Below are 144,179 nucleotides of genomic sequence, written 5' to 3'. Positions count from 1 at the left end.
GTTGTTGTAAGCCACATTAAGATATTTGAAATTTGTACTATGAGATGAGAAGCCAGCAAATATTTTAAGCAGAACAATAGTAGAATCAGATTTATATTTTTGTAAAATCACTATAGCTACATTGTTTGAGAATCACAGAAGAAAAGCATGAATGAAAGCTGATAAAACAGTTGAGACAAAAATTATGAGACTTTGATTTGAAGAGGTAAAAACAAATAGACCCTAGAAAGTAAGAGTTGAGGTAACTGACTGTTACTCTCCTAGGGCTGCCATAACAAAGGAGCGTAAACTGATATCTTAAAATGACATGCATTTATCATATAATAGTTCTGGAGGTTAAAAGTCCATAATTAAGGAGTTAGCAGGGCCATGCTGTCTGTGAGGCATCTAGGAATGAATCATTTTCGAGTCCTTTTCTAGCTTCTGGGATTTGGTGGAAATGCTTGATTGTCATTTGCTTGCAGCTGCTTATTGACATTCTTTGCCTCCGTATTCACGTAACACTTCTCCAACTATGTCTCTGCCTCTTCTCTTTTTCACATGGATGCCAGTCATATTAGGCTTAGTATATACTCCAGTATAAAATCATCTTAACTAATTATATCAGCAAATTTCCCTATTTCCAGATTTCACATGCTGAGGTACTAAGGCTAAGGACTTCAAAATATATTTTTTGGTGACCCAGTTTAATCCATTATGGTTACCAGTGTGGGGATGAAAATGAGGGAAATTGAGTAATTGTGATTAATTCTGGCATGTATACCTTTGAAGACTGGATTTATTGTATTGCCATTAGCCCATATGAAGAATATCAGTGATGGCTCTTGGAGAAAAATAACATGCCACAATTTGAATATTTTGAATTTGAAGTACCTGGAGGACATACAGCTGAATATGTCTAGTGGGATGTTAGAAATGTCTTCAATAAGGAAAGATATATGAATTTGACATATATATTTGGGGGTCATTGCTGATAAATGATGGATAAAGTAATAATAGTGGGTAAGCTCACCCAGGAGAAAGTAAAGCAAACCAAGGGTAAAGTACATAAAGATTGACAGCTTTTAAGGAGCAAGTATCAAGGATATATGAATAAAAAGTGACAAAGAACAACCAGAAAGAAAACGGAGAGAAAATTATAAGCTGGTACATATTATCCTAGAGAGACTATTAAGAGGTAGGACAAATATCTAATGTATGTGGGGCTTAAAGTGTAGCCGATGGGTTGATAGGTTCAGCAAACCGCTATGGCACATGTATATCTATGTAACAAACCTGAACATTCTGCACATGTCCCAGAACTTAAAGTAAAATAAAATTTAAAAAATCGTTATCCATTATTATTAAAATGTCTGGAATAAGAGCAGAAAACACTTTTGGCTAGGAAGATTAAGCATTCCTCCATGATCCTGTTTAAGATCTCTAACAAGAAACATTTTCATTAATTAAAGAAGGTAGAAGGCAGCACAATAGTTTAGAGCACTGACTACAGTCAGACTAATAAGCTTTGTCTACCACCTCTTACTGGAGATGTGGGACATTGAGTAAGTTACTTAATCAGTTTTTTTTTTTTGGCCTCAATTTCTGTTTTAGTAGAAAAGAGGTAATAATATCACATTATGACTTCTGAGAATTAAATGATTGCTCTTATGATTATAAAGAAATAATGACTGGGTACAATTTAAGGAACTGAAAATATGTTACATAACAGATTTTTCAACAGTATGTTAGTGACTAATCATTATTCACTATCTCCTACAAGTTGAAGTATTAATAGGACTGTAGAGGGATATAAAGTATAGGACTATTTAATGAATAAATATTGAAAAACAACCCTTCAGGAAATTATCCACCAAGAGATGTGTGTATAGATCCTGTGCTAAAAGAGTAAGGTAAATAGGGAACTCTGAAGATTTTCATACATCCCCTTGGTGTATGTCCACTTTGACCTCAGAGATTCCTGGTTATTTTTTACTAGGCTGGGCACAGTGACTTATGCCTGTAATCCCAGCACTTTGGGAGGCTGAGGCAGGAGGATCACTTGAGGCCAGGATTTGAAGATCAACCTAGGCAACGTAGCAAAAACGTATTCCTGGAAAAAATTTTAAAAACTAATACAATTAAAGTTAAAATAAATAAATAAAGGGAAGGAAGCCACCAATTTGTAGTGTAAGTATTGCTTTCCTATTTTGTCTGGACATCTCCTGCACACGCTGGGTCTTGTCAGCGCATCTCTTTCTACTTACATTCAGGGAGTAAGATCACCAGGGATGCATAGCCGCACACTTGATAGTTCTCTTTTTCTTATTTCATCTTTACAGTTCTTTAGGAGATAAAATGAAAGTAAGCACCATCAATTTGTGCTTTCATACATTTTTATACCCTGAAAAAAGGGCAAGACCAGCAGAGAGTAATAATAGTGTAATAAAGCCTAATGACATATGCAGTTATTAAATTTTAGTCTTTGATTTTGAAGTACGTGGAGTGAACTCTTGCTATACAGAGGGCTGTGTATAGCAAGGTCCAGCTTACATACTTCCTCACTTAGAGCTGGTACTACTCGCAAACTGACGTCAGTCATTTATTTCAACAGTTGTCCTGTTCTTTCAATATGTAATAGTGACCATAGATTATGAGAAATCAGTAGGAATTACAGTTTTTCTTCCATTACTTCTTTAACATTTTATCACAAAGTAAAGTCTCCAAAAGAATTCTACTGCCAATAAAAATAGCAAGAGACATGAAACCAGGCACATGACCATTTATATAAGACTAGTGAGGTCCCCACTGTTATTTCTTTTTAGGCCATCTGGTATGAAACACTGTAAAATACCAAAATAAAGAAAATATAACAATGTTCTGATAGTAAGATGGGAATAATTCTAGTTCAACCATGTGGTTGCCCCTTTTTGATAAAAACATATTTTTATGTTACCTTTACTATTATGATATAAAGCTCATTGGTAATAAAAATTCTAACACTTTACCTTAAAAAATAAAATGAAGATTTAGTCATGACATAATAGAATAAAGAAAAAGGTTATAGCCTATTCATGTATAAATTATTAGATAACTACAGTAGAAGGTATACTCAAGTAGTCATAGGCCTGCATGCATTTCTAAGTAAAATCATTTGGTTGAAAAAATACTTTTGTATAATAAGTATAAGAAAATTTAATAGCAGATGTGTGGGTGGAAATTAAAGAATTGTTATGTAAGAAGAGTAGAAGACACAAGACTTGTCTGTATATGATTTAAAAAAAGCTTAAATTAAGTCATAGTAAGGTATAAAGAAAAAACACCTGAATAGTCAAATTGGATGAAATGGAAAATAAATTATGCCATTCCTGCAAATGACTTAGACCTCATTTACAAGCAAAGTGACAAAATAATTTCCAATATTATGATATAATGTGGGAAAATGATGAATTAGCACAAAAAACCTATCTTCTGTTTTGAGATCAAATAGTATCTTGAGACAGATTCAGGCTCAAGTATTTTAAAAAAGACCTTGAGCATCGTATTATTTGATAAGTAATATGCAACCCAGGGTTAGCTGGGAAATGGAGCACTGGGATGAGATGCTGTAGACTGCTTGCATGGGAGAACTCTTGGAAGAGTATCAGAGTAAGGCCGGGAAAAATTAGACCATGCAAAAATAAAGTAAAAGAATTGATGTGATTTTCACAACACTGGTATTTTATCATTGTTTTTCAATTATAATATTTTTAAGTATACCTATATTTTGTATAGTTACAAATATTTTTAACTATACATAAATTACAAAAATGGAAATAGTTTGAAAATTGCCCTTATTGATGAGATTAAATAATAGCACTGCATTGCTTATGCCTTAGCAAACTTATTATTTTTAGATAAATATGTTCAAAATATTCTCAAAAATCTTTAGTCCTATTTGTGTATGAAACATTTTGGGAATAGACTAATTAAATTTTGCTTCCCTCTGAGTCACTTTTTATTCTAATTCTTTACACATTAATTTCTAATATTTTCCATATCATGAGTTAATCATCTAACATTATATTACAAAGTTATAAAACTTAAACAGCATGATTTTAATGGCATTGAAATAACTACATATAGTTCAATATAATTTTACTACACTAAATCAGTATACATAAACACCCTTTTTAAAACTGTAGAACAGCTAGAAACAGAAAACTTCTTGAAGAGCAACATTGATTTTATATAACTTGCCTGTGAAAACCATGATAATTCCCTTCACTTTCTTTCTATCCTTTTTTTTTTTTTTTGAGACAGAGTTTCAGTCATGTTGTCTAGGCAGGAGTGCAATGGCACAATCTTGGCGTACCACAACCTCTGACTCCTAAGTTTAAGCAATTCTCCTGCCTCAGCCTCCTGAGTATCTGGGATTATAGGCGAGAGCCACCACACCTGGCTAATTTTGTATTTTTCGTAGAGACGAGTTTTCTCTGTTGGTCAGGCTGGTCTCAGACTCCAGCCTCAGGTGACCTGCCCGACTTAGCCTCCCAAAGTGCTGGGATTACAGGCGTGAGCCACCACAACCAGCTGGCAATTCCCTTCAGTTTCATGTAGTCGTTCTTTCCTGTTCCTTTCTGCTTTAGAAGAACCTGATACAAAATGTTGTATGTATCTGAAATGTACTTTATATTGTATTTAATATTTCAATAGAACCTGATAAAAAATGTTGTATTTGAAATGTATTTTATATTATGTTTAATATTTCAATTTAAATTTTATTTCTATATTTAAAATGAGTTACTTTAAGTTACATATTTTTTTAAATGAATCAATCACCTATCATTACTTTGCAATGAATTGTTGACATTTTTTACTTAAAATAATGGTAACAATAAAAATAACCTTGACACCTTTTGTTGAAGTAGAGTGTAGAAATTTACATTTGTGGAACACAAGTTTCTGACTTTACATACATATTTATTTTTAAATTCAGTTTCTTTAATATATTGAAAAATGAGAAGCATAAAATTGTGAGAGTGATTCTTTAATAAAGGTCTAATGTAAAAAAAAAAATCCATGCATGTATTTTCTAATCTGATTTTTTATAATAAACATTTTATTTTAGAAGAATTTTAGATTTATAGAAACCTTGTAATGGGAGGACAAAGAGTTGCCCAATATCCCCCACCCAATTTCCTCTATTAACATGTTACATTTATATGATTGTTTGCACAATTAATGAACCAAGTTCATCAAAAACATGAACGTCTTAGAACTGTCACAGTCTAAAGGTGCCTAATGAGACATGATAACTAAACTTATTGATGACCATGGTTGTTTTGATGAGCACTGATCAGGTATTTTGTAGAATGTTCATCCCTTGCAATTTTTGGATGTTTTCTTGTGATTAGACCGGGATTTTGTGTTTGGGGAAAGAAGACCAAAGACACCAAGTGCCATTTTCATCACATTATATCAAAGGCACATACCATAAACACAATGTATCACTGTTGAGATTAACCCTCATCACCTGATTGAGATAGCGTTATCCAGCTTCACTTACTGCAGTTGTTCTCTTTCTCATTTTTTCATACTTATTTGAGTGAAGTCAATATGTAAGCCTACATTTAAGGGATGGGAGTTTTCCTTAATATCCTTGAGAATGTAATGGTTAATTTTATGTGTCAATTTGGCTGGCCCAGATGTTTGGTCAAACACTATTCTGGATGTTTCTGTGAAAGCGATTTTTAGGTGAGATTAATATTTAAATTGGTAGTCTTTGAGTAAAGCATATTAACTTCCATAATCAGTTGAAAGTCTTAATTATTGGCTGCATAAAATTCTTACAACAACATTAAGTAGTAAAAATAAGTTATAAAATTTATTTTAGTGAATGACTTTATTCTGCTGTGTAGAAAACTTTGTTAAAAATCTTCTGCACTGTTTATGAAATTATAATTCAAGAAAACACTCAATATTACTATTAACATGGATGATAGTCCTTTAGTTGTGAAGTCTTACACTAAGATTCTTGGTTGCCAAGTGTCATACATGAATAATGCAATAAAATGCTAAAACACCTGGTGCTAGTATTTTTATGTTGGCTAAAATTTGTTTCTGACCAATCCAAATGGTGCCTCATCTCTACACAAAAGGAATATTGGAAAATAATTATATATGTTTCTGAAATATATTTTAGTGTTTTAAGTATTGATAACCATATTTCCTGTGATAACTCTTTTAATGGATATTACATTCTGGCAGTTAAGCTTCATTTTTCAAGCAGGATATTTTCATCAGTGGGTAATGAAAATCTGCTTGACTACAGCTTATTACACAGTTGACACAGTTGACACAGAGCTGACACACACCTGACACCATTTGACACTCATTTGAGATCTTTCACTCTCTCATACGTTCCTCTCCAAACACTGTCATTGCTTAATGGAATAAAATTATTTTTTCATTATATTTTCTTTTATAATTATAATAATTATCCTTGCAGCAGGAAAGGTATTTTTTTTCAGTATTGTCAGGTTGTCCACTTTTATTTTTCATATTTTCTATTATTCTGAAGGAAGCTATGCCTTCATTCATGTAATCTTATAAGTATCTTATGTCTTAACTTACATTTTAAACATATTTTTTGTAAAAATATTTACTTAAAGCTATTTTCCCCTAATTAGAATAAAGATAGAAGTGTAGGCTTGTTGGAAACTGTGTATTTATTAGTAAAATCATGAAGCCTGTTTGGCACTATCAGATGGAATATGGTTCATATTCTTTCTTGCTGACATTTTTCAAATGAAAACTAAATGAGTATTTTACCATCTTATATTTTGAATATTATAAATGTTGCAACTACAAAAGGAGACTGATGTAAGTGTTTTGTATTGGCAATGAAAATCCATAAGCATATCTGCTATTGGGGGATTATTTTTCCTAGCGGTGAGTAAATACTATTACATAATGTAATTACAATTTTCATTTGATTTATATAATTACTGCATTCCCCAAAGTACATATATATATACAAATATAAATATATTTCAAACATAAACCAATTCACATATATATATATACACATATAAACAATATACATATATATGTTTCAAATATATGTATATTTGTGTAAATATGTATATATACATATATATACATAAATATATGTATATTGTGTATATATATTTGTATTCATATATATATATACACACACATACACAAAGATGAATTGGTTTCTAAGTACAGATAAAGGGCATTTCTTCTAGTTTAATGTGTGATGGTATATTTAAAAAGTTGTTCAGAAAAAACTAAAAATATTTGTTTTTCAGGAATATCTCAAGAAGGTCGGGGACTTCAGATTCTGGCCAAGATATAGTAATATGGACCAGATTTAACCTTCTAAAATAACTTTAAAAAATAGTGAAAATCTATTTTAAAATAATATTCCTGTATTGCATATCAAGCAGCTCAAAATTGTCATTCCTAAGGGGAAAAAATATGTAAGGCACACCTTATAAAATTTCCAACTCACTGCCTTAGAGAAAGCGTTCAGGCTCCAAAGAGAAAGGGAAACCATTTCAACCTGGGTTGAAATGGTGCTGTGAATCTGGGACTGACAAGAGTTTTGCAGTTTGCAGGACAGAGTGCAAAAGAACAGAGAGCTGCAGAGAGGGAAAGCAGTAAAGACCTGCAGAAAGTATTCTTGGAGTATTCAACCACAGGACAGAGCATGCATGTAACAAAACAGGCTGAAGATTGAAGAAGGAGTATTTTATGATTCATTCTAGGGTTCAGAAATACTTTCATTTCAAAACTAAATTTGATCACTACACAACGTATGCTTGTATTGGAATATCACATGTACCTCATAAATATGCACAACTATTTATATTGATAAAAAGTTTACAATTTATAATATCATAAGATTAAAGAAAATTTCTGACTAAACTCACCTGAGAACATACTTATAAAAATTATCTCAATATTCTAGCAAATCAAATTGTGTGTGTGTGTGTGTGTGTGTGTGTGACACATACATATGGGGTGGTTTAGCTAAGGAATATGTTTGCTTTATAATTATGAAATTAAAAAATGCAATTCATTTTATTAACAAACTCTACAAGATAACATTTAACATTTGTGAGCATTGCAGTAGAGGCAGAAAAGCATCTGATGAAAGTGAGCATCCATTCCTAAAATTCACATCAAACTATGGAAGATAACTTTCCCAACTTGGTCGAGGACATCTATTAATACAAAGTAACTACAGATAATATAACTTCATGATGGAATACTAGATATTTTTTCCACCAAAGTAAATATATCAATTGTTTCAACTTCTACTCAACATTGTAATTGAGGCCTTTCCCGGTGGTGCAGTTGGTCAAGAAAAAGAAATATAATAAGGATTGTAAAGGAACATCTTTACATCTAGGTTGTAAATGTATTCTCTTTAATCATAGATGACTCATCTATTTAGGAAATCTTCTGGGGTGGGCAGGATATTTAGAAAACAATCTTTAAAGTGGCATTAAAGTATGAAATACTTAGAGATAAAATTTAATTTTTTTTAAGATTCTTATATTGAAAGGAATAAAACATCACTGGGAGACATTGAAAAGAAACTATATTATGGAGAAATACACAATAATCATCAATTAGAAAACTCGACATTGCTTAGATATTAGCTTTTACAAAACTGATGTCTAGAATTAATGCAACCCAGTAAAAACGCAATAAAGTATTTTCATAGAAATCAATGAGATGATTTTAAAATTATACGTAATTTCAAAGAACTATGAATAGCCATAATTCTGAAAACTAACATCAAAATTGGAAGTCACCTACCACAATTTTTAAGGTGTATTGTAAAGCTTCAGTAATCAAGACAGTGTGAGATAAATGCAAAGATGGACTAACAGATTGACAGAGCAGAACGGTCTCTACACATTTGGTCAATTAGATGAGAAGAAAGATACATGTCAGTTCAAAGGGAACAAAATAATATTTTCATCAAATAATGTTGAAAAAATTGGGACTCCTTATGCAAAAGAGGGAGAGAGAGAAAGAAAAATAAAAACACCCAAAAGTGTTTCCTACTACCCTCTCCACTCCTACCTTCAAAATTTAGGTGATCTTCCCATGGATTCAAATAAATGAAAGCAAGGCTCAGAGATTCATCTATCCTCTTCACAATCATTATTGTACCACCAAATATGCTCCTTTCACATTTATTTATTTTGATTCTCAAAAGATGACTATCTTTTTGATGTTCCACTATGTCATTCCTGATTCCCCTTGGAGAAATTCAATGGCACTAGTTGGAAAGAAAACCTGGCAATAGTTAAAGATACTTTGTAGTTACACATGAATAATTATGTTTGGTTTCATTTTTTTATGAGAAATAAAATATTCTTGCTTTCAGTATCTGGGGATAAATTGTGAGGAAATGTAGAAAATGGAGTCATAGGTTGGCATCCTCCAGGGCTTCCCTTTCCACTCTCCTTCCACCTTATGCATGTGTGTGCACAACTCCGGGCACATGTACAAGCTCTATCTTTATCCCACACAAGCATCCGATCCTTAGACATGACTTAGATCTAGGAAATGCATGCCTGAAGTAGAGTTAGTCTTTGTGAGAACAGACAATGACTCAGCAAAGTTCATGAGCGTGGGCTCACTTGAGCAGGAAATTGCATAGTGCCAGGTATCTGGAGTGTGCTCTGGTAGATTTGGGGTAAAACATTTCTATGGCCCAGTGCCTTTCAGGATCCCACTGCTGTAATGGCCCTAGGGCAGGGGCCCTGTTTGTCTGAGATTAACATGTGCTCCTGATCACTTCACCAGAATGGGGGTGTGTTTGGAGGCTAAAGCACTGGCCAGAAATAGAACATAGCCTTCTGGAAGGCCATATGTGTGAGACGCAATGCTCAAAATAGTGTGGTGAGAAGGAAATACTATTGTGACAGGCATTTCTTTCTTTCCAGATTATACCACAGTTATGACACATCATAATTGCTATTGTGTCTCACTTATTTTAGTTAATGTCTTAAAGCTTTAAGCTCCTTAAGTATAAGGAACATGACTTAGATCAATTTGGTATTTCTTTTCCTACCTTATAATTTTTAAATACTCCTGAATGATATCTAGCACAATCATGTAGAAATTACATTACATCCATAATTTATGTATATGTCTGCTTGAGTGGGTTTTATGGGTTGAATTTTGCACTCCTCACTGCAAATTGGTGTGTTGAAGTCCTAATCCTTGGAACTTTAAAATGTGACCTTATCTGTAAGTAGTTTTATGTAAGGGTTTTACAGAAGTAACTGAATTAAAATGAGGTGATTAGGGCAGGTCATAATCTACTGTGGCTAGTGTCCTTATAAAGAGAGGAAATTTGGGGGACAGGAGGACACCAGGGTATACACACAGGGAGAATGTTATATGGACATAAAGAAGGCCATCAGCAAGAATAGGATAGAGGCCAGGAACAGATTCACGCCTCACAGCCCTGAAGAATCCAACCCTGCCTATCCCTTGATCTTATACTGCTAGTTCCACAATTTGTGTCTGTCATCCTTAAATTCCGTTTTTATTTTTTCAGCTACCCAGTTGTGCACTTTATTATGACAGCCCTGGCAAGCTAATATAACATGTGTGTTTTCCTAACTGTGATATGAAACTGGCTTTATTACTGGAAAGTGATATGAATTAATACAAATTATTCACTTGTAATTCAGATTATGTGCAACCCAATTTCTGAGAAATAAATGACAAGAAGAGAAATAAAAATAAGACCTGAAATTTAAAAGTTCATAATATGTCTTGACTATAATGTGAACACATACAAGTCCTTTTAGCTATTAGATAAGGAAATTTCAGCAGGAGAGAATTAAACCTTGTGGATAATTATTTCAGTGGCTATTGTCTCAATTCTTTCAATGATGGTATATACGTAGTACCATTCTAAACGTCTAGGAGAGAAGTTAATAAATTACTTATAATGGATGCCTTCAGGTGCTGAAATCTCTCCCAGAACCTCATTGAGAAGTGCTGATTTTAATATGCTCTATCCATTCAAATATGGTGATTTCATAGCAAAGTATTAAAAATAATAGTTTGTTCACTGTTCTTTTAACTATTTTATAGAATTTGCAGAATTACCTGTACTGTTAGTTTATAAATTATATTTCTTTATAATTGCATAATTAATATTTTCAATTCCATATTTACTTCAATAGTAAATACACATATTTTATAGCAGAGGGTAAAGGAATAAATTTAAAAAATTCAAATTTTTATTTATTCACAGAGATCATGCCTTCATATTTGCCATATCTTTAGGACATGCATTTCGCTTCTTTGTATCTGTTTTATAAATAGATCAATTGAATTTCCTCCTTCTCCTGATCTTTCTGGAGAACTAACCTTGCTTAATAAACAGAAATGTACATCAGGCAGAAAACAAGTAAATGAGATTGTAAATTTTGCACGATTATGCTTTTTTTCCTCAGTTGAAATGGTTGATTATGATGTACAAAAAAGTACATCAAGCAAAAACCAAGTAGATGAGATTGTAATTTTTGTACTATTATGCTTTTTTCCTGAGATGAAATGGTTGATTATAGTCTGCCTTTGTGTTCCCATTAGCATATACTTTATATGCAGTAAAGAACAAAGATTTTTAAACTTTAGTCACCTTCTTAATGCTCCGAAAGTGTACAAGTACATTATATATATATATATAGAGAATGTGCAGTCAGCTATCCTACAATGGAAATATCCTTTGCATCTTTTTATTTATAATCTTATTCTTATTCACACCCTGAAGGTTATAGCCCATTGTACCAGGTTTGTGAAGGGAATAATGATAGATATAGGGAAATTCATTCTGGCATTCTGAATAATACTGTTCAAAGCTATCTCACAGAACTATTTAATTAATTATATGAGTGTATGTGTGTGTTCTGTCTATTGAAATTGCCAGTGTGTTTTAACGAATCCTCCTTGTGCCTTCTTAAGACAAACTGTTTAATTACAGGGATGTAAACAATTATCCAACCCAGTTTTCCAGTATTTTGTAATTCATTAAAGCATGGGAGGACAAACAGTGTTTTGCATAGTGTAACATTGTTAGACTGATAAATTTTAAAAATTGAAATTCTGTTATTGAATTTTCTATGATTTTAGGAGGTCTGTTAGCTTCTGTAAGTCATTAGCATTTTGCTATCTCTGTCAGTAAGGCACTCAGCTCCTGGGATCACTATCCACACTTTGCCACAACTGTGGGGACTACTTGTCAACCTACTTAAAGGCGTGGCACGATCTCTGAACAAACAAACATTTATATTACAAACTCCCCGATAAATGTTTTCCAAATCTTTTCTCATCTCTGTATGCTATATTATGAGCTGGGGGTAGAATAATTTTAAAACAATTTTCGTAGTAAAATATACACACTGAATGTTTATCTCATTAGCTTTTGATTTGAAGAATTGTTGTATTAAATTCTCAGTTAATAACAAGAAAATGTTATAATGGGTCTAATGATAGGAGAAAATAAAGAAATGGCAGAAAAAAGTGAATAAATTTTGTTAATGCCTATGAATTACATACACAGGAACCCATTTTTGTTTTCATAGAAATTATTTATATATCAGATAAAATTATTTGCAATATATACAGATCCATGTTCTTTTTTTATTTTTCTTGTCAGTGTCTTTTGCTCAGTAGGAGTTGCAATTTTCAAGTAATTTTATAATTTATTTTTATTTTGTTTTAGATGAAGTCTCACTCTATCACCCAGGCTGGAGTGCAGGGGCAAGATCTTGGCTCACTGAAGCCTCCATCTCCTAGGCTCAAGCCATTATCCTGCTTCAGCCTATCTAGTAGCTGGGAGCACAGGCACTCACCACCATACCCTGCTAATTTTAGTATTTTTAGTAGAGACTGGGTTTCGCCATGTTGGCCAGGCTGGTCTCAAACTCCTGACCATAGGAGATCTGCCTGCCTCTGCCTCTGCCTCCCAAAGTGCTGGGATTACAGGCATGAGCCACCGCGCATGATTAGTGCTTTTTAGTGTCTCTGCTAAGAAATCTTTATTTCCCCCAAATATTCTTCTATGTTTTCTTATGAAAGTTTTATGATTTGAGCTATTCTATTTAACTATTCATATTAAATTAACTTTGTGCATGCTGTGTCATGGGATATCAAAGTCCATTATTTCTCTTTAAAATTATTATTAAATTGCTATAGCACAATTTATTAGAAGACTTTTATTTCTACATTATGTGGAGAAATATAATTTTCTTTTTATCAAAAATCAACTGACCATCTATGTGTGATTCTTGTTCTGGACCCTCGATTCTGATAGAAAGACTTAAGCAATATTTTATGCCTAACAGCCTAAACTTAAAAATGATCCAAATGTCTAGTAACAGGAAAATGAATAAACAAGTATATTATTGTCATAAAATGGAATGTGAATTAGCAAAAACAGGAAAAGATTATTAGTATATGTACAACATGCATACATTTCAAAAGCTTTAAGTTGAAAAATAATCAAGATACATAACACATAGAGGATGATTCCATCTATATTAAATAAAAAAGATAAAACTAATCTATTATTTCGAATAGAATAGTTATTGCCTATGAAAGTTGAGGAATGATAGAGAAGAGCATATTATCTATTTCTTCATTAGGGTATTGGTTACATTTGGTATACATTCTTTTATAAATTCACCAAATGGTACAATTAAAATCTGTATTTTTTTTTTTTGCATGTACTTTCAATCTGAATCAAGAAACTGTTGATTTCTAGTTCAAAAAGGGAGTAGAAGTTAAAACTGCACATTGTTGAAATAGAATTTTCCAGTCCAGGAACAAGCAATGAAAAGGCTTTGCTTCTGGGGCGGGATCATATTGCATCATTCCTAGCAGCATATATGAGCCTATTTTCCTCCACGAATCAAGGATTTTGCTTTATTTGACACTTATAAAGTAATTTTTACTTTTTTATTTCCTGTAACAAGGAAATGGAGTTATTCTTTAGTCAAATATATTATGATCTATGGGAGAGCTGTTTTATATACATACACTTAAGACAGAGATATAAAATAGTGGCATATAACTTTTTCTGTAAAAAGAAAGTAAGTATTTTAGTCTTTGCAGGCAATATGGTTCTATCAGAAATACCACCACCACTGTAGCAAGATAGAAGCCATGGATAGACCATATTTAAATGACAGTGAGTGATAGTTCTCAATAAAAGGTTATTTATAAATGAAGAAACTTGAATTTTATATTATTTGATTTTTTTCAATATTCAAAATGTAAAAACAATAGCAAAAATACTCTAACTTCTGGAAAATGCAAAAACCAACACAGAATCAGATATATCCTGAAGGTGATAGTTTGCCTATCCATGATATAGATTATAGAATAAATGTTACTATTCAGTTTCCGTGACATTTTATAAAAGTCATTTAATTTATACATTTAACTATTTTAAATATCTACATTTCTTAGCTATATAGGCCAGTGAATAAAACTTGCTGAGCACTACACTTCACTGCAGTTTGGCTAGTTTCAAAAACAAAATAACCACTGATTTTTAAAAAACTTCCTAAAGTTCTATTTTATCTGATATTAATATCAGTTTAATTTTTTTTTCCTGAATTTTGTTTGCTCAAATATTGAACATGCACTTTGTAAGTTACATAGTTTAGTAGTGCACTTTTGGAATAAAATGTGAATCGTTTTATTTGCTTTCTTGTTTAAAATTTTATTTTAATGTAAAGGGTAGAAGTGCAGGTTTGTTACACAGGTAAACGTGTCTCATGGGGGTTTGTTATACACATTATTCCATCACCCAGGTATTAAGCCTAGTACCCATTAGTTATTTTTTCCTGATCCTCTCCCTCCTCAAACCTTCCATCCTCCAAAAAGCCCCAATGTGTGTTGTTCCTCTCTATGTGTCCATGTGTTCTCATCATTTAGCTCCCACTTATAAGTGAGAACATGAAGTATTTGGTTTTCTCTCCCTGTGTTAGTTTAAGGATAATGGCCTCCATCTCCATCCATGTCACTACAAAGGATATGATTGTGTTCTTTTTATAGCTGCATTGTATTTCATGGTGTATATGTACCACATTTTCTTTATTCAGTCTATCAATGATGGACATTTAGATTGACTCCATGACTTTGCTATTACTAATAGTGCTGCAATGAGCATACACATGCATGTTTCTTTATAACAGCATGTTTATAGTCCCTATAAGTCCCTTAAAGATGCTGGATATTAGACCTTAGTCAGATGGATAGTTTGCAAAACTTTTCTCCCATTCTGTAGGTTGTCTGTTTACTCTATTGATAGTTTCTTTTGCTGTTCAGAAGCTCTTTAGCATAATTAGATCACATTTGTCAATTTTAGGTATTGTTCCAATTGCCTTTGGTGTCTTTGTCACTAAATCTTCGCCTGTGTCTAGGCAAAGGCTGATATTGTATGGGTTGTATTACAGGATTTTTATAGTTACTGGTTTTTTCATTTAAATTTTTAATCCATCTTGAGTTACTTGCGGTATGTGGTATAAAGAAGGGGTCCAGTTTCAATCAGCGTGTGGCTAGCCAGTTATCCCAGCACCATTTATTGGTTTCCCCATAGCTTGTTTTTGTCAGCTGTGTCAAAGATCAGATGACTGTAGGTGTGTGGCCTTATTTCTGGGCTCTATATTCTGTTCCATCAGTCTATGTGTCTGTTTTTGTAACAGTACCATGCTGTTTTGATTATTGTATCCCTGCAGTATAGTTTGAAGTCAGGTAGCATGATGCCTCCAACTTTGTTCTTTTTGCTTAGGATTGTTTTGGCTATTTGGGTTCTTTTTTGGTTCCATATGGATTTTAAAATAGTTTTCTTTAGTTCTGTGAAGAATGTCAATTGTGGTTTAAAAGGAATAGCATGAATCTATTAATTATTTTGGGCAGCATGGCCATTTTAACTATATTGAGTCTTCCTATCCATGAGCATATAATGTTTTTTCATTTGTATTAGCTCTGATTTCTCTGAGCAGTGCTTTGTAGGTCTCTGTAGAGGTCTTTCACCTCCCTCATTAGCTGTATTTCTAGGTATTTTATTGTATTTTTACCAATTGTGAATGGGAGTTTTTCATGATTTGGCTCTTGACTTGACTGTTCCTGGTGTATAGTAATGCTAGTGATTTTTGCATATTGATTTTGTATCCTGAGGCTTTGCTGAAGTTGTTTATCTGCTTAAGAAGCTTTTGGGCTGAAATTACAGGGTTTTCTAGATATAGAATCATGCTATCTGTAAACTGGGTTAGTTTGACTTCCTCTCTTCTTATTTGGATGTTCTTTATTTCTTTCTCTTACCTGACTGCCCTAGCCAGAAATTCCAATGCTATGTTAAATAGGAGTGGTGAGACAAGGCATCTTTGTCTTGAGCCAGTTTTTAATGGGAATGCTTCTGAATTTTATACGTTCCATATGATGTTGGCTGTGGGTTTGTCATATATAGTTTTTACTATTTTGAAGTATGTTCCTTCAGTACCTAGTTTATTGAGAGTTTTTAACATGAATGGATATTAAATTTTATTGAAAACCTTTTCTGCATCTTTTGAGATACTCATGTGACTTTTGTCTTTAGTTCTGTTTATGTGATGAATCACATTTACTGATTTGCGTATGTTGACCCAAGCTTGCATTCCAGAAATGAAACCTACTTGGTAGTGGTGGATAAGCTTTTTGATGTGCTGCTGGATTTGGTTATTTATGCATGGATGTTCATTAAGGATATTGGTCTGAAGTTTTATTTTCTAAAACAGTTGTGAAAACAATAATATATATATTTTTTGTTTTATGCTTTGAATCTGTTGTCATTCTTTTTTGTTTCCTCTCCTTCTCCTTCTTCTTTTTTCTTTTTTGAAATGGAGTCTCACTCTGTTACCCAGGCTGGAGTGCAGTGGCAAGATCTCTGCTCACTGCAAACTCTGCCTCCCAGGTTCAAGTGATTCTCCTGCCTCTGCCTCCCAAGTAGCTGGGATTACAGGTGCATGTCACCACGCCTGGCTAATTTTTTGTATTTTTAGTAGAGACCAGTTTTACCATGTTTGCCAGACTCGTCTCAAACTCCTAACCTCAGGTGATCCACCCGGCTTGGCCTACCAAAGTGCTGGGATTATAGGTGTCAGCCACCACATCCAGCCTCTTTCTTTGTTAATTCTATTATTACCTACATGTTGATATATGATTTCCACAGTGTTTTAATTTTCTTTAACTATATGGAAGAAGTTCATGGTCTTATGTTGTGTGTGCATTTACTTTTCAGGTTTATATATATAACTTGGATGTATTATTTACTATTGAAAATTATGAATTTCAAATTTCCAAAAATATTTACTGCTTACCTTTATAAAATTAACTGTTCTCCTGGGTTTGTGTGATTTAAGATTTAAAAAAATAGACATTTGTTCATTTTGTTTTATTTATTATCATTATAAATAATTATTTGGGGTATTAGGTTTTACTGTAACTTTTTACAAATGTGACTTACACATATTTTTAAATATTATCATTGTACACCGTCAGCCCTTTTGTGGTATGGCCTTTTTATTTTAATTGTTTTATCTTGATTTATCTTTCATTTTCAGTAAATAATTTCCTATAGGTAATTTCTTAGTTCTTCACATACTTAACTTCTTTTCCTATTCTCAACTCCTTTTAATTGTGTTCTCTTCTTACAGTTTCTTTGATAATTGTCAACATAATCAATTTTCACATATTGGTACATGTCCATTATGGGGGATAATTTGGTTTTACTTATTATTTGGTTAGGGTAACTCTTTAAAAACAATAGCCCTTTTCTTACTGGAACACTATATTCTCTTGACTTTTGTGGATCTAATTTATAATCCTCTCCTATCCCATATGTTGCTCAATTTTTGAGTACTTTTTTCTTCCTAACTGCTCAAGTTCTAAAATTTGAAATGGCATAGGGCTTAGATCACAATACACTTCTCTCTCTCGTTCTCTCTCCTTTCCTCTTTCATATATCTCCAAAGAGATTTGTTATCTAGTTCAATGACTTTGAATGCCATAATAGGGCAATGACTGTCCATTTGCTGACTCCAGCTCTGAACTTCATTTATGAGGACTATAAACCAGTATCCACTAAGTGTTTAATTGATAAATCCAGTTAGGTATCTAGCATGCATTTCATGTTTAACATGACCAAAGCTGACTTCTGGAGTAAGTTCACAGTGACATCCCCATTCCCCCACTTTGCACTCAAATGATGCACCACTTACTCAACTAAATTAAAATGCATAAATTTCCCTGCGTATTTTTTCTTTTCTTACCCCCGCAACGAACATCACTAACTTAGCATTAGCTTTCCAATGATTTCTCATTTTATGTGAAATAATAGCCACATTCCTACACAACTTAGCATCAATTAACCTCTCTGACATATATAATAAATTGCTTTTTCTTGACACTTCTTTTCAGGTCACTAATTTTGCTCTCAATTTCTTTAAAACATCAATATCGTTACAGGTTTTGAATTCCTAAAACTTTACCATAGTTTCTCATTTTGCCTGAAACACTTTCATCTGGTCTCCTTGTGATTCATTTATTTCTAATATGTTAGCTCTTTTTAAACAGATATTCTGTCCATCCTATAGAAAGGAAAAAATTCCCCAATATAGCATAGCACTCTATAAATTCTCTATTTAATATTATTATCTATTTTTCTTTTACATTTACATTTGATTCTTTATTGTCTGACTCTGCTAATTGTAATATACCCTGAGATCAGGGTTCTTTTCTTCTTTTTTCTTTATTTTTTTCTGAGTATTCAGTTATTTTGCCTAGGACAATGCCTAATGATATGCAATTAATATCTGTTTAATGTATGAGTATATTCTCTTTTAATAAAAATATTAAGCAATAATGCTTCTAATAAAATATTTTAAAGCAACTCACATTTTATTTCATCTGATGTAACTCGAAAAGTGTATAATTACGTTGTGAGTTAGAATGTGTCATTTTTGAACTATTTGTAGATGAAGGAATTAAGACAATATCATATCTACCTCATGAATAGTAGTCTTGTCTAACTATTCCGTTATCTTAGTTTTCATATGTCCCAATTTCAATTAGCAGAGTCAGCTGCATAACCTCACATCTTCTCTTTTATTATCTAGACACTTATAGAACTATTCTCTGGAACATAAAAGATAGCTTGTCTTGAAAAAACAATAATGTTCTTTCAAAAGTATATGTCTATAAATGGATGACCCCATGTTATGCTTCTGTAAAGAAATATGGCACATATACACTATGGAATACTATGCAGCCATAAAAAATGATGAGTTGGATGAAGCTAGAAACCATCATTCTCAGCAAACTAACACAAGAACAGAAAAACAAACACCACATGTTCTCACTCGTAAGTGGGAATTGAACAATGAGAACACACGGAAACAGGGAGAGGAACATCACATACCAGGGTCTGTCAGGTGGTGGGGGGATAGGGGAGGAATAGCATTAGGAGAAATACCTAATGTAGATGATGGGTTGGTGGGTGTAGCAAACTATCCTAGTACGTGTGTAACTATGTAACAAACCTACACATTCTACATATGTTCCCCAGAACTTAAAGGATAATTTAAAAAAAAAAAAAAAAAAAAAAAAACAGCATTACCAACACATCTAACAGAATCTGTATCCCTCACCCAGCAATTTTTATTTTCTCATTACGAACTATCAGTTAAAAGCCATTACATAACATTACAGTATAATGTTATTCTAAAAAAATTATATGATGACACGTGATTGCCTATAATATTTGGCAAACCATATAATTACATATCAAGGAAATTGAGGGCAGGAGATCATAAGTTTAAATAAATAAAATGAAACCAAAGTTGGTAATTTATACAAAGATAAATCTCATAACTTAGAAGCAGTTGATAGATATGACAAAAATTTGTGTTTGAATTTTCTACTTGTCATCACAAAAAGAATACAAGTAAGATCCACAAAAGAAAAGAAAATGTGACTCTGAAGTTATAAAAAAACGTATTTTCTTGCTTTGAGACAGATTCTTCATTGCACCTTTATTAAAAAGGGATATTGATGTAATCCCAGCACTTTGGGAGGCCGAGGCGGGTGGATCACGAGGTCAAGAGATCGAGACTATCCTGGTCAACATGGTGAAACTCTGTCTCTACTAAAAATACAAAAAATTAGCTGGGCACGGTGGCGCGTGCCTGTAATCCCAGCTACTCAGGAGGCTGAAACAGGAGAATTGCCTGAACCCGGGAGGCGGAGGTTACGGTGAGCCGAGATCGCGCCATTGCACTCCAGCCTGGGTAACAAGAGCGAAACTCCGTCTCAAAAAAAAAAAAAAAAAAAAAAAGAAAAAAAAGGGATATTGAGTGTTAAAATATATAATATTTTTAATGTCATTCCTTAAAAACATATGAATATATATAGATTCAATTTTTTTTTTTTTTTTTTACTTTAGAATTCAAGATTGCATAATACCAAGGAAAATTCATCCATTGAGGAACGAAGTATAGAGTCTGAGGACAGTAAATTTCTGATTTCTCACAATGATGGCTGGAAAACAGAAAAATGAGAGATTGTTATTTTTTAAAGCAATATTTTCCCCCTTTCTCCTCCCAATCGTAGCATGTAGTAAGAACTAAAGAACCAATATAGGCCGGGCGCGGTGGCTCACGTCTGTAATCCCAGCACTTTTGGAGGCCGAGGTGGGTGGATCACGAAGTCAAGAGATCGAGACTATCCTGGCCAACATGGTGAAACGCCGTCTCTACTAAAAATACAAAAAAATTAGCTGGGCATGGTGGCGCACGCCTGTAGTCCCAGCCACTCAGGAGGCTGAGGCAGGAGAATTGCTTGAACCCAGGAGGCAGAGGTTGCGGTGAGCCGAGAACCTGCCACTGCACTCCCACCTGGTGCCTGGCGACGCAACAAGAATCTGTCTCAAAAAAAAAAAAAAAAAAAAAAAAAAAAAATCACATGGTCTGTAATAAGCCCCAATATCAATTTTACCAATTTAATCCAGATCTCTGTGCACAATATTTAGTGAAGAATTCAGTTATATAAGTTAATAAAAACAAAAAGCAAACAAAAAAACCCTCTTTATTTCAAAACTGAGTAATTTTCAGAGAGAAGAATTTCATTTTTTGAATTATCAAGATTATTAATTGGTATCATGCTAGGAGGTATATACCTCTAGATACTTACAGACTCCAGAACATATGTCTATTGGTTTCTTGCTGGTAATATACTTAGAACTCAAATCTCATACCACTTAAGTAGTGTCATCATAAAACATATTATAACTTACAATATGTTAATATTTTAAATAAAAATATTAACAAGATACAAAGAATCAGTTTTGCATGCTTTTGACATTAAATTATGAAATTCATATCTTAATTTCTTCAATAAAATACATATATTAGATAATTGTAACAATTTAATTGTAGAAATATAAAGCATAAAATTTGTTTTTTTAAAGGTTTTGTCAAATAATTTTAAAATTACAAAATAAATTTAAAATTCACAAATGAATTTGTTTGGCTGTAAAATATTTGGTACCTAAGAAAAAATGTAAGCAGTGCAATATTTAACATTTATCTAATTAAAAAATACTGTGAATAAGATGAACAAATGCAACATGAGAACACAAAATTTTCAAGTATATATTATAAATAGTTCCAAGTTCCTCTCTAAATGTCAAGTACAACTGTATATTTTACATACAACAAACATGGGCTTGTACTTCTGAAATGACATTTTCTTAGCATGACCTTTCTTTCTAACAACAACTTACATTTAATTAAATCAAACCATTTCCATGACATGCCAAATTTCTGTGTACTACATTGCCATTCTCCTTTGTCAGAACAGATAGTTAAAAGGTCAGGAACTTTAAAAGTTATTGAGATTAACAGAACTTGTAATTTATGAGAAAATTACATGTACATGGCAGTTTTTCTTCCAGAAAAGTTAAATGTAGCAATCTTTGAATAGATTTAAAACAAATAATATAAGGAAAAGATGATTCAAATAGTCATAAAAAAGTAAAATTTGAAAGTTTGCCTCTGCAGCATTCTGAGTTTATGATATCTCTTCACATTTTTAGCTTTCTGGCTCATTTTTGCAAAACATGTCACTATATTTTTGAAGAGCTGAAATTGGTCACATGAATATATTCCATTAAGAATGATCTCCAAAAGTAATATAAAATATATATTTAATAATTATTTTCAAGATATTATAATTCCTAGTTGTAAAAATAGGATGAGAACAAAATTGAATTTTAAAAACTTAGCATCAATAGAAGCCTCCATTACCCCATTTTCAATTTATTATTTTTTTCTTTTTACTTGATATGTGATAATTGTACATATTTATGGGATACAGTATGACATTTTGATATGTGTAAACAATGTATTATGACCAAATCAAGGTAATTAGCATATTCACACCTCAATCATTTATAATTTCTTTCTGTTGTGAACATTCAAAATCCTCTTTTCTAGATTTTGAAAATTTGTGATAAATTGTAGTTAACCATATTTCACTCTAAACTTGTGCAGAAAACCAGAACTCATTCCTGACTTTTAGCTGAAGTGTTTTTGTACCCATTAACCATCCCTATGTCCTCCTCAACTCCTCAGTATCCATCCTAGCCTCTGGTAATCGTCTGTCTATTCTCTGTCTCCTTAAGGTTATTTTAATTTTCAACACCCACAAATAAGTGAGAAGATGTGAAGTTTGTCTTTCTGTGTCTCACTTATTTCACTTAACATAATGATCTCCAGTGCCATCCATGTTGTTGTAAATGGCAGGATCTTATCTTTTTTATGGCTGCACAGTACTCCGTTGTGTATATGTATCACATTTTCTTTATATAGTCATCTGATGATGGAAACTTAATTGCTTCCAAATATTGACTATTATGAACAATGCTGCAAAAAATACAGGAGATCAAATATCTCTTCAATATCCTGATTTCCTATCTTTTGGTATACATCCAGCATTGGGCTTGCTGGATCATATACTAGCTCTATTTTTCATTTTTTGAGGAACCTCTAAATTGTTCTCCATCATGATTGTACTAATTTACATCCCCACCAACAGTACAAGAGGGATCCCTTTTCTCCACACCCTCTCCAGCATTTGTAGTGCCTGTCTTTAGAAAAAAAAAAAAAAAAAAAAAATTTTGACTAGGGTGAGGTAACATATTGCAATTTTGATTTGCATTTCTCTGATGATCAATGACATTGATAGCCTTTTCATATGCTTGTTTGCCATTTGTTTGTCTTCTTTTGAAAAATATCTATTCAAATATTTTTCCCATGTTTCAGGGGTTTATTTGTTTGTTTGTTTTTGTTTTTTGGCTGTTGAGTGGATTGATTTCTTTTTATATTCTGAATATTAGTTATTTGTTGAATCAGTAGTTCACAAATACTTTCTCCCATTCTACAGATGGTCTCTTCACTAAGCTGATGGTTTATTTTGCTATGCAGAAGATTTTCAGTTTATTGTAGTGACATTTATCTATTTTTTTTTCCTGTGGTTTTAAAGTCTTAGCAGTAAAGTATTTGACTAGACCGACTTCTTACAGTGTTTCCCCCTCAAGGCATTTTCTTTTAGTTGTTTTATAGTTTCAGGACATACATTTAAGTATTTTATCCACTTTGAGTTTTTGTATATATATACATATAGTGAGAAATAGGTCTAGTTTCATTCTTCTGCATATGGATATTTAGTTTTTCCAGAATCATTTATTGAAGAGAGTGTCCCTACCCCAGTATACGTTCTTGATGCTTTTGTCAAAAATCAGGTAGATGTATTTTGGCTTATTTCTGGGTTCTTTTGTTCTGTTCTATCGGTTTATGTGTCTGTCTTTTATTTTGGAAGTTCTGAGGTACCTGTGCAGGATGTAAAGGTTTGTTACTTGGGTAAACATGTGTTATAGTTGAAATGCTATGTTGAAAAGAGTGGTAAAAGTGAACATCCTTGTCTGCATCCAATTGTTAGAAGAAAGGCTCTCAGCTTTTCTTTATTAAATATGATGTTAGCTGTGGATTTGTCATATATGGCATTTATTATTTTAAGATATGTGTCTTCTATGACTAAATTTTTGAGACTTTTTATTATACTGAATTTTATCAAAGCTTTTTCAGCTTCTACTGAGATGATCATACGGAATTTTGCTTGGTTCGTGTGATATATCACATTTATTGATTTTGCATAAATTGAATTATCCTTGTATCCTTGAGATATTTTCCACTTAATCATGGTGTACTATCTTTTTGATGTGATGTTGGATTCTGTTGCTACGATTTCATTGAGGATTTCGTGTCTATGTTTATTAGGACTGTTAGCCTGTAGTCATTGCTCTATTTTTTGTTTCCATTTTAGATACAACTTTATTTTTATTAAAAAACATATTTTTATGAAATTAAATATACAGCAATAGTAAATGGTAAAAAAGCAAAGATTCATTAAATAAAGTTTTTTTTCTAGTGTTCTATTATATTATTCAGAAATTAACAATTAAGATAATTTTAAATTGTTAATAAATTAAGTATACCAAATTAGAATCAATCTACGATGCCTTCCAAAAATTTTCAAAACTGTAGAAATAGATACACATTTATATCACATTTACTTTTTAATAATTAAAACTATTAATAGTTTAAAATAAAAAAATTATCTCAATACTACATATTCTTTCTGTTATTTAATTTCTCTTTCTCGTATAAAGTGTTGTTACTATGGACACTCTTACATATCCTCTCAAAGTTTATTTTTATGCCCTTAACAGCAAATAATTTTTTTTAGGTAGAAATGAGGTTGTACAAGCCCATATGCTCTGCAGTTTATTAATTTTTTTTTAACACGAAACATGGTCAAGTATACTCTAGAAGTAACGTAAAAGGGCTTATTCATATTTTTACTTTCCCAGTTTTATTATAGGATAAAACTACCATAACATGTCATCGTTTTCATGTTTAAGAAATATTGCTATAAGTAATGATAGAATTATTAACTTTTAGATAGCATATTTACCATAGAAGATGACTTAAATCAACAAAAAAGAAAAAAGAAAAATAAATATTAGTATCAAATGCCAGAAAAGTAAATATATATGGCTATGAAATATATGAAAGATTCTTAATCTTACAATAAGAGAAATATACATTAAAATCATTATTAATTAAAAAAACACTAATAGTAAAAACATTATTATTTATTTATTGGATTGGTGAAAATGACACATTTGAAAACAAATGTTGATGGTAAATATGTAAGAAAACAGAATAAAAAAGTAAGTACTTGCATATGTTCATCATAGAGGTATAGAGCAAAGCAGCCATTAAAAAGGGCCATATTTTTAGGTCCAAATATTCATTATACATATACTTTATATTAGTCAATTAAATACATTTACAAAGGCATTTTACCTTTTGATTTGCAATTTCCCATTGTGGAAATCTTTCATACTGGTATAAGTGTCATCTAAGTACTAGGTTTAGTTATTACAACATATGTTTACCCATTTCAACCAAAGACTGGAGGTGTAGCACGGTGGCTCACACCTGTAATCCCAGCATTTTGGGAGGCTGAAACAGGAAGATTACTTCAGCCCATGAGTTTGAGACCAGACTGGACAATATGGTGAGACCCTGTCTCTACCAAAAAATACAGATACCAGCTGGGAATGGTGAGAGGTACCTTTAGTCCCAGCTACTCTGGAGGCTGAGGTGGGAGGATCACTTGAGCCCTGGGAGGTTGAGGCTATAGTGACCCATGATTGCACCACTGCACTAAAGCCTGGGTGACACAGTGAGACCCTATTTCAACAAATAAATGATAAATAAATGGGAAAGTTCTAAATATGAATCAAACAAAAAATTGTTACATAAATTGTAGATTTATTCAATTAATTTAATATTTTCCAACTATGTAGAAAAATAAGGAAACTTGAAATAAGATCATATGAAAGATTTCAATATATTAAAGTAAAATAAATTAGGTATAGAATTGTATGCATGCCATATTATATGGAAAAAATCTGGAAACTCATACATGTATTTGCTTAAATTGTATAGTGGTTTTTACCACTATACAAAATGGCCCCAAATTCTTCCACAATCTTCTGATCAAGAGATAAGATATATGTGTCCTCCCTATAAAATCTGGTAGTAAAATATTTACCAAGTTCTAACACTGAGTATTCATAAAGTAATGAACACATTAGAGGTGATGTGTAACCAAAGGCCAGCTTCCTGGACGTGCAACCCATGCAATGGCACAGAGCCCCGTACTGATAAAGGTCTCCTTCTTGGTTCATTGCTTCATAACTACAACCTTGAAGTTCTCTCTGTCTTATTTTTTAAAATTGTACTTTAGGTTCCGGGGTACATATGCAGATCATGCAGGATTGTTGTATAGGTACATACATGGCAAAGTGGTTTGCCGCCTCCATTCCCCCATCACCTATATCTGGTATTTCTCCCCACCTTATCCCTCCCCACCCTCCCCTTCCCCCCATGACCTTCCCCTACCCCCACAACTGATCCCAGTGTGTGATGCTCCCCTCCCTGTCTCCTTAATGGTTATTGAATAAGGTGGATCTGCTTTTTGTTTTGAACTGAGCTCTGTGTATAACTATTGGTCGTATTGGAGGTTGATTCATAAAAGGAAGTGATGCTTGCTCTTTGCCCACTGGAACTCGTGTTCTTGGAACCCTGAGACACCCTAAAAAAATCCAAAAACCTCTGAATACATCCTGTGAAATTCAAATGCTATGAAGGTGTCAGGTATAGGTTTTCTGGTTGGTAGTCCAAGGCTTCTAGTCATTTCAATTGATGGGCCAAATTTGTAAGTTAAGGAGTTCAATTATTTCCAAATTGAGCTGTGAAATTACCCTAGCCTTTTAGCAATCCTTGTTGAAGCTTCAGACATCAGAGACTATAGATAGACTATGCTTGCTCTGCCTTTCCAGACTCGATGGCACAGATTACATCAGACTAATAAAATGGCCGTTCAAGCCACTAATTTGGGGGTAATTTGTTATGGAGTACTGGCAACTAGAATATAGTATTTATGACATTCTGGAAAGAAACAAGAAACTAAACAAGTATTTATTCAAAGATTATTAAGGTAGAACTCAGGAAGATGAGGGGCTAGACAAGGATGGAGAAGATCTTTCCCCGTATCGTTTTTTATATGTTTGGATGATTGAACAATGTGAGTGCACTTTTCCAAAATAAATAAATAAATAGAAATGTGAAGAGAAAAAATAAATCCATTACTTAAAGTTTGGGTTGAGGAAGAAATATTTTTGTATTTCCTCAGAGGTGGGGCTTTCTGAATATCGTTTGCTGAATACTTGGGACCTTTGGCTGAGCAGAAGTCTTGGAGAGTTTATCTGTAACTGTATTATGAGTCAGAGAACTGCAGAGAAATTTTCCTAACTCTAGAGGTATATTTATGCATTTTTGGGGAAAATGAGTGTTGGGACTTTGGAAACCTCTCTAATTTGTAAAAGCCAGTGAATCCAGCACTTAACTGATTCTTGAAGAGGTGGATTTAATTTAAAAAGCTTAGATAATCTAGGAACTTTTCCATGCCTTTTCTAAGAAGTAAATGTTTTCTTTCCCTTTTTTGGGGGAGGAGGCGGAGAAACATATACCTGTTTTGCCTATATATGAGCAGAGGTCAATTTTTCTTTCCTTTTCACTTATGAATTTTTTTCTGTCACTCATATAGAATATCTTTTCACGTGATTTTTATTGCATTGCCCCAGTGATAAGGACTAAGTTAAGAGAAACTTAGCACTTATTATTTACTATACAGTAATAAAAAATAGGTCTCTGACCCAGGGCATCTCACGTGCACATTGAGAATAAAATGAATACAAATTAATATTTAAAAACCCGAAGGACATATGTAGATTTGATATGACTATATAAAAAGTAAATGTACATTAGAAACAAATTTTAGGGTAGAAATTATTTCAAGAAGGAAGGCTTATTTAAGATAAAATGGGAGCACGGAAAAAATGCAGAGCTATTAGCATGAGTGTTAGAATAATGGGTGCTCACATTATTGTTTTGTGTCATAATTCATATATGTATTTTATATTGTTTATAAATAAAATGACATACTCTAAACAAACGGTTATAGTGTAGAGTCAAACACATGATCTAGGAGGCTACCACATTTCTCTGAACAAAAAAAGAAATCTTGGACTAGAGAAGTAAGGAAAGATGGAGACTGTGAGAAGTGTTTAGATGTAAGATATATTCTGAAGTTTGAGATAATAGCATTTAACCATGCATTAAGTGAGCAGATGACAGAAAAAAAAGAACCTTAAAAAGTATTTCAATACTTGTTCCTAAATAATTTGTGAAAAGTTTTCTAACACAAAAAACAATAAGAATTCTATATCGAGAAAATTTCAATTTATTATAGGTTTAATTTTATGAAAACCAAGATTATACTGAATTATAACACTAAAAGTTTTAAATTCAACTAGTGTTTCAAATTAATACTTTCAAATCTTTTGATTTTTCTTTAGTAAAGAAAAGATGACAAAAACATAAATTTTGGTGAGTAATAATTTTTTTTTGTATGTGTGTTTTAATTTTCAAAATTATACTTTAAGTTCTGGGGTACATGTACAGATCATGCAGGACTGTTACATAGGTATAAACATGCCATGGTGATTTGCTACATCCATCCTCCCATTACCTACATTAGGTATTTTTCCCAATATTATCCCTCCCCAATCCCCCAACCCCTGCTATTCCTACCTTTGCTCTCCCACGCCATAATACGCCCCAGTGTGTGATTTTCCCCTCCCTGTGTCCATGTGTTCTCATTGTTCAACACCCATGTACGAGTAAGAATATGCAGTATTTGGCTTTCTGTTCTTGTGTCAGCTTACTAAGAATGATGGTTTCCAGATTCATCCATGTCCCTGCAAAAAAACATAAACTCTTCCTTTTTTATGGCTGCATAGAATTCCATGATGTATATGTGCCAAATTTTCTTTATCCAGTCTGTCATTGATGGGCATTTGGGTTGATTCCAAGACTTTGCTATTGTAAACAGTGCCACAGTGATCATTCCTGTGCATGTGTCTTCATAACAGAACGATTTATAATCCCTTGGGTGTATACCCAGTAATGGGATTGCTGGGTCAAATGGTATTTCTATTTCTAGATCCTTGAGGAATCACTACACTGTCTTCCACAATGGTTGCACTAAATTACACCCCCACCAACAGTGTAAAAGTGTTCCTATTTCTCCACATTATCTCCAGCATCTGTTGTCTCCAGATTTTTAAATGATGGTCATTCTAAGTGACGTGAGATGGTATCTCAATGTGGTTTTGATTTGCATTTCTCTAATGACCAGTGATGATGAGCATTTTTTTCATATGTTTATTGACCACATAAATGTCTTCTTTTGAAAAGTATCTGTTCATATCCTACACCCAATTTTTGAGGGGATTGTTTGTTTTTCTCTTGTAAATTTGTTTAAGTTCTTTGTAGATTCTGGATGTTAGCCCATTGTCAGATGGGCAGATTGCAAAATTTTTTTCCCATTCTGTTTGTTGCCAGTTAACTCTAATGATAGTTCCTTTTGCTGTGCTGAAGCTCTGAAGTTTAATTAGATCCCATTTGTCTATTTTGGCTTTTGTTGCCATTGCTTTTGGTGTTTTAGTCATGAAGTCTGTGACTATGCCTATGGCCTGAATGGCATTCCCTAGGTTTTCTTCTAGGGTTTTTATGATTTTAGGTCTTAAGTTAATTTTTGTATAAGATATAAGGAAGGGATCTAGTTTCAGCATTCTGCACATGAGCTAGCCAGTTTTCCCAACCCTATTTTTAAACAGGAAATCCTTTCTCCATTGCTTGTTTTGTCAGGTTTGTCAAAGATCTGATGGTTGTAGACGTGTGGCGTTATATCTGAGGCCTCTGTTCTGTTCCATTGGTCTATATCTCTGTTTTGGTACCAGTACCATGCTGTTTTGATTACTGTAGCCTTGTAGTATAGTTTGAAGTCAGGTAGTGTGAATGACTCCAGCTTTGGTTTTTTTTTTTTTTTTCCTTAGTATTGTCTTCACTATGTGGACTCTTTTTCAGTTCCATATAAAGTTTAAGGTTGTTTTTCCAGTACTGTGAAGAAGGTCATTGGTAGCTTGATGGGGATTGCATTGAGTCTATAAATTACTTTGGGCAGTATGGCCATTTTCGCAATATTGATTCTTTCTAACTGTGAGCATGGAATGTTTTTCCATCTGTTTGTGTCCTCTCTTATTTACTTGAGCAGTGATTTGTAGTTCTCCTTGAAGAGATCCTTCACTTCCCTTGTTAGTTTTATTCCAAGGTATTTTATTCTCTTTGTAACAATTATGAATGGGAGTTTGCTCATGATTTGACTCTGTTTGTCTGTTATTGGTGTATAGGAATGCTTATGATTTTTGAACATTGATTTTGTATCCTAAGATATGCTGAAGTTGCTTATCATGGAGATTTTGGGTTGAGACGATGGGGTCTTCTAAATATGCAATCGTGTCATCTGCAAACAGAGACAATTTGACTTCCTCTTTTCCTAATTGAATCTCCTTTATTTCTTTTTCTTACCTAGTTGCTCTGGCCAGAACTTCCAATATTATGTTGAATAGGAGTGGTGAGAGAGGGCACCCTTGTCTAGTGCTAGTTTTCAAAGGGAACGCTTTTAGTTTTTGGCCATTCAGTATGATATTGGTTGTGGGTTTGTCATAAATAGCTTTTATTATTTTAAGATATGTTCCATTGATATAAAGTTTATTGAGAGTTTTTAGCACAAAGGGCTGTTGAAATTTGTCAAAGGCCTTCTCTGCATCTATTGAGATAATCATGTGGTTTTTGTCTGTGGTTCTGTTTATGTGATTGATTGTTTATAGATTTGCATATGTTGAACAAGCCATGCATCCCTGGAATGAAGTTGACTTGATCATGATGGATAAGGTTTATGTGCTGTTGGATTCTGTTTGACAGTATTTCATTGAAGATTTTTACATCAATGTTCATCATGGATGTTGGCCTGAAATTTTCTTTTTTAGTTGTGCTCTGCCAGGTTTTGGTATCTGGATGATGTTCTAATTTGATTGCACTGTGGTCTGAGAGACTGGTTGTTATGATTTTTGTTCTTTGGCATTTGGTGAGTAATGATTTACTTCCAATTCTGTGGTCAATTTTAGAGTAAGTGTGATGTGGTACTGAGAAGAATATATGTTCTCTGGATTTGGGGTGGAGAGTTCTGTAGATCTCTGTTAGGTCTTCTTGGTCCAGATCTGAGTTCAAGTCATGGATATCCTTGTTAATTTTCTGTTTCATTGAACTGTCTAATATTGACAATGGAGTGTTTAAGTCTCCCACTACTGTTGTGTGGGAGTCTAAATCTCTCTATAGATCATTAAAAATTTGCTTTATGAATCTGGATTCTCCTGTATTGGGTGCATATATATTTAGGATATAAAGTTAGCTCTTCTTCTTGCATTGATTCCTTTATCCATATGTAATGCCCTTCTTTGTCTCCATTGATCTTTCTTGGTTTAAAGTCTGTTTTATCAGACTAGGATTGCAATCCCTGCTTTTCTTTGCTCTCTATTTGCTTGGTAAATCTTTCTCCATCCCTTTATTTTAAGCCTATGTGTGCCTTTGCACATGAGATGGGTCTTCTGACGACAGCACACTGATAGGTCTTGGCTTTTTATCCAATTTACCAGTCTGTGTCTTTTGATTAGCGCATTTAATCCATTTACATTTAAGGTTAATATTGTTATTTGTGAATTTGATTCTGCCATTTTGATACTAGCAGTTGGTTTTGCCCATCATTTGATGCAGTTTCTTCATTGTGTTGATGGTCTTTACCATTTGGTATGTTTTTGCAGTGGCTGGTACTTGTTCCTTTCCAAGTTTAGTGCTTTCTTAAGGAGCTCTTGTAAGGCAGGCCTTGTGGTGGCAAAATCTCTCAGCATTTGCTTGTCGGTAAAGGATATTTTTTCTCCTTCACTTATCAAGCTTAGTTTGGCTGGATAGGAAATTCTGGATTGAAAGTTCTTTCCTTTAAGTATGTTGAATATTGGCCCCCACTCCCTTCTGGCTTGTAGGGTTTCTGGTGAGAGATCTGCTGTGAGTCTGATGGGCTTCCCTTTGTGGGTAACCTGACCTTTCTCTCTGGCTGCCCTTAGCATTCTTCCTTCATTTCAGCCCTGGTGAATCTGATGATTATGTGCTTTGGGGTTGATCTTCTTGAGGAATATCTTTGTGGTGTTCTTTGTATTTCCTGGTTTTGAATGTTGGCCTGCCTTGCTAGGTTGGGGAAGTTGTCCTGGATAATATCCTGAAGAGTGTTTTCCAGCTTGGATTTATTCTCCCCGTCATGTTCAGGTACACCAATCAAGCATAGATTAGGTGTTTTCACATAATCTCATATTTATTGGAAGCTTTGTTCATTTATTTTCACTCTTTCTTCTCTAATCTTGCCTTCTTGTTTTATTTCATTAAGTTGATGTTCAATCTCTGATAACCTTTCTTCTTCTTGGTCGATTCAGCTATTGAAACTTGTGTGTGCTTCACGAAGTTCTCATGCTGTTTCAGCTCCATCAAGTTGTTTATGTTCTTCTCCAAGGTGGTTATTCTAGTTGGCATTTTGCCCAACCTTTTTTCAAGGTTCTCAATTTCTTTTCACTGGGTTAGAACATGCTCCTTTAGGTTAGAGAAGTTTGTTATTACTCACCTTCTAAAGTCTGTTTCTGTCAATTTGTCAAATTCATTCTCCATTCAGTTTTGTTCCCTTGCTAGTTAGGAGTTGTGATCCCTTGGAAGAGAAGAGGCATTATGCTTTTTGGTGAATTCAGCCCTTTTGCACTGGTTTCTTCCCATCTTTGTGGATTTATCTACCTTTGGTCTTTGAGGTTGGTAACTTTCCGATGGGGTCTCTGAGTGGATGTCTTTTCTGTTGATGTTGAAGCTATTCTTTCTGTTTTTTAATTTTCCTTCTAACAGTCAGGCCCCTCTGCTGCAGGACTCCTGAGGTCCAGTCCAGACCCTGCTTGCCTGGGAGTCACCCGTGGGTGCTGCAGAATAGCAAGGATTGCTGCCTGTTCTTTCTTTTGGTAGCTTCATCCTAGAAGGGTACCCACCAGATGTTAACAAGAGATCTCCTATATGAAGTGTCTCTTAGGATAAACGGGTGTCATGGAGCCACTTGAGGAGGCAGTTTGTCCCTTATCAGAGCTCATGTGCTGTGAACTCTGTTGTTCCCTTCAGAGCTGCTGGGCAGGGACGTTTATGTTTGCTCAGGTGGGACCGAAAACCACCCCTTTTCCCAGGTGTTCTGTCCCAGGAAGGCGGGGCTTTATTTATAAGTCCCTGATGGGCTGCTGCCTTTTTTTCAGAGGTGCCCTGCTCATCAAGGAGGGAGTCTAGTCACAGTCTGCCAGTAGAGGCTGTGCTGAGCTGCTGTGGACTCTGTCCAGCTGCTGTGTGAACTTCCTTGTGATACTGTTTACACAGGCAAGGTTGGAACTGCCTCAGTAATGGTGGACACCACTCCCCACACCGAACTTGACCATCCACAGATGAGCTCAAACTGCTGTGCTGGCTGCAAAAACCTCAAAAGCCAGTGGATTTCAGCTTGCTGGTCTTTGTGGGGGTGGGACTCACCGAGCCCAATTACTTGGCATCCTGCCTTCAGCCTCCTTTTTTTCAGGGAAATGGGCAGTTCTGTCTCACAGGCCTTCCAGGTGCTGGCTAAAATGGCCACTCAGTTTTGTACTGGAAATCACGCAGCACTGGTATTGTCAGCACCAGCGGGAATCTCCTGGTCTGTGGGCTGTAAGGCCACGGGAAAAGTGCAGTAACTGAGCCAGAGTGCTGGAGTGTCCGGAAAAGTCCCTGATGGTCTCCCTTGGTTAGGAGAGGTGGTTCTCCAGCCACTTGCACTTCCTGGGTGAGGCAACACCCCACCTTGCCTGGATTTGCCCTCCTTGGGCTATGCCTTTTGTCCAACCAGTCCCATCTTGATGAACCTCATACCTCGGTTAGAAATGTAGATATCACTCGCTTTCTGTGTCACTGTCACTGGGAACTGTGCTCTGGAGCTGTTCCTATTCAGTCATTTTAGCAGAAGTCCAATTAATAATTATTTATAAGAGCCTATGTTTTAGTTGTAGATGATAGATTTGCCTACTGGGTAAATTTTTAAAGCTTTTTAAAATAATGTTAAAAATTGTAGAGTTTTCTTTAAAATTTAGCTGCAAATACATTAATTGTTTCAGTTATAAAATTATATTCTGTTCCAGCGAAGTTTGTTTGGAAAGCAAAATACAGATTGAACTTGCACTTAGTATCATTTTGCCCTATTTCTTTCTAACCTAATCCAACTTTCTTCTTTAATTCCTCCTTGCCCCTTTCTTCCTTCCTTCCCTTTTTCACCTTTTTATTTCTTTATTTCTGCACTTGAATGAACTGGAGGCTGACAATTTTCACCTACAATCCAAATATTAATTGTTATCTACAAATGTTGTTTAACTGTAACATTTATATAACAATTTACCGTAGAGAGTTAAACTTATGGTATACTCTCTTATTGAACAATCACATTTGCCCTATGATATACATATACATATACATATACATATACATATACATATACATATACATATACAGTCTCTATTGAACAGATGAGAAAAGTAGAACAGTTTAAATAACCTGATAATCATCATGCAGCTAATCATCTTAACTTCAAATATAGTGTTCATTGTACCACAGGAGATGATTTTATGAAAGTAGTCATTAATAATTAGATTTTCCTTTTTCACATTTAGAAAGTCTGGTTTTCATGAATGTTTATTATCGTGAATTCCCTAATAAATGATAAATAGATCAAAAGGCCACTTATTTATTATCCTGTCACACAAAGTGGTAATACTGGATTAATTAAATTATTTTCACAATTCCCAAAATGTTTTATCATCTTCTTTAGCAAGGTAATTTATAGAAAATATTTATTTCTTAAATGACAAAATAAACTTTTATAATCCTAATTGAATATTTTGTTACATTTAAAAAAAAAACTAGGAAATCCTTATTAACTCTCTTCTTAATCTTCTCACCTTGATTTTAATGTCTAGTCCTTATGTTGTAAGTGCAACCAGCAATGAAATGTCACCTTCGACTCTAAAACAGTACTACCGCCTATAATATCATAATACAAAACAATGTAATACAATCCTGATGAAACAGAAAAATAACATAATAGAGCCACAGCTAAGTAAAAGTATACAGACTTCTGAATGTTGCTTCTCAAATATTCTAAATATGCATTTTGCTAATTCAGTCAGGCTCCATATTTTTAAAAAATGAGTAGTGATAAAGCAAAATACTTATTCACACATACATCTGTTTGCACACACGATATTATCTAAAAGAATGCACACACGATATTTTCCAAAATAATGTTTGTTTTCTTTATTTTTATCTATAACATATGCAAGAAGTGTCTGGCTAATAGAGAACAATCAATATTATTGGTTGAATTACAATATTATATAAATAAATAATAGATTACAAATGCATTTAATAACATAATTTAAAAATACAGCATATTAATTTCAAAAGTGTTTACCAAGAATAATCTTCTCAATTACATAGACTACAGTCCTATTAATCTATGATGTCTTCATTTTTGACCTTCTAGGTGAATAAAATCTTTTATAATTATTTAAAAAGAAGACATACCATCTCTATTTCATGAGTAGCTCGAGATTATAGAAGACTTTAACATAGAAAACTCTTAAAATAAATCACATGTGCATATACATACAACATTCTAAAATCTGTAATGAAAATGCAGACACAGTAACAGTAAATTGATAGCCATTAACTTTGCCATTTCTACATATTTATGTAAGATATACTATAGGTGAGTACTGTAAAATTTCAGAATAGAAAATCCTCTTGAGAACTGAATGCAATTTTGTTTTCTTGAGGCTTATATTTATTGTCTTACTAGGTTTGTGCTGAGTGATAACTACAAAGTGTGAAAACATATATAAAAATTTTATATCCATCATTAAAAAATCTGGAGACAACAGATTCTGGAGAGGATGTAGAGAAATAGGAACACTTTTACACTGTTGGTGGGACTGCAAATTAGTTCAACCATTGTGGAAGACAGTGTGGTGATTCCTCAAAGACCTGGAAATAGAAATTCCATTTGACTCAGCAATTCCATTACTGAGTATATACCCAAAGAATTAAAAATTGTTCTATTATAAAGACACGTGGACACCTATGTTCATTGTGGCACTGTTTGCAATAGCAAAGACCTGGAACCAACCCAAATGTCCATCAATGATAGACTGAATAAAGAAAATGTGCCCCATATATACCATGGAATACTACACAGCCATAAAAAATGATGAGTTTGTGTCCTTCATAGGGACATGGATGAATCTGGAAACCATCATTCTTAGCAAACTGACTCAAGAACAGAAAACCAAACACCGTATATTATCACTCATAGGCGGGTATTGAACAATTAAAACACATGGACACAGGGAGGGGAGCATCACACACTGAAGACAGTTGTGGGGGCTAAGGGAGGGACAATGGGGTGGTGAAGGTGGGGAGGGATAATGAGGGGAGAAATACCAGACATAGGTGATGGGGGGATAAAGGCAGCAAACCACCTTGCCATGTAGGTACCTATGCAACAATCTTGCATGATCTGCACATGTACCCCAGAACCTAAAGTGCAAAAAAGAAAGAAAAGTTTTATATTCAATCAAAGGAGCGTAAATGAAGATTTCCTTCTCCAGCATACTAGATTCCCAAAACTATAGATATTAAGGAGGATAAACTTCATTTGACACATATTCCTTAACTTTTAGATACTGTAAATTACAACTAGCTTATTTGACAGGATAATTCTTAAAAACGATTACTACAACAAATGTATTGCAATATGCAGACTAAAGTAGAAATTATATAAATCTGTATAGTGATTGATTTTGACTCCAGACTTGCTAAAAAGAGATTAGAATCCTTTCCTAAATATTTTAGGCTCAGTATCACAAAATCCATTAAATTTGATTCAGTTAAAAATGTATGAAATGCTTAATAGGAGAATAGATTGCATTACTGTTCTGTGGGTAATTCTGTTTTAGGATTGATATATAGATCTAGAAAAATCATAATGAAATCAAATCAAGTATTTTTTATGAGGGTGTTTTCTTCTTCTTTCCGGGAATCTCATCAATTTATTATGCACAAACCATACATAACTGTAATACCTGTATTCTAACATCTATGTCAGTACTCTACTTACATAACTTCCAAGTTTTCCTCATTTCACACTTTAAGTCTGTGTACTCCATACAATCTACCTAACCTACAAGAATGTTACTCTTCTTAACATTTCTAAAGCAAATATTCTAAAGTATCATTAAGTAAATTATTTCATTTTCTTATGTGGTGAATTTCCCAATCAGTGTATATTATGAGCTCTTAATAGATAACTTGTGGATTATATGGATCTATGTGTAATATTTATACATTTGACTATGCGTTACTATGTGTAATATATATGTAACTCTTTAGCCATGATTATTTATTAACTTTTACCTATATATTCTAATTATGTGAATTTTCATACATATTTCTGCATACAAGAAGAAAATACTATAAAAAAAAATCTGTGAAGTCAATTTGAATTATCCAGTGCCATTTAAATGTTCTGTTATAATCAACTTATGCCTTCTGATTCTCAGAAAATGGAGATACATTTAGACTCCTCAATCATGAAGAATAAGTGAAGTGATGTTTATGACACTTAACGTAGTCTTGTTCACATAGTAAATTATAAAATATGCTGTTATTATTAGGAAAGGAAGACCCAAAGTTATGAAACCAGATTAAATTTTTTAAATTCACAAATAATCTGTTTAATAATGAGGTTTTAATAAACTTTAAGCTGTTGGACCACAATATATACTACTACTCCTATTACTACTAGTACTATTAATTTTTTATATTTTATTTGATACATATTTTTCTATAGATCAAAGATTTTGTACACATAAATTACTTATTTAGCAAAGTTATATATAATTGTAATTTCCATTCTTACTATTTATTTTTGTTATTATACTGACAACAAAAAACAATAATCCAAAAAAATGAAACATAAGAAGTCTACCTTAGTATTGTATATGTTCATCACAAGTAAAGACTCCCAGGGAATACAAATCACTTTACTTATTAAGTGGAATTTATAAAGTTAGAAGGTAACTTTTTCCAAGATTATTGGATGGAGAAAAAAACTTGTTTTTTGTTTGTTTGTTTTTTCAATATGTAACAATTAGTTCCAATTTTCAGAGTGAATGGGAGCCAAAAAAAAATATGAGAGCTAAATGTCATGTGTTTTCCTGGATGGAATCTTGTAACACACAAAGCAAAACAGAATCGTATGAGGTAAAAACTAAGAAAATATGAATAAAATAAGGAACTTAGTTAATAGTGTGTCAGTATTTCCTCATTAGTTATAACAAACAAAAATGTTAATACTGGGAGAAACTTGGTACAGAGTATATAAGAACTGTACACTATCTCCTCAGTATTTTTGTAAATGTAACCAGTTTTAAAAATAAGCCCATTAAAAATAAATGTGTTTGTTTGAAGAAACATATGAATGTCTGAAATATAGTTTATATTTTTATTTCATGCAATTAACCAGAAATCTGAATGATTTGAAAATTTCACCCAAATGAAATTTCTCACATAAAGAAAAAGGTGTAACAAGTTTCACATATAGAAATATACATTAAAGTTTATTTTTTTTCAATTGTATTGTCTCATGTAAGACTGCTCTGCAGGATTATGGATACACATTTTTAAATAAAATCTAAGGCCAATGTCTTATCTTTATTTTCTTAGCAAATTAAAAAAAAACCTAAACACTCATTTACATTTACTGAATGTTTTACAAACACACACACACACACACACACCCCTCAGAAATTTTAAAAAATTAATAAATCTGCCTATTTCTTAACTAATATTGAAAAGTTATTGGAAGCTGTATTTAGGGAATCCTATGACATGAGAAAACATTTCAGATGAGACAGCTGATCCAGAGTAATGCTTTCTAATCCTTTATATTATAAAATATATGCTTTCATTGCATTTATTCTGAGCATTTTGTAGAATAAGAAAACAGCTTTCCCTTGGCCCCTCCTGTAAATGGTTAGAAAAATTATCACAGACAAAACTTTTTAAGTAATTTTGAGAATTGATATTATTTTGAACAAAAAAGGAAAGGTAGATGTAGTTTAATTACATTTACATAACAGAAAAAAGTATGCTCTTGTTAGTATAATTATTTCTCTTGTATTTAGGAAATAAAGGCAACATGCAATAAATAATGCTGTAATTGAAAGATATCAATACAAATGCATTTAAAAGAAATCTGGCTGGGCGCAGTGGCTCAAGTCTGTAATCCCAGCGCTTTGGGAGGCCAAGGCAGGTGGATCATGAGGTCAAGAGATCGAGACCATCCTGGCTCACATGATGAAACCCTGTCTCTACTGAAAATACAAAACTTAACTGGGCGTGGTGGCGTGTTCCTGTAGTCCCAGCTACTCAGGAGGCTGAGGCAGGAGAATTGTTTGAACCCGGGAGGCGGAGGTTGCAGTGAGCTGAGATTGTGCCAGTGCACTCCAGCATGGCGCCTGGCACCTGGCGACAAGTGAGACTCTGTCTCAAAAAAAAAAAAAAGAAATCTTAGTATGACTGTTGAAGTACCAATGCAATTGAAAAATATAGTCATCATTATCTATGTTTATTTCAACTTTAATATGGGGTATGTTAATGTATATAGGTGTAATTCTTCATCAGCAATAGTCATAGTAAAGGGTAGAAATGTTGATTACTCATTAGCTGTATTTATTTAATACTACATACTATTCATATCTAATATTTAATCTAAAGCCAATATCTTATTTCCTTTGTGAATTAGGAAATTTATTTCTAAAGTGTTCATCTACGTGAAACTGTCTCTTTTTTGATTATTTGTGATGTAGATAAATGATTGCTAATACATTCTTTTATTTGGGGGAAAAAAAGTAATTATTCTCGACTTTCACTGCTTTCCTTCCCAATCACATCCAATAGTTTTCATTGCTCTTCTTTCCTGTGTGCAGATTGCAGATGTGAGCCACTGCATCGGTCCCTTATCATTCTTAATAGTTGGTCTCTCTTTTCTCAGACCTCTTAATGCTAGAGTGTTTCAAAATGCAGGCCTTATTCCTCTGTGTTTCACGGTCTCCCTGGTTACCATTTTGTTGATTTTATCACATTCGGTCAATGTCATGACTTTACAATCTCTCTATATAATTGAGTTTTAAAATTATATATGTGTGGTTCAGTTATTTGACCCCAAGTTTAGACTAATAAGTACAATCTCTTATTAGATATTTACACTTGGACTTCAAAATTGACCTCTTATCTTATCCCAGAAACCCAATTCACAAATAGCTTCACATGATTTCATTTAATAGTAACTTTCACATATCTACTTGCTTTATTTTCCTTCTTTCATTCATACCCTACTGAATCCATCAGCAATCCTTCTAGCTTTATTATAAAAATATAACAAAATAAAGCAAATGCCATCCTAATCTCCTAAGATTTCCTTCTTATCATGCTTTCTTATATTTCATTCTCAAGACTGTAGCCAGAGGTCTTAGGAGATGTGTCAAATGTTACATTTAGCGTTTTGCAATTTGCATTGTATGTCATTGGGAGGACTGTCCTTCTAAATAAATAAAAGAAATTATTTATTATATACTGGTTGATGATATTGCTGGCAAAAACAATAATATGTTTGCAGGAGTACATATTTTATTAACCTATCTTGGGCCTGGAAACTCTGTAGTAGCTCAAAATTCTCTATGCACAGGGATCTGGGCATTTAGTTTCACTTCTTGCACATGAGAGGAAATGTTTTACAAATGATCATGAAAGAAATTTGCCCAGTTGTTGGTTGAACACATGCAGAAATAGGAAAATGGAATTTCCTCTTTTTAGAATGCTTATATGTTAATTTCATTAATTTAACAAATACTTATTGAGGCATTGCAAGCAGGCATATTCACACTGAAAATTCTAGAAAATATGAATGCATATGTCTTTTTGGTAGAACAATTTATTCTGTCCACCAAACCAAACCTCAGCAATATGCAATTTACCCATGTAAGAAAACTGCACTTGTACCCTCTGAATGTAAAATAAAAGTTGAAAAAAGAGAAAACTCTTTAAAACATTCATGAGTATGAAAAATATATTAGTCGCTTAGGTTAATACATATTTTTAGGTTTCCTTAAATTATAATACAATTCCTTAACAAATAATGAATTATTCCATCTTCATACCTCTTGTTGAAATTATTTGGCATGTCTTACCATTGAGGAAAAGTCATTTTAACTATGCATAAAAAGTAAGTGTGAAAGCACCTTTGTAAGACAAAGGTAATAAAACTAGCAATACTGTAACTGGGTTCCTAATCTTCAATTTGAACCCAATTCACTTTTAGGGAAACTTTTAGACATGTTGATGATGAAGCCGTTTATGCTTAAACAGATAGTTTATTTAATACTCCACCAATCAAGAGAGTTAAATGTTCCAATTTACTATATGCTGTCTAAGTGTTATATTTCCATGTTTGATGCTTAAAATTCTTATGTGACAAGAAAATGACCTTGCTTTTCCCAGAACACTTTTTCTAAGAAAAACCCACATGCCCTTTACTGAAGTTTATTATATTGACATTGCCAGTCCAGTCAAGTCTCCCTAAAAGCCAAAGTGGATGAAAACTTCAAAGTTTTATATTTATATCTTGATTCATTCTGCTTGGATTTATCATGTTATGACAAATTTATTACCAGAGCTTTATCCACTTTGAAGATTCTGATACTGTTTCACTATAAAATAGAAAATATGTCTACAGGATCATCCAAACACCCTATGATTGAGAGCAGCCTTTACTAAATATCAGAAAGGCTACATTGTATCACATTGTTGGTAGAGCATTTCTATTTTACATCCTTGATTTTTATTTTTATGTGGTGTCTGACCTGTCCCTTGATAGCTTTTAAAATGTTGTCCTATCTGTGCTCTTTCCTAATATTGTCATAATATGTCCCTGAATATATTTTAACATGTTTTTTAAATTGTATATTTATGAGCATCTGGTAGTTGGTGTAAATGAGATCACTTCTTTGTGTTTTTTCTGGAAGCTAAAATTACTTTCATTTTTATTTGTTGTTGTTTTATCTCAATGTTGCTGTTCAAATATATATTCTATTGCAGCTAATTGAATTGAGCAAGAATGCCACATTCTGTATCTTTTCAACTAGAAAGTATTGAGCTCATTTTAGAGATAAATGTTTTACTGGGCAATGTAAAAAAAAGTAGTTTACATTAGAGAAAAATAAAAGTGAGGAAAATTAAAGTTACTGACAAGAGCAGCGAATGGCATTTATAAATTTAGAGGAAAAAACCCTAACGTTATTTTATTTTACTTAACCTTGCCTTAAGGTAATGAAAATTGTCCTCTATATGTCCTTGATTGTTATTGTCTATCCCTCCAAGGCAATTTTAAGAGAATTATTAAAATATTTCAGAAAAAATAACTCCAGGATAAGTAAGTATACAGATACTTAAATAAGAAACAAAAACTTTTCATTAGATTTTTCAGTTTGGCTATCTGTGAAGAATATTTTTTGACACTTTATAGATACTCTGTGACAGTTTGTAGATACTCTGTTTTGAAATATTTGGAACAGGTAGAGAGGTTCAGCTGATGTGATTAAACTGGCAATGTCTATAGTTGGGATCTGCCGCTATCTTAGTACAGTATTTTAAAACATCATACTACCCTTTATCATCATTTTGTGAGTCAAACTTAAATTGCAGGTGGTATACATGTAGACTGGTAAAGGAGGAAATGTAATTTAATAATCAGATCAATGGAATCAGCCATTTAGTCAGTGAAGTAATAGACTGCTGACCCAATTATACTCTCATTTATTCTATTTCCAAGACATAATAGTTATGTGTTGATTATGAACTTATGAAAGGAATTTTATGAATTTAACAAGAATTTAAACTATAAAAGGAAAAATATTAAATACATTGAGAAATTGGATAATTGTTATAGATTATTTTATAAATTCTAAACTATCATGAATGTGGCACATTATGTTTTAGTTTTCTATTTATGTGTGTTTAAATATTCAGAAGTTATACAATGAGTGGAATTTTAAATCTAGTTTTTCTCTTACTTTAGCTTAAACCATATGCACACTTTTATGTTGCCAAATGAATTTAGGGAAACATCATTAATTGTGGAATTTTTCTGTGTTTCAATGAGGAAGACTGATACTTAACCCCACTGACAAATTTTGGAACTAAATCTGGGTCTTATTGTCAAAAATCCTAAAAGGGTTGCTATGAGGTTTAAATAAGCTAAAATTACACGAAACTAGAGCAATACTTGGCAAATATTATATGGGAATATAAACATAGTGAAAATAGTTTTCACCTATCTTTATTTGTATGTTTGTGCTTATAATATGTCCATTACTAAATGAAGATTTTATTAATTATATATATTATATTTTGATTTTATTCTATACAACTTGAGTTACTTTCAAATCTCTTAGTTTTTTTTCTTCTCAGGCTTTTAATTTTTTTGTTAATCCCTCCCATTCTGATGGATCCTTAAATGTTAAGTGTTCTCCAGATTTTAAATCTACCTCACTTCTTTATTTTCATACTCTCCCTAGAACATGTCATACAATGTTGTGGCTTTAAATGTCATCGATATAATGATAATGTGGAGATTTATATATTTAGTTCCTAGTTATCCCTTGAACCACAGAACCACATATACAACTTGTTTATATATTCATTTATTTATGCAGTCCGCATCCTGAACTTAATGTGTCCAAATAGAATATTTGTTTGATCTCAACCTCTGCAAGCTACATATTTTACTTCAATCTTTCCAAAGTTTGTAAATAGCAATTGAACCACCCTCCACCCAGTTGCTCACGCTGAAAGTCTGGGAGTCATCTTGAGTCTTCTTTCACTTCCACACTTAATTCTCTGAAGAGCTTTTAGACTCAAACTCAGAATAACCAGACTAAAGTATTCATTTCTCTGCATCTTAACTATTCTCACGATTGTCCAAGGTTTTTGTTTTTTACCTAGATGATTGTGATAGCTACTAATTCAATTACCGGCTTACACTCTGTCCTCTAGTATATGTCCTCTAGTATCCTGTCCTCTAGTACCTAAAGGGATTTTTTTTACCATAGGGAACTTACATTTTTTTTTTTGTTTTAATTTTTATTTACCGTTTTTTATTATACTTTAAGTTCTAGGATATATGTATAGAAAGTGCAGGTTTGTTATATTGTTATATATGTGCCATGGTGGTTTGCTGCACCCATCAGCCCGTCATCTATATTAGGTATTTGTCTTAAGTCTATCCCTCTCCTTGCCCCCAACCCCTCAACATGCCCTAGTGTGTGATGTTCCCCTCCCTGTGCTCATGTGTTCTCATTATTCAACTACCACTTATGAATGAGAAAATGCGGTGTTTTGTTTTCTGTTCCTGTGTTAGTTTGCTGAGAATGATGGTTTCCAGCTTCATCCATGTCCCTGCAAAGGACACGAACTCATTCTTTTTTATGGCTGCATAGTATTCCATGGTGTATATGTGCCACATCTTCTTTATTTAGTCTATCATTGATGGACACATGGGTTGAGTCCAAGTCTTTACTATTGTGAGTAACACTGTAATAAACATATGTGTGCATGTGTCTTTATAGTAAAATGATTTATAATGGTTTGGGTATATACCCAGTAACAGGATTGCTGAGTCAAATGGTATTTGTGCTTCTAGATCCTTGAAGAATCGGCACACTGTCTTCCAGGAAAAGTTTCACCCCCACCAACAGTGTAAAAGCATTCCTATTTCTGCACATCCTCTCCAGCAACTGTTGTTTCCTGTCTTTTTAATAATCTCCATTTTAACAGGTGCCAGATGATATCTCATTGTAGTTTTGATTTGAATTTCTCTAATGACCAGTTATAATGAGCTTTTTTTCATGTTTGTTGGCCACATAAATGTCTTCTTGTGAGAAGTGTCTGTTCATATCCTTTGACCACTTTTTTAATAGGGTTGTTTGCTTTTTTCCTTGTAAATTTGCTTAACTTCATTGTAGATTCTGGATATTAGCTGTTTTGTAAGATGGATAGACTGCAAAAATTTGCTCCCATTCTGTAGGTTGCCTGTTCACTCTGACGATAGTTTCTTTTGCTGTGCAGAAGCTCTTTAGTTTATTAGATCCTATTTGTTCATTCTAGCTTTGTTGAAAGTACTTTTGGTGTTTTAGTCATAAACTTTTGCCCAAGCCTATGTCCTGAACGGTATTGCCTACATTTTCTTCTAGAGTTTTTGTGGTTTTAGGTCTTATATTTAAGCCTTTAATCCATCTTGAGTTAACTTTTGTATAAGGTGTAGAAAAGGGTCTAGTCTCAGTTTTCTGAATATGGCTAGACAGTTTTCCTAGCACCATTTATTAAATAGGGAATCCTTTCCCCATTGTTTGTTTTGTCAAGTTTGTCAATGACCAGATGGTTGTAGATGTGTGGCATTATTTTTGAGGCCTCTCTTCTGTTCCGTTGGTCTGTACACCTGTTTTGGTATCAGTACCATGCTCTTTTGGTTACTGTAGCCTTGTAGTATAGTTTGAAGTCAGGTAGTGAGATGCCTCCAGCTTTGTTCTTTTTGCTTAGGATTGTCTTGGCTATATGGGCTCTTTTTTTGGTTCCATATGAAATTATTAAAGTATTGTTTTTCTAATTCTGTGAAGGAAGTCAATGGTAGCTTGATGGAAATAGCATTGAATCTATAAATTACTTTGGGCAATATGGCCATTTTCATGATACTGATTATTCCTATCCATGAGCACGGAACGTTTTTCCATTTGTTTGTGTCCTCTCTTATTTACTTGAGCAGTGATTTGTAGTTCTCCTAAAAGAGTTCCTTCACATCCCTTGTAAGCTGTATTCCTAGGTATTTGATTCTCTTTGTAGCAATTGTGAATAGGAGTTCACTCCTGATTTGGCTCTCTGTTTGTCTATTATTGTTGTATAGGAATGCTTACAATTTTTGCACTTTAATTTTGTGTCCTCAGACTTTGCTGAATGTGCATATTAGCTTAAGGATTTTGGGGGCTGAGACAATTGGGTGTTCTTTATATACAATCATGTCATCTATAAACATAGTCAATTTGACATCCTCTCTTACTATTTGAATACTCTTTATTTCTTTCTCTTGCCTGGTTGCCCTGGCCAGAGCATCTGATGCTATGTTGAAAAGGAGTGGTGAGAGAGGGCATCCTTGTCTTGTGCTGATTTTCAGAGGGAATGCTTCCAGCTTTTACCCCTTCACTATGATATTGTCTGTGGGGTTTGTCATAAATAGCTCTTATTATTTTGAGATATGTTTCATCATTACCTAGTTTGTTGACTGTTTTTAGCAAGAGGGGCGTTGAATTTTATAGAAGGCCTTTTCTGCAACTATTGAGATAATCATGTGTTTTTTTTCATTGGTTCTGTATGTGATGGATTATGTTTATTGATTTATGTATTTTGAACCAGTCTTGCATTTCAGGGATGAAGTCAACTTGATCATGGTGGATAAGCTTTTTAATGTGCTGCTAGATTCTGTTTGTGAGTATTTTATTAAAGATGTTCGCATTCATGTTCATCAGGGATATTGATCTGAAATTTTCTTTCTTTTCTTTTCTTTTCTTTTTTTTTTTTTTTTTTTTTGCGGGGGGTTGGGGTCTCTGCCAGGTTTTGGTATCAGGATGATACTGGCCTCATAAAATGAGTTATGGAGAAGTCCTTCCTTTTCAACTGTTTGGAATAGTTGAATAGTTTCAGAAGATATGGTACCAGCTCCTTTTTGTACCTCTGGTAGAATTCAGCTGTGGCTCTGTCTGGTCCTGGGCTTTTTTGGTTGGTAGGCTATTAATTACTGCCTCAATTTCAAAACTTGTTATTGGTCTATTCAGGGATTTGACATCTTCCCGGTTTAGTCTTTGGAGGGTGTATGTGCCCAGGAATTTATGCATTTCTTCTAGATTTTCCAGTTTATTTGTGTAGAAGTGTGTCTAGTATTCTCTAATGGTAGTTTGTATTTCCGTGGGATCAGTAGTGATATCCCACCCAAAGGGAATTTTTTAACATTTGTTTCTCTCCCTTCTTAGTAATTTCTAGGTTTTTTTGTTTTGTTTGGTATTCTAAGGTTTCTATCCTACATGATCTGCTACTGCCTATAATTCAGATACATCTGTAATCACTTTTTTCTGGTTTTGTTATTTAATTGTGACAACGTTTTTTTTCTGTCCCTTGAGTATCCTATTATGTCAATTGCAACAGGGCCTTTGCACAGCAAGTCACCATACCCTCAAATGGCTTGCTCCTTTTTTATTCAGGTTTCAGCTTAAAGAGGCCCTGCTTTCTGAATTTCATTCATTTTCCTAGGCACTGTCTGAAAGTACTCTGATTTTGCTTATTTCAACAGCACCACATACTGAATTTCATTTATTTGCTTACTTTACATTTTGTTTCTTTTACTTCCGGAATGTAAACTGGATAGAGACCTTGTCTCTGTATGTCTTGTTCGTTGCTGTTATATCCTGAAAACCTTGAATTATTCTAAATCAATATACTGGCTCAAGATATATCTGAATGAGTGAATTCAGAAATTAATATTCACAGCAAATCTGTGACTGATGTAATCATATTTGTTGTCATCTTACAGATAACAAAGCTTCAACATAGAAGGAGTACATAATTCACTGAAAATTATAAAGCCAATAAATGCAAAAGTTAAGCTCAAACCCTGGAAATCTAGAATAAAAGTCCATTTTCCTTATTTTTGAACTGTTGGATCCATAAGGACATAATAAATTTCTTTTTTGCTTGCTTTTTGATAATGCTGAATTGATATCTTACCATTCTGTCATTAAGATATACTTTTCCAATTGTCAATTATTTCACTAAATTTCTTATTTTTCTCTTACCTGCATCTCAAAATCTTTAGGTATATTTCTGAAGCAAACAACTTTAGGAATATTTCTATATTTTGTATGTGAAAGTTATTCCTAAATAAAACACTTTAAATGTAAAAATATTATAAATATTTTTCTTAGCTGCATATATATATATAATTGCATTTTAGGTTCTGGGATACATGTAAAGAATATGCAGGATTGTTGCATAGGTACATACATGGCAATGTGGTTTGCTGCCTCCATCCCCATCACCCATATCTGGCATTTCTCCCCATGCTATGCCTCCCCAACTCCCTACTCCCCACTCCCCACTGTCCCTCCCCTAGTCCCTCCTGACAGACCTCAGTGTGTTCTGCTCCCCTTCCTGTGTCCATGCGTTCTCATTGTTCAACACCTGCCTATGACTGAGAACATGTGGTGTTTGATTTTCTGTTCTTGTGTCACTTTGCTGAGAATGATGGTTTCCAGATTCATCCATGTCCCTACAAAGGACACAAACTCATCATTTTTTATGGCTGCATAGTATTCCATGGTGTGTATGAGCCACATTTTCCCTGTCTAGTCTATCATCGATGGGCATTTGGGTTGGTTCCAAGTCTTTGCTATTGTAAACAGTGCTGGAATGAACATATGTGTGCATGTGTCCTTGTAATAGAACGATATAATCCTTTGGATATATACCCAGTAATGGGATTGCTGGGTCAAATGGAATTTCTATTTCTAGGTCCTTGAGGAAGCGCCACACTGTCTTCCACAATAGTTGAACTAATTTACACTCCCACCAACAGTGTAAAAGTGTTCCTATTTCTCCACATCCTCTCCAGCATCTGTTGTCTCCAGATTTTTTAATGATCACCGTTCTAAGTGGCCTGAGATGCTATCTCAACGTAGTTTTGATTTGCATTTCTCTAATGACCAGTGATGATGAGCATTTTTTCATATGTTTGTTGGCCTCACATATGTCTTCTTTTGAAAAATATCTGTTCATATCCTTTGCCCACTTTTGAATGGGTTTTTTTTTTTTTTTTTTTTCTTGTAAATATGTTTTAGTTATTTGTAGATTTTGGATATAAGTCCTTTGTGAGATAGGTAAATTGCAAAAATGTTTTCCCATTCTATTGGTTGTCTATTCAGTCTAATCATTGTTTCTTTTGCTGTGCAGAAGCTCTGGAGTTTAATTAGATCCCATTTGTCTATTTTGACTTTTGTTGCCAATGCTTTTGGTGTTTTAGTCATGAAGTCCTTGCCTATGCCTATGTCCTGAATGGTTTTACCTAAGTTTTCTTCTAAGGTTTTTATGGTGTTAGGGCTTATGTTTAAGTCCTTAATCCATCTGGAGTTAATTTTAGTGTAAGGTGTCAGGAAGGGGTGCAGTTTCTGCTTTCTGCACATGGCTAGCCAGTTTTCCCAACATCATCTATTAAACAGGGAATCCTTTCCCCATTGCTTGTTTTTGTGAGGTTTGTCAAAGATCGGATGGTTGTAGATGTATGGCATTGCCTCTGAGGCCTCTGTTCTGTTCCATTGGTCTATATCTCTATTTTGTTACCAGTACCATGCTGTTTTGATTACTGTAGGCTTGTAGTATAGTTTGAAGTCAGGTAGCATGATGCCTCCAGCTTTGTTCTTTTTTCTACGAATTGAATTGGCTATGCAGGCTCTTTTGGTTCCATATGAAGTTTAAGGTGGTTTCTTCCAGTTCTGTGAAGAAGGTCATTGTTAGCTTGATGAGGATAGCGTTGAATCTATAAATTGCTTTGGGTGGTATGGCCATTTTCATGATATTGATTCTTCCTAACCATGAGCATGGAATGTGTCTCCATCTGTTTCTGTCCTGTTGAACGGTGGTTTTAGTTCTCCTTGAAGAAGTCCTTCACATCTTTGTTAGTTGTATTCCTAGGTATTTTATTCTCTTTGTAGCAATTGTGAATGGCAGTTCATTCTTGATTTGGCTCTCTTTAAGTCTGTTATTGGTGTATAGGAAAGCTTGTGATTTTTACACATTGATTTTGTATCTTGAGACTTTGCTGAAGTTACTTATCAGTTTAAGGAGATTTTGGGTTGAGATGATAGGGTCTTCTAAATATACAATCATGTCTTCTGCAAGCAGAGACAATTTGACTTCCTACTTTCCTAATTGAATACGCTTTATTTCTTTTTCTTGCCTGACTCCTCTGGCTAGAACTTCCAATACTATATTGAATAAGATTGGTGAAAGAGGGCATCCTTGTCTAGTGCCATGTTTCAAAGGGACTGCTTCCAGTTTTTGCTCAGTCAGTATGCTATTGGCTGTGGGTTTGTCATAAATAGCTTTTATTATTTTGAGATACATTCCATCGATACCTAGTTTATTGAGAGTTTTTAGCATAAAGGGCTGTTGAATTTTGTCAAAGGCATTCTCTGCATCTATTGAAATAATCATGTGTTTTTTGCGTTTGGTTCTGTTTATGTGGTGAATTACGTTTATAGATTTGTGTATGTTGAATCAGCCTTGCATCCCCAGGATGAAGCCTACTTGATCGTGATGGATAAACTTTTTGATGTGCTGTTGCAATTGGTTTGCCAGTATTTTATTGAAAATTTTTGCATCTATGTTCATCATGGATATTGGCATGAAGTTTTCTTTTTGAGTCTCTGCCGGGTTTTGGTATCAAGATGATGTTGGTCTCATGAAATGATTTGGGAAGGATTCCCTCTTTTTGAATTGTTTGAAATGGTTTCAGAAGCAGTGGTACCAGTTCCTCCTTTTATGTCTGATAGAATTTGGCTGTGAACCCATCTGGACCTGGGCTTTTTCTGGTTGGTAGGCTATTCATTGCAGCCTCAACTTCTGCCCTTGTTATTGGTCTATTCAGGGTTTGAACTTCTTCCTGGTTTAGGGTTTGGAGGGGGTAAGTGTCCAGGAATTTATCAGGTTTACTGGTATGTATGCATAGAGTTGTTTGTAGTAATCTCTGATGGTGGTTTGTATTTCTGTGGAATTTGTGGTGATATCCCCTTTATCATTTTTTATTGCATCTATTTGATTCTTCCCTCTTTTCTTTTTTATTAATCTGGCTAGTGGTCTATTTTGTTGATCTTTTCAAAAAACCAGCTCCTGGATTTATTGATTTTTTTGAAGTGTTTTTTTGTATCTCTGTCTCCTTCAGTTCTGCTTTTATCTTAGTTATTTTTTGTCTTCTGCCAACTTTTGAGGTTTTTTTTTTTTTATCTTCCTCCTTCCCTTTATTTTGAGCCTATATGTATCCTTGCATGTGAGATGGGTTTCCTGGATACAGTACACCAATGAGTTTTGACTTTTTATCCAATTTGCCAGTGTGTGCCTTTTGATTGGGGCATTTAGCCCATTTACGTTTAAGCTTAATATGTTACATGTGAATTTGATCCTGCCATTTTGGTGCTAGCTGGTTGTTTTGCCCATTCATTGATTCAGTTTCTTCATTGTGTTGATGCTCTTTACCATTTGGTACATTTTTGGAGTGGCTGGTACTGGTTATTCCTTTCTATATTTAGTGCTTCTTTCAGGAGCTCTTGTAAAGCAGGCCTAGTGGTGATGAAATCTCTGAGCAATTGCTTGTTCATAAAGGATTTTATTTCTCCTTCACTTATGAAGCTTAGTTTGGCTGGATAGGAAATTCTAGGTTGAAAGTTCTTTTCTTTAAGGATGTTGAATATTGGGCCCCACTCTCTTCTGGCTTGTACGGTTTCTGCTGAAAGATCCACTGTGAGTCTGATGGGCTTCCCTTTGTGGGTAACCAGACCTTTCTCTCTGGCTGCCCTTAGCATTTTTTCCTTCATTTCAACTGTAGTGACTCTGACAATTATGTGCCTTGGGGTTGCTCTTCCTGAGGAATATCTTTGTGGTGTTTTCCGTATTTCCTGGACTTGAATGTTGGCCTGCCTTGCTAGGTTGGGGAATTTCCTGGATAATACCCTGAAGAGTGTTTTGCAGCTTCGGTTCATTCTCTCCATCACATTCAGGTACACCTATCAAACGTAAATTAGGTCTTTTCACATAATCCCATATTTCCTGGAGGTTTTGTTCATTTCTTTTTGTTCTTTTTTCTCTAATCTTGCCTTCTTTTTTTATTTCATTGAGTTGATCTTCACTTTCTGATATCCTTTCTTATTCCTGGTTGATTCGGCTGTTCAAATTTGTGTATGTTTCATGAAGTTCTCGTGTTGTGTTTTTCAGTTCCATCAATTCATTTATATTCCTCTCTAAGCTGTTCATTCTTGTTAGCATTTCATCAAACCTTTCTTTTGAGGTTCTTAGTTTCTTTGCATTGGGTTAGAACATGATCTTTTGGCTCAGAGAAGTTTATTATTATCCACCTTCTGAAGCCTGTTTCTGTGAATTCATCAGACTCTTTCTCCAACCAGCCTTGTTCCCTGCTGGTGAGGAATTGTGATCCCTTTGAGGAGGAGAGGCATTCTGGTTTTGGGTCTTTTCATCCTTTTTGTGCTGGTTTCTTCCCATCTTTGTGGATTTATATGCCTTTGGTCTTTGTGGTTGATGACTTTCAGATGGGGTCTCTGAGTGGACATTCTTTTAGTTGCTAATGAAGTTATTTCTTTCTGTTTCTTAGTTTTCCTTCTAACAGTCAGGCCCCCCTGCTGTAGGACTGCTGGAGGTCCACTCCAGACCCTGCTTGCCTGGGGATCACCTGCAGTGACAGCAGAACAGTAAGGGTTGCTGCCAGTTTCTTCTTCTGTTATCTTTGTCCCAGAAGGATACCAGCCAGATGTCAGCCTGAGCTCTCCTTTATGAGGTGACTCTTTTGTTATATGGAGATCAGGGAGCTGCTTGAGGAGACAGTCTGTCCCTTATAGGAGCTCAAGTGCTGAGCTGTGAGCTCTGTTGTTCTGTTCAGAGATGCTGGGCAGGTACATTTACATCTGCTGCAGCAGAACTCATAACTGCCTGTTTTTCCCAGGTGCTCTGTCCTTGGAAGATGGTGCTTTATTTATAAGTTCCTGTCATTATGCTGCCTTTTTTCAGAGATGACCTGCCCAGCAAGGAGGTAGCATAGTCATAGTCTTCCAGCAGAGGCATTGCTGAGCTGCCGTGGGCTCTGCACAGCTGCTGTGTGAACTTCCTTGCAGTTTTGTTTATAGGGGTATAGTTAGAACTGCCTTGGTAGTGGTGGTCTGCCTCAGTAATGGAGGACTATCTCTGTAATAGTGGTCTGCCTTAGTAATGGCGGACTGTCTCTGTAATGGCGGTCTGCCTCAGTAATGGCGGACTGTCTTGGTAGTGGTGGACTGCCTCGGTAATGGTGAACACCCTTCCCCCCACAGAGCTGGATCAGTTGTGGCTTGCTGTGAAATTCTCAATCCAGAGCATTTCAGATTGCTGGTCTTTGTGGGGGTGGGAGCAGCTAAGCCAGATCACCTGGCTCCCCATTTCAGTCCCCCTTTTTTTTCAGTTGAATGGATGACTCTGTCTCTCAGGTGTTCCAGTCACCAGTTGAAATGGAGCCCAGATTTGTTTGAATATTTGTGTAGAGACCTGCTGCACCAGCTGAAACAGCCATGCTGGAGACTCGTGGTGCTTTTCTGCCCAGAAATCTCCTGGTTTGTGGGCAGTAAAAATTCATTTGGAAATGCGGTGATCACTCACCCTCTGCATTTTCACTGGGAACTACAATCCAGAGCTGTTCCTATTTGGCCATCTTGGATACTCCTCCTTAGTTGCATATTTTTAATGAAGAAAATAAAATGAAGAAAATGCATTATTACATTTTGAAAGTAATTTTCAACAACAACCATAATATTTTACATACTGAAAATTTCTTAAATATGAATAAAAAAGGAAAACTACTTGTTTTCCTTTTATACAATTTTTATTACCGTCTTATATAATTATTTGAATTCTGTACTTCTCACAGTGAATTTCAGTGATGTAACAATACCTTGGTGTACTTGGAGTTTTAATCTTTACAAAAACTACACACATTTGGAAGTAGAAAAGTTGTCAAGAGCAATTTATTAAAGATATTAGGGAAAGTGTGTTTAGCATTTCTAATAATTATATTTCACAGCTGGGGTCATAAGCCTCAAGTAAAATTTTGGCATGCTTTTTTTCCTCATTAATAATTTATTATATGTGATTTATCTTTATCCATTTAGAGAATTCTTGCTTCTAGCTTTATGGTGGTATTTCACAATAGATGACATTCATTTTTGTTACATATTTTATTCATAATTAATATGCAAATAGTTCCCAAGTAAATTACCATATACACTTGATAAAACACGTTATTTTAAAAATTAAAATATGACAGATATTTAAATGAAATATAGTGCCATCTTCATAGAGATCTTTAAAACACAACAGTGTTTAATATATTTGTCAATTATGTCATTGTTCAGTTAACCTCTCAGGCTGTGACACTAACCATAGTATCCTTCTAGTGTTGGTACAGAATGTGGCAAGTGATATCAAATTGCTGACATAAACCCTGCTTTGTTATAAGACATACAAGTATTAGCAGATGCTTTTCTGTTCTGTGCTGAAGATGAACACCCCCTCCAATTCACACTATCAATATTGCCTTGAACATATTATTGTTGATTTTAATGCTTAAAGAAAGGTCGTCACAATTAAGGTTAATTTATGCATCTGAAACTTATGATCAATTTTATGTTTACAATCTTTTTCAAAATTGTACAACTATTTTTCCTGCTTTCAATTTGTCACAATCATTGTGTATTTTGATATCAAACATTCTGCACTATAACACATATCCTTGGCTTCCAGCAAGAGTAAAATTTTGAGGCAAATATTACATTTGCTATTCATTTTTTCTTTTTTTTATCATTATATCTCTAACACAAATTACTATGTTTCAAATCTCTTATCATTATAATTATCTTATTCATTATAGTTGAGGATTCACTTCTACTTTATACCAGCATTAAGAATATTTTAATTATAAATAAATTCCATCAAAAGATTATCTTAACTTTCTGATGAAAAGCAATGGTATTATTTATTCCTTAATTATATCTTTTTACCTGAATCTTGAAATCTGTTTTTAAAACATTTTGTTTCAAATTATCAGACAAGATATTTTTAGCATTCTAATTATTTGAACATTTGTTATTATATGTATATTTGTTTTACTGTAAAATACAAACATTTCTCTTCTATTTGAGACCATGATTCAAATTCAATGAAAAATTAAAATGAAGTGAATATATTTCTTTCCAAAATTTTCTGAAATTAGTGTTTGCCAATATTTGCATTTAGTCCATCAGAAGATGAATGAGTTCCCAGATTAAATAAAGGTTTTCTTCAATATTTACAAAAAGCAATAGCAGATTAAAATGTTAATAAGATCCTGAAAATATTTAAATCCATTTTTGTCTACACTGTTTTAATTTTACTGCTTTTTCACTCTCTTCTCTGTTCCTTCATTCTCAGAAAACTGACACAAGAACAGAAAATCAAACACTGCATGTTCTCACTCATAGGTGGGTGTTGAACAATGAGACCACATGGACACAGGGAAGGGAGCATCACACACTGGGGTCTGTTGGGAGGAATAGGGGAGGGACAGTGGGAGGTGGGGAGTTGGGGAGAGATAGCATGGAGAGAAATGCCAGATATAGGTGATGGGGAAGAAGGCGGCAAACCACACTGCCATGTGTGTACCTATGCAACAATCTTGCATGTTCTTCACATGTATCCCAAAACCTAAAAAGCAATAAAAAAAAGAAATTTTATTTTTCTCTTTTTCTCTTGTCTCTTTTCTTCTCCTCTCTTTAATGTAAAGCCAATAAACTGATCACACACTGTTTATTCTACAGGAAACATGTACACTGAAGTCAGATCTGTTGAGATGAAATCGTAGCTCAGTGTTACAGTATTACTGGCTTTAGATGAATTAGTGTTTTTCCCTGGACTTCAGTTTCCCCATTTGCACATGCACAGTTAAATATTTATTATCTTAATCTTTTATGTCTTGAAAGTAACATAAATGTTTTCAAACTTGCTAAAATGGCATGTCCACATCTTAATATATTATAATATTTATTACTTTATAACTGCTACATGACTAGTAGGGCACTAAAAGTTTCAAGAACAAAATAGGAAATCGTATTACTGATTTAAAAATATCTGTTAATAAGAGAGAGCACAAAGTGGGACAGGCTAGGTTTAAGAAAGAAGGTAATGCTAATTTGTAATTTAAAATAAGGGTATAATTTTAAATTTCTATAGGACTTGGGTAGTAGCACAACAAAGTGTTTAGAAGTGTGTCAATCTGGGAATAATAGAAAGAAACCATACAGTGGGTTTCACAGGGGAAGTTTAATAGCAAAACTTATTAAAATATGATGAAAGAGTAACCATAAGATAATTGTATAAGAAAACTTTCTATGGTATATTAGGGCCCAGAAAAAGTACCAAAGGAAGAATAACTTTGGAAGGAGACCTCCCTTCCAATCTTGAAGTTCAGTACTCACTGGAAAATGTGTAGTTCAGTACATTGGATAGCAGAGATCTGCCGGATTGCCCAGGCAGTAGTTGTTCCACAGTCACTGGGCAAGCAGTCAGAAAAGTCTTCCAAGTACAGCCGGAGAATAGATGAACAGTAACTCATGGCTTAGGCATATGGAGGAAGTGGGATGGAGAGGAGCTGAGGAGATAGCTGGCTATAGAGGAAGCACTGGTGCACAATAGGACCTGACTGGGCCTTGCTGGGATGGTAAGGGACAATGGGTCTCTCCAGGACTGCAGGCAATACATGTATGGGCTTTCAGAGAGTAATCAGGGCACTTGTACAAATCAGGAAGCTTTTGAGACACTGTTTTTGTATAGAGAGGGACACACAGAAGTTTACCATCAGCCTGTAGCTGAAAGACCATGGAGGGATCATGCTCTGAACACAGGCTGGGAGAGACTTAGCAGTAAGTTATCATACCCATACATCTTACCCACTATAGTAGTCAGAAATCTCAGGAAAGCTTGCCTTCTTACAATGCTTTTACAGTGCCTTCTACTGGGAAAGTTTAACAGAATGCTCACTTTAATGGAAAAATGCTTTAAAAAATTTATTCTATTGCTGTAACATAGGCTGAAGGGTGAATTTTGACCTAAGAGATAATAAATTAATAAGTGGCACAAAGGTGAAAATAGCTGAGACATATTTCTTGATGTTTCACACCTACATTCTGTGTTCACACTTTTCTTTGTTTTCTACTTTGTAAACATAACTAGATATGCAACTGCTTAGATGTCGTTTATGACTAATTGCATTCAAAATTGTTTAAACAATATTTTAGTAGCTTTTATATGTTCTAAAATTTCCTTACTTAGGAAAAATTGTTTTGTTTCTACTAATAGAGGAAGAGGACATGATAGATAGTTACTAATGACAAACCTGTAAGCAGTTTACATTCATTTTCTTATTCAGTTCTAAAGACAGCGAAGTTGTTATGGACTGAATGTTTGAGTCCACTCAAAATGTTTATGTTGAAATCCTAACCACTCCTCTATGTGATTGTATTTTGAGGTGGAGGCTGTTGAAAGGTGATTAGGTTTGAATGAAGCCAGGAGTTAGGATCCTCATGCAGATATTAGTGCCTTTATTTAGAAGAAAAAAAAAGAAAAAAAAAACCAAAGCTTGTTTTTTCTGTATGTACCAGATGAGAATACATGGAGAAGGTAGCTGTCCTCCAGGCAGGAAGACAGTTTTTACTAAGAATCATACCTGTTAGCATCTTGTTATTAGATCTGTAAGCCCCCAGAACTCTGAAAAGTGAATGTCTGTTGTTTAAGCCAACCAGTCTATAATATTTTGTGACAGCATGATGTAACTAATACAGAAATAAATACTCAAAATGTTAAATAATGTCTTAAGTCCATTGTGTAGTAAGGAACTAAAATAAGACTAGCTGTTACAACCATCTGAAGCCACACACCACAGTATACCTCAATTCTTCAGAGTATACTAAGAAGGAATTAACATACATTGTTCATTATTTTTATTTGCAGCTATCCTTATTTTTAAAAAAAAGGGCTGTAAATAACATGTTTCTGTTTTCCATTTTTATCCTGAATTTTACCCAATGTAAACTAATTCACTGGTACAAAGTAAAATGATATTCATAATATTTGTAATAATAGAAAACTATATTATAGGGGACATATGCATTCTAAACATGTACGAAAGGCAACTTATTTTCATTATACTTCAGGCATACATTTCTTCATTAACAAGGTGACTTGACCTTGTAAAGTATTGATGCTGTCATTAAAATCTCAGGAAAGCTGTGTACTTCATTGTTAATTAGATAGTCTTTTAACGTAACTGAAGTTCATTTCCACTGATTACTACAATAATAGATTACTTCTATGTTCATACTGATGTTTTAAAATACCCTTTGCCTTTAGTAAGATTAAATATTCACTGAGAGGGTTGCTGTCATTGCTCATCATTTTCTTTTCCAAAAGAAGGATAAAATAGAAAGGAAAAGGAGAATAAGAAGGAGTGGAAGAATGAATAGGAATATGGGGAGAAAAAAAAAAACGAGAAGGATGAGGGAGAGGAAGAGGAAAGGGAAGAAGGGAGGAAAACACACAGAAAAGAGAAAGAAATGGTGGTTCTGGATATTTTAAATCTCTTAATGTGAAAGACTAATTCAGTTTGAACTGTGAGGAGTGTGTGACATAAACTTACGTTAAATTATCTTATAGATCTATGAGGGCATATGTCTTGTTTGAACTTTCTTATGCTCCACATATGCATTTCTCTATAATAATTTTCATATTTATGACTCTGTGTATTTTGGGTGCCATAATATTTCCTTCACCACATAATAAAGGGACACAAATGAAGAAAGCAAATAAAAGGAAGTAAAGGCAAGTAATTGGGTAGAAGAATAAAGCATTTGTTGAGTATGTGTGCTCTTTTAGATTGTAATCCCAAACCCATAAACAGCTTTCACATTGTTTAAATAATTAAACTCTCTGTAGTCTATCTGCTGTGATTTTAATATGTGCCCCTAAAATCAAATGTTGAAAACTTAGCCCCAATGCAATAGCACTGGGAGTTGGGGACTAATTGCAGGTGTTTAGGTTATGAGTGCTCCACCCTCACAAATAGATTAATGCCAATTTTAAAAAGGCTTGAGGATATGAGTTTGATCTTTTTTTCTCTTACTTTATGATGCCATTTACTATGCTATGACACAGCAAGAAGGCCCTTGCCAGATGCAGCTTCTTGATCTTAGACTTCCCAGCTTCCAGAAATGTGAGCCAATAAATTGCTATTTATTACAATTACCCATTCTCAGGTATTCCGGTATAGCAGCACAAAATGAACCCAGACACAATTGTTCCAACATATATAAAGTAAAATACCTACGCTGAGTAAAATATAGGTGACTTCTAGTTGAGAATTACATTATTTACTTGAAAATCATTTATAAGAACTTTACATAAAAACTCAACTTATGTATCAACAAAGTGAAGTAAAAATGTATTATGTAGCAGTCATCTTCTGTGGCTATCTCAGTTATTTTAATATTAACACTGTCGAGGGTATAATGGTGTCCATTGCTTAGAAAGCAAAATTTGAGAAAATTTCAGTAACTTTTTTATAATTGGCTCTAAGATAAGGAGAATGAACTTCTGTTTGAAAAGTCCAAGTTATATTACTTTTTTTCCCTAAGGCATTGAGAAAAAAAATCAGAAATAGAGAAGACAGAAAGAAACTGACTAAAGATAAAATAACCAGATTTGCCTGCCAGATTTTTCACTCTTTCACTTGTTTTGCAAGCACCAATGTATGCATAACCATGCCAGGTGATATCACTAATATAAGAACATTCTGAGATTTGAATTCAGGTATCTCAAAATATCATTCTCTTTCTAGTTTTCAAACTATGTTAAATGTTCTTCCAACATCTGATTCATATTCCATTTTAATATCCAGTATTATTATTTTTATAACTATAATTAAAACATAATGTTGACCCATAAAATGTTAACAAGTCAAACTACTATTATACAAAACTTTAAATAAATATTTTCAGCAACTGATATATGTATTTTTATATTTCAATATTTAAGTGTCATTGTATATACTTATAGAATTGTTCTGATGACTTTTTAAAATACAATCTTAGATATTGAGTACAAAAAGTTCTTTATAGAAATAAAAATTATTCTGAGAAGAAATAATAATATTATTATTATACTATTAATCCCTTCTAAGACTTAATATAGCAACAATTTGGAGCCATATACAATATGAAAACTACTATAGAACAAATAGACAAATGGAGATTAAAATAGACATGGGAAAGCATGTAACTATGAAATATAGCAATAAAGAAAACTTTGTAAAACAATATTTTTAAATTTTATTTTTATAGATTTAGGAGTTACAGGTGCAGATTTCTTACACTCATATATTGTTTAGTGATGAAGTCTGGATTTTTAGTGGACACATTACTTAAATAGTGAACATTGTACAAACAGGTAAGTTATCATCTCTTGCCCCACTCCCACCCTGCTAATTTTTGGAGTCTCCAATGTCTATTTTTTTCTCTCTGTATATCCATTTGTATTTATTGTTTAGTTGCCTCTTATAACTTGTGGTATTTGACTTTCTGTTTCTCAATTATTTCACTAAGGATAATAGCCTCTAGTTCCATCCATGTTGCTGCAGATGACTTTCTATGGCCAGTAGTATTCCATGGTGTGTGTGTGTGTGTGTGTGTATGTGTGTGTGTGTGTGTGTACCACATTTTTGTTATCCAATCTTCCATTCATGGATACTTAGGCAGATTCTATGGCTTTGCTATTGTGAATCATACTGAAATGACCATACAAGTGCTTGTGTCTTTTGGATGTCATGATTTCCACTGGGTAGATACCCAGTAGTAGGATTGCTGGGTTGAATGATAGTTCTGTTTTTAATTCTTCTAAAACTCTTCATATTATTTTCCATAAATTGTACACCAATTTATATTCCCACTAACGGTAAATAAGTGTTTTATTTTCTCTATATCCTTGTCAATATCTGTTGTTTTTTGACTTTTTAACAATTACCATTTTGACTGAAGTAAGAGAGTATAACCTTATGATTTTAGTTTGAATTTTTCTGATGATGTGATGCTGAAGATTTTTTTCGTGTTTGTTGACTGCTTCTGTGTAGAAAAAAACTGTTCATACCTTCTGCTAAATTTTGATGGGGTCATTTTTTTCTCATTGAATTATTTGAGTTTATACAAAACGTTAGTAATAAAACTAAAAGAAATATTTGTATATCTTAAATAAAATGCCCAGAAAACCTTTATAAATTGTAGAATCACTTCTATGTCAGCCAACTTAAAAAATCCTCTTATGATAATGCTTAAATTTACTATATTTTTCATCAAAAGTAGTAGTTTCATTTGTATTAATAAATTGTAATATGTTACTTATTATTGCTCCAGCCCCTTTCTGGGTATTAAGATATAAACTGTGAAAAGACAAAAAGAATGTGCATTGTGGTTTCATATATACATATACTCATACATTTGAGTGATGGAAATAAAACCAACTAATTAACTGATTAAAAATGCTTTATTTTTCCTCTTAATTTAAAAATTGTTATTTTTGTATTTTTGAGATATTGCTTATGTGCTGTAAAATTCACAAACCTTAAGTATATATTTCTATGGATTTGTGCATAGATGCATGCCACACATAACCATTAACCAAATCCAGTTTCAGAACATTTCGTCAACTAAAACCATTCATGATGTATTTTTGAAACTATTCAATAAATTGTTTAAATATTTATTAGAATAGTTTCACATTCAGAGCAAAATTGGAATATTTGTACAGAATAGTTTTACATTCACAGCAGAATCAAGGTGAAGATGGAAATATTTTCCATAACCCCCACTTTGGACCCACACATGGGTACCCTCACCCATTATCACCATCCCACAGCAAAGTCATATGTTTTTCTATAACTGATGAATCTATTGATTCACAGTGATCACCCAAAGTCTACAGTGTACTTTATGGATGATTCTTGGTGTTGTACATTGTATGCGTTGGAACCAATTTTTAAGACATGTATCCACTATTACAGTATACAAATTTCCCCTGTCCTAAAAATTCTCTGTGAGTCATTTCTCCCTCCCTTACTACTGATCTTTTTAATATTTGCACACTTTTGCTTTTTCTAGAATATCATACGGATGGAATACATAGTATGTAGCCTGTTCAGATGAACTTCTTTCATATAGTAATATACATTTAAGTTTCTTTCATGTCTTTTCAAGGCTGATAGCCCTTTCCTTTTAGTACTATATCATATTTCATTGTCTTGATGAACCACTGTTTGTCCATTCAACTTTTGTCTTTATAAACATCCATGCGCAGATTTTTGTGTGTTCAGCTCCTATGGATAGATACCAAGGGCATGATTGCTAGATAATATGAGGAGAATATATTTAGTTTTGCGAGAAGCCAACCCGTCTTTCAAAATGGCTGCACCATTTTGTATTTCCAACAGCAGTGAGTGACAGTGCTTATTGCTTCATATCTTTGTGATCATTTGGTGTTGTCAATGTGCTGGATTTTGTCTGCTGTAATAGGTATTTTATCTATAGCCATCCAACCCTGAATGAGCCTGATCTTGCCTGATAGATGTGTAGTGCTATCTCATTGCTGGTTATTATTAAATGACATTTTTAATTATACACAGTGTGCATTACTCCACAGATAATTTTACTATATCAAGAACTTCATAGACTATAAGTAAATAAATTTGTTTACAAGAATGATGAATAATGAAAACAAAGAGAAAATAGAGGCAAGAATATCAGATCATTCTAGGAGGAAAATTCATTCAGACATCTCAACTGTAGGGATTATAGTGTCTTCAGAGGCCTGCAGGGATATAAAAGTGTGCATCAGCTGAGTATAAGCAATAGGCAGATGTTGGGTCAATGAGGTATAAAGCATGATAGTCCCTTAAGGGTATTCTGAATTATCAGAAAAATAACTAACAGATAAAATTCTGTTGGCAACGTAAGTCAGCTGGCCAGATTCAAACCAGATGCCACCAGTCTGTAAAAGTACTGCACCTCCAACCTATATCTATGTCCATTTATGAATAGATATACATATACAAATATAATTATTCATTATTCATTAAGTTTAATAATATATAAATATCAGTGTTAGTGTATTTTAATTAATGAATGACTGATACTAGTAATAATTCTATAGGTATGCTGGCACTATTGAAATGATTCTGAATATGCTCTTTTAAATAAATGTAATATTCTTCTGTGTTTATACTTATTTTTTATTTCTATTTTTGTCTTCCACTCTTTTTCTGCCTTTTGGGGGTTTTAACTGAATTTTTTATGTGATTCTATTCTCTCACCTTCCAAAGCAAGTGTCAGTTATACATCTTTTTTTGGTTCCTTTTTGTAGTGGTTTTCCTGGAGTTTACAATCTACATTTACAAATAATCTAAGTCCACTTTCAAAAACATTATACAATTTCATGGGCAGGGTGGCTACCTTATGATAAGAAAATAATACTATTTTCTCCCCTCATAATTTGTACTATTGCTTTAATCCATTTCATTGACATGTAACAATATATAAGCATATATATATGATAACTTTATTATGTATGCTTTTAGATATATATGATATATATGGAGACATACATAATCACACACGGTTGCTACTATTATTTTGAACAAATTATCTGTTAGATCCGTTAATAGTAAGAAAAATGCTTTTTTTAACCATTACATTCCTTCTATCGTGTTCTTTTCTTTATGTACGTTCATGTTTCTGACCTATATTATATTTTCCTTTTTTCTAAGCAACTTATTTTAACATTTCTTGCAGGGTAGGATTATTCTCAATTTTTGGTAACAAATAGTCTCAATTTTATTTGAAAATTTCTGTATTCCTTCTTCAATTTTAGAGGACAATATAACAAGGTACAGAACTCTAGGGGTTTTTGTGGGTATGCGTGCTTGTGCGTGTTATGAACATGTTAATTTTTTTTACTCTACTTTCTTCTTGCTTATGTGATTTCTGAGGAGAAGAAACATGGAATTCTTATCATTGATTCTCCATAAGTAAAGTTCTTGTTTTTTTTCTTTTTATTTCCTTAGACGTTTTTGAGAATTATTTCTTTATCTTTGATTTTCTCTTGTTTGAAAATGATAAGTTAAGGTGTAAATTTTTGGCATTTATTCTACTTAGTGTTCTCTGAACTTCCAGCATCTGTGGTTTGAGGTTCGATATTAATTTGGTTTAATTGTCAGTAATTATTGCTTCAAATGTTTGTTTCATTTTTTTCTTTCTTCTTCTTCTGGCATTTCCATCACATGTCATTCTCCCACAGTCCTTGAATATGCTACTCTTTTCATTCTTTATTCTCTTTGCTTTTCATTTTTTACATTTCTATTCATGTGTTCTCAAGCTCAGAAACTCTTTCCTCAGCCATGTTGTCTACTAATGAGGCCATCAAAGCCATTCTTTATTTGTGTTACAAGGTTTTCTATCTGTAGCATTTCTTTAAGTTTTTTAATAGAATTTCCACCCCTCTGTTCACATTGCCCATATGTCTTTGCATGGTGTCCACTTTGTCCATTAAGACCCTTAGCATATTAATCATAGTTGTTTTAAATGCTTGGTCTTATAGTTCCAACTTCCCGGCTGTGTCAGGCTCTAATGCTTACTCTGTCACTTCAAATTGTGTTTTTTGTCATTTTTTTTTCCTTTTTAAAAATACCTAAATATAGTCTTCTGACTTAAAAAAAAAACTGCCAAAAATAAGCATTTTTGTAATGTGTTCGTGAGGTATCAGGGAAAGGGAGAACATTCTAGAATTCTATAATTAATATCAGGCTTTTAGTGAGCTTGTACCTCTGGATTGTGAGCTTCAGAAGTTTTTCTCAGGTTTTTTTTTTTTTTTTTTTTTTTTTTCTCCTCTTAGTTGGAACAAGATGATGGCTAGTATGGACTGGAGCTGGGTATTTTAATTCTCCCAGGCATGAAGTTAGAGGAAACTAGAGTTGGATATTTTTGTCACAGGTCAGTTAGGCTGATTCTGCCCCAGTAAGTAGGGCTCTTACTACGTAGTTTCTCCTGAGGTCAGGCGTTAAGAAGAGAGTATTCTGACATATTCCAAATTGTTCCTTTTCTCTTTCCCCTGCCAGAAGCATGTGGGAATTTTTCTCTAATATTTACTGTGGGGATATGGGAACCTGGTGGAGCTCCTATAAATTTCACAATACTGTGGAAGCTGCCTGTGACTCAGTTCCCTGGAGTTTTATTTCTCAGAATTGTTCACACTGAGCCTCCAGCAATTCATCATGTATAGTTCAAGTTTTTCCACTTGCACTATTTCCTGTGGAGTTTGCTATACCTGAGTCTCTGCCTTTATAAGCTGTGACTTTTCATATACATTTTTCTGTGTCTTCAATCTTGGGAGCAATACTTTTTCTTGTGTCATTTTCTCTCTTTCCAATCCAATAAGAATTGTTGCTTATTTATTCTGTTCAGTTTTTTACTCGTTGTAAGGATAAAGTGACAAATTCTAAGGATTTTGGAACTAGAAACAAGAAATCTGATTTCATAATCCACTTGTTTCTTGCTGAGTATTTTCATACCATGATTCTGGTTCAGGTCCTTATCAACAAGGAAGAGCTTTCTTAGAATTTATTTGCCACAGCATCAAAGTAAACTCAGATGTTATTAGAAATTAGACATAATTACATAGCTAGTTAGAAAATTGAAGAACACTTAAAAAGGTCTAATTTATAACCTCAAAAAGATAGAATAAAATATTATATTTTAGAAAAATTACTCTGAAGCTATGGAAAAGGAAACATTTTGGGACAAAAAAATCAAGTTGAACAAACAGAGAAGGAAGGAATTATTCTAGGATGAGAAGGAATGAATTCATCCCAGAATAATTTACCCATAAATTTAAAAAGACTATTGTTAAATTATGTTTTTATTGAATTTAAAAGATTTTGTTGTTATTGTTTCTGAAAAATAGCTTATCCTTGTACCAATATTAAGTAAATGGAAAATAAACAAATGAAAACTAAAGACTAATATAATAGCATATTAGTCTTTATAACAAATGAAACATTTGTAACAAATGAAAACTAAAAACTAATGTAAGTTGATAATATATCAAATTACATAAATATCTTAGACTCAACTAAGAAATGTGTTTATAGGCATAACAATATCAACAATATACACTATGCTAATCAATTTGTAACTAAACTGTGAAGAAGGAAAATGATCATTGTAAGGCAAGAATAATATAAAAGGACATATGACAACATTATGAAAAGTTATATATTTCTATATAAGAGAAGTTGTTATAGTATATCAAAAACTTAAATAATTATTTCTATAAACCATTTATATATAGCATGGAGACAAATAAAATAAAAAATTCTTAAAACAGTTGTATGCAGTTCCTTCTGGGGAATAGGAATCAGAGTTGGACAGTAAAGAAAGGGAACTGATTTTTTATTATAAACTGTTAGAATAAATTGTATATTATAATTATATACATAAATGTATATACATGCATACATATATGCATATTTGGTTAAGTAAAATAGAAATTAAATGTGGGACTTCCATTTGTACCTACAGCCTACCAGAGCTTGGAAGTTGCCAACTACATTCTCAGTTGAACAATCTGAAAATCAACACCTCTTCTTAGATCCATCTGAGACTTAAATTTATATGACAAACTGGCTGAAGTGATATGTTCTCATTAACAGCAGCTTTCCCTCAAGGGAAACTCAGAGCCTAACTAACTTCAGTTTTGCCAGAATTTAATGAACGTGGAGGAAGGAAAACACCCAACTTCAGCTTTCTCTAGGTTTCCTTTTTTACCTAAGTGGGTGTATGATAAGTCCTTGGAAGATCTTAGCCTGGACACACAGGTTCACTAAAACACAGAGACCTAATCACAGAACTATAGAATACCTCTCCTTCCCCTACATCAAACTACACATCAAAAGTTCTCCTATTTAATAACAGGGAATTACAATTAAAATAACTGCAAAGGAACTGCATGGCTCAGATCCTTTTTAAGAAGGAATTTCTGGAGAAATTCAAATAACAGAGGAGGTAAAAACAAGGGGAAGAAGAAAATTGTGGCACTAACACCACAGCTACAGAAAAAAGTAAATGCAGCCTAACTCCTAACCAAGTGCACAGACTATTAAAATAGTTTAATATATATATATATGTTATTTTCAGTTTTAAACACAATAGCAAGTTGTGCTAAAAGGCATAACACATTCTGAAGACACAAAGCAAGCCTCATAATCAGACTGGGAAATGGCAAGTATTTTGAAAATAACAGATTGGGAATTGAAAACAACTGATTACTATGCTAAGAACTCTAATGAAAAATGTGGGCAATAGGCAAGAGCATATGAGTAATGGAAGCAGAGTGATAAAAATTCTAAAGAAAGAAACTATAGAAAATTTAAAAATACATTGTAATAGAAATGAAGAAAGCCCTTATTAATGGCTCATTAGTAGACTGAACATAGCTGAGTTAAGAAGCGCTAAGCTTGTTAATATGTCAGTAGATATTCCCCAAACTAACAATGTAAAGAGAAAAAAATAATAAGTAAAATAAATCCACCTAAATAGAACACCTAAGAACTGTGAAACAATTACAAAATGTATAACTACTTGTGATAGGTATGGCAGAAGAGAAGAAAGAGAGCATTATCAGAACATATGAAATGATAATGGCTAGTCGTTTTCAAAAACTAGTGACAAAGCACAGACCCAGAAATTTTAGAGAACAAGTATGATAAATACAACAACAACAGCAACAGCAACACATTTAAGCATATTATATATAAACTGAAAAAAACATAAAAATATTAACTCAACTGCAGTCATGCATTGCTTAATGATGGGAATACAGTCTGGGAAGTGTGTTGGGAGCAATTTTCTTGTGTGAACATCAAAATGTGCATTACACAAACCTAGATGGCATAGACTACTACAAACCTATGCTGTACAGTATAGCCTCTTGCTCCTAGGCAAGACTGTAAAGCATGTTACTATACCGAATACTACAGGAACTGTAACACAATGGTAAATATTCATGTATTTAAACATATATATGCATAGAAAAGATACAGTAAAAATTAAGTATTATAATTTTATGGAAACACTATTGTGGATGTGGTCTGTCATTGACCAAAACATAATTACATGGCTTAAAACCACACATCAAGAACATTTCTTTTGTGTGTGTGAATGGCCTAAATACCCAAATTAAAAGATAGAGTCTGTTAGAATGGTTACAAAAGCAATACTAACTATATATTCTCTATAAGAAAATCAGGCTGGATGCAATGAATCATGCTGTAATCCCAGCACTTTGAGAACCTGAGGCAGGCAGATCACCTGAGGTCAGGAGTTCTAAACCAGCCTGGCCAACATGGTGAAAGCCCATCTCTACTAAAAATACAAATTCGGCTGGCATGGTGGCACACTCCTGTAGTTCCAGCTACTCAGGAAGCTGAGGCAAGAGAATTGTTTGAATCCTGAAAGGTAAGGTTACAGTGAGCCAAGATCACGCCACTGCACTCCAGTCTGAGCGACAGAGTTAGACTCTATCTCAAAAAAAAAAAAAAAAAAAAAGATAAAACAAAAAATGAATAAAACACACATTAAATATAAAGACTGGTTTTTTTTAAGTAAAGAATGAAGAAAGACATGCTTTGCTAAAATTCATCCAGAAAAAAATAGGATCCAAACAAAATCCCAGAATATTATTCTTGAGATGTTGATTAACTTATTCTAAAATGTATATGTAAAATCAATAATAAGAAGAACAAATCTGGAGAAATGACACTAATAAACTTCAAGACGTACTATAAAATTACAGTAATCAAGACAGTGTAGAATTGGCAAAAGAATAGTTAAATAGATCAATGAACATAATAGAGAATCCAGAAATAATGTAGTCATACAAACATAATCAAGTAATCTTTGACAAAGGAACAAAGGCAATCAAATGAAGGAATAACAATCTTTTCAATAAATATTGCTGAAACAAGTGGACATTCACATATAAAAGAATGAATTTGTGTGCTGACTTTATGGCTCAAATGATTTTATAGACCTAATTGTACAATGAAAAGATATAAAACCTTAAGAAGACAACATAGGAAATAATCTAGGTGACCCTGTGTTTGGCAATGAGGTTTAGAAACAACACCAAAAGCATATTGTATATATATATTTTAATTGGCAAATTGTCCTCTGTTAAAATTTAAACTTCTGCTCTACAAAAGACACTGTGAAGAGAATGTTTTTCTAAAAAATACAAAAAACAGAAAACATACACACACATACTGGGAAAAAATATATGCAAATCATCTGATAGAGGACATGTATCAAAATATAAAAAGATCCCTTAAAACTCAACAGCAAAATTATAAACAACCCAATTAAAAAGTGAAAAAGAAATTGAAAAGACACTTCACCAAAAAAGGTATGTAAATGACAAATAGCATATGAAAAAATGCTTATTGTCAAATATAATCAGGAAATTGCAAATTAAAATAAGAATGAGTTTCCACTTATACATCTATTAGAAATTTTTTAATTCAAAACATGGACAACATTAAATCTTGGCAAAGATGTGGAGCAAGGATGTACAGTAACATTCGTTGCTGGTGAAAATGGAAAATGGTACAGCCACTGTGTAAAATTGTTTAGCAGTTTCTTAGAGTGTTAAACATAGTACAGCAATGGCTCTCTTGGTTATTTACCCAAATGAGTAGAAAAGTTATGATCACAAAAAGCCCCATATACAATCGTTTATGGTAGTTTCACTTATAATTGACAAAACTTGGAAGCAACAAAGATGATCTGCAACAAGTAAACAGATAAACAATAAGTAGTACATCTATGCAATGGAGTATTAGCCTGCTATACAAATGAAAGATCTATCAAGCCACAGAAATTCATGAAGGAGCTTTAAATTCACACTGTTAAGTGAAAGAAGCCAGTCTTCAGTCTACATGCTACATGATTCCAAATATACAACATATTGGAAAAGAAAAACTGTAGAGATAGCTAAAACATCTGTGATTGCCACAAGGAAAGAAGAGGGATGAATAGATACAGAGGATATTTAGGGCAGATGAATCTACTTTGTCTTATGGTATAATGGTAGATACGTGCTCGGTGCAGTGGCTCATGCCTGTAATCCCAGCACTTTGGGAGGCTGGAAAGGGTGGATCACAAAGTCAAGAGGCTGAGGCAGGAGAATCGCTTGAACCCTGGAGGTGAAGATTGCGGTGAGCCGAGATTGCACCATTTCACTCCTGCCTGGGCAACAGAGAGAGATTCCATCTAAAAATAAATAAATTAAATAAATAAATAAATTGTGGATATATCACATTATGCTTTGATCACAACCCATAGATCAGTAAAACACAAATAGTCAACCCTAATGTAAATTATAGACTTCAACTAGTAACAATATTGGTCCATTAGTTGTAACAAATGTACCACACAAATGAACAATATTAGTAGGGAAAACTGTGTGCAGCTTGGGGGTAGGCATGAGGAAATTCTACTTTCAGTTCAGTTTTTCTGTAAACCACCTAAAACTTCTTTAAAAATACTGTCTATCATTTTTTAAATTGACTTACATGCACTACACCAGTTGATAATTAAAATCAACCTGTAACAAAAATCTAGGGTAGGAATCATTATTACTCAACAAATTATTCAGACTACTAATTGGCATATTACTACGAGCCTTCAAAAACAGGCAGAATAGTGAGACTTGGAATGAATAAGAACATATTCAACTTATTTAGGTGTTTAGTGACACGGAAAAGTGAATATTTTGAGAAAATTGCATTGTGTAGACATGATGGAAGGTGTAATTGCAAAGAATACCCAGGTTTATGTTAAATGTTGCAGAAGTCAGTGCTAGGAGCCAAAGTTAGACATGCTAGAAGAGGTCCAGAGAAAAATAACAAGCCATATGATAATCTGTTACATCATATTTTTTACCTTAAATGTAATTTGTCTTCTATCACATCCTAGGCACATTTGGAGACTAATGAAGAGAAATAATTAGAATTTAGTCTGGTCCACTGGCAAAACTGAGAGGTGAAACTCTTAATTTGAGAAGAAAGACTACTTTTATTCAGGATTCTAGTAAATTGATTTAGACATTTATCTGAAACCTCAGTTAAGCATCCAAGTAAAAATGTACTGTATAGGAAGATATTTTTATAATCAACTGTTAAGCAAAAGATGGTGACAGAAAACACAATAATTATCCTACAGGATGTACACACACACACACACACACACACACACACACAAAACCATAGGATATATTCAAGAAAGACAGGAAAATAATTGTGGGATAAATTCTAAGCCTTTTACAACACTCATTGGCAAGGCTTTATAACACTTATTGGCAAGGCTAAAAAAAGAAGTAATAAAATAAGAAACTAAATATTAGACCAAAATACAAGAAAGCAGGGTTGGAGGTTGGGCAACTTTACAAAGTAGTAAAGATGGCAGTGTCACACACTTTAAATCTTTACATTGAAGGCAGGGAATAGGACAGCTTAAGGCAAATGTCTAAATAGATGTGAACAAATTTATTTTCTGCCTCCATCTTTCCTGCACTCTCTCCTTTTATTAATCTCTGCTTTCTCCACGAGTTTAGTTTGCATCTAGAAGTGTACTTCTTGGCAAAATGCTCTTTGTCTTTTTTGTAAGGTATTAGGTAATACTGTTGCTACTGGTTTAAACAACAATTGGAAAATCAAATTTTCAGATATCACCACTTCAAATCTCTCCACTGTGATTTCCAATTATAAAATTATTCTTACTCCTTCCTCTCTTTTTATCAACATTTTATTTTATTAAATGATGGAAAAATACACTATGGGGATTGCTTCAAAATTCTGAGACAAGAAGTTTAATTTAAAACATGTAAAAAAAAGATTTGCTTTTTCTCCAATTATTTTAGGGATGCTATATCAATTCACATCCAAGGTGATATTAGGCAAAGCAAAATAGAGTCCTATGTAAAAAATTATTTTTTTAAATATAAGCATAAAATATGAGCATGGCCTTGTGCATTTGATGGATCCAAATGACAGATGCAGGGACCCACAGATTTTTTTTTCTTTTTTTACTATAGATAATTTTTTTTCTAGCTGCTTTATCTAATAATAAGAAGGTATCACATGTCACCCTTGCTTCCTAATGAGGTCTTGAAAATCGTGAGGGCAGCTATCTTTTTCATTCAAAGAATCACATAGCTGTCATTCGGACCTAAATTACTTCCAATCTTCTGAACCTAGAGAACTAAAGCATTATTTTATTTTTCTCTATCGTTGTTAATATATTACAGATTACCATTATTACATAATTGAATTGAATATTAAATAGAAATTTTTAAGTAAGGCATATATTCTTCATTTGTAGTAAGGATTGTACATTATTTGTATAATTACGATAATCCCACTGACTCCATGGGATTATATTTCAGCAACATTTGCAATGTTCAGAGAGCTGGAAGTGAGCAAATAATTATAGTTCTATTTATATCAAAGTTAACTTGGCTTATAACAAAAAATGCACAAATATATTAGCCATGATTTTCAGAAAACTCTATGGGATGTATTTCTGAAACCAATGTTGTATTCAATACTCAAGCAGTTTTTTTATCCAGAGTGGACACAAGTTTGGAGGGACAGAGAAATGGAACCTATGTAGAGCAATCCATTGTTCTGGGACAGATCCATAAGTAACTACATACAATAATAGCAAAAAAACCACCGCCACAAGGGATTTGGAAGGTCCCAGCTCACAGATGTGTGTGTCCAGTTTTTATGGAACAGAACAATCACTATTGCCCATGGATTGAACTGGATTTACAGGGATGGCCTTTTCACCTAAAATTCCAGTAAGATTCAAGGCCTGACTTCAAACCCAAAACAGAAATTGATATAGGTTAAAAATTTAGGTCAATTTTCTCAGTTGCACAAGTGAATAAGCAAAGTTTTAATAATGCTTTCATCTCATTATCAAATGCTTTTTCAAATGATTAAAAAATGCATCCCAGGGATGCAAGACTGGTTCAACATATGCAAGTCCATAAACGTAATCCACCACATACATAGAACCAAAGACAAAAACCAAATGATTGTCTCAATAGATGCAGAGAAAGCAGTTGACAAAATTCAATAGCCCTTTATGCTAAAAACTCTCAATAAACTAGGTATCGATGGAACCTATCGCAAAATAATAAAAGCTGTTTACAACAAACCCACTGCCAATATCATGCTGAATGGGCAAAAACTGGAAACATTCCCTTTGAAAACTGGCAACCAACACAATGGGAAAATATTTTTGCAATCTACCCATCTGACAAAGGGCTAATATCCAGAATCTACAACAAACTGAAACAGATTTACAAGAAAAAAACAAACCCATCCAAAAGTGAGTGAAGGATATGAACAAACACTTTTCAAAAGAGGACATATATGAAGCCAGCAAACATGAAAAAATGCTCATCCTCACTGGTTATTAGAGAAATGCAAATCAAAACCACATTGAAATACCATCTTATGCCAGTTAGAATGGCGATCATCAAAAAATCTGGAGACAGATGCTGGAGAGGATGTGGAGAAATAGGATCACTTTTACATTGTTGGTGGGAGTGTAAATTAGTTCAACCATTATGGAAGACAGTGTGGTGGTTCCTCAAGGATCTAGAAATAGAAATTCCACTTGACCCAGCAATCCCATCACTGGGTATATACCCAAAGGACTATAAATCTTTCTATTATAAAGACACATGCACAGGCATGTTCATCATGGCACTCTTTACAATAACAAAGACCTGGAACCAACACTAATGCCCATCAGTGATAGATTGGACAAAGAAAATGTGGCACATATACACCATGGAATACTATGCAGCCATAAAAAATGATGAGTTTGTGTCCTTTGTAGGGAGATGGATGAAGCTGGAAACCATCATTCTCAGCAAACTGACACAAGAAAAGAAAATCGAATACCGCATGTTCTCAGTAATAGGTGGGTGTTGAACAATGAGAACACATGGACACAGGGAGGAGAGCATCAAACACTGGGGTCCGTTGAGGGGGGCTATGGGAGGGATGGTGCAAGGGAGGGTGGGGGAAGGATAACATGGGGAGAAATGTCAGGTATAGGTGATGGGGGGACGGTGGCAACAAACCACCATGCCATGACTGTACCTATGCAACAGTCTTGCATGGTCTGCACATGTATCTAGAATCTAAACTACAAGTAAAAAAACAAATTGAAAGTAAAAAAAATAAAAACGAATGCAGATGGCTTCTACAAGCTGGAAAGACAAAGGAACAGATTCTTCCCTGGAGCCTCCAGAAGAAACACAGCCCAGCTAACTAACACCTTCACTTTAGCCCAGTGAAACCCATTTTAGACTTCCGACCTCAAGAGCTATAAAATAATGTGGGTGCATAGTTTAAAGGCACTAAGTTTGTAGTGGTTTGTTCAAGCAGTGATATGAAGCTATACAGTTGCTTTTCTATAGATGTGAGTCTTTCCCAGCGAGCCTGTTACTTCCCTAAGCCTGATGTCCTCCTTCCCCTTGGGGTGCTTCCCTTCCTGTGCAGATTTCTGTCCCAGGGCCTGGCAGTTTGAGGAGCTGATGAGGTGTGGTTCCTGGACCAGCAGCATCAGCATCACATGGGAACTTTGAAGAAATGTGAATGTTCTGGCCGCATCCCAGACCTATTGAATCAGAAACTGTGGTCTGAGACCCAGGAATCTGCATTTCAACAAGCCCTCCACAGGATATTGATGCACACTCAAGCTTGTCAACCACTGAGTTCATTTATATTTATGTTTGCTTCCCTCTCTATAGAGCAGGTAGGGATTTAAAAAAATGCTGTTTATACAAAAGTACTATTAACTGTAGTCATCTACATCAAATTTTTACCATTTTTTAACCACATTTGTAGTCAATAATTCAGATTAACTTTGTTGTGAATTTTATTTGTGTTTCTTTCTGAAACTTGTTTAAGATGTTACTGACTTCTAAATTTGTTTAGAATTACATACACGCACTATGCTTTTATACTTATATACATATCTTAATTGCTTGGAATTTATAAATATGTGGAATATGAGGGCATCAGTTCATGATGTGTTCTAATAAAAGGAATTTTGCTACTAACTGATAACTGCACAAAAGCAAAGGAAAATATGCGAGAAAAGACTGTGCATGTGGGAGAACTTAGCAATTTCAATGAAATAGTGACAGAAACCTAAATCTAAAAACATAGTTTACTTGTTTTCACTATTTGTCTAACTAAAAAAATTTAAAATATATGCCAGTAAGAGCTAATCTTCTCTTTATTAGGTTGAAAAATTTTGGATAGATGAATCACTAATTCTGGAATGGGTAGGTCAATAAGTTTAATTAAAAATTGCAAAAAAAAAATTGCTAGGAAAAACTCATTGAAAGCAACCTAATATCGCTGTACTTGAGAGCAGCTCAAGATATTACTTTGTGAAAGAAATTTTTGTATATATTAACATTCAATTATGTATTTTGTCATTATATTTACATAGAAATTCAGAGGAAGTTATAGGAATATTAAATTTGGAATAATACCCTCTAAGTTTTTACCTTGTTTTGCTTTTATCCTTATCTTCACATCAGCAGCCTTTTGTGGTAATACTGAGGATGGAACAACTTCCTAACATTTATATGTCATGTAAAATAATTAACCGTATATGCAATAGATTTGCATTTATTACTGCTATTTTATTTTACCAGATAATTTGGTATGTGCTGCATTTGGCACATACTCCAATACATATAAGAATATTTTCTTCAGCTGACAGACACTGAGTGAAGCCCATCAGTGAAAGTTAACTCCATCATCCTAGCAAACTCTGTAATGATTCCTTGTGGGATATGTTAAAGTATGCTAAAATAGTTATTATAAGTCAAAATGTCTTTGGGCAAAAATAAATTGCTTCCAGAGCCATTAAAGCTGCTGAGTAGGGTATTTAACTTATCAAAAATGAGTCTCTATTTTATGCAACTTTTCTTAATTTCTTTAAATTTTTATTGCAACTTACATTTTTTCATGTAAATTGAATAAACTTACTAATAAGCTTTACTTGCAGTTCTATTAGATTTTATTTTTATAGGTATCAAAGTTATATTACGCTCACTGACTTGAGCCCTTAAAGAAAAGGTATTTATGAAATATAATAATATCGCAACAATGAAATGTAAAACATTATTATGTAACTGTAACGGCGGATGGGAGCAGGTTCCTGGGGTGTTCAAAAGATGCTCACTTGTCCCAGATCAGATGTGTTTTCCCAGGTCCTTGGGCCTCACTCATCCAAAAATGGGGAGAGAACCCTGGTGGTGTGGTGAGCTTGTTCAAGTATCGGACCCAGAGAGTTTTACAGAAAAGTGATTTATTAGGCAGAGTAAGAGAGAAAGACAGACAGAGAGAGATAGAGATAGATAGAGAGAGAGAGAGAGAGAGAGAAAGAGACAGAGAGAGAGAGAGAGATCTCCCACGCTGTCGTGGGAAGGGATGCAGAGATGGAGTCCCTTACCTATGTAAGGGAGTAGGGGGGATTTTAACCCCAAAGTTAGTCCTGCCCATTCAAGTTCTCGTCCGGTGAGAGGACTTCCTCTGGAGTGATTGATCTTCGACTCTGATGGTGGATTGGCTGCCTGCCTCACAATAGGGCCCCTCCTTCCAAGGCTTTTGGAGGTCTTTTTTAAATAAAGGACAAAGAACTCTGGCTTCCCAGATGCGGGAAGTGGATAGAGGTATGGAGCTGGGAAGTTCTTGCCTTTGAAACCATGCCCCTTGTGGACCTGGGAAGAGAAGTTAGCACAGTCGCTCAGAACTGATAAATAAGGAGTAGGAAACAGACACAAGGCAAAGAACCGGACCAAGGAGTGTTACATGGGTGAACAGTCACAATAATTCCTATACTTTATTGAGTTCCTTGTATCTGCTAGCAATGAAATATATTTTCTTCATTATCTTCAACAATGTATATTTATTCACTCTTACAGCACCATTTTTCTTTAACATTATTTGTTATTTGCAACTCTTAAGTTACAGTTTGTATTTTCATGTAAAAAGCCATAACCTATTTAATAGGCAAGAATTTCTCTGATTCAGAGTGAATAATTTTGATTGAAGAGATGGCAAATATCAACTATATTCTCGGGAAGCTCACTTTAGTGGACCATAAATATAAAGTGTCATGGGAGATGATGTGTCAGAGAGGGAAGCAATGAGTTGAGTCCCATTTAGTCTCAGAGAAAGGTATATCATACCAAGGTAATGTGGGAATGCACAAATAGTTTATTGCTTTTTTATTTCACTTAATTAATTATTTTAACAAATTAAAGTTCACGTATCTGTTAAATGTTCTGTTGGTCATATGGAGCGTCTACATACAGTTTGGAAATACGGACATAGTTCCTGCCTTCATTCAGTTTGTAGTTGGCAAATAATGAGTGAGCATTAGTTCTGACCTAGGCAATAATGAAGACTCTACTGTGAGTCTCTCCTAAGAAGTTAGTAGGAAGGAATAAAGACGAGCATAAAAATAACAAAAGGGCAAATTAGATTCCTTTGATTGTTGTGATATAAGTGCTAATAATAAAGTTAAAAGCAGAGGAAGGAAATGTTATTTGCATGAAAGAGGAGGGAATGGGTTGAGATTAGGATAATTCCTGAAATGGGACATTTAGTTGAGACTTTTGGTAATGTTAGAATTAGATAAACATCTTATGTACAAGGTAGTACAACAATATAATTTCATAATAAATTTATGATATAGTAAGTTTTAGAAATTTTAACAGTATGTATTTTTATGTACTATATGGTTTAGATAATACCATTGTGAGTTTTTATTTATTAGTTCTAAACATTTTTTGTGTCTATTATATGTTAATTACTATACATATTAAGAACAATGGATATAATAATACATTTAGCAAATATAATTTTAACCTTTAATGAACTTAGTGGGAGAAATAAAAACCATTAAAGTAATTGCAGAGTACATGTGAATAAAAAAGTGGAAGTCGATGTCTTGACAATCCAAAAAGACATTTGACCTTAACTACTTGTCATGAAAGCCTTTCTGCAGAAACAGCGTCTAAGAACTGTAAAGAATGAACAAGAGTTGGTGGTGTGTTAGAACCCTGACGAGGGAGTTTTCCAGACAGAAGAGACAGTGATTTTACAGTAACAGAGTCTACAGAGAAAACTTTCAAGAAAACAAAAGTCCACAACTATCAGAATTATGACAAAACAGGAGTGAAGAGTAAGATAAAATCAGAGTCTAAATCTTATATTCAAATAATTGTTGATGTATACAAAAATGTTTATTTTATCCTAAAGAAAATAGAGGTTTTCAGGTTTTTAGATAATAATAAGACAAGTGTCAAGAATTATGCTTTCTTTATCATGAAGAATAAATTCTGCTTTGGCTATGTAAACTTAAACAAAATGGATATTCTTTAATTGTTGACTGTAAAAATGCATGTGTGCATGTGTGTGCTCACATGAGTGCAAACACACATATGCTCATGTATTGAGTAAATTCGATATACTAATTTTGGTTTTCAAATCTTCTGGATTCACACCATTATTTTAAATTCTTTAATTATTAATTTTATATAGTACTGGTTAATTCTTCTTCCTTTTATATAGTAACTTCCTTAAAACTGAGTATAGTAGTGTGTTTTGCCTTACGTAGTATTCGTTTAAGTTAATGGAGCTACCCTGGCTCTCTTTTAGAAAGCACTTGCCTGGTGTAAAATATCCACCATGTTCTCTGGCGAAATGGTCTCATGACCATTACAGTACAAAGTATTGTAAAAATACTTGGTTTTGGTAGATTTTTTGCAACTAAATCTAGTTATTTTTTGTTTTTCTTATTTGTTCTTATATCCTTTTTTTTCTGATTTCCCTGCCTTTGTAAGATTGAAGGTTTTTATGATTCCATTTTTTATTATTGGTTTATTAGTACTTTTTTGGTAAATTTTAGTTGCCATTTTAAGGTTTACGATATAATTATTTAATGTCCCATGTTATACTCTCAAATAATAAATGTCGACTCCCTTTTGGGAGGTAGTGGTGAGCTCTTCAGAGGCTACCAAAGAACACTGAACTGTCTTAGGGGATACATTTTTTGCTTTTAGCCTCCTAAATTACTGCCTTTGTCAGAAAATGGATCATTATTTCGGAGGTCTTGCCACCACAGGCAGGCTGCATCTGTTTATTAGGTACTGGTAATGATTGCCCACGTCTCTTAACTTCTTCAAGTCCCAATTTGTACACAGAAAATGTACAGTATATACCACATTGTGAATATATGACAAACATCATTAGCACAGGCTGCCTACCTCTGCCCTTTCTTCATCCTGACACCTATGGCTCTCCCAAGCAGTATCCTCTGCGTAGAATTTCCCTGATGAGATCCAGACAGCAGACTCCATGTTATTATGCCTCCAAACTGCAGAATGTACTTCTCAACCTCTTTGTGAACTCTGAACTTCGTGTTGAAAATAGATTCTGAGGTGGACCTAGACCTCATCAAGTATCTAGATGGGGGAATCCACCAGAGTCTCCATTTCTTGCAGATTTAAGATTTATCACTAGGTCTCTTGAAGCTGCTCTCTCTTTCTTTAAAGAATCCACCAGAGTCTCAATTACAATGCAGACTTAGGCTGACCACTTGATCTCTTGAAGCTGCTTTCTTTCTTTTCTTAAGTAAAAGAGAGGGTTTCATGTCATGAGCAGTGAAGAAATGTCACCACACACATGAAACTAAGCCAAAGCTTAATAATTATTATACTGATATGTTAAATATTACTTCATTTCTCTTTGAGTGTTTAGTGTCCTCTTGATAAGAGACTAGTAGAAAATGATGAGATGATTGTTGCATTAATAGTTCACCCATTCTTGAACAAGCCTCACATGAATAAGTTGAGCAGCTCTTCCTTAGAATGGTAAGAGCACTTATTACTAATTGCTGTCAGTTTGAAACTTTTTAATTAAAAATCAAAGACATAATATATGGTATCCATCTGTTAAATACATTTCCTTGAATAGTATCTGAAATTTCAAACTAATCTCATGTGTTTTCATATATAATGAGGCTTTAAGTTTCTGTTACCCTTGTTATGCCTCGAGAGAGTGTGTTTTATTTTTTTTGTTTCTTTGCTTAGTTTTGTTTTTTTTTTTAAGATGGAGTCTCACTGTCATCCAGGCTGGAGTGCAGTGGCGCGATCTTGGCACACTGCAACCTCCGCCTCCTGGGTTCAAGAGATTCTCTACCTCAGACTCCCAAGTAGCTGGGATTGCAGGTGTCTGCAACCATGCCCGGCTAATTTTTGTATTTTTAGTAGAGACGGGGTTTCTCCATGTGGCCAGGCTGGTTTCTAACTCCTGACCTCAAGTGATTCACCCACCTCAGCCTCCTAAAGTGCTGGTATCACAGGTGTAAGCCACCACCCCGGCCTGTTGTTGTAATTAGCTCTATTATCTTTATGCTATTTTCAATTGACTTCTAACAAGACTTATTGCCCCCCGCTTTTTTTTTGTTCTAATGTTTGTTCTCATGTTTATCTATCTCCTTGAGTTGCACACTAAGTATGGTCATATATCACTCTTCATTTTCCCATGAATACCTTTGCATAGCACATGGGAATTGCTCAATAAATATTTGATAATGTGACTAAATACTGGTTTTAAAAGTTCTGAATTTCTTGTGACTAAATACTGGTTTTAAAAGTTCTGAATTTCTTTCTAGTACTAGTCTAACTATGCCCACATTTTTAGAAATGTAATGAAATTATCGTTCTTTTATTGTCAATAATTTCTAATATTGCAGCTTATTTAATCTATGGATGTTCTAACTTTTTCACAAATGTTTTTAAGTATAAGTTTTTCTGTTTGTTTTACTGTGTTTTTCAGTTGAGCAATCATACGAGCATGGATTTAGAGGTTCTACTGCTGCACCATAGACAAACTATTAAACCTATTGAAAGAAAAAATGGTGGTCATGAAATTACTTACCAGGAAAGATTTTTTCTGAAAGTTTAAAGAGTTGATGTATGTAAAAATCATAGGAAAAAAAAATCACACATAGTAAATACTAAGCTTTTGCAGACATTAATCATCTCTAATTGTTATTTTATATTCAACTTTAATTCATTGTAGTATGACAATGTAATATTTTTATTATTGATGTTTCTTTTGTATTATTTGGGTTTACAATTTATCTTTGAACATGATTCATTTTTGTGATTGATTAATGTAAATATAATGTGTATTCTGTGCTTTTATTGTATAGAATTTTTAAACTGTTCAACAAGTGCTATTAAATTTAATTCTTTCTATTTCAATTTCTATTTCTCATTGATATAGTAGTATTTTAAAATATTACATGACAATCCTTATCTACAATGTTGATTAATCTATTGAAGCCTATAGTTTTAATTTTTGCTTTATAACTGATAAAGCAGTATTGTGAGGTTCTTATATGTTCAAGATCAAAATATATTTTTGATCTATTTTTCTTTTAATAATATGTGATACCACTTTTTGACTCTATGATTTTTACCTAAATTTAATTTAGGAAGGGTTTTAAATAAAGTATTGTCCTTAAGTACCAGCAAGTAACTGATGGCACATTCAAGCTCATGTCAACAATTTTTAATAAAAGAATTATTTACAATGATCAGAAATACATTGGTTTACACAACTAATCATGGTTGTAACCACCTCCAAGTAAAAAGGGGAGGAAAATAAGAAGTAATCATTGGAATGTTGAATTAGACATTATGCAAAGAGGGTGACTTTAACTTTTGGTCAAAGGGCAGAGTCAGCCAGAGGCAAAATTTTGGAAAGAGCTTGAAAAGGAATTGCCTGACCTTATTTGTACCGTTTCTATATTTCAAAAGGACTCTTGGTAGTGAAATGCTACAAAATAACTAAAGGTCAATAGAGTCTATTCATATTGTTCAAAGAGGTCTGTCTACTAGGTCAGAGAACAGAGTGAAGAAAAGGGAAAGATGATTCTGGATGGACAAATGGAAGAGGTCCAGCACAATCAGTTTTACTTTCCTCTCGATATTTACTCTTGTCAGGTGAAAAAAAAAATACATCCATCATAAAAGGAATTTGCTGGTTTATATCCACTGTCATATCATTATAAAGTGGTATAAAATCAGTCATTCTCTAAGTAACACTGGAGTTCTACCTGCAAATTGGTGATGGAAAGAAGGAGGATAGCATTACACGATGTAAGAACAGCTGCTATGACATCCAATTTTACAGCATAGAATGAAACCTGAATTAGTTAGCTGCTAGCTTAAGACAATAGTCCATCATCTAAAACTGTCCACAGCTTGGAAGGGTATGTTTTGCAAGTGGGCACTGTAAATGTAATATCATTAGCAATTTCCTTTTTATGGTCATTTTAACCACAAGCAAAATATCTAAGGATAGTCATGATACTCATGAAGGAAAACACAGTGCCTAGACTTATTCTATCAGATGTCAAAAATTATAAAGTAATGCTGTGCAAGACAGTATAGCAGTCATAAAGGGATAGAAAATAAACCCATAAAATTTAATATAGAAAAAAAAAGCAAACATATATGCATTAACACTTTTATATGACAAAAGTGATATTACTTCTTTATTCAATATGTTTATCATTCAAATAAGGTGTTTAGTCTGAGGAGGAGGATAATTATCAAGGTATGTCAAGAGAAATAATAGGTAATAATTATATTACCCAAATCCTGGTGATGATATTTCAGATGACATTCCAACATTAAAATAATGTATTAATAATAGTGGAAAGTAAATAAATATAAATGGTAAATATATTTAAAATGCTTGAGACCCTTTGTTTGACTTAAGTTGTTCAAAACTTACTTTCATTGCTTCCTTTCTTTAAAATCTTTTAAAATATATTATAAAAATATTTGAAACACTGAGCATGCCATAAGTATAAATGGAAATTTACAAACATTGCATATATTAGTGTTAATTTTGTAAAAATTATAATATTATGTAAAATTTTGAAAAAAATCTTGATATTCTGAAGCCAAAAATTATTAGTTTTCTTTAATAATATCTGCATTTTGATTGTAATCAAATTAGTGTATTTTAATTTATTTTAATAACATTTATTATAAAATTTTATCAAATAATCACAATTTTCTTATTGTATCACCATTTCATTTTAAAAAATGGAGGAATCAACTAAAGTGGAGTAATAAATAGTTAAATTTACAAAATCAAATTATTCCTTTAAGGAGTATAATATGAGATGAAGCTCTGTCTTCCTATATTGCAGTAATATGTGCTTATGCGTGTTTGTCACTATAACATACTCACTAGCCAGGTCACAACTCCAAGCTGAACACTTTCATGGAAATATTAAATCAACATTTTAGTTCAATAGGTATAACATAACCACATCTTCCCGGCCTTAATTCTTTTTGCTACATATATTAATGTGACTTAGTCTTCACTCCAATAGATTCCCTTATTCTCTATGACCTCTTCAAACATCTGTTGGACAATTTGTGTCTTTCTTCTCTGAGTGTTTTTTAATTTACAACTAATTTAAAATCCATATCATTTCCTTTTTTAGATACATGTTAACATCACTAGTAGTATGAATAAGTCTTATTTATTTTCCATTCTACATGAATTTAATACTTTAGTGTTGAGTATGATACATGTTCAAAATATCTCTTGATTATTAAAGAATATAATCCTAAAGTTATTATTTCCACTGATGAATACAAGTAGAATTAACAGTAAAGCTGTCTATAGCTACTTAAACATGTTAAGGTTAAGTAGCATTTCAGATTATTTATATGATTTTAACATTAAAATATTATTTAAATTCTAGGTATAGTCAATAAAACAAAATAGAAAAACAAGTCTGCATTTGGAATTGTTCTGACTTTTTTGCTGATACATAATTGTTGCATTATGTGATGTTTTGATAAATGCATACAATATGCAATGATCAAATCAAGATAATTGGAATATTTGTCATCTCAAATATTAAGCATATCTGTGTTGGGAACATTCAAAATCTCTTCTGTACTTTGAACAACTGTATTTAATAGCTATTACTAGTAAATTTTATATTTGAGAAATTTAAAAGAATAAGATGTCATTACTATTTATCTTTAATATATATCACTGCATAATAATAATAATACCTCCTGAAATCCTGTTGTTTTTTCCTTTGCCAGAATGGGAAGTAACTTGCAAAAGCACATTTAACCATGACTAAGTGCAGTTTCCAAAATACTGTTTTCAAAATTAAAGTAAACTTTAGAGTCGATTGTATTCCAAACCTACAAAAGCTGTTGCTCAGACAAATGAATGCACTTTAGAATGTGAAAAGAAAGAATACCAGATGTTCCCAAGGAATAGCAAAATAATTTAAAAACCAGTAAGATGTGAAATAAGAGCCATGAAACAAAACATTAACTGAAGTGAGGAGCAGCTGTTGAGCTGCACATCTCAAGTGTTTACAGCTCAAAATTAAATGTGCTGAAATAAAAATAAATATGAAGAAAATTCTTCTTTAGAGAAATGGTCAAAATCTCAAATAAATGCAAAGTTTAAAATTATCAAATTAAATTAACATAATTTGCATTGTAAGGAAAAATAAAAATATCCGACTTGATAAGTATTAGACAAAGAAAATTAATAATATACAAATTAGTAAAATAGTAATGCTGCATCAACAATTTTGCACAGACCAAAACATTTGATAAATGTTGCCAGTAGTAATAATAAGAATGTGTAATTTATAATTTGATATATGGCAAACAAACATTGCTATTAGGTCAATGAATAAAAATTTGACTATTAATAAAATGGAAGCTTAACAAAGCCTAATTGAAAACTTGAAAATAATAAGAAAAAATAACATTTTATCACTGTCATATAAATTATCTTACTTTTTACTACTTGTTAAAATTAACTACATATTAAGTGCTTATAGCAAATGAATAAGTTTTTATGGTCTGTAGACTAAGAAATCTTGAAAACATGAATATTTTCTATAATGCATTTCTTTTATGTTTTTTTAAATCTCATCTGGTTTTTCATTACATTATCTAATTATTATCAATCATTGAACAAATATGTTAGGGGCACTTAGGATGTGTAATACTCTGTTTTAGATATTTGAGATCCATCAACAAATAAAAAAGTCTAAATTCTGCAACCATGGTTCTTTTATTCTAGTAGGAGTAGAAAATAAACATAATAAATAAGTAAAATATGTAATAAATTTGAAGTTGACAATTGTTATCACCAAAATAAAACAGAGTAGATATAAAAAGGAATGTGGGAGAATAAAATTTTGAAGGGAATGGTAATTGGTGATCAGGGGAGGCCTAGCTCTTCTGAGAAGGTAACATTAAAGCGCTTGTCTATTATGAGAAATTCTTGTTTTATTCTTAGAAATGGATTGTATTTCTATAGTTACCTTTTTTTTAAATTAAGTTGGGTGGTTGATGTGATTTTAAAACTTGGTGTTAAATTTTATTTCCTGTATTTCAAAAATTTTAAGCAGGCTTTTGCATAGTTTTTGTGTCTGAAACTATTCTACTTTTAATACTTTCTTCTGTTCCATAAAAAGCAGTAGCATCGCCCCTTATATTTGGAAAACATCTACTGCATATATTTTTAAATTTTTACTTATTTCTTACAGAAAACAATTTTCATCTAGATCTTATATTGAGTTATCAGGGAAATTTTCCATTTTGTTTAGCGTATTTTATTTTATATAGATTTTATCACTGTAATAGTTATCACTGTGTGGCAAATTACAACAAATTAAGTAGTTTAAAACAATGTGTATTTATTATTTTACAATCCCTGCATCTCAGGAGTCTGAGTATATCTTAGCTAGGTTTGTGCTTCAATGTCTTGCAAGGCTGCAATTAAGGTGTCAGCCAGCGTTGTTACCACATCAGAGATTTTTCTGAGGAAAGATCTGCTTCCAAGTTTACTCAGATTGCTAGCCAACTTTGTCTCCTTGTATATACAGAAATAAACTCCTATTTATTTTCTATCTATTGGCAAGGTGACACATTCAGCTCTTAAAGGCTCTCATCTTTCCTTGGAACATGTCCCTCTCAACTGGTCATTCAAAATATGGCAGCTAATTTTTCGAAGTTAGCAAAGGAATTGTTGTTCTCATCCATTCTAGTAAGAGAGAACATTTACATAGCATAACACAACCGCGACATCACACCAACACTGCCGTATTCTGTTGGTTAGAAGCAAGGTGTAGGCCCTTCCCACACTCAACAGGAATCAGTGGCTATGCAGGGCATAAATCTGGGTCAATCTATGGTCTGTTGGCCACAATTATAAATGTGAATGTTTCTGTTTAAGCCTGGTCATTTTCAATAGGCAACATCAATAAGATGTCCTTAGTTCTTTTCACTTTCAACACATTTTTGGGAGCATTGACCTCTCAAATCTAGCCTTAAATTCAAATTAATTTGTTATGCCTAGTAGGCATACATATTATGGTGTTCTGTAGGATGGAGTGACCATTTGATCCTGTAGCAAGACTAAATAATAAATTCAGCTTAAAAAACTTTTTCTTACTAATATAATAATATTGAAACCATCTTTTATTTTGATCTCTGCCTTCTCATGCAACCACTTAATTTATGCTACTATGAGTGCCAGGGTATTACTCACATAAAATTATTTCACATTTTATGCTTTATTATAAAAATAAATTTATCTAAATGATTGCTAAATTAGTAGGACTAATCTTGATAATGATTTACAGTTGGACCCATTGGTTTGAGATTGAAAATTTTCTCTATTTGCAAGATAGTTCTTATATACTTTAGGTAAAATTTCCTTATCTCCTGGTTACTATATTCCTTGCAATCTGAAGTAAACTGAAATAATTGTAATAAATCAAAGTTCATCTCTACACACCCTCAAACCTCTTACCTAATTATAAATAGGAGCTTGGAACTTGTATTTGAATTCCAATTATTGATATAATTGTTAGTAAAAATTTTCCCAAGGCATTCACTTTATTTTCACTTCCATCTATTTGTCATGCTCACATGTTGGTTTCTCTTTATGATATGTCATCATGGCTATTATAAAAGTCAATTAATAGGAGAGATATTAGATGTCATAGTAAACCAGAAATTTTCTGTTTATATCTGACCCTGGTATAGTAACATTGTTTCAATTTAATTATGAATTATAAGTTAATTATTTACCATTCTGTATCTATAAGTTTAAAAAACTTAATTTTTGTTATATCCACATATTCATATCTGACTTTAATATCAAAAGATAATCAAAATTATTTTATTATTAATTACCCTATGCGTTTTTCATTTTATTAACTGATTTGTGTGATTCAATTATCTTATTGAAAAGTTTAGAATTATTTAAAAATTAACATTGCAAATACAACAAATTAATTAGGATTATATTTTCTGAAATTTTCTACTAAGCATTAATCCAAACTGGATTAATATAAAATGGTGAGAAAATACCTCATTTACCTCTCTTCAACATCCTAGGTAATACATTAAATCAGAACCTTGAGATCATTCATCAGTTTGCATTTTCAGTACTTTAGAATTTGACTGTGTAAAATACTTTAAACTAGATTTTTAATGTCAACATTGAATAAACTTAAACTTTACTAACAGTTACTAAGTTTAATATTGGTCTTAATGTCACCAGTTGGATAAAATGATCGAGCTATTATTCATCTCAAAATTAATTCAAATCGTGAGTCAGTAGTGTGGTCTTCTTTTCTTCTGTACTGATGTAGGAACAGGAAATGGTAATGTTAAGAGTAAGAAGAAGTATAAATCAAGAATGAAAAATTCACCTTTCTAGGAAGAGGTTAAATGTGTATTCACTAAAGACACTAAATATATTTAGGGTATTCACTAAAGGCACTATAAATATATTTAGTGTCTTTAGTGACTATATCCACTCTCCACTCCATCCCATATAATTTATATATTAGATATTCAAAGAACTGTGGATTCTTTACAATAAAAAGTAATGTTGCAATGCAAAGTTCTAACTTTTTCAATTTCACTTTTTATTATACCAGCTGATACATCAGAAATTAAAAATATATGTCATTTTCCCTGTTATTTTACTCATTACTACTTTGTCAGCCTAAAATATATTGTGATAATGTGCTGTTCTTAACTTGGGTGTGCTGCAATATTTTTTCCTAACAGGTACAGAATCTAAATATTTTTGGCAGGTTTAAAATGAAAGTCCAGCCAAGAAATGAAAGCAGATATAATTATGTCAATCATTATTGGCATTCTTTTTTGATCAAAAATATATTTTAGTCATCAAATATTATTTACTGTAAGTAATACTGGACTGTTACTCTCATTTGATAATAATGTAATATGCCTCAGTAAGTCCAATACCCTTTGGGACTGAAAATAAGATACCTCTATGTAATTATCTTTCAGGACATGTTTTCAGTTATAAGGGGACCAGAAAACCACTAAGGTATATCTCTACTTTCAATTTAACTGATATTATCTCTCCTTCTATTTGTCTTAACCACAACTTGAAGAGTTATTGAATAGTCCTTCTGCATTCTTTGTAGTTCCTTTTAAATAAATACTGACCATATTTTAAACTGTATCTATAGTTTCTAAAAATTAAATGCCAAGCTTTATTTTTATACATTTCACATAAAATCTGGGAAACTCAAATAAGTTAAGGGTAGATGGAAATATAAATTCATGCCATGTTTATATTTTTATATTCTCCTAGGGAAATTTTTAACATAGGGAAACCTCATAACTGTCTACGAAAAAATAATCTTCTTTTTAAGAATGACACAAGAAAGAGAGACTGCACAGCATGTGCATTAAAAGGGGAAGTGAGAGGGATTTCTATAGAGAGAGGCGAGATGGAGAAGATAATAAGAGAATATTATCAGGACTACCTGCCAATAATTTTTAAGCCTAAATTTGAATGGAGAAATGCGTTTTATATTAAACGTTTGAACAATCCTGTAAGTTTAATCAATATAAGCAAAGGTTATATAACTGCACATTAAAAAAACATCAGATTCAGGTAGTTTCATATGAGAAATCCATCAACTTAAAGAAAATCTCATCCCAATTGCACGTTTTATTTCTGAGAAAAAGAGAGGACTCCTCCCACCTCAGTCAATGGGATAAACTTAATCTACTAGCAAAACTAGGTTAAAACTTTCAAGGCCAATCTCTACTTTCAGATATCAAGTTGCAAAATTTGTAAAATTTAAGAAAAGCAAATTAAGTCAACTTTAATTTTAAATAAAATATATAATCACCACCTCCATTTAGTCTCACTTTTCAAGAAGGTGTAGTTTGTAAATTATTAAATGTCATCTGTGACATCAATACACCAGAGCAATTTATTCTGAATGGGAAAATAATGATAGTGTCCCCTTTAAATCATACATGACATAAAGAAGTCCATCAATACCACTTTTATCCAATGATAGTGGAGGCCCAAATCAGTAAAATATGACAAAAAAGTAATTAAGGCATAGATTTTGAAAGATGCAAATAAAACACCTATTTAAGATATTTTCATTATTTAACAGTGAACCTTGAAGAATCTATAGACACATTAGAAATAAAAGGAGGTGCCTGTCAATGGTGGATTAGATAAAGAAAATGTAGTACATATACACCATTGAATCCTAAGCAGCCATAACCAAGAACAAAACCATGTCCTATGCAGCAACATGGATGCAGCTGGAGGCTGTTATAATAAGCAAAATAATTCTTGAAAACAGAAAATCAAACACTGCATGTTTTTACTTACAAGTAGGAGCTAAGCATTAGGTACTCATGATCATAAAGATGGCAAAAATAGACTCAGAAGACAACAGAGGTGGGAGGGAGGGAGTTGGGTAAGAGTTGAAAAACTAATTATTGGGTACTATGCTTACTACCTGAGTGATGGGACCAATTGTACCCCAAGCCTCAATATTGCACAATATACCCAGGCAAGAAACCTGCACATGAAACCCCTGAATATATATAAAAAAAGTGGAAATTACAAAAAAATTTAAAGGAAAGTTAAAGTCAGCTGGACATACAAATAATATATAAAGTCAGTTACATCTTTTATATTTAAAGCAAAAAAATAATCTATTTTTGAATTGCATACTATATACAGTAGTATTTGAATATATAAATTTCTTAGGAATTAATTTAACAAAAATGTTAACTGTTGTATGCATTCTAGGAGAGAAATTTTGAGGTAAGGAAGAGGACTTTATTAACCAAGGAGAGGAAATCAAGAAATTGAGTGTCAAGAATGCCGTAAGAATCATCGTGAACTCTCATTCAAATAGTTTTATAGTTGTTTCATTGTTTTGAGCAGAATAATGCTGCTTACATATTATTATATCTTGATATCCCCTGTTTGTCAGAAGTGAGAAAAAATAATTTGCCTGATTAGTCAGAGGTTAGAATCTGTATTGATTTTCTTCATAAAGGAGCCTACATCTGGTGCAGCAGATGCAATTGGATTTTCCACCTGAAAAAGCTATTATCCACTGTAATTCTCCAAAATCTATCAGTTTTTGCTCTTGCTAAACTGAAGAATTGAGGGCGACTCTGATTGATATCAAAACCTCTGCATCTGTAAGGGTTATCTGTTAGAACAAAATTTTTTAACTTCCTTGGGTATGTCGTGTTGATAATGATTTACTAATTTTGTTTGGTGTGGAAACACTAGTATCTTCCACTTGACAATTCTTACCATAATATAGCCTTTTCTCCAAGAGATGGAAACCTATGTGAAGATTTTTGTCAGTAGCTGGGCTATCATTTCTTATTAAACTTGAAAGAAGTAGAGGCATAATAATTGGCTGTATTTTCAGACCTGTCTTCCCTCAACCTGGGGACACTGTAAAGTAAAATTTGACCATTTCTCTCTCTCTTTCTTTCTCTCTCTCCCCACCACGCCATGTATGCTTGTCTCTGTTCCCCACTCTCTTTTTTTCTAATATGAAAGAACAGTATGTAATCTAGAAATAACATGCAGTTGAAATCAAAAGACTGTGTATTCTACAGCTTCTAATTTCAGGAAAGATGTCCAAGTGGTTAAAAAATCAAAACAAAAATTTTAAGGTGATTAAATAGAGAATTGTAAATATTTTAAAAGTGGATGTAGTAGATATAAAATATCCTTTGCAAGTTCTTATCTTGCTTATTAAAAAGGACCAAAGGAGAAAAAGAAACTTAGGATAATACAAATTAGGCAGTGGGTAAGAGTAACATATTCTCTACTCTGTTTCTCCTTGAGTTATCCCAGGATGAGAAGAGTAGATGCAAAATTATCTTTTTATAGGTTTGGGTGTAAGAATGAATATTAGGAACTTTCACCCACTTCTACTCCTAAGTGTGATGAAAGGTAAAATTTGCAGATTTATCTAATATTTATTTCTTTGTAGGAAGAACACAAAGAAATATCCAGGTGTCATCAGTTAATCCCGTCAAGGAATGTGACAAAACAGAAATTCTAGTTCATTGATCTGTCCAGGTCACAGAATATAAAGTGCTGCTGAAGATGAATCAATTTGACAAGACGTGAAAAAGACCTTCGCATTGAAATGTTAGCACTTCATTGTATCTGTGGCTGGTAGAGGCATGAAAGAATGGAACAATCATTTCAGTCAAGTAGGTTCATGAAGAAAGCCCGCCTGGATAAATACCTCAAAGTGGAAGAGTTGAATCAAATGTATGCTTACGTTTTTAAGAAAGTATAAAATCATTTTTTCCAAGGTTATTACTCATTTTACATTCCCAGCAGCAGGGTTCTAGTTTCTCCCCATATTTGCCAATAGTTGGATGATTCGTCTTTTTTGATTTTTAACATTATAATGAGTAAGTAGTAATTTCCCATTGTACATTTAATTTGCTTATATTATTGATTAATAATATTCATTATCTTACTATGCTTATTTGCCATCCTTATAGCATCCATTCTTTCTAAAATGACTGGTTTTATTCACTGTGTTACTTATTTCCTTACTACTGAATTCTGGCAATACTTTCTGTATTCTAGATATGTCCTTTATCAGATGTATAAAATGCAAATAATTTATTTTTTACCTTCTTATTTAATAGACTTTTTTGATGGGTAGATTTTGGTTAAAATGATTTTCTAATTATCAATTTATTCTTTTGTGGGTCATATTTTAGGAGTCATATCTAAGAAATATTTGCCTAACTCAAGGTCCTAGTTTTTTTTCTCACTTTTCTATCGGGAGAATTATCTTTTCAAGGTTTCACTTTTAGATTTACAATTCTCTCCAAATTATTGAGTAGTACAAAGTATAATGTGATTCAAAGTTTACTTGTGTAAAAATGCTATGAGGCAATTATTCATTGTTAAGTTTTTTCATGATCTGGAATTCCACATGAAAGCATTTTAAGTCACTTTAAGAATACAGTTGACCCTTGAACAATCTAGGGGTTAGGGGAATTCATCCTCTAGACAGACAAAATCCATGTATAACTTTAAACTTTTCCAAAACTCAATGACTATTGGCTGTCTGTTGCCTGGAATCTTTACTGATAACGTAACCACTAGATTAACACATATTTTGTGTGGTATGTGTATTATATACCATATTCTTACAATAAAGTAAGCTAGAGAAAAGAAAATGAGAAAATATCAAAAGAAAGAAAAAATATATTTACTATTCATTAAGTAGAAATGGACCATTATAAAGCTCTTCATCCTTTATATCTTCAGGTTGAATAGGCTGAGAAGAAGGAAGAAGAGAATTACCAAATCCTTAGGGGTATCAAAGGTGAAAGAGGTGGAGAAGGTGAAAGGGAGACAGGTCACTGGATGCACTAACGTTGAATATCATTATATTTTCTTGATAAATTGATATCTTTATCATTATGAAATATCATTTATTATCTTTGGTAATATTATGTGCTCTGTAATCTTCGTCTGATATTGATAGAGTCAACCCAGTTTCATTTTTAGTAGTGTTAACAAAATGTTGTACTTTCCCTGTTTCTTTACTTTTCACCTAGTGTGTGTGTGTTTATATTTGATAACTGCACAATACTTGATGAGAATCATTTGCCTTTTCCTAGAATTCCCTCTCTTGTAGAATTCTCCTCTCCAGTAATCTGTTCTGAATGCCCTTGTCACCTTGGTCTCCCTACTTTCTATCCTCTGTCTCTTTTGCTCATTTATTTGACTGGGCTAAGCTGAGGCTCCTGCTTACTGCACCACATCCTGGAAAGTCTCTCATGTCACTAAGATGGGAAAATTATTTGGTCAACATTGTTTGTTTCCTGTCTCTTAGAATTGACTATACTTTTTTGCTTGATGTCCAGTGTCTCGAAAACCTGTGTTACGTCTGTTTTCTCTGAATTTTAGTACTTATTTTAGGTTGAAACATATATACAGTTCATGTTTCTACATTTGTTAGCAAGCAATAGAGGCCAGAGACCCAATACAATAGAAGCAATAACATGACATTAGGTTTTTGAGAAGATAAAATATTTTAATTTCAAGTCAACTCACAAGGAGACAGGAGTCAAGCTTAAATCTATCTCCGTGTACTGTTTTCAAGGCAGTATTTTTATTTGAAAAAAAAATTCAAGGAGTGGATTCTGAAATTAGTAAGTAATTTGTGGAAGGAAAGTGGAGGTCTGGAAAGTCCTTGGGCACAAGCAGTTATCTCTTCATGCCTCCTCATGGGTTTCATTATCATGTGCAGACTTATGGGTAGTTAGTATAAAACATGCAGTGGAAATTCTGGCAGTGATGTCAGCAAGCTCATTCTGTGAATACTCTAGTTGGCCATACTGGTTTCAAAGGATTTTAGCCAGTTTTGTTCTCTTATAACCAGAGTTTCTGCATTTCAGTAAGTTGTTTCTTTTCTTATCCATCATCCTGAACACTCAAGAATTTCTGTTAGTGACTGGTTTATTTAACTTTTTGGGTCACAGTTTCACATCTTGTTTAGAAGTATATTTATCATCTTCTGTTCCTCTATTTATTCATCTTTTCCTGTCTTCTGTTGTCCTGAATGAGTATAATTAGTAAGGAATTTTAAATATTCTCTTACAAAGTTTTAGTTATTAATTTTGGTGCTATTTCTTATAGTAGTTTTAGGATAAATGATTGATCTTTTATTTATCAGAGTAAATTTAAATATTTTACTACTTTAAAAATCTAAAGTTTATATCAATACAATTCTAAAGAGATACGATATAACTGTCATAATGCTTTTACATCTATAGCATCTAAATAGTTCATAAATTCCTCAATACAGTGTAGTAATATTTCATTTAAAGAAAAATGTTGATATTACTGACTGTGTCCCCACCCAAATCTCACCTTGAATTGTAATAATCCTCATGTATCAAGAGTGGGGCCAGGTGGAGATAATTGAATCATGAGGGTGGTTTCTCCCATTACTGTTCTAGTGGTAGTGACTGAGTCTCACAAGATCTGATACTTTCATAAATGGAGTTCCCCCGCACAAGGTCTCTTGCCTGCTGCTATGTAAGATGTGCCTTTGCTTTTCATTTGCCTTCTGCTATGATTGTGAGGTCTCCCTGGCTATATGTAACTGTGATTCAATTAAACCTCTTTTCTTTACAGATTACCCAGGGTCAGGTATGTTTTTTTTTTTTTTAGCAGCATGAGAACAGACTAATACAGTAAATTGGTACTAGATAGTGGATCATGCTGTAAAGATAGCCAAAAATGTGGAAGTGACTTTGGAACTGGGTAGCAAGCAAAGGTTGGAACACTTTGATGGGCTCAGAAGACAGAAAAATGTGGGAAATTTTTGAATGTCCTAGAGACTTGGAGGGGTAAGAAGAGAGAAAGATATGAGAAAGTTTGGAACTTCTTAGAGACTTTTTGAAAGGTTTTAGCTAAAATGCTGATAGTTATATGGACAATAAAATCAGAGCTGAAGTGGTCTCAGGTGAGATGAATAACTTGTTGGGAACTGGAGTAAGGTCACACTTGCTATGCAAATAAATCGGTGGCATTTTCCCCCTGTTCTAGAGATCTGTGGAACTTGGAACTTGAGAGAGATGATTTAGGGTATCTGGTGGAAAAATTTCTAAGTGTCAAAGTGTTCAAGGGGAAGCAGAGCATAAAAATTTGGAAAATTTTCAGCCTGATGACACAATAAAAAAGAAAATTCATTTACTGGGAAGAAATTCAAGCCCACTGTAGAAATCTGCATAAGTAATGAGGAGCCCAATGTTAATCACCAAGACAATAGGGAAAATGTCTCCAATGCATGTCAGGGATCTTCCAGGCAGCCCTTCCCATCACAGGCCCAGAGGCCTAGAAGGAAAAAGTGGTTTCATGGGCCAGGCCCGGACACCCCTACTGTATGCAGCTTAGGGACCTAATGCCCTGCGTATCAGCTGCTTCAGACATGGTGAAAAGGGGCCAAGGTACAACTCAGGCCATGGCTTTAGGAAGTTCAGGCCCCAAGTCTCAGCACCTTCCATGTGGTGTTGAGCCTGAGGGTGATGAGAAATCAAGATTTGAGGTTTGGGAATCTCCACCTAGATTTCAGAGGATGTATGGAAACACCTGGATATCCAGGCAGAAGTTTGATGTAGAGGTGAGGCCATCATGGGGAACCTCATCTAGGGCAGTGAGGATGGGACATGTGGAGTTGGAGCCTCCACATAGAGTCCCCACTGGGACAGGTCCTAATAGAGCTATGAGAAGAAGGCCACCATCCTGCAGACCCCAGAATGATAGATCCAATGACAGCTTGCATTGTGCACATGGAAAAGCCACAGACAGTCAATGCCAGCCTGTGAAAGCAGCCAGGAGTGGGGTTGTACCCTGCAAAGACATAGGGTGGAGCTGCCCAAAGCTGTGGAAGCCCACCTGCTGCATGAGTATGTCTTAGATGTAAGACATGGATTCAAAGGAGATCATTTTGGAACTTTAAGGTTTAAATTTTTCATAGTATACTTTCATTTTTTAAGCATTTATTCATATCTAGAATTTTTTCTCTTTTAATTGCTTTAGAGTATCTTCAGGTATCTGGATTTTTTTATTTTTATTTTTTTTGTTTAGAGTTTGTGATTGTTATCTGGGTATCTGAAAGGAAACCCAAGTTCTGTCTTTTTGTTACAGACATTAAGTCATCAGAGTATTTTTGTCTCTTCTAAGATACAAGAAAGAAGCATCTTCAATGATTTCAAACTAAATTGTGTTATATAAACAAACACGTAATTAAAATAGGAGTAAATTATTGTGATTATAATTGATGAAGCACACCTTCAAAGTGATTACCTACATCAGTCTAAATTAAATGTCCTGGATACTTATATTAATCATTAGCATAAAATAAAAACTTTAATGAAGAAATACACTTTATATTTTATTTTGTTTGCATAAAACAAATGACTCCTTTGAGTTTGGAAGTCCTAGAATAGTTATTATTGTTATGATAAACATTGGCAGTTTCTCTAAATGTGCAATGACTATTAGTTATTTTTATAAAATTTGAAGTACAGATAGGCTATTAAAAAATTCTTAATATTTCTGCAAACATAAGATAAATGACTTACTTTATGTTTAATATTTCCCCAGAAGAAAAGAAAAGTGTTGAAGAATGATAGAAAGAATGGCAATGCTCATAGATCTTTGGCTGTCTCAAAGCAATGCACAGAATATCCATGATTTATGTCTATTATTATCCACAAATGATATTTCCTGCTATATATAAAAAAATAAAATCCTTCACTTAATAGTGACCTGTTTTTACTATTCCTTCAATTTCTCTGTTCCTAAGCAACCAAAAGACCCCAGGAAAAAAGATTTGTAACATTTTTACATATATCATACACAGTAATATTCCCCAATGTGCTCTATCTATCCAATAAAAAAATAATGTATTTATGCTTTCTAGAATTTACAGAATTGCCACAACACTGTACAACACAGTTTTCTATCACAACATATTTTATAGACATTATCATTTGAGGAGAAATTTGTTTATGTAGAAGCCAAGTTATTCAATTATTTAAATTTTTTTAAAGAGAACCTGTACTGTGACAATTTAAACTGCCTTTATCTCTTTCCTAACCTCAAGTACTAAGAACACCCACGGTTTAAAGTCTGCACTCTTTCCTGTACTTCCCTAATTCAGCTTTCCTTTTGTCTTACACATGCCACTTAATTATTCTCTTCTCAAATCTTATTAATAATGTCTCATCCCTTTATAAAAGAAACAAACAAAAACCTATAACCTTTCCGGCAATCATGGTTCTACTACCGAGTGGAAATGAGATCTAATTCTTGCAGTTAGGATAAATTTTAGATAAGTCTTTGTTAGTCAATCCCCATCCAGTCCTACACCACACATCCTTTAAGCATGCCCTCTGCAACCATGCAATTTGTTATGAGTTCCATATGTATTTTTTTCTCTTTTCCTAATAAAATTAAGACATAATTTTGCATAAAATTTTGAGCATACAAAGAGAAAAAGCTATCACTGGAAATGTGAAGAGCAGATACGAATAGTAGAGTGCTTCTCTCAGTTTTATATTGTTTTGTTTTTTAACATTTACAGGGCTATGGAAAAAAGTCAGTCTCCTTGGTTAGTGTCAAAATAATGTTCACTTGAAAATTTTCTGTTGAGATCTTTAACACCCAGAACTATCTAGTAAGATCCTTTGGCAGTAGCAGATTCTTTTATGTTTTAGAAATCAAGGGAAAATTGATGTATGTGTGTGATTGAAATGATGGTGTCAGAAAACTAGACATTTTCATTTGACACTGAATGTTAACAACAAATTTAAGAGATGTTTAAAAATGTATACTTATTTTAGCAAATAATGAGCACTATTGGTATTACTGATTTTCTCTTCATTTCTGATTTTCCTCTATTGAAAAACGTATCCTAATATCTGATCCCCATCCACTCCTATGTTATATTTGAAAAAAAAAAGAAGATAAATTTGTTAGAGTAGGTAGCTAGGCAGACAAGAGCTGGGCAGAAAACAGTCCCCCACCAGGAATGTCAGGGGGCCATCAGATGATGATCAGATAGTTGTTAAACTGTCTCTCTAAAATAACAATTGGTAACAGCTGGCACCAGGGACAGTCTCCCGATAGACAGAAAACACCTGAAGCCAGTGATCAGCGGCTTACTGGAAAGATCTGAGCAGGTGGGTGAGCAGGCTCAAGCATGTGCGCTAAGAGGCAAAATGTCCAAATTTGTCTGGCATATAACCTTCCTCTAGGAACATTTGACTGGAAAGGGAAGAACGCCTCAAGTGAACTTGCATGCACCTGTAGTAAACACACTGTGCATGTTGTCCCTCCCAAGTGCTGGCAGGCCACTGTGCATAAGAACAGCCCGCCTAAGGAAAACTCAAGGGAGGAGAGACAAAAACTTTGGAGCCATGTCAGTGTATAAAACTCCAAGTCAAGGGTCAGATGAGACGCTTGGATTTCTCAAGTCACCTGCTTGGCCCTCTTCCAAGTATATTTTATTTCCTTCATTCCTATTCTAAAACTTTTGATAAGCTTTCACTGGGGCTCAAAAACTTGCCTCAATCTCTCTCTTTGCCTTATACTCCTTGGTCAAATTCTTTCCTCTGAGAAGGCAGGAATCAAGTTGCTGCAGACCAATATAGATTTGCTGCTGGTCACAAAATCATGCTGTCTCACTTGTGAGACACATTATCACCAGGGAACTCTCACTCTTTACATCTAGGTATGGTCCAAGTTTAACTTTCAGTTTTACAATATGTATAAGTCTTAAGTTTTTCAAATTTTCTGTAAATTTCTTCAGTCTTAAACTTTACATTTTCTCTGACTCAGGGTTTCTTCAATCTCACATGTTGTATTTATACCACTCTAAAATAGGGCAAAAGCTAAACTACTATAATAAAAAGATTCCCACAATTCATTGGTCATTGAAGAAAAACTCTGTTTACCTCTCATGTAGCAGACTTGACACAAATGGACCAAGGCTTTGTGTTTCTTTATGTAATCACTCAAGTGTCCAAGTTTCTCTCATCCATGGCGCTGTCATCCTTTAGGGCATTATTGTTGTCTGAAGAGTCAAAGAAGGGACACTGTCTAATCTAGATTTCTGTTGAATATATGGAGGAACAGAGGAAAGTAATTTAATGACTTTCTGTCCTGAGATGTCATTAGATGAACAGAACTATACTTCTGTTCACATTCACTGACCAAGTAAGTCTAAGAGCAAGGAAGACTAAGTAATAAAATCCCAAGGAACAGGAAAACCAATTGTGTGTGTGTGTGTGTGTGTGTGTGTGTAAGGAAGAGTCTGCCTTTCTGATTGATCATAGAACATATTTACCCCCTCCTGAAAGGAGAAAACCAAAGTCTCATATACCTACTGTATTTACCTTAATTCAAATATTTTCTTTGCTATCAATTTACATGTGGCTTTTCATGACCTTAAAATTTAATCCAAATTTGAATATATAGTGGCTCCAAACTAGTTACTCCTTCCACTATATGGTGTGCAGATAACTTTTATAAAAACAGTTAATCAAAATTGGGAATACTGGAAAGCAATTATGAGTTGATACCATCTATAATATTTATCTGGACAGAAATTATGAAAGCTTCCTATCATGTAAAATAAATCTCTTCCTTAGTATATCTAGTCACCCCTAGTTCTGCTGTCTTTTAAAACTCCACTACTCCTTTTATTTTGTAAACTATTCCTTTGCTCTCTGTGAAAGTAAATAAAATATAATTATTTCAATCTACTGTCTTCCATGATATTTTCTAAAGTAGAAGTTGGAAAATATGCATTTCTCCCAAAATCTTTAAGGCAAGTTATGTTAGCCAGGCTCATGACTTCTTTATCACATGATTTCCAAAATTTAGCACACTTCTGTTCTGTTTGTTTTCAGTCAGCATTATGTGCTAGTTGTTGATGCAATACCCAAGGTTACATTTTTTGTTTGTTTACTATGTACCCATGTATTTCTCCTTCATTTTAATGAAAGTTATCCTGAGCCATCTTGAACAACAGACTGTTAGTTACATCCTTCATTTTATATTTGGTACCAGTGTACCTCCCATTTTTGTTGGCTTAGCAGTCATAAGATACTTTTAAAGAGAAAGTCTTTGAGGAACAGCCACATATTCTGCTACTTTGGAAAAAAGAAACATTTAGATTTCTGAAGCTGTAGGACTCCAAATCTCTGAATTCCATTTTCTCCTTTCTGTCTACTAACTTTGGCCACTTTTGGCTTGAGCTTATTTATTTTCATTTGCTACTTTTCTGAAGCAGTAAGGAATAAATAATTGCTCCTAACGTTCTAGTTCTTTCTAGACACTTTACCTAGAGCTACATTCCTGATGTGCTAAGGTACCCATCAAACTGTAACACACAGGAATTACACTGAATATTTCTGCCACAGCATAAGAAGTCTCAACGATTCTTGAAGTCCAATTCCAGTTTACAGTAGGTTTTGCCTTGCTGCCAAATCGTCAGCAAGTTCCAAGTATTTATTTACATTTTTAGTTATATCTCTTGACTTCTAAAATCAGTGTTACATTGAAGGAATAACTATTGCAAATAAGTGTCTGAATTAACACAAATTTTATTTTTCTTTCATCCATCAGTCCTAATTTAAGGTAACTGGATTTATTTTATTTTGGATTTTCAACACCCTTTAGAGCAGGTTTTTTTCCAACCAGTGGTCCATAAAATCCTGGGAGTTCCTGAGACATTGTCAAGAAATCTCAAGGTCAATATAATTTTCATAATAAGAAAACTTATTTGCATCTTTTCTGAGTTAATATTTGCTCATAGACATTGTATTCTTAACCTGCATGCATTACAACATTTAAAAAGTTTTAAATGCCAAGTGTTACTTAGAATTGCTTTGATGACTCAGTAAAAACTATTATTATTACTATTACTATATCTTGACATTGGGTGCACATCTCTACAAAATATTTTGTGTGACAAAAGATAAATACATATGAAGAAATTCTGCTAGTAGAGAAAAACGAGGTTATCTCTAGGTAATATAGCTGTGTGATTTTATTTTATTTTCCACAGACCACCATTTTTACTTGAAAAACAATTGATATTACCAGTTTCCCACCAGGCTTATAAGAAGCTTAGAATCCCTCATGCTGTCCTAACCCATAATGCTAAGCTAACTAAAAAATCTACTCTTCTTAGATCTCTAAAAAAGGTGAAGTCAAAGGGCAAACTCTTGCCCCCAAAATTTGAGAAACCTACAGGCCAGTACAGAAAATTGCAACTTACCACAGAGATGAAACTTTTTGGGATAGGGAAATGGGAACTGTAATTGACAGGTTGCTGGAGGCAGAACAGGTCTGAGAGATAAAAACTCAAAGGAAACACAGTCACAGTGAGGCCCCTACTTTTTTGTGAGTTTTAACTCCTGGATCTTGACAGATTCTCACAGTGAATATCAGCAAATGAAAAAAAAATCCCTTCATGCATCCAGTACAGGGAGGGAAAAAGGAACGATTTGATGTCAGCCAGAGCATTCTGTTTTTCTTCACAAGATCTGTCCTCAGGAGGTAATAAATAACCAGAGCCTAACCTGCTGGGAATTTCTCAGAGTCTAACTTACCAGAGGGGAAGATAATCCCAAACTCCATTCCGTTCTGGCCATCCTCTTCCACTTAATGGGTAGAAGAAAACAACATAAAAAACTGAGGAGTATTTGTGAAGTTCACAGTGGCATAGGCTCACCGATAGACTAAGATCTAATCAGTAGGACTATAGAAAACTTCACCTTTAACCTCACCTTACCACCACATTAATAAAGGTCTATTTACAGCAATTCATTTGCCCAGTAGCTCATGTCTGTCTAACAACAAAAAACTACGATGCATACTAAAAGACAAAAAAGATAGATTAAAGAAGGAGAGCAAGCATCAGAACAATATATGACATATTAGAATAATCAGACATGGAATTTGAAATAAGTATCATTAATATGCTAAAAGGTCTAATAAAACAGACATCAGGCAAGAACAGATGGGCAGTGTAAGCCGAGAGATGTGAAAGACAGGCTTGGACAAGATAGGGAAGCATTTCATTGCCACACACAAAGGCAGGGGAAGAAGTCTAAAACATACTTCAGGATGAACTCCTGCCTCTTAGAAATCAAGAAGTTTATCCCCTTTTAGCATAAGAATAGCATTTTCTGATGACCACGCAAAGCTATATTTCAACTGCTATTAGCAACGCTAGAAAAGTTTTTGTTTTGTTACATATACACTTTTTTTTTAAGTAAATGCCTTATATAAGCATTCAGGATTGAACTCAATCTTCTGGAGCCATCTCCTCTGGAGTAACGCAGGAAATATTTTTGCTGTTGTTGTTTTGTGGGTTTTGCTTTTGTTTTTAATCACCAGGCAGGTTACATTCATATGCCGTGGGAATGACAATAGGCCCTGAGGTAGTGATATGACTATAGAATGTAGGACTAGCTACTGAGAATACAAATGGGTTCTCTTGCTTCTCATTGGCCGTGACTTGGCATAGTTTCTCCTTACCCTTACTCAAGCATGTCCAGAAAAAAAAAAAAAAAAAAAAAAAAGCACTAGCAAAAATATGAGTCACTACTTCTCAACTCTTTCGGATAAAAATAATCTTTCCTTGGTTTATACTGAGGACCCATACCCTAGAAGTGTCATTCTAACTAGATCATATAAAGAAAGTGAGAGCAGGGAAAGAAATGGCTACATAAAGATCAGAGCCACTCATTTCTATCTGCAGCTCCAACTTAAAATGCCTGTAGATGTGGTCAGTGTGATATGTAATAGGGTAAAGCTGCCAAGAACCACAGGGCAGGTAAGGTGTTCCTTCAGATAGTAAGCTGACTGCTTACTTTCACTCCTTGACCATATCCTTGGCAGCTACAGCTTCTATGGCTTCATACATGGCCTCCTTAACCCCTGGGTACCGCATATGTTTGAAGGGCTTTAAATTTTTCTCCAATTAAATTCGTAGACGACAAGAATACCAGTCTGACTAGCCTGCAGACTCAGCTCTATGGTATCTTCTTCGGAGAGACCCTCCTGATGGTTGATAATTCCCTGAAGTCTGTTTCCATGGGCTGCAATCAGTATCCCCTTCCTTAATCTGAGGAACTATTATTTCTATGTAAAAGGATGTAACTCTGGCACTATTGTCTCTCAGTCTTTAACAGGGTACTAGCTGATCTTCAGTGAAATCTTCACGTCTGCAATCTTTACTGATGTTGCTGTAGAAAGAATGGCCAGGGATTATCGGAGGTGGTAAGATGCCATAAGAGATATTTATCTGAACTCCAGATATTTATCTTAACTTCATCCTACTTAACAACAGTTTCTACTTTATTAAGGTTAGTCAGTCCCCCAAAGTACAATCACCATAGTGCAAAACCCTTAGTACACTACTGGCAGCCACATTTGATCAATGGCATCTAGCACTGTGCAGAGTATTGGCATTGCTTTCTTCTGCACTGAGGTTAGGAATATGTCAAAGTCATATCCAGAATCTCCCTGTACCTGCCTGCCATGCTTCATTTTCTCATATTCTTCAGCCTTCACATCAGAGTTGTACCACCTCTTACAATATCTCTACAGGATCTAGGCATTCTCCTGTACATGGTCAGCAGTGGATTCAGAATACTGTGCAGACTCTGGAATGACTTTTTAGATCCAACACCAAAGTCATGATCCCTGGAAGAAAGAGTTGATTAATTGGACTTAATTAAAACTAAATTCTCAGCTCTGTGAAGGATACTGCTAGGAAAATGAAGAGACATGTCACAGAATGGGGGAACGTAGTTTCAAAAGACATCTAACAAAGGATCGTTACCCAAAAATATGTGAAGAACTACTAAAACTCAAAAATAAGAAAACAATCTTATTTAAAAGTGGGCCAAAGACCTTAACAGATACGTCACCAAAGAAGACATAGAGATGGCAAATAGCATATGAAATTATGCTCCACATTATATGTCAAAGGGAAATGTAAATTAAAGAAACAGTGAGATGCCACTACACATCTGTTAGAATGGCCCAAATCAAGAACACTGACCCAGAAAATCCTAGTGAGAATGCAGAGCAACAGATATTCTCATTCATTGCTTGTAAAAATGCAATATAATAAAATACAACCACTTTAAAAGATGATTTGAGAATTTTGTTTAAAATTAAAAAAAAAAAATCTAAACTTAAGGCCAAGGTTGTGGCTCATGCCTATAATCCCAGCACTTTGGGAGGTCAAGGCAGGTGGATCACTTGAGCTCAGGAATTTGAGACCAGCTTGAGCAACAGGGTGAAACTCCATTTCTACTAAAAATACAAAAATTAGGCAGGCCTGGTAGTACATGCCTGTAATCTCAGCTACTCAGGAGGTTGAGGTTGTAGGATGGCTTGAACCTGGGAGGTGGAGGTTGCGGTAAGCCAAGATCACACCACTGCACTCCAGCCTAGGTGACAGAGTGAGGCCCTGTCTCAAAAAACAAAACAAACAAAACAAAACAAAAGAAACAAACATCGTCTCACCATACGATCCACTAATTGTGCTCCTTGGCATTTACCTAAAGAAGTTGAAAACATATGTCCACACATAAATCTGTATATGAATGTTTTTTAGCAGCTTTATTTATAATTGCCAAACTTAGAAACAACAAAGAAGTCTTTCAATGGGAACATGAGTAAATAAATGGTGGTACATTCAGATAGTGGAATTTTAGACAGTACTAAAAAGCAGCTATGAAAAGACATGGAGGAGCATTTAGTGCCTATTTCTGAGTAAAGGAAGCCAATCTGGAAAGATGACACAGTATATTACTCCAACTATAAGACATTCTTGGAAGGACAAATGTATGAAGATATTAAAAAGATCAGTGTTGCTGGGGGCTAAGGGGTGGGAAGAATAAACAGGCAGAACACGGTGGATTTTTAGGACAGTGAAATGATTCTGTATATCATAACGGTGGATATGAGTCATTATACATTTATCTAGATCTATAGAATATATAACACAAAGAATGAAACTTAACTATGGAGTTTGGGTGATAATGAAAGGTCAATGTAGGTTTATCAGTTTCAACATTGCACCATTCTGGTGGGGATGCTGGCAATGGGTATGCCACGCATATATGGTGTCAGGACATATATGAGAAACTTCTGTACTTAGTGTTCAATTTCAATGTACTCTAAAAACAGTCTATTAAATAACAACGACAATCAACATATAAAGATAAGTGCAGCTTGGTTATATGATAAGTATTTGTTTGAGATTAACATTTTATAAAGAAAAATGTCACTACCCTTTGCTAATGAACTTTCAAGCAAAATAATGAGGTTTGAAAAACTTGTATCTGCTTCTGTAAATTTGACAACCTTCCACAAACTTAAAGGCTTTTCTGATGAGACCGGTGGAGATATTAACAAATGTGAATATTTACAATTGTCTAAGAAAATGTGTTAACATTTAGAAGGCCCGTATCACCCACTAAGCCACAATTTCCCAGAAGAATAACTCGTAATGTATCAAAGTTATAGAAATATAAAGCTTAATGTAACAGAGTAGAAAAAGTTACGTGGCATGGTGTATAATCACATATCACAAATAATTTTTTAAAACTAGTACTTGTCAAGTTTTGATAGATTATCAAAAATATTGACAATGATCTGAAAAGACTATTAAAATCTTTCTTTTTTTTGATTACATATTTGTGTGAGGCCAAATTGTTTTTCATATACTTTCATCAAAATAATAATAAATAATAAGTTAAATAAAGAATCAGATATGAAAATGCAACTGCCTTCTATGAAATCAGATTGATTAATGTTTGTAAATTGGTGCTCCTCTTCTTACTAATTTTGCTTTGTTTTGGAATTTAATTATTCATCATAAAAATGTACTATTTATTTTAACATGTAATGAGTTCATTGCTGTTTGCAATGAATTCATAAGATCATATTTTAAAAGATTCTCAGTTTTGATTTTTAATATTTAAAAAGTTAGTATGTATGACACACATAAACCTAAACTCTGGAGGCCCTCAATAATTTTTAAGAATGAAAGAAATCAAAACATGGAGAAAATTTGTGTCATTTGTATGGTTGAATCTAATTAACATATCTCCAGGTTACTGTTGTGAAGGAATAAGCATGCATGCTGTCTTAAAGCTGATGGTTTCATGTGTTTACATACTTTGGTAACAGGGCCCAAGGCCACCCCTGATCTAGGATATGTATTCTGGTTGAGCATCCAAATCCAGCTATGAAGAAGCTATTATGAAGGATTTTAATGGGTAGCTATCACTATCGAACTCTTTGCCATAACCTGACACAATAGAAAAATAACAATTTGAGCCCACTGATTAGATTATATTCACCATTCACACAAATGTGTTAATAGATAAAATGGCTATTTTTTATGATTCCACAGGAGAAGTAGAAGAAGATAGTTATGGAAAACTGCAAATATAAACTAAGATTAGGTATTTATCATCTCTAAACTGGTCTGTTGGCTCCCCAGCCAGAAGACTATATCTGTTCTTGCCCCCTTGATTTTCAGTACCTGGTCATATTCAGTACCTGCTTTCTTTGATCAGCGTGAAGGTTAATTTTGGGTGTCAACTTGGTTGTGCCCTGGTTCCCTGTTCCCTAAGTCTCCCATTTTATTGGACTATGGATTTCCAAAGCCTCCACAAACACAAGAAGCCAAAACCTTAAAATACCTCTCTCTCTCTCTCTCCACACACACACACACACACACACACACACACACACACACACCCCTGCTGGTGCTGTTTCTCTGAAGTACCCTAACCAATGCAATCGGTGACTACTTTTTGATCCCCACCCCTAGCTCCAAGTTCTTTTCTCATTCTTCTTTATAACATTTTGATTACCTCTCCTCCTACTTTCAGATGGTAGAGTAAACGCTTCAATATATTTAGCAAACACTGTACTCCCCTTAACATGATCCACTTGGAGGAAAATCTGGGTTACAGAAAAAAATTATGACAAGTTTTTATATACGCAGGCTTTGCTCTGAGATTAAAATTTGCTCAAAGCTTAGTATTTTTGGGGTCATGATTTACAAATATTGGAAAAATATTTTTATAATTGGGAAAAACCTACAATTATAAGATTCTATGTTGCCAGATGAAAATTTAGAGATTTTATTTTAAAGGGGCTAAAAGTCTGCAACATTCAAGATTTTCAAACAACTTTAAAAATCATACAGAATAGACATATGTGAAAATTTTATCTATGACTTTCAAATACTTAGCCAAAAATATGCTCCAGAACATTATTTATTATTCATTTATTATCATAAACATGTTATGCAAAATATGCAAATAACATTATCTTGTATTTTCATTAATTAATTTATGTCATGGTTAATATTGAGTTTAATTGGATTGGATTGAATGATGCCAAGTATGGTTCCTGGGTGTGTTTGTGAAGGTGTTGTCAAGGAGATTAACATTTGAGCCCGTAGACTGGGAGACGTAGACCCACCCTCAATCTGGGTGGGCATCATCTTAATCATTCGCCAGTGAAGCTAGGATAAAATAGGTGGGAGAAGATGGAAGAGCAGACTGACTTGGTCTTCTGGCCTTCATCTTTCTGCTGCGCTGGATGCTTTCTGCCCTTGAACGTTAGACGTCAAGTTCTTTAGCTTTTGGACTCTTGGACTTACACTAGTGGTTTGCCAGTGGCTTTTGAGCCTGTGACCACAGACTGAAGGCTGCACTGTCATCTTCCCTACTTTTGATGTTTTGAGGCTGGAACTGATTTACCACTTGCATCCTTGCTCCTCAACTTGCAGACGGCCTATCACAGGACTTTACCTAGTGATCCTGTGAGTAACTATTTCTTAATAAACTTCCTTTTGTATATATACATGTCCTGTTAGTTCTGTTCCTCTAGAGAACCCTGACTAATATGCTTTGGAATTCTCATTGTGTGTGTGCGTGTGTATATATATACATATATATACACACATATATATAGAGAATATATATATATATATATATATATGATGTCTTTATTCTTTTTAGTTGAGAATCTTTTACACATTTTTTTCATCTTTTCACATCTTTTTCTCTCTCCTCTGTCAGTCCCCTTCACATACTAATAAATGAATGAAATAAACAATGCTTACTGACGTTATTGTTAAAGTTTTGCATTTATTTTTAACTAGATATTATATGTATTTTTCAGAAAGACAAAATAAGAAATTGTCTTTTTTTTTTCTTTTTTTAAATAACTATACATTTTGATGTGGGGTTTCCCTCTACTCCTCCCTCTCCTCTTTCCACTTCCTATGCATAGTTTTGAGTGTGTTTGTGCATATGGATATGTATGTATTTTTACAGCAATATAATGGATGTTATATTACATTACTAATATTTTTCTAATTGCTATCTTTTAAAAATTTTAATTGTATCTACTCTGCTAAAAATATAAATATACTCAAATGGGGATTTATTTTATGAAAGATTCTTTACAAATACTGCCATTAATACATTTGAATATATTCAGCATTCTTTTTAGCACACTTGCAAACCAAATGGGCTGGTATTTAATACTTCGGATATAAATAAAATGTGGTCACTTCCCAAATGATTCTAATATAATATAATGTAATTCACTTTTCTCAGACTGTCATTTTATTTTAATTTGTATAAAATAAAAAATTTAAAATAAAGCATATCACCTTTAATTCAGTGGAAATCTTCATTTTAGATTGAGTATGGAAAGTATTGTATAAAGGAAGAAACATAGAATTATCAATCAGCCCTACTATACATATTGAACACAATCTTTTCAACAGTCGTTGAGTTAAAAAGTCCAATTACAGATTGATATAAAAACACCACAAGACAGGAAATACATCTGTTTCTTTTCTTACTGTCACTTCATCATTTAGTGTCAACTAAAAATTATGCTGTAAATTCACACATCCTTATTTGAGTAGCATTTATCATTATTAAAGAATATTTCAAATTCACCCATCCTTTGTCTGATTCATATTTGAAAGATATAGTAATTAGCTTTGCTATAGTAAAGGTTACTTTTAAGTATTAAATTTCATTTATCTTTTGATTTTACATGGTATATTTGATTAAATTTTCATTATTTTATACTCATATGAATTTCTATTTTTGCATGATTATTTTATTACATTTATCACTTCTATATCCAAAATACATTTGGAACCATGTGCTGATTTTTCTCAAGCCTTAACCTTTCTATTTTCTAAAGAATGCTCCATTTTCTCTTAGTTTTAACAAATGATCACTGGACATACTTCTGATATAGTATGACTTATTTGGAAATTACTTGCTCACATGATATGTAATATTCTGCACATTTTCTCACACTTTACTAGTTATGCTTAAGAAATTTGTTTTCTATGGACTTGTTAGACATACAATTAACTCCTGAAATTCATTTTTGTGATTTTAATTGACATCTCTTTTTACACATTTTTCTGGGCTTATATTTTACTGTGATTAAATCAGTCAATCCTTGTTTCTTATTAAGACTTTGAAGTATTTTGTTTTTGGATTTTATCTTAATATAGTGCAAAGAGAGGATATAAATTTATTTTTCTTGACTTATCCTCAAACTACATAATTCTTAATTTGAAAACACATAAATACTGCTGAATATTTTTACTTTGTCTAGACATTTTTATTTATCTCAACTCAATTTTTGAAATAATCGGCATCAATCAGTTATAGTACTATTTTCTAAATTTGCATTTTTTAATTTTTAATTTTTGTGGATACATAGGTGTATATATTTATGAGGTACATAAGATATTTTTTGTACAGGCATGCATGCATAATATTCACATTATGAAAAATTGGGTGTCCATCCCCTAAGCTTTTTTGCTTTGTATTACAAACAACTCATTTCTACCCTTTCAGCTATTTTTAAATGTACTATATTTTTTCAATATCAATTGAGCAATGTCCTCTGTATTTATCTACATCTGACTTAAACTGAGCTGATTTTCAATCAACTGTGATGTAAAATTTGATCTCTGGTTTTGAAGTGGTATCATTTTGGGGGCACAACGTTAATAGTTTTACTTTTGAAAAACCATTGAGAGATAATCCTGTTTGGCTGCTGCTTATTTGACATTGGTTGGCTTACCTTGTGGTTGGCAGAATAAATTGAGGCTACTCTGAAAAAAGGTACCAACATGATATCAAAATACACTGGTCATGTAATAGTATCAGCTATAATATATCTGGATTAAAATAGTTAAAGACATAGTTCTTAATTTTTTGCTTGAATTGGAAAATAGCTAGGTAGTCATTTTAGTAACAGTTCTAAGAATATTCTAGCAATATCTAAAATAATACATAAAGAAACCAACTAATAACTCCATTTTATTATTTAGTTACCTTAAATATATTACAATGTTTAATGAAAATTCTATATCAAACTAAAAATACAGAAATAATAATTTTCACTACAGATTATTTAAATCTACAAAGTATCCTAGAGATTAAATACAAATAAAAACAAAACAACAATGACAATAACAAAACACCAGTAACTCAAACTACTTGGAATGACAATCTTTCCTTCTTTAATTTCCTGTAGCAATGTGTAAATAAGCTTTGGTTTTTGTGTTAGCAAATACAAAATCAACAGACCTTCTTTTTCTGGCCACAGATGGCTGCTTCATGAATTTGGAATTGGCATTACCACAGGTTCAAAGAGTCTAGGAATGCTTAATTGCTTGTTCTTGCAAAGTCCTGGCACACTAACACCAATGTGTTGTACTCGCATATGTCACTTAGAGAATCTTGCTTATTGAAGCATGGGCTACATCTCTTCTATCTGTGCATGTCAACATGTCTTGAAAATAAGGTTTTGCTGGGCATTTAAAGCAGTAAAGAGCTTGTCAGTTATTGTAAGAAAATGACAAATCCAAGTATAATACTGACTGGCTAATATCAGAGGCTCAACTTTTTACTAGTTGTTCTTTTTCATCATACTCAAATATTGTATCTGAAATGTCTATAAAACTATTTTTAATTTTAGTTTTATAATATATTTTATTTAGCCAATGTTGATCAATAAACTGTGCATTATTTGTGTGAGCCTGTTTTCCAGATGATTCTGTATATTTCATAAATTGTCTAGTCTGGTTGGTTAATGAAAATCATTATGTAACTAATAAACATTAAAGCAGCTCAGCATATAATATTTTCATGTTTAAATATAAAACTATATGCAGAATCTGCTAAAACCTTTAGTTTAACCTCAGTAACTAAGGTAGACTAAAAACATAAAATTGATAAATAAAACACAAAACTGATACATGGCTTTTAAAAGGGAAGTTTTGCTGTTTACTGACATAATGATTTTGGTAGAAAAATAATAGTACTAACAACCCTTTGATAACTAATATAAATCATGTTGTTATATATACTCATGTGCATGTACATATAAATATATTATATACTATTCATTATAAATTAATATACATTAAAATAAGTAATATACATTAAGTGAATGCAATTTTAATTTTAATATGGTTAAAATATGTTTTAAAACCTAGAAAAGTAGCAGATAAATTTGGTATAAAAATTGCAATGTTATGCCAAATGGGATTATATTATGAAGGAATAAGATTTTCCTCTCACAAATGGTTCTCATTTATGGTAGAGAAAGTGTGAGTTGATAAGCAGAAATGCCTTCAGATAAGCCGTAGATACAGTATAATTATATATGCTGGCATGAACGTATCTAATATTTAAGTCTAAGGACACAATTTTGTTTCCCTCTGAAATAGAAAAATAATTTTATGTTTTAAGAAATGATGCGAGCATTTCAAGACTATGTCAATATTTGGTACATTTTGGCAGGGTGGGTGAGTGATTTTCAAATATCTACAATGAAAAGGAAATGAAAAACAAAAGAATTGAGGACTTTTTTTGAATTCAGAATAGTGCCTATAAAAAGAGAAAGAAGAGGAAGAAAGTCATCAGAGGATTCATGAAACATAAGAAATCACCATACAATTAATGAAAGATTAAAAAATAATTAATGAACCCAAAAGGAGTTGTAGTTTTGGACTTTTATCATATTAATATTTTAAAGCATGGCATTGAACAAATACCTGGGCTTATGATATACTATTATTATTGCCTAATGTTTTTCTCTTAGACATTTATTTTTACCTCTAGTACAATCTCTTCTCACTGACAACATCTTTTCCTTTACATTTAGTGTATTATCTTTTTGATTACTCTTGACATGGGTCTCTCTGTACTTTGTGCACATGTGCACATAAACTGCCCATATATATTTTTACAGACACATAACAAATAATAATCTCTATATACAACATTTTATCAAAAACAATTTGGTGTAAATGCATTTACTGTTTACTTTTAATCCCAAATTAAGTTTTTAATATTTGATTCTGTTTTCATATAAAATATATTTCTTCTTTTTTATTGCTATGTAATATCCTATCAAAAACATCCCTGTAAATTCTACACTGTAATCTGCAATAATCTTTTGCTAATAGAAATTATATAGCAAGGAACATTCTAATTTGTGTCTTTTTATTCCTCTGTGCAAGATTTCTCTATCATTAGTTATACATATATTTAATAATATGCCTTGTTACATAAAGCTAAATAATTATTTACTGAAAGATGTGGATCTTGGAAAAGGGTAATATAATTAAGAAATGAGTAAGAAAAATGTTAATGTACCTAAAGCCAAAGTGATGAGAAAATAATAGGATAGTGAAGTAGACTCTCTAATAATTTATCTGTAGTCATTTTAAAAGGGCAACAGGAATAAATGGATGATATAACCTTTAGATAAAATCATACAGACTAGAGAAACATGTGGGGAGAGAATGTTTAAGAATATCTATATAGAGACCCTCACATAAGGATAAGGTTGTATATCCTCACATAAGAATAAGGTTATACATAAGACACAAAAATTAAGGCGTATGACGAATCTGTGAGATGAAAGCAACTGAAATGCATTGTAAAATTTACTAATATTGGAAACCAGGTTAAAAGGGGGCATTTTAAAAATCAATTGTCAGTAAAATAAAAAATTCTTAGAATAAATTAATACCAAGATAGGAGAGTTAGCTTCTCTTGCAAGAACATTCTGGAAATAAAATAATAAATTTTTTAAAGTAGCCATTTAGACAGAAGTATAATTTCTTCATAGTTAGAAAGATAGTCTAAGTTAGATTACTTAGCTAAAATTTGTGTAATAATTTTAAAAATTTTAAATTATGGATGAATTGTGAAAAACAGAAAAAAGTTAAACATTAAAGAAAAATCTCACTGCATAAAAATACAATAATTAGAAAACAATAAATATTCTGGAGTATATTTTACATAATATGTACTCTTTGTCAGAATTTTTATGGATTTAATGAGAGCTCAATTTGCACTTTAAAAAATGATTATGTTCATTTAAATAAAAGTTTGTGAAAAAAATAGATCTAAATTTCAAATAATCATAAAATGTGACTATTTTTTGCACTTTTAAATTACATGTGCTTAACATACTAAAAGTTAGTCATTTTAGGGCAACAAAAATATGAAGGATAAGGTTAATCCTGTTATTCTATTTTTCTGCTTTCTCTTTTCCTTCCAGAAAATTGTCAGTATAAAGGTTTACCTTTGCAAGGTATGTGCCATGAGTTATTTAGCCTTCCCAACCTATTTTCTATCATTTAAGTAACAACACTACTTAAAATAGCAATGAAATTAATCTCTGCTGAGTAATGAAGAGCAAAGCAGAGCTTGAGAAACTTTCTGTTAGTGCTGCGTGTGTGTTAATTGAGATGGATGACAATTGATTCCCTGGAAAACCTAAATTTGATATTACTTTTATAAGTGACACAGTTGGAATTGGTTTCAATTTTCATTTGATTGATTTAAAAATATTCTAAAATAATTAATTACTTTGTCTGAAGGTTATAAATTTTAATTAATAATTTTATTTCTTTTGTCTATTTAAATTACAAAATTTATAATGGCTTTATTATAAAATGTGACAATTCTTTCATTTATCTCAATGAGTGTTTAATATCTCTTTGAAATTTGGGGATGCTTTACTCATGTAAGCAGATTTTTTTTGGTATCACAAAATAGATTCTGAATCCCTTTTGTTAAAAACAACTAACCACAAAAAAGGTATACAGTTTTTAAAAATTCTGGATGAACCAAGTTTACACATACTTCTCTAGTTGACTTGGAGGCAATTGTGATTAATGCAGGAATTGCCCTATAGCTGGATAATTCTAAACACCCATTTCACTGCCAGAGTCCTCTGCTGGGATGGCTGAGGGCTTCAGTGAGACTGTATTTTCTCCCTCTGCCTAATCTGACTTTTTTTTCTCTTTCTTTTCTTTTTTTTTTAATTGTACTTTGGGCTCTGAGGTACACGTGCATATCCTGCATCTTGCAGGATTGTTGCATAGGTATATATATGCCATGATTCATTCATATATCATCCATGATTGTTGATCCCAAGAGAACGTAGGAGAGCAAGACTTAATGGCAGGAGTAGCCAAGTTCCAAAGGTTAAGCTCCCAATGAAAATAGCCTGCTCTCTCAAGATCAGTGATTGGAAAAGAATGAGATACAGTATGGTAACAGCTGGATTGATACACCTGAAAATCTTGAATCTCCAGATTACTTTGGACATCATGAGCCTGTAGAAATCGCTAATTCTTTCAATTTAACAGGTAATGCATCCTCTTTTTTTCTTTTGTTGAAGACTCTTTTCTGCAAGATAGCATATGCCTCCAGAAAAGTTATTAATTTTCTGACTGTTAGGTGAAGTTCAATTATATTTGTTTAATCAAGCTTGCAATTTATGTTACTCAAATATGCTACATACTTAAGTATTTTATTTTCTGTTGAAAGGATAATATTTTGAAGATTTTATTTTACTGTATTGGATTTGCCATTACTTACCATTTTAATTTTATATAAATTTATAAATGCATAAGTGTTTATTATTACAGTAGATTCTTGGTAATTTGTATATTTAATCAGTGAGAAGTATTTTTTGTGCTATTATCAATATAAATATTTTTATTTTAATTCTGTTTTATCTGATATCAATATTAATACACATGATTTCTTGATAATATCATTTGCTTTTGGTATCATTTTCCATTCCTTTTTTTCAACGCTTGTTCAATCCTTTTTAGATGTCTTCTAAGCTAGCAAAAACTAAAATTTTAACCATTTTCTGTTTTTTTCTTAAATTGCATTTTAGGTTTTGGGATACATGTGAAGAACATGCAAGATTGTTGCATAGGTACACACATGGCAGTGTGATTTGCTGCCTTCCTCCCCATCACCTATATCTGGCATTTCTGTCCATGATTTTTAATAAAGATCTTTTAGAGTTATGTGGGTTTTATTCCATATTCTTGTTCATTTTATAAATATAAATGGGAGAGAGATCCAAGATGGCTGATGATTAGCAGCTCGGGCACGTACCTCCCAGTGAAAGCGCAAAGAACGAGAGGACGCCACACTTTCAGACGAATATTAGTTGCTCACGGACCAGGAGATTCCCAGTGGAGGAGCTCCACAGGTCGCCAGGGCGACTCTTGTGGCCGGCGTGGCGGTTTTGCTGGCGCCTTAGCACGCCAGTTCTTGGTGCAGAGTCCGGAGATTCCGGGCAGAAAAGCACCATCAATCTTAACACCGCTGTTTTGGCCGGCTCAGTGGATTGCTCAGATTTCGGCGCAGGGAATCAACAAGTTGGACGTCAGAGACCCAGTTAGAAAGTCGGTAATTATAAAGACGACAGACGGACAAATATATAATGAAGGGAAGAAACCAGCGTAAAAAGGTAGAGAATACTCAAAATCAGAATGCCTCTCCCTCTACAGGGGATTGCAATTCCTCATCAGTAACGGAACAAGGCTTAATAGATTACACGTGTGTTCCAATAACAGAAGCAGGTTTCAAAACGTGGGTGATAAGAAACTTCTGTGAATTAAAAGAACTTGTTCTAACCCAATGCAAAGAAACTAAGAACCTTGAAAAAAGGTTTGACGAAATGTTAACAAGAATGGACAATTTAGAGAAGAATATAAGTGAATTGATGGAGCTGAAAAACACAACACGAGAACTTCGCGAAGCATGCACAAGTTTAAACAGTCGAATTGATCAAGCAGAAGGAAGGATATCAGAAGTCGAGGACCAGCTCAGTGAAATGAAACGAGAAGACAAGAATGCAGAAAAAAGGATGAAAAGGAATGAGCAAAGTCTCCAGGAAATATGGGACTATGTGAAAAGACCTAATTTACGTTTGATAGGTGTACCTGAATGTGATGAAGAGAATGAATCCAAGTTGGAAAATACTCTTCAGGATATCATTCAGGAAAATTTTCCCAACCTGGCAAGGCAGGGTAATATTCAACTCCAGGTAATACAGAGAACACCACAAAGATATTCTTCAAGAAGACCAACCCCAAGGCACATAATCGCCAGATTTATTAGGGTTGAAATGAAGGAGAAAATACTAAGGGCAGCCAGAGAGAAAGGTCAGGTTACCCATAAAGGGAAACCTATCAGACTTACAGCAGATCTCTCAGCAGAAACCCTACAAGCCAGAAAAGAGTGGGGACCAATATTTAACATCCTTAAAGAAAAGAACTTTCAACCCAGAATTTCCTATCCAGCCAAACTAAGCTTTATGAGCGAAGGAAAAATTAAATCTTTTGCGAACAAACAAGTACTTAGAGAGTTCACCACCACCAGGCCTGCTTTACAAGAGCTTCTGAAAGAAGCACTATACATATAAAGGAACAACCAATATTAGCCTTTCCAAAAATATATCAAAAAGCAAAGAATTTTAACACAATAAAAAATTTACATCAACTAATGGGCAAAACAGCCAGCTAGCATCAAACGCCGGTATTAAACTTATATATATTTTAATTGGATAAAAAGCCAAAACCCATCGGTATGCTGCATCCGGGCCCATCTTACATTCAACAATACACAAAGACTCAGAGAGAAGGAGGAAGATTTACCAATCAAACAGAGAGTAAAAATAAACTAATAAACAAAAAGCAGGAGATGCAATTCTCGCCTCTGATAAAGTAGACTTTAAAGCAACAAAGATCAAAAGAGGCGAGGAATGACATTACATAATGGCAAAAGGATCAATGCAACAAGAAGAGCTAACGATTCTATAGATCAACGAGATAGAAAATTAACAAGGATATTCAGAACTTGAACTCAGACCCGGAACAAGTAAACTTAATAAACATTTATAGAACTCTCCACTTCAAATACACAAAACATACATTACCACCTCACACCTATTCCAAAGGTGACTATATAATTGGAAGTAAATCACTCCTCAGTAATCGCATAGCATTTCATAGGTTTAAATTAAATATTGGTTGGCTGTTTGTTTGTTATCTTCTTCCCTTATTCCTTCCTGACTACATCATTAAGTATAATTATCAGTATACAAGAGGTTTTCAATACCCATTACTAAATTGCATTCTAGCCTGGGCAAGAAAGCAATACTCCCATTCTCTCTCCCTCTTTCTTTTCCTTCTCCCTCCTCCCCATTCTCTCTCTCTCTTTCTCTTCCTTTTTCCTCCTTCCTATTCTCTCTCTCTTTCTAAAAAAAAAAAATAAATAAAATAAAAAAAATAAATATAAATGAAAAAATTTACCTCAAATTGTGCCTCACAGGTTTATTTATTTTCTAATTAGGTGGTATGAGTTGAATTGTGTCCACTTAAAACTCATAAACTGATGTCTTATCCCTTGGCACTAAGAAAGTAACTTTATTTGAAAATAAGGTCATTGTAGATAAAATTAGATAGGATAAGTTTACACTGCAATGGGTTGGGTCCCCAATTCAATGTGATTGTTGTCCTTATAAAAAGAAAAATCACTGGATATAGATGTACATAGGGAGAAAATTATGTAAAGATGAAGGCAGAGATTGGGTGATGATTCTACTATTCAAGAAATGTCAGATTTTGCAGGCAAACCACCAGAAGCTAGGGATGAGACATGGAATTCACTGTTCTTCACAGCCCTCAGAAGGAACCAGCCATCCCAATACATTAATCTTGGACTTCAGTCCTTCATAACTTTGAAAACAAATAAATTTCTATCATTTATGCCCAGTTTGTGGGTATTCTGTTAAATATCCAAGCAAAGTAATATACCACTATGTTTTTAAATGTGTTTTCCCTATTTTTTGAATCCTTGCCAGTATTGGTTATCTTTTTTTTCCTTTTTGATAACAAACATTTTAACTGGGGTGAGGCAATATCTCACTGCAGTTTCAATATTTCTTTCATTGACAATCGGAAATGTTGAGGAATATTTTATATACCTCTTGGCCATTTGTTCATATATTTTTTCAGATTTTCTTATTCAGATTATTTGCCCATGTTTTTAATTGGATTATTCTTTTCTGTTGAGTTGAGTTTTTTTAAAATATATATTCTGGTTATAAGTACCTTGATATATGTGTAGTTTGCCAATATTTTCTCCCATTTTGTAGGTTGCCTTTTTCTCTCTTTATTGTTTCCTTAACTGTCCAGAAGGTTTTGGCTTTATCTAATCCTATTTGTCTAGGTTTGCTTTTATGACTTGGACTTTTGAGGTCTTACCACAAAGATTTTTTTGCCCAAACCAATGCCCTGAAGTGTTTTCTCAAAGTTTTCTTTTAGTAGTTTCATAAATAACTTACATTTAGATCTTTTTAGAAAATAGTTTGGAGTATTCCTCAAAAACCTAAAATTAAAATGTCATATGATCCAGAAATTCTACTGTTGTGAGTAAATGCAAAACAATTAAAATAACTCTGTCTAAGAGATATCCACATTCTTATGTTTATTACAAGACTACTTATAATAGCCGACATATGGGGCCAACCTAAATATCCTTCAACAGATAACTGAATACAAAAATGCTCTATATATACACAGCAAATTATTATTCAGCTAAAAAAACAAAATTCTGTTCATTACAGCAACAGGGATGAGCCTGGAGGACATTATGTTAAGGGAAATAAGTCAGATGCAGAAAGACAAATATTGCATGTGTCAACTCATATGAGGGAGCTTAAAAAGTTGTTTTCAAGAGAGTAGAGAGTAGAATGACAGTTACCAGAGGTTGGGAAGGATATTGGGAAGGGGTCATAGAGAGAGATGGATTATTGTGTAAAAAAATATACAGCTAGATGAAAAGAATAAATTCTAGGGTTCCATAGCACAGTAGGGTGACAATAGTTAACAATAATTTATAGTAGATTTTAAAGATAGCTAGAAGATTTAGAATATGAACACAAAGATATAATAAATGTTTGTGGCAATGGATATTCTAATTAACTTGGTCTGATTATTAATATTGTAGTCATGTATCAAAATATGATGAGAACCCTGTAAGTATAAAGAGTTATCTATTAACTTTTTATTTTTTTCTTTCTGCTTGTCTTTAGCCCATGCAATTATTCTGTCACATATTCCTGTGTAGACCACTCTATCTACTCACTTTCTATTTTCCAATTTTGAAAATTGAGATTTCCAAAACTTTCTCTATGACAAAATGAGCGCCTAGTCATCATTTTAATCTTATCCAATTTATCTTCCATTCACTTCCATTTTAAAAACTCATAGAACAATATTGAGGCTAATAGGTCCAACTTTTACTTCAGTATTTCACAGACGATATGATTATATCTGTTGGAGTCTTTGGAATTCATTCTCAATCATCTACATTTCTGGTGGTCTGTACTGTCCTCAAGTAAGTTGGTCTCAGATAAGATATTAAAGTTTTTGTTTTATGTGATGCATGAAGAACCATGTCTTTCAGGATGTGTTCCTCTGACACTCTATGTACAAAACTATTTATAAAAGTTTGTCAAAGGCAATTGGGAACATTTGGAGATATTTTAAATCATTTTTACTGTTATATTTTTTAAGAGCTATGCTGTTTTGGATGGACATACAGAAGTAAAAATCTGATGGCAGTCCAGGTGAGCACTTGCTTCTGATTGTTACAACTCTGCAATTTCAAGTTTTATAATATAATTGAACTGAGAGTATCAGTGAAATAAAGCTTTCAGCTAGGTAATTTGGAAATGTTCATCTTTTTTTTCAGGGTTAAGCATTGATTAATAATGTAAATATGAATATTAAGCCAAGAAATAGGTTTCTCAACTCAGACATACAAATGTGTCTGAATTACTTAGTGACAGAAAATCTTGGTACATTGTCATTTTAAAAACAAAGCTTACATGGCCATATATATATATATATATATATATATATACACACACACACACAGACACACACACACACACACACACATACACACACATATATATATATTTCTTTTTCCCTATGGATTGTCATTTTAATATTGAGATAATATAAATCAGGAATGTTTACTTCATTAAAATTATAATATCCAAGGCCAATTTCTTTACAACAGGATATTCCGAAACAAAATCAATTATACTGAGTAACAAATTTGTTATTTTGTTTTACTTTCACATTGGTTTCTGTATATTAGGACAATAATGACAGAAAGAGAGAGATGAAACAAAAAAACTTCAATAATTTTCTTTAACATAAATAACTTTCTATTTTAGATATTTGGAAGGAAATTCATTTTTTTATAGTAATTACACCTCAGACCTTTCAAAATACTTAAAATATTATTAAACTATAATTAAGTCATATCACCTATATTTTTAAATGAGTTTATGTTTTTATGTATGTATGTGTGTGTATATATATATACATGCATGTATATTATTTACATATTTATGAAAATAAAGACAATATGTCTAGTACATGTCTTAATTATAATTATATATATATTAGTTTATATATGTAATACTTTAGAGATGGGTCCCAGGCTGGTCTTGAAACCTTGGGCTCCAGGGAGCCTTCTCCCACAGCCTTCCCAACAGCTGGGATTACATGCAATGACCTTCATACCCGGTGTACTCTGTTATATTTTAAACACAGTTGAGACACTTCATGGTTTTTCTAATTGCATTAAATATATATTTCATTATATTTTCCTTTAGGACATTATGTTAACCAGGATAAATTGATGAGAAGCACAGTGGTAAATAAATTAATAGTGACAGATAAAATTCCTTAGAATTCATTAATGTGAAAAGAGATCCTAAATAATACTCTGGGGATGTTGAGTATTATGCATAAATCATTTTTTGACTCTTTTTAACAGAAGTTTTATGAACTGATATAATAATTTTCTTAAATCTGTCAACAGGAAATGAATTTCAACGTAATGTAAACACCCATGCCCTTGTCAGAACTACACTGCCATGTATAGTTTTAGTCCCTGGGATATTATTATGTGAATTTGAATCTGTATTCATTCTCTACTTGTTCTTTTGAAAAATAAGCTATTACATTTTATCTTTAGTTTCTTTTGAATGAAATTATCTAGCACATTTTTTGCATGTTTGTGTAGATTTGCATATTATGTATCATATTTTTATATCATTGCAAGCTAAGCATTCTCAAATTTTAAAATGTCCTGCAGTTCATTAATAAATAGAAAACTGAAATATTATAAGGAAACTGAAACTTAAAATATACAGTGATAACATTTGGGATTAAAATACACAGTAATTCAGAGATAGTGTTTTACTAGTTAGTAAGACTTTTCTATATCAATAATTTAGTAACATGAATTAGCTAAGTAGAATAAATCAGTTGTGACAATATTTATCAAGCTCAAATCTCTTCTGAGTGACTCTAAAATAAGTTTGTACTTCAGATATGGATTTTGCATAGAAGAACCACTAAGGGCTTTCTTTTCTCTGGTGTGTACATTGCTTTTGAATAAAAGAACTTACTAAAATTTTAAGCCTTCTGTGAGGCTGTGCTAGTTGGTTGCTGTGATTAGCACATGTTTTCAAATTAAATAATGATATGAGACCAACTCTCTCCCTTACTATTAAAACAACAGGCTTAATAATAAAGCAGTGCAATAAAGTTCAGTCAATAGTTGCAACCATATTTTCCCTGAAGAATGCCTTTCTTTGTGAGAAAAAAAAAAAAAAAATCTGCTCTGGGACCATGGTGGAAAGACAGAGGAGTGGAGGGCTCATAACCTGTTAATTACTTTTATGAACTTATTTATCTTTTTTCTTGATTTATCTGTTTTCAGAGACTGCATTTGTGTATGCTGCATATGGTGTAAAATGTACAGATTAGAATTTTTATAAACTTGTTCAGTGTTTTTAAACCTGGACAGACTCAGTTTTAAAACTTTACATGTTAACTATTATAGCATCAAGTACATAGTAAACTTGTAAGCCATGTTGAGTGAGATAACTGAGTTATCAAGATAACTATCTGAGTTTCATTCAGTTCAGCAATTTTACATATAATCTGTATGCAAATAGAAGCCCTATATCCAAATTCAGGACATGAATAAGTGAGTTTGTAGGGAAGTCTACTGGGGACAATTTTTGGAATTCAAAAACAAAGAAAATTAAGTGGGTTTGATAGTGTGTAGATTGTCTTTGCTGCTATTTAAGTGTTTCTAGATGATAGTAGGTAATGAGATTGAAAAGAAAGATTAGGTCAAATTCCCAACTTTTCATTGAAGTGAAGTTTTAAAGAAATGAGTAGATAATAACAGTTTGGAAATATAGTGATACAACCCAAATTGTATCTGTCTTAAGGGAGTGGTGGTAGTTTTAAGAAGACAGAGAAGGAGTGATCTGATATTTTCATTGAGGAGAAAGAAGACACAACCACATGACCCTGATGTATGTGAGATACTGGAAAATAACCATCTTCACCTTAAGAATGCTGTAGGAAAAGAAAAGTTCAGAGAAGTGGGCCACATTTCAGCTAGGGTATGCGATTGAAGAGAACATTGACAGAGGCTTGAGTATATAAGAGTTCTATAATTATGCAGCACAATATTAAGAGAAATATAAGTCCATGATTTGGGGAGAGGAAGATAGTATAGAGATGAAACTAGAAATCGCTAAGAAAATACAAATAAAAATACTAAAAATTATTTAGAAGAAGAGTAGTCAGTACTATGTTACAAAGTAAAGTCAAGCATGGTGGATTTAGAGTGACTTGACTTTTCTTAGACTTACGGATATTTATACTTCACGACATTTAAATATAAAGTCTTTAAGGGTGATCTTGTGGGATTCAGTGTTTCTTTAAATTTGGTCTACTGTTCAGGCACTGATGATGACAGGTAGATGCAAGATTGGCATTAAGAGCTGATGCTCAAACACAATGTTAAGTTGGGAGAACAAGTAAATAGTAGCAGTGATGTCTGAAATATATGAATGAATGGCAAAATAGGGTGCACTTTCTTGAGAAGGATATCCAAGGTGAAACACTTCAGCTTGATAATCTAACATAATAGTAAATTTGGTTTTACAGCAACATTCAACACAAATATTCTATGTCAAAGTACATCAGTTATAATTTGCGTAAATATGAACTTAGAACCTTATTTTAAGATTCTAACTCAGTAGCCTAGGAGTAGAACTTATGATACTGCAATACTTGCAAGTTCCTAGTTGATGTCAATGTTTCTGTTCCCTAGGCCACACTTTGAGTAACAAAAGCCTGTGTGGCTCATGAATCACAGGTGATATTTCTGACAAATAGCAATCAGACATATCATGCAATAGTACTTTCATTAATGTTGGGAGTTTCCCTGTCATATTATCACTGGGTTAAGGAGAAAAGTAAGGTTATTATGGGAAGTCAGAAAAATTACACATCTGGACATATCCAGCAACAGATATGGAGGAGTCGGGGAGTATGGGTGGGTGGAGATAAGACCATAGTCTGTTGGTTAGGAGACACGTGTAGTTTAAGTGGATCCGTGGATCCTACAGGGCAATTCCGTTGAGACCTTTAAAAATGGTATCATCTCTGCTAACATTCTGGCTAGGAAGCAAATAGAAACATGGACACCACCACTAAATGTTTTATTTTATGGTCATTATTGACTAGATTTGCAACATAATTTATAAATACTACATAGATAGTTTCTTTAATTCTTTTTTTCTTCTCTAAAATTACTCTCACATCCCCAAGCCATTAATCTTGGCTAGCTCTGGGATTTCAAACACATTTATTTTACCTTCCTTAGATAAAAATTATCTTATTGTTAAAATCTATACTTTAATTAAAATATATCTGATTTGATATCCTTCTAGAATACTTTTGTTCTTCCTTAAGCTTTATATTAAATTTGGAATCTCCTTGTTTATTTTTCCTACAATGCTTATGTTTGGTATATAACGAATTTATATTTCCCTCAAAACAATTTGCAAATTTTTCCTATAGAGCTGGACTTTTCAATTCTGACTGAACATTAAAATTACCTGGAGAGATGTAAAAATATATGTACTAATTAATTGAACTAAATTAAATAAATAAAGTCTTATGCCCTCCTTAAATTTAGCTCAGAGGGTTAATTTAATTAATAGACAGTGCTGGCAGAGGTTAAAATCTACACTGACAGCTTTAATGGGAACACAGAGATGAGAACCATGCAAATGAAATATTTTCTAAAGACTTAATTCTCTGTTTTCTCTCTATATTTTTTGGAAGGTACAAATCTATCTCTGAGCCTTAATCAGTATTATAGCAATTTTTTCAGTAAAAAAATATCCACAGGTACCATAGCATTCAGTTTTGGTTTTCATGAAGGAAAACTCCATACAAAAGCCAGTCAGTCACATTTATAGCATTAGGTTGTCAATAACTTTAATAAAATCCATTTTTAAAAGGTATATAATAGCTAATCACTTGGTCCAAATAATGTGAATGCTAAATCACAGACAGCTGTGTCTGTATCAGTCTCATTGTTTTTTTTTTCATGATAAATACACACAGCAATAAACTACTGTAAATAAAACTAATCCAATATGTTTATTCACATAATAGGAGCTTGCTGAAAGTTGGGCTGTTTTTGAATCTACAGCTCTGTTTATATGGTTTTTGCTTGTAAACATTCACAGATGGGCACACTTTCTCTATTAAGAGCACCTGCAGAAGATTGCTGGAAAGATTTCAGAAAAATCTTGAATTATTTTAAAATGTATGTCGTACTAGCTGCTGATTGATGATTTTAGTAGTTTTAATTAGGTAAGTGCACAATATGATATTAAGATTTGTTAGCTGCCAGTGGTGGAACTGGATGAGGCGAACTATTGTTTTTGTCTTTCCTTCATTCCTGTACATATTAATTTCTTCCTTCCTTCATTTAGTCATTTATTACTGCATAGAAAAAACTCTGTAAAAACATGAATAAAGTTCAAATAATTTTGTTCAAAATATGTTTCATGGCTATCTTCTTGGTGAACAGAATTAGATTATGTAGAAAAGTAGACAATTCTTTTTCCCTTTCCTCTTTATTTCAAATTCAATCCTCCTTTCCTGTTTTCTTTTTTTTTTAATTGTACTTTAGGTTTTGCGGTACATGTGCAGATCATGCAGGGTTGTTGCATAGGTACATATATGGCAAGGTGGTTTTATGTCTCCAATCCCTCATCACCTATATCTGACATTTCTCCCCATGTTATCTCTCCTCAACCTCCCCACCCCTGCTGTCCCTCACCTAGCTCCCTCAAAAAAGACCCCAGTGTGTGACGCTCCCCTCCCTGTGTCCATGTGTTCTCATTGTTCAACACTTGCCTATGAGTGAGAACATGTGGTGTTTGATTTTCTGTTCTTGTGTCAGTTTGTTGAGAGTGATGATTTCCAGATTCATCCATGTCCCTAAAAGGACACAAATTCATCATTTTTTATGGCTGCATAGTATTCCATGGTGTATATGTGCCACATTTTCCTTGTCCAGTCTGTCATGGATGGGCATTTGGGTTGATTCCAGGTCTTTGCCCTTGTAAACAGTGCCACAATGAACATATATGTTCATTGGTCTTTATAATAGAACGATTTATAATCCTATAGATATATAGTCAGTAATGGGTTTGCTGGGTCAAATGGAATTTCTATTTCTAGATCCTTGAGGAATTGCCACCCTGTCTTCCACAATGGTTGAAAGAATTTCCACTGCCACCAACAGTGTAAAAGTGCTCCTGTTTCTCCACATGCTCTCTAGCATCTGTTGTCTCCAGATTTTTGACCAGTGACGATGAGCATTTTTTCATGTTTTTTGGCCTCATATGTGTCTTCTTTTGAAAAGTATCTATTCATATCCTTCACCCACTTTTGAATGGGTTTGTTTCTTTTTTTCTTGTAAATTTGTTTTAGTTGTATGTAGATTCTGGATATTAGCCCTTTTTCAGATGGGTTGATTGCAAATTTTTTTTCCCATTCTGTTGGTTGCCAGTTCACTCTAATGATTGTTTCTTTTGCTGTGCAGAAGCTCTGGAGTTTAATTAGATCCAATTTGTCTATTTGGCTTTTGTTGCCATTGGTTTTGGTGTTTTAGTCATGAAGTCCTTGCCTATGCCTATGTCCTGAATGGTTTTGCCTAGATTTTCGTCTAGGGTTTTTAGGGTGTTAGGTCTTATTAAGTCTTTAATCCATCTGGAGTTAATTTTAGTGTAAGGTGTCAGGAAGGGGTCCAGTTTCTGTTTTCTGTACATGGCCCTACTTATAAAATATTTACATTTGAATTAATTAAAAAGAAGAAAGGGAGCAGCAACACATTTATTTTCACATAATTTTTTTTAACTTTACCTGTAATTAGTTTCTCAATCTATATGCCTCTCTACTTGGGCCCCATCCTCAAATTTGCTCTTGATTCATGCAAGATTTTGAAGATAGGTTGAATTTGCCCTGGTACAGAAAAGAAGTCCAAAGAAGTTCTGAACTTCTGGAGTTGCTATGGCTATTACCAAGTATTAGATTGGTACAGAAGTAATTGCAGGTTTTGTCATTGCTTTTAAATGGCAAAAGCAACAATTATTTTTGCATTTACCTAATACAAAGCTACAAGAGCACTAGCACATTATTGAGATAATAAACCATCTCCTCAAATGTATTGCTAAATAATTTCATAAGGAAAGCTATACCCATGTTGTGCTTCAACAAAGCCATATTTATTTAATAGATGTTTTTCATGTTTCTTCTTTTATGTTCTTTGAAAATGTTTGGCAAAAGAAACAAAAAAGAAATATTATTCCATTGTCTCTATTGGATTGAATTCATTTGATTTTTCTAATAGCTTAATACACTTCTTGTGCACATATCAATTTAATAAAGACTATGATACACCCCTCTCTGGTGGATATATATTTTAGCTGGAAACATTACTAGTAAATATTATTGAAAGGGAAGGTCCTGAACTTTAGACTTACTTGATGAATACAAATTGTAGTTTGTCCTCCACCAGGGATGATATAAGGGACAGATGAAAGTTCTAATTTATTATTTGTACAGCATAAAGCTTTGGTTATTAAATGTCAATTATTTCACAAATTTGTATGTTAATTAGTTCATTGTGATTCTCAAGATAATATAATATGCTATGAACTATAGAGCATAACACAACCATAACACAATGTAAATAATTCATAATAAAATTTATGTTAAAAATCTATGCTAAGATTTGCATTCCTAAAAGAATAGTCTCCTCTGAGTATGGAAAATAATACAATAACTGTCAACAACAGGTACATATGATACTGTTATTAAATTTTAAGATATTTTCTCAAGTGATAACTATTTTGCAAGTTTTTGTCAAACATTTTAAATAATATCATTAAGTAGGAATTATTTATATGATCCTGCCTCTAGATGCAATGCATTCCATTAAGCAGATGTTAACATCTCAGTATGAATGAATTCCATTCTGGAATGTTGTCTCTAGATCCAATGCATTTCACCAACCAGATGTTAACATGTCAGTATGAATGAATGAGCCATTTGCAGATGTGATACGTTTGGTGTTATAATTTTATTGCAGCTCCAGAAATACTTATAATGAAATCAAAATGATTAACAGACAATAAATTGTAGCAGAAAATAAAGAATTTCGTTGATATATGCCAGTGAATATCAACTCAATCATTTGGATTCCATTCAGCTTATAGAACTGATTAGGCATATGACATTTGTGAGTTTTGAATTCTGAATTTTCTCACATATAAATTAAAATATTAACAGTATTAATAGATTTTACATATTTATATAGATACACATACACATATATATCTTAACTCAACATATAGTATAGTTATAGATTTATCTGGTATAGTACATCATACATGAATATACTATATATTTTAGTCATGAAACTAGACTATAAAATATGTTATATATAAAATATAGTATATAAAATATTAAAAATATATATTACTTTTGTTAAAAATAATCGTTATCAACTTCAAATTTGAATTGTAATGTAAATAATATAATGTATTTTTTAGTATATATTAAAATGCTCACCCAATAACTCCTGTCCTGGATCATTGCAACCCCTTATTCAACAAGAGTTTTACTAATGAGAATTTGCTTGAATTATACCTCAAAATATTTCCATTGCATAAAATTTATTTTAAATAAAATATTCATGCTATTCTTTAAAAATGTATTACAGAGTTCACTTAAACTTAAAATATTCTCAGTTATATATTCTTTTCTTCTTTGTTTTTGGTATTTAGGTATTCTTAATATGTAAGAAAGAAGCAAAGTTACACTCCACTTTAGGCCTTAGGCAATAATGATGATACAGAATAAAAAAACACACTATACATATATCTATAGCTATATATATATACACACATACATAGCTACATGTGTGTGCATATATATAATGGTATTGATAACACTAAATATTTGTGTTATGGTTTAGTTATTGCACCCTGATATTTTAGACATAAATTTTCAACTCTGATTAAGTGATACTTTAAAGTTTATAATCAATAAACATTTTTCATGGTCTATGAAGTTTTACTTGGAATATCTTGACTTTAATATATTAACATACTTTTGAATCAAATATGAATAGCATTATGTACATTAATAATTGACTCATTGCTACACTTGATTTAAATGCCTAAATTTAATCCCTTTTACAAACAGGCATGGGTCTTTAGTCCAGATATGAAAGAAAATTAGATTTTGTTTTAAAACAAAGCTACAAACAGTGGAAAACCAGAAAAAACTAAAATAAAATACTGGCTAAATAACTACAACAAAACCTCACTTCTTAAAAATTCACTAGGCAGGAATGTGTGGTAGTGCAGAAAAGCAGAAGACTAAAGCTCACCTTTGGTCTAACTGTGTAAGAGTTTGCTAAATCAGTTATTACTGGAAAATATACTTGCAAGAGAAAGCTGCAACTTCCAGAGACTGCTTCTAGTATCCTTGAGTAACTGTAGATATTATAATACTGAATAATAGCCTAGTTACAAATAATTCTTATCCATAACTTAAATCCATCTTGAGGCTCTACTAAGTAAGTCTTCCCTAGCCTACTTAGAGGATGTACAGTAGTGGTGAAAGTAGCCTTTCATTTTTAAAATGAAAATGAAATGTATTTTAAGTGAAAATGGAAGCCTTTTTCTAAATCAGAAACTACCAGTATCCTTAGAGCAAAGCAGTTTGTTGGATATTCTGGTTTAATACTTGAAATGTGGAAGCAACCAAATTGGGTTCATATCCCCCTTCTACCATGTTCTTTAGGGTCGTGGTGCTTTTCATTTCGTCTGTATAATGGAGAAAATAATTCCTAAAATATGGTAAAAATGTAAGGCACTTAGAACACTTCATGGCCCCTTAAAAGTTAGCTCTTGTTATATGTATTACAAGTCAGAAATGCAACTTAGACTCAGTCACATACCCAGGATCCCACTGAGAGAAACTTCTGTGACATGGTGAACATTTTAGAACATATACATTTCTAAGTCCCTTTCTTTAAGGCTCAAGGGCATATTTTCACACTGCAGTGCATCACAACCGTTTTGATTCTTCAAGTGTTCATTTCTTCTGGCCTCTAGCCACCCAACCTAGCCTGCCAGGTACTTCTGATTAATTATACATAAGATTAATCTAAGCCACCCCCTCCCTGTTTCTACCAACGGGACTTCATTCGATTCAGTTCCTGCTAGAATGCACCCCCTACCTCAAGTGTCCCCTCATCAATGCCCTCTATGATCAGCCTTTGACTTGGGGACGGTTCGTTCGGACAGGACAAGGGCGAGGGAAATGGGAGGATGGTGACGCACCTGAGTGCGTCCCACCGACGAAAGGATACCAAGGCTTCGTGTAGTGCGTAGACAGGCCGACACACACACACACACACACACGAACACACACGCAAAGACGAGAAAGGGAGAGAGCGGCGCAGCCCCAGGTAGCTGACAATGACAAAAAAAAAAAAAAAAGAAAAAAGAAAATGGTAAAAATCAGGCAGAGGTGCCAAGGCTTGCAACAATGGGGTAAGGTGCAACAAAAATGGCCACCGAACTTTCTGGCTACACTTCTGAGATAAGAAAGAGCAATATGGAATCTGCACACCTGTCTCTAATATTTTGAGAGCAGCGTGCTTTTTCTATGTCTTGGCTTCCGTAAGCTACATAGGAGCTTCTCACAGAAAAGAGGTATAAGTGTTGGCCATGGTGCTGAAAATAAGGGATAGTTAACTGCTCTTGTACTAAAATCTAAACTTGACCAAATTAACTGTATTTTTCTTTCCAAGACTATTTCTGGAAGTTCCAAACCTGTGCAAAACTCTATAGTTGCAAAATAGTTTTATCAGCTAGATTGGACCAGTGTGGTTGTCTAGGTGGGGAGATAGATTCCTGTGCTTCCTACTCTGTTACCTTTCTTGAATCTTCCAATTCTACTCTTGAACTAAAATTTAAACTAAACGATTAATATTTTTATATAAAATTGTACTATTTATTGGTTTGATGATGTCTCATTATTTTTCTTAAATTAAATGCTTAGATTTTTAAAGATTTTTGCTATATCATCACTTATCATTTATGAAAAATCATTAAGTAACACCTACCATATAAGAGCAGCTGTGAGGCCAAGAATGATTTAAACTAAAGTTGTACTATAATTGAAGTTCACTTATTCAACTATGTGGAAAAGCCATGTAAATCATCATTTAATTTCAAGGTAGAAAAAAATAATTTATTCACATATTATCTTTTAGTTTCATTAATAATACTCAGATGCAGTATACTGAGGTAGATTCCTCCTACTATTGAATACCTTTGACCGGTAAATCTAATACTATACAGAAACATTTTAAATAAGATTAATGTTTACATAATCATAAAGCTAGTTTCAAATTTATGTGGATAAACTCAAAATAATCAATCACTGGATATATTTTAATTGAATATCATTAATTTAGAACATATTAAAATTAGCTCTCTCATTATCAAGTGGAAATATTACCATTCTTCATTATGTTTCTCTAAGCTCAGTCCATTAGAGTCATCTTGTTGGAGAACAAAACAAAGGTGAAAATATTATCTAAAAATTACCATTACTAAACATCCACACAAAAAATAAAAATAGAAAAGAAAGATATGGATTTATGATATTATTAACTAATAATACATTTGAAATAGCTTCTCTAATTTCAGAATTCAAGAAATCATCTAAGGAAACTTTATTGAGAAAATGAAAATTAAAAACCAAAATACTGTTTCCATGACATGATAGTGAAAAAAAAAAAATGGAATCCACATAAATAATATAAGAGGATCATATTGGAAATTATGGAGTGTATATGGAAACTGAAAGCAAATATGGAAGATTATTTTTGCTTGAATCAATTTATAATATAATGGTTTTCAAAAAATTCCATTTGGCTGTAAAATATTCTGAAAAAATTTTTCAAAAGTTTTAAACAAATATTTATCATTAGATGTCAGACTTGGTAGAAAAGCATGAAGTCATCTGTATGGTATTTTTATTTGCTAAAAATTTCAAGTTATAATGCTTTGCAAATAAAATTTAAAAAAAATTGAAGGCTAAGACCATTATTATAGCCACAGTTTTCACATTATGATTTTACAAAATACCTAAATTTTGGGGTTAAAAATAACTTGGCAGTTACAACTGAAAATAACTTGGTAGTTATAAGTATAAAATTAAAACACATGGATTTTATTCCTGCATTGTTCAGCTTCTAGACTTAAAAATATGTATCCCAAGTTATTACATATAATAAGTAAAATATCAAAATTAACATTTTCATGATGACATTTAAAATAAATACTAAAATATATGATTACAAAATTGGCCAAATTATTTCAAATATCAAGGGAAATGTTAGCACATTTTTTTTCTTATGGAAAGATGTGTTCATATTTAAACTTTAAAAATTCCTGCTGCATATATAGGAAACTATTTTGAAAAATGTAAGTAAACTAATTAAAAATGTCTTGCATGTTTAAGATTCATTTTTATTTTTTCAGGCACACAACATAGATAAGAGGCAATACTGCAGAAGAAAAAGAAAAATTGACAATTTACAACTGATAATTTGCTTGGTGATAATTGAAATTTCACCAATTTTGTTTCTAAATCATTTTTTTATTTTACGTGATACTTTAAAGATAAACTTTACCTTATTTTAAAAGCCTAACATTTTAATTTTGTTGGAATTTTTATAAAAATATTATGTGTTGAGCAGTATTACAGCTATATATTTCCAAAACTTGAAACATTTTTAAATGTACATTATTTTCTTTGTCTTTCCATTATTTGGTTACTGCCAATAAGAATTGTGTGTGTGCATGTGTGTGGACCTTGAGCAATTAAAACACATTTTCCTAATGAAATAACACCAGATTATTTTACTCAAAAAATATCTTGTTTTTATTGCATCTTTTTTTTTCTAGAAAAGTATTTCATTAGCAATAAAGATATTTATTTTATTAAGACTGTTTATAAGAATGTTTAAGATATGAACAGTTTCTAATTCACTGAGTTTGCAAAAGCATGTTTATGTGAATTTCAATGCCAGATTGATAATGCATGTTATGTGTGCATAGAAATTAGGTTTGCCAGTCTTTTTTTTTTTTTTTTTTTAAATAATACCTGGTACCAAGATTGTGGTAGACCTCTAGCTAAGATATAACTTCCTGATCAGAGGCTACAAAGAGGACTTGATCTTTTTATTGCAAAACATAGACTAACTTATTTCAAAAAAGTTATAAACATTTTTTATAAGGTAATTACCAGTTACTTGTTAGGTATATATGTGAATAGAGGTTATGTAAGAGCAGGTTTCTTTTTCTTATTATAATATCTTATGGTTTTTCTCCTTTGAATACTTTTTTTTTTTTTTGGTTGATGAGAAAACGAGCTCACTTCTCAGTTTAAGAAGGTCTTGAACATCTGGCTCTTGAGAGGAGAAACTTTGGCTCTGCTGGTCTTGAAGTTTCTTTAATGAGAATCACTTTGTCTTTTTCTGCTCTGTATTGTTAGCAAACTCTATCATGTTAAAGGAATTTCACAATTGCTCCAATCTGGTTTAGTAAGGCTCCTCTTTGCGTTTGGCACCAGAGTTTAATTACGTTGTAACACAATTGCAGTTTAGGTATTCTACCTTCTTCCAAGAATGCCACATGCTTTTTACTAAATTGGCTATATTATTATTTGGAATTCCCTGAGAAACCTATTTTTGTTTGAAAAAAATCTAACTCGTGCCTCTGCTTAAAGAAAAACTTTGGACAAGGTTAGGTTTAGCAGAGTTTATTTGTGCAAAGAACAATTCGTGAATTAGGCAGCACTCTGAACAGGATTAATTCAGCAATTTCCACCCAGCAATGTGGAGAGGTAGTTTTTATAGACAGAAAATAAAAGTGACTTACAGAATTATCTTGATTGGTTACGACTTGACATTTGCCTTATTTTGACATGGTCTGATCAGTTGGCAGTCTGCGGTTGTCGGAAACTTGGCTGCTGTGATTGATTAAAACTTAGCTAATTGTTAAAATAATAAATTCTTAATTTACAGTTTCTTGATATACTAACTTAGGATGAAGTTTATTACATATGGACTCAAGATACAGAAGAATTTGAGGCCAAATCCAATTTAACACCTCTCATCACCTATCCAAAGTGATGGTTAAAGGGTTATTTTAAGCCTATTTTGTTGAATGAGACATCAGGAGAAATTAAATGTGGCTTCCAGGAAAGAATCTTAATTAATATTCCACCTAAATAAGGCACATGGCAAGATATGAAGAAGAATGAATGTCACCACGATTGGCTGTTGGCAGCTAGCTTCCTACCATCAAGAAAGCCAGCCTTAAGATCAAGATATTCTACAAGACAAATAGGCTAATTTTGAAAGTGTGTCTTTTTCTGACATTGTCAAATACATATCAGTGTTTTCATAAAGTTGACCCAGCATACAGACTTTTCAGTTAGTGAGCCGGGTTACAGTGTTCCTGCTTGATTTTCCTGTTTGAGTAAACACACAAAAGTTAACTTTATATTGACAAAAATGTCTTATGCTAGAGTAGTAGATATAAAAATTAAGCTTCCAGTGTCAATACACAAAATAATTAGACATCAATCCTCTCAACTCTACATTCTAAATTGTACAAAATTAACTGCAACTTCAGCTGTTGGATTGCCCTTTCTTTTCTAGTGCCTTAGAAATTGCCAACCTTTTCTCTTGTTTGATCAAATGATGCTGTCTAGTTGAAGAAAATAAATTGATTCTTTCTTAAAATAAGTTTTTAAATGTTTATTTTAGATTTGGGGTACATGTGAAGATTTGTTACATGAGTAAACTCATGTCACAGGAGTTTGCTGTACAGATTATTTCATACCCAGGTATTAAATTTAGTACCCAATAGTTATCTTTCTTATTCCTCTTCCTCCTCCCACCTTCCACCCTCAAGTAGACCACAGTATCTGTTCTCTTCTTAGTGTTTGTAAGTTCTCATCATTTAGCTTCCACTTATAAGCGAGAATATTTGGTATTTGGTTTTCCATTCCCGTGTTAGTTTACAAGAAATAATAGCCTCCAGCTCCATCTATGTTCTTGCAAAAGACATTATCTTGTTCTTTTTTAAGGCTGAATAGTATTGCATTATATATATACTAGTATTCCAGGAGGCCAGTATTTCTAGGTCTCAGGAAATTTACAATCATGATGAAAGGCAAAGGGAAAGTGAAGACCTCACATGGCCAAAGCAGAAGGAAGACAGAGAAGTGGGAGGTGCCACACATTTTTAAACAACCAAATTGATCTTATGAGAACTTGCTATCACTACAACGCCAATGGAAATGATGTTAGACCATGAGAAACTGCCCCATGATTCAATCACCTTCCACCAGGCCCTACCTCCCACACTGGGGATTGCAATTTGACATGAGATTTGGGCAGAGAAACAGATCCAAACCATATCCAAAATCAATGTAAAGGATCAGTGAAATTGAAAGTCAAAAGTTGGTTCTTTAAAAGGTAAATGAAATTGAAAGACTGCTAGCTAGATTAACCAAGCAAAAAATAATGAAAATTCCAATAACACAATAAAAAATAATAAAGGTGATCTTTCCAGGATACCGCATAAACACCAAAAATTATCAGACTATTATGAGCACCTCTATGCACACAAACTGGAAAACAATAGAGGAAATCGACAAAACCTATAATTGAACCAGGAGAAAGTAGAAATCCTGAAAAGACCAGTAGTGAATGGTAAAATTAAATCAATCATACCAAATTTGACAACAAAAATAAGCCCAGGACCACACAAATTCATAGTCTGTCAGATGTGCAGAAAAGAGTTGGTGCCAATCCTACTGAAAATGTTTCAGACAAATTGAAGAGGAGGGATTCATCTGTGACACATTCTGTGAAGCCAGTATCACATTGGTGAGGGTGAAATCATACCAAAGCTAGATAAGAACATAACAGATAAAGAAAATAACAGGCTAATATCCCTAATAAATGTAGATTCAAAAACCCTCAACAACCTACTAGCTAACGAAATCCAACAGCACATCAAAAAATTAATATACTGTGATCAAGTGAGCTTATTCCAGGGATATATCAGAATAGAGATTTATAAAACTGGAATACTCTTCAATACAAAAATATTTAGACTGAAGTGCAGAGAAATAGTGAAAAAATATTAAAATATAGGAAATAGGATAGGGAACATTAGATAATTGTGATATATTTATTTAGAGTTACAGTAAGAGAGGAGTCAGATTGGGACAAAAAACATAATTCAAAAATAATGTTGAATAATTTTATGACGAATTAAATTCTTCCAAGCACATATTTAACAAGTTTTATCAACACCAAGCAGAATAGAGACAAACTGAAGACACAACTGCTAAAAATCAGAGAAAAAAAATTTCATAAATAGTCATTGAGCAGCTGGAGTAAGGAATGGTGGTAAGACTTGAGAAGGAGCAACTTATGACTTAACAGGAATTATACAAAACAGAAAATAATAAAATGGCACCATTAAGTTCTCAAAAGAAAAAACAATCCAGATTTCTAAACTCATAAATATCATTTGACTATAAAGATATATACCATAAAGAAAAAAGTCTGTTAGATTTTGTCACCAATAATTTTTCAGTCAAGAGTAAATTTGATGTAAGTATTAATAAACCAAGCAAACATGCTATAATCTATATGTCAGTCAATACAAGAGTAGGATATAATGTAACTTAAAAATACTGTATGTATCTTAGTTATGTCCATGAAGAAATCCTCTTAGATATCTTTTGTAATTTCAGAATCTATTATGCCTTGATTTGTTTTTCTATCTTTTCAGTATTACATTTTTCTATGTTCTGTTACCTTGACTATTTACCTGCTCTGTTTTAGACACAATTTATTTCTAAGATTTGTCTACTTTGTTTTGCAGTTCATCCAATTAAATAAAAATTTTATCATTTAAGAATGCAATTTAATGAGCTTTGCAAAGTTTTACACGTATGTAATTGGCAACACAAACAACATATAGAATATTTCCATCAATCTAAACAGTTTTGTTCTATTACTGCTTAATTCATTACTCTCATTCCATTTCTAACTACACTCAACTAACAATCTTTTTTGTCACTATAGACTATATATTTTATTCTTAGAGCTTTGAATAAATAGAATCACACACTAAATACTTACTTGTATATGGTTTCTTTCTCCTAGCATGATGCCTCTGGGGTTCTTCTATGTTGTGAACATTAATATTTACTTCCTTTTTAAGATGAAATTTATTTAGTATATGATTGCAACACAAATTATGTATCCAAATAGCTTGTTGATGGGCATTTAGATTGTTTTCGATTTTGGGCTATCATTAATAAAATTGCTGTGCATATGTCAAAGCTTTTGTGCAGACATGTTTTCTTTCATCTTATGCAACTATTTAGTAATACAATTGCTAAGTCACATGGTAAATAAATGTTCTATTTTCTGAAGAACTTCCAAGGTTGAGAGTGAAAGCAGACAATCATTAGTATGCAGTATCAGTCTTTTTTGCTGCCAATGTACCTGTTCCTGCGCTGACATCTACCACTTTTGGAAAAATGGCAAACATGAAGCATTGTATACAGTATGTCTATAAATATGCTGGGATGTGGTTTTATGCTTCAAGCCAATTCTTCTTCATTCTTATCTTTTAGTTATTTCTTGGAATTTGTAGTAAAATAAAATATCTATTTATTTTAGCTGTTATACATTTTTGAACTTCTATTTTATAATTAATGCCATTTCTAAGATATAGTGCAGGGATCTACAACACTATTAAGTCTCCATCATGTATAACATAGTTAATTTTACTGACACACAGGCAAATCTATGGAATAACTAACCATATAATTTAATGCAAAAACATGTAATGGTTAAACTGTTTTAAAACGTTATACTAATACATTAGGTAAAGTCCTAAATGTTTATTTGAAGATTAGCATATTATTTTATTATATTGGCATATTTAAGCTATTTTCCAATAAAAAGGCATTATAAAAATGTAGGAGATTGTATATTTTTATATTAAAGAAATGCTTATAACTTATATATATTAAGTAAACATTAAATTATATCATGGACAGAAGTTATTTTTGGTCGGTTTGAACTAACCATATTAAAGTTTACGGTATCATTTTATAAATCGATATTACTGCTATTTTTCTGCAGAACTTATTTGTCTAATACAATCACATTTTTTATTCTTCAGTGGAAATATTTGATTTTTAAAGTTATATTTTACGGGTAAAGTATACGAAATTTTGACATATTCCATTGTGTCTTCTCTATGAATCATATTTCCCTTTATTAAAATACTACAATAGAACATTAAAAGGTTCTTAGTAAGCTCATTGTAAATGATAAGAAATAGAAGATATTCTTAAATTTAATTTTATTGAAAAGTATAAACAATAATAAGACTTTGTTAAATATAATAAAATAATGTAATAAATACCAAATAACATTGAAATACTGAAGCAACAAGGCAGTCTAAATTTCCTTAAGTTTTATGCTATTTAGTTAATCTTTATATCACTAATAACCTAACAGTCTTACTTTCATACAAGAGCTTCATAAAGTGTTCTTCATAATTTCAACAATCCAAGTTTTCTTCCTCTTTATTTACATAAATAGCTATAACATATTTCTTACATCTTGTGATTTAATATCACACCAAAATACATGTTCAAACTACAAAGGTGTTGAAAAATTTAGAAACATCAACATTCAAATGCCAACTTATATTTCTTTGCTCTCATAAGATGTTATCTACATAATGCCAAACACTCATTGTGTGTTCCCTTATTTTGGTGAATGAGTTTGCATTTTCAGGTTGACAAATTTTTCTTTCATATTAGTCAATGTATTTGTAAAAATGTTCATGTCTGATGGAGTGAGTATTTTGTAGCAATTCCAATTTCACCCAAAGTTCATTTTTTACTCTTTGATAAGATTGGAAAACACCCAAACATAACATAAGGGAATATTCATGAACATATGCATAAGGACTCCATGACAGAGCCTTCTACCCATTTAAATTAGCATAAGGAATCATTTTACACACAATAAATCCAATAAAACAACATCATCACACAGAATGAATAGCATTTAATGATTTCACAAAACCTGTTCCACCATAAATTTTAGTATGAATTTTTGGCAGAATATTACATCCTTTGCAGTATTAAACTATTCAATCTTACTTCAGCACTTGCGTTCTTTGCTGAGGTTGTGAAAATGTATGACTGATCATCTTGTTTTACATTATTATTTTACAGATCAATTTTTTGTTAATTTTAATAATATTTTGCTATTGCAAAGTATTATTAAAGTACTTTGGAACTAAATAAGTACTTTGGAACTAAATAAGATTAAATAAAAGTACTTTGGAACTAAATAAGATTCACATAAATCTCCAGTGTAAACTTTTTTTGTAAGATTTTTACCATTTTGATTATTTACAAGCATAAATGTTGATTATAGAAATATTTAAAAATTTTTTCATTGAGTATATCATATTCATAGAGACTGAGTTGTTTTCTGTCAATATTACCTACTAAATTTTATCACTTACCATGTTTTTTACAACCACTTCTGTTCCTCTGCCAGAATACATACATGTGTACAAATACATACAATAAAATGATGACACAAATTTAAAGAGGTTACTATAATTATTGCTAAAGCCCATACCTTGAATTTGAAAAATGTCATTCCCAGGCTTACGCTGTCTACTCATCAATGCTAAACTCATTCAAATTGTTCAATATTGATGAAAATATGTGTATAGTTTTCATATAATTTATATTAGTGCCCACATTTAAAAAGTATATAAGCTGAAAAAAAATAATTAATTTAACACAATAAAATAAACATATACATGTTATTCACATTACTAAATAAATTCCTGTATGATCACACATTCTTGGCAACCTTCTGTTGAGTCAACTAGCCAACATCCGATAGAGCTCCTTTGGGACTTCCTTCAGGATATATAAAAGTTCAGGAGGTAGTATTGCACTGTAACAAAAGCTGCTTAGAGTCTGTATCAATAATTTGTCAGTGTTACGTTATGAAGAAAAACTGTTAAGTACTTTCAAATGATGCTGAGAGGCTAAATAAAACACTTACAATGTCTCCACGGTTTTGCTGTATAGCCTCTTTTGGCAACCATAGCAGAAGTCATTTGTTGCAATAATGGGGAGCATGTGATACATTTGAGTATAAATAAAATGAGAAATTAATTATAAACATATCTAGGGATATCTGATTTAAGTAACAAGAACACAATCAAATGCAAATAAAGAAGAATGACGTATTTGTTAACATTACTAAAAGTTTTGTAACAGACTTCCCGTAAAGCACAATCCAGTCCTTCAACTGTGGAGATGCCTGTTTACATATAACTTTTAGGTCTACTCTTCTCTCTTTTTACCTGATTTTTAGACAGCTTTTCTCCAGGTCCAGATCAGTAGTTTCAGACTTAATGGTCTGTAAAGTTTAATATCTGGTGAAAAAAAAAGGCCTCTTTTTAACCTCATCAGAAGGAATCACTGGTAGCTTTGATTGTTTCTGATTGAAACAGAAAGCCATTTTTAGCCAAAATGGCTTTGTATACTCCCTATAAAGCTTTGTATAGGGAGTATAAAAAGCTTTCAGCAGTCAGGCTGTGTTCCCACTTCCAACTCAGAAGCCAAAGAAAAACTTGACTTTATGTGAAACACATTAATAAAGGTAGAGAAACAGTGATTCCAAAATATTTCAGTACTCTTATTAATATAAAAAATGATATCAATGAGTCAAACAATAAAAAATAAATCATAGTTATACATACAACACTTTTCAAAAGTTTGATGTTAAAAAAAAGGAAAGAGACAGGTTAAACTGAGGTGTAATATAAAGGGATATACATTTTCTAAATGTTAGATTGTTTTAAAAAAATTCTATCCCAATAAAAAAGACATAACTAGAAGAGGTCACTTTCAAAGGATTAGAGAAGACGTTGAATTTGGATGAGAGACATGTTCTTTAATGTTAAAGGAGAAAGAAAAAATAGAGCAAATCCAGTAAAAGTAGCTTTGCCTATGTGAACAAAAATGTGGAAGTAGGAGATTATAACTTTTGCATAGAATAAAAAAATAATGGGTGTGCAGGCTTTAAAATTGGCATTGGCATGTTAGAATAATAAAGTGAATTGCACGTGGAGGATGCTTTGCTTCCCAGGAGCTATTTAGGATTCAATTAAGATAGTAAATTTTGAATTTAGAGTGACTTTCCTCCTGCTTGCTGTGTGATTCATTCCAGCAGACCCGCACTGCTTAGGTATAAGTAGAGAAAAACAAATAAATTCTTATACAGTGTAAAGGTTTGCCAGTTACATGCAATAAAAGACAGAAGGGTAAGACAACTATGAGAATATGTGAGCATAATATGGTAATGTTGGATACAAAGTAAATCTGGAAATGCAGGGCTATCTGACAGAGTGAAATTTACACAAGGAATTGGAGTCTGTAATTGATAAATTCCAGAAACATTTTATATTATTGGAAAAGAAAATCAGAAAACCAAAAATTATATTTAGGATGCCATAGGACTTAATTAGTAATTTGGGTTAGAACAGTTTCTGCTGATGAGAGGTTTTGGTGTGTTCTTATGGGTTGATAGCTGAAGAGAACAGAGGGACTAAAAGTTCATGGCTGAATTTTATACACACACACACACACACACACACACCCCACAATTTATTTATCCACTCATTGATGGGCATTTGGGCTGGTTCCATATTGTGCAATTGTGAATTGTGCTGCTGTAAAAATGCATCTGAAAGTAACTTTTGTATAACTTATTTTCCTTTGGGTAGATACCCAATAATGGAATTACTGGATCAAATGGCAGTTCTACCATTTAGCTATTTAAGGAATCTCCACACTGTTTTCCATAATGGTTGTACTAATTTACATTCCCACCAGCAGTGTGAAAATGTTGCCTTTTTACTATATCCCCACCAATTTTTATTTTTAGTTTCCGATTATAGCCACTCTTGCAGGAGTAAGGTGGTATCAAATTGTGTTTTTAATTTGCATTTCTCTGATTGTTAGTGAGGTTAAGCATTTTTTCTTATATTTGTTGGTACCTTGTTTATCTTCTTTGAGAACACCCTTAGCCCATTTTCTGATGAGAGTTTTTTGTTTTCTTGCTAATTTGTTTGAATTCCTTGTAGATTCTGGATATTGGTCCTTTGCTGGATGTACAGATTGTGAAGATCTTCTCATACTCTATGGAAGTCTGTTTACTTTGCTTATTGTTTCTTTTGCTTTGCAGAAACATTTTAGTTTAATTAAGTCCCAACCTTTTATCATTGTTTTTGTTGCATTTGCTTTTGGGTTCTTGGTCATGAAGTCTTTGCCTCAGACAACGTCTAGAAGGGTTCTTCTGATGTTATCTTCTAGAATGTTTATGGTTTCAGGTTTTAGATTTAAGTTCTTCATATATCTTGAGTTGATTTTCGTGTAAAGTGAGAGATGAAGATCCAGTTTATTTCTTCTTCATCTGGCTTCCCAATTATCCCAGCACCATTTGTTGATTGGGGTGTCTTTCCCCATTTTATGTTTTTGTTTATTTTGTCAAAGATCAATTGGCTGTAAGTATTTGGTTTTATTTCTGGGTTCTCTATTGTGTTCCATTGGTCTGTGTGTCTACTTTTATCCAGTAACGTGCTGTTTTGGTGATTATAACCTTATAGTATAGTTTGAAGTCAGGTAATGTTATTCCTCCAGATTTGCTTTTTTTTTGTTTAGTCTTGCTTTGACTATTCAGGCTCGTTTTTGGTTCCATATCAATTTTAAGATTGTCTTTTCTAGTTCTGTGAGAATGATGGTGGCCATTTTCATGAGAACTGCATTGAACCTGTAGATTGCTTTTGGCGGTGCATGCATTTTCACAATATTGATTCTTTCAGTACTATTTTGTAATTTTCCTTGCAGAGGTCTTTTGGCTCCTTGGTTGTTTATATTCCTAAGTTTTTTTTTTTTTTTTTTTTTGCAGCTATTGTAAAAGGGATTGAGTTCTTGATTGGATTCTCAGCTTGATTGCTGTCAGTGTATAGCAGAGCTACTTATTTGTGTACCTTAATTTTGTATCCTGAAACTTTGCTGAATTCATTTATCAGTTTTAGGAGCTTTTTGGAGGAGTCTTTAGGGTTTTCTAGGTGTACAATCAAATCATCAGCAAACAGCAACAGTTTGACTTCCTTATTATCAATTAGGTTGCCTTTTATTTCTTTCTTTTGTCTGATTTTTCCAGCTAGTACTTCCAGTATTGTGTTAAATAGAGGTAGTAAGAGTGGGCATCCTTGTCTTGTTCCAAATCTAAGAAGGAATGCTTTCAACTTTTCCCCATTCAGTATTATGTAGGCTGTGGGTTTGTCATAGATGACTTTTATTACCTTAAGTTATGTCCCTTGTATGCCAATTTTGCTGAAGATTTTAATCATAGACAATGCTGGATTTTGTCAAATGCTTGTTCTGCATCTATTGAGATGATTATGTGATTTTTGTCTCAAATTCTGTACATATGATGTATCACATTTATTGACTTATGTATGTTAAACCATCCCTAAATCCCTGGTATGAAGTCAGTATATGCAGAGGTCAGGGTCATGAGTGACTTGTCAATTTGGTAGTGAAGTCACATAGC

This window comes from Aotus nancymaae, unplaced genomic scaffold (assembly GCF_030222135.1).
Source record: "Aotus nancymaae isolate 86718 unplaced genomic scaffold, 86718_ANA_hifiasm-v0.15.2.pri h1tg000033l, whole genome shotgun sequence".
Taxonomy (NCBI): Eukaryota; Metazoa; Chordata; class Mammalia; order Primates; family Aotidae; genus Aotus; species Aotus nancymaae.
The sequence above is the reverse complement of the archived record's forward strand: the minus strand, read 5'-3'. Positions refer to the sequence as shown.